Raw genomic sequence first — 141,822 nt, 5'->3', positions numbered from 1 at the left:
TCCGTATTGTGGGCATGGACAAAAGTGTTTTAAAATGTGTCAGCTGGTTAGGATTACTTTAGGTCTGAGGGCCACCAGCTAAACTGTTTGTAATCCCAACTCACCCTTCTCTACACTCAAACATCATGGCAGTTAGCTGTGGGCTGGGTCTTCCAGTGGGTCACAGATGATCTTTGTATCGTGTTTGGTTCTGGTTGGCAAATCCACCCAGGGCCCTTGACTAGCTGTCATATTCTGGACCTCAGCCCTCCAATCCAGCTGAAGACTCTTATTACTTCACCATCCTGCCCTGCTATGGATTACCAACCTACCTTAACACCATCCTGCTCTTTCAGTATTGGCACGAAGGGAGGGCTAGGGCTGCACTGCACAGTGTCATGAAAAGAAGCCCATGTTGTAAATGACATGAGCAAAGGGGAGGTCAAGATTCAGTGTGGGATGGCCGTGAAAGAAGAAGACGTACGGGGAGGTCTATAGGAGCGTGTTGAGGAAAATACTGAGATTCATAGACGTTAAGGCTGAAAGGGACCTCAGAAGATCATCGAGTCCAGCCCCCTGCCCCAGGGCAGGAAGTCAGCTGGGGTCATAGGATCCCAGCAAGATGAGCATCCAAATGTCTCTTGAAGGCGTTCAAAGTAGGTGCATGAACCACCTGGGTCGGCAGACTATTCCAGACCTTGGGGGCTCGGACAGTAAAGAAATTCTTCCTTATGTCCAGCCGGAAACAGTCATGGAGGAGTTTGTGACTGTTGAACCTTGTCATCCCTTCTGGGGACCATTTGCAGGGGGGTAAAGTGACAGAGTCTCTGACCTATATCAAGAGGCTTCCAAAATGAAAACTATGAGGTGGGGCAGAGATAAGCTGCATTTAAATGCTGGATGCTGCAAGTGAGAGAGGAACAGTGGAAAAACACCCTGGCCAGACCCAGTTCACTCTCCCTTTCAACGTCCACTTGGTGCCATGGTGTGATGCAGGGTACAGGCCAGGTGAGCCTGTGGTCTGACCCAGTGAATGGCAGTTCTCGTGTTCTTATGATTGTCATAAATAATTAGGGCCACTCAGAGAACAAGAGGGGGAAACAATGAACCGTGTTCATTTTTTAAAAATCCTGGAATGTTTTCCTTTTTGTTTGTTCTTTTTTTCCTTCAAAATACACATGTCAGAATTCATCAAATTTTCCCTGGTTCTGTAAATTGTTAAAAGGGAAATCACTGGTGAAAATGCCATTGACTTTTTTGCGCTCAGTCTTTTGGTCAAATTATGACATGTTCCACTGATCTTTCAAGGCTTGAAAATGTTGGACCTGCTGCAGTAACAATGATGGAAATGTGTGGGGACATCCTCAAGCTGGGCAGCTTCTGAATTCCCCCCTGCCTTTGGTTTGTGCTCTTGTTTGAAGCAATGTGACTGGAGATGGCCAGGCCGGGGGAGCAGTGTGATGAGCACCTTAGAGCTCAGAGGAGTCTGAATGCATCTCTAGCTACCTTCTGCTCTGGGCTGGTTTCTCTTTTTCCCTTCTTTCTCGGCAGAAGTTGGTGCCCGTGAGCTGGGCACTCCCAATGGAAGGCACTTGCATGTGGGCAGCCGGCTGCGGGAAGAAGGGCTTCATTCACGTGCCTCCTTATGTTGCTGGCTTGCTTTTTATCCCTATCCTCAGCGCTGTGCTCTCCTGATAGCCAATTCTCCAGTGAGAGGAGAGGGGGCAGCGGCAGCACTGAAAGAGGTCAACCTAGGATTAATTACCTTTTTGGCACTTTGCAGCAACACAGTGTTGACAGGAAAGCGGCAAAGTGGTTTCCCCTTAGCCTGGCACCTCAGAAAAGGCATTTGTGATGAGGTAACAGGAGGAATAGAAACACTGCATAGAGGAACCCAGGTTTCTGCAATGGTTGCTGTTACCTAGGCTAACCTAGTCTGGCTCAGTAGTAACAGGTGCTGTTTATCACTCCCGGCTTCGGTGTTCATCTGAGTAAAGAGGATGTGCCAGTCATTTTCTCATTCTCTCTGAGAGAGGCTGGCACATCATGAAAGACATCCTGGCTCCCTGATGAGCTGGCTGGCATGTCTGTGTGTCCTCTGCCCTTTGCTAGATGGACTCAGAGCTCTATGTTAGGTACCTGTACTGTTAGGAGCTAATGGAGAGCCTCACAGGAGGTCTGGGCTCAAGTGGCAGGGGACAGGTTGGATTCCTACAGGGCAGCTTTGTAGTCTCTAATCTGCACCAATTAGGGCAGGATGTGCTAATTAGCAAGGGGATAACAATAAGTAAGGCTTTGGGCTTCTAAAACATAGCTCCTTAAAGTAGAAGACCCCTTTGCAAGACCCCAGCTCTTCCTCCCAGCAAGACCTCGAAGACGTTGCTCCCACCTCTCACTGGATCCTTGAGATCCAAGGGGCTCCCTGGATGGGTGAGTGCAGCTTGGCTTTGCCTACCGACTCTGCGTTACACCGAGCACTGTCAGTGCATCCTGCTCACTCTCCTGGCCTTAGCTCAGCCCTGCTTGTCTCCTCCTTCCCACAGTCCCTCTGACTGCTGGTGGCTCCTGTTCTTTTAATATATGAGTCTCAGTGTTGCTAACTTCTGCGATGCTATTATGTATCTTGTGACACTGGGTGTTCATTTGAAAGCTGCAGCTCCTGGCATCACATTTTGGCAAAAGGATCTCTGCTTTTATTTTAATAAAAGACTTGAGCTCTGGGGGCTTTGAAGAAGAACTTAAAAATGTGACTTCCTAAGGCCCAGAAATGCCAGACTGAAAATAGAAAGGACCTGGCATTTATGACTTTTTAAACAAATGTCAAGATTTTGAAGCTAATCTCATGCTTTTTTTTTTTTTGAGGGTCCAACTTCGCATTTTTAGACGCTTGGCTTTGGCAATACTGAATTCTGCATTGTGTCGAGCTTCAATAGACACATGAGGGTGACAGTTGATACCAAGGGACAAATGCAGAAAGATTAAATAAAACCACAAGACAGCACGTCGGCAATGTGCACTGATCATACACAGAGGACAGTTACAGCAGGGCTTAGCAGTTGTAGGAGAGTGAAAAAGAGGGAATTAGAGGAGAATGATAATCAGAACAGAGCGTAATACATATTCATAAACCACAAATCTTTTCTGCTTTTAAAAGACACTGTTGAATCATAGGTACACTTACCATTTATTTTTTTGCAACCCCACAGTTGTGCATGGTGACAGACAAATCAAATGACAGATCAGTTCCTGCCTGGAGAGTTTTAGGTAAGGGTTGGAAGGATTATATTTGGATCAGTAGGTAGTGTGGTATCAGTAGCTATCAGATTATATTACCATATTTTTGCACATACAACACACTTCCCCCCCACAAAAAAATCAGCTGCTGGATGTCATAGTGTGCATTTTATGTGAAAAATACAGTAAGAACAATTTCTGCTAGTTACAGGCAAAAGTGGAAGTAAAATCTGCACCTGCCTCAAGGATCAGAACAACCAGCAGACCCTGCTCCCTAGCTGCTGTGACTCAGTTACTTACTGCAAGCAAACAGCTGTTTTTCTTCATTCTGCCTTTCAAAAACAAGGCATGTATTATATTCCAAGCAGCGTGGTATATGAGGGGATATGGTATTTATTTTCTGTGCCTTGCATCTTCCAGTATCTGAGAACCTCTAGTGACAGTAGGTATTTTGTTTTCAGATTTAGCACAACTTGTTGCAAAGGAGAAGTGCCCACTCTGCTCTGCCACTAGGACTGTACATTTTTTACTTCTTGTTTTGCTGTTTCCCTCTAACCTAAAATAAAATCTATTGACCTGGAAGTATTTAGCTGGTTTCTGTGTCTGAGTCAGTCTTTTCCTTTACTAAAAACAACAGCAAGAGAGAAAATATATATTCATTGACATTTACAAAGCAAGTAAATATTGCTTAAAAACAATAACTGTGTATACTCATAAAAACCTATACTATTCATTGTTTTAAAGTACATTAATTTTACAGAACATTTTCATTTTATTTTAGTGTCTGTTTTGAAGGCCATCTTAGAAGATAAAGACATTCATTTTTTGTATAAATGACAATTAGTGTCTGAGGGGTCTTTTATTTCCTGTCAAAGCAAGCAATTTAGGCAATCATTTAAAAAAACCACACACACACTAGAAATAAACATTGATATTTCTCATTAAAGTTTGTCAAAGATAAAATATAAAATCCTTCTCAGCTTCATCATATTTGTCATTTTTCATGTTGTTTTTCATAATGACAATTACAAAATGAAAACTAAGTGCAGTCTGGACTCATCAGTATCAAATTGACATAATTCAAATGAGGGGTAGGTCTATGATCCAATGTTTCACATGGATGTTACTGTGAATGGATTGCCCATATACAACCCTAGTCCTGATCCTGAAAACACTGGTGCTTGAGATTCACCTTTTGCATGTGCAAATAAGTAGGGGGATGAAGTTACCTTCATGTGTAAGTATGTGGAGCCCTGGACCCTTGCGCTCTGTGGGAGTGGAATATCTTGTTACAGGAAATCAGTGTTATTACTGGATTGCACCTTGCAGGACTAAGTAGAATTTAAATTCCCTGAAGCTATGACAAGTATCAGGAGCTCGGATGCTCTTGTTCCGTTTAATGCTCCTACCAGGAAATGAAACAGCCTGTTTGTCCCAGTCTCGGTGTAAGTGATTTGAAACTGAGTCTCTGCAGGCATGGGGAGGGGAGCTGGTGTACATGAGATCTCCTGTAAAGTTGTTAGTCTGGTTATAAGAATCCCCCAAGCCCTCCCAGCTTCTAATATGCATATACAGAATAATTCCTGGAAACAAGAGTGAAGCCATTTTCTTGGGTGCTGTTATGGTTCAATGCGCATTGCTCTTCGTTGGACGGCAGCGGGTCAAGTTGGCTGTAGAGGGTTCTGTCACTTTGCTGCTGCTGTCACTACTTTCACCAGGGGGCTCCTGAGAAAACAGAGGATGAGTCTGGCTAGTTTCTTTCTCCCTGAAAATTGTCCGTAACTCCCATCCCAACCAGGGAACGGTCCACCCATTAGTACATCTGTGTGGATTAGCAGATCAGCCTCGATCAACTCTGCTTCTCTTCTGCCTACAAGAGAGGACCTGCCACAAGAAGGAGCCCAAGAGCAGCACTACTCCAACATAAGGTCCATAGTTATCCCTAGTCTATGCTCAGGCCAAGCAAGACTTGCTTTGGAGTGATTTACCCTAGCTGTTGAATAGACGACGGGCATAGAGACACCTGAGCTTTATTGTTGTGGTTCATCAGAAGAGGTACAAAGCTGGGATCTGGTGCTGTCAGTCATAGGGGCTTGGAAAGCATCCTGCTAGAATATACCCAACATGATCCCCTGGGGCCAACCTCTGCTGAAGCCCAGTTTGGACCACTGCAGTCTGAAACACCCAAAATTAGTCCCTGCTTTGGAAAAATGTGGTTGCACGTGGCTTTCCCAAGGTCTCACTGCTGGTCAGTGGCAGAGTGAGGAATGGGGACCAGAAATCCACTGGACATTTTACTAAAAGCAAGTCAGTCATATCCGAGCTGCTAACATCTTCTCTGGGTTTCAAAAGCTGAGGGTTTTTTGCTGTGGATTTGCATTTGTGCCATCTGTGACACACATGAAGCCCCTGGTTGTCCATAAGCATGAAGGAATACTATGCTTGATCCTTCGCAGAGCAGGGGGATTCATGAGATGACCCCTTGGGGTCCCTTCCAACTCTACCGCTCCATGATCTGTGGATCGGAGGCTGAATTCTGCTCAGCGCTTTATCAGCATCCATCTGGAATAACTCTACCGACTTCAGCACAGGCACGCCAACTTCGCAGCCCTGCAAGTAGCATTCAGCATCCAGACTACACAAAGCATGATCTGTTCAAACTGACAGAGCTGCAAAAACCAGCCCATAGGATGGCCTGTTTGCTTCTTGGTACTTTAGTGAAGGCATGTGGGCCTGACGGATTTTGGATGAGCCTGACTGCACTCTTTGAATATGGCTTTAATGGGAGCAGGGATCACAGCTGATCAATAGAAGCTGCAGGCTGGGGATTATAGTATATTTAGAGCCTCCCTTGTGGGACCCCTGGCTGGATCGCTGCGCAGGGGAGGGGTAGATGTGGAATTTTCCACACTCTGGAAAGCAGCAGACGGACGCGGTGCTGGTTCCCTTCCCATGGTGAGAGGGAGCAAGGAGTCGCCCCCCAAAGAGCCTTCTCCCCTTCCTCTTCCCCTTCCCCATCTCACTGGGCTTGTCTCCCTTCTCCGCCATTATCTTTCGAAAGTGCTGGAAGAGGAGGGAAACCTGGCTGGGAATAAGCCCTGAAGCATTTTTCAATTTCAGATGTGTATTTTTCTCCCTATTATTTAATCTTGTGGCTGCCAAACTCCAGAGGATTAATGGCAGTCCGGGCTGACAGAGTTTACATTAAACACTGCTCAGATAAACCATATCTCCCAGTGCTGAGGAAGAAGAGACAGGGATTGGGAAAGGAAGGACTGGACTCCTGGTTAGTATCAGGCCCAGGAAGCGTGGGGTTTTTTTTTTCCTTCTTGTTTTTTTACTTTCCAGAATCTGTAATTTATAGCAAAGATCCACGAGGGGACTAAAGAAATAGGGCCAAATTCGCAGTTGCTGTAAGTAAGGCGATGCAGTTTCTTTGGAGTTTACCCCAGCAAGAAGAGTAGGAATTCACCAAAACATCGTAGAGATGTTCTGGCATGGGGCCTGTAAAAGTATGGGCCTAGAGAGTAGAAAGATAAGCTGTAGGAGAAAGAGCCCACTTTGTTCTGTGCATATACAGCACCCAGCACAGTGAGGTGGACTCCTTAACACTCCCACGGGGCCAATAAAGGAGAAGAAAAAGAGGGAAAAATCCTTTGAGGTTGCAAAAATCATTCAGGACTGATCTACCTACCTACTCTTCTACTTTTCCTCCCACACTTGCCCACCTCCCTGGCTTATGACCATAGGTAGGTTATGTGCACCTGCAGGGGTGGAGGGGGAGGACATTTACCCACTGACTCTGGGGTGTTGCTGTCAGGGACACCAATTGTGTAGCGTTGCAGAGGGGCCTGGACCTGTTTTGATTAGAAATGGAGGGCAAGGGTTGGGGGTGGAGGGGGAGGCGAAGGGCAGGAGCACATTGCCTTGGCAGTTGCCTGTGCGGGTCTTGCATTGGAACGGCCTGAGCGGGGGTGCGGGTCAGGTTGAGGGATGTGGGGGCTCAGAGCTTCGTTCTGTGTGTTGCTGAAACTGGACTTTTCCATTTGGTTTCTCCTTGAGGGCAGGGATGGGGGGTGGGAGGGATGGGATTCAGAAGTTCTCCTTGGAGTTTTGGAAGCAAAAGCTGCTCTCTGTGTGAGATGAATTATTGAGTGTTTGTGCACTTCATAATATATTTATATGTTCTCCAGAGCCTGTCTCAGCTTGCGCTATACTCTTGCTTCAGTGCCATTTGGGTGGGAGATTTGGGTGGCTGTGCTGGGAAGCCCAGTTCTTGCCTTAAAAGCGCAAAAGAAGAAGGTTACATTAATAATGAATAGGCTAAGATGTAATGCAAACCTGTTAGGGCAGATGGCTTGGACAGAAAACTGGACCTCATTTGCTGCCTAACTGTTCCTGACAGCGAGCTCGGGTTTGGGACATACAACACAACTCATGTTCACTTGGAAGCTGCCTGACAGCAAACCCATTGGAGCATCCTAAACTTAAGAGTTTAGCTCCAGCTTTAGTGTCCCACACACGAGGGAAGGGGGATGTGACAGGGGATGGAGCAGCACAGGGGGCACATCTACATGTGCAATGATGGTGCCTGAATAAACCGTGGAGTTTATTGCTTTGGCGCTAAAGCTCTCAGGTGCACCATTTGAACATGTGCCTGGGAGCAATTCACTCCAGAGCAATGAGCTCCACAATTTATTGAGGTGCAGCACGTGGAGCTGAGTCAGAGCAGCCCCAGCTGGCAGGGGGTCCCAGGCCCTGGGCTGCTCCCCCTGCTTCAGTGTGCTGAAGAGGGGCTGGCTGGGGTATGAAGGTGCTTCAGTGTGGGGCTACCCAGCAGGCAACCCCTACACTGAAGCACCCTCATGCCCCAACCAGCTGGGCAATGCCTTCATATGTGCTGCTGCACATTTTTTACTGTGTGGCAGGATAGTACTTTGGGCTGCAGGATGCCTAAATTAATCTACTCCAGCCTATAGGGATGCATGTGTAGACACAAGACGTTTGTTGTGCAGTTAGTTAGTCAACTGGGCAGGGCAGTAATCATCATGTTTCGACGTGCACAGGGAGAATGAAAGAGACTGGCAGAAAAGAAGAGAGATGGGGAAGTACGATAAGTACACACAACTTCAGCTTAGCAGTAAGCACCTACGCTATGCGGGCACCCGCTTACACCTGACTGAAAGGGAGGTTGGTATGTCCCTTCCTCCCTGTGATACAGCACAAAGTCTTGAGGAAAAAACCCAGGGGAGAAGCTAGTGTAAATTGTCACACCTCTATGGATGCAGCAGTCACAATCCCCATCCACTGAAGATCAGCCCCGTTGTGGCAATAGGTGCTTAGTGGCTAGTGAAACCACCCAGAAGGAAATGTGGGTTGAAACTGGAAGAGGAAAGGCAATGGCAAAGCCTGATCGGTTTGGTGAGCATTAGGAGACCTTCCCCCAAATTCCCCCCATAATGAGAAGCCCAAGTCCCCGAAAAAAGGATTCTTCCGTATGTTTGTCAGTCGACGGGACTTGTGCTCCCAAGTCACTCAGGTGCTTTTGAAAATCACCCCCTACCCATACGTGATGCAGTAGATGGGGTGGCAATCTGGGTGGGAGGAGACTAAGGAGAGTATTTGTAGCGGTGATTTCTGTTGGGACCTGCAGCTTGCACGAAGGACTGACTGGCAAAGCCTTGGACTCCATGGACATGGCCTCTTGCATGTAATTACTATAAAAATAGCCAGTGGATTGTGACTGCTGGTAGAGAAATACTGGGCAGCTGGGCCAGAGCATGCCTCAAGGTGAAAAGAAATGGTGTAAAGGTTAAGGAAAAATGCCCCCATAAGTGTCACTGTTGCATGGCACAGGAAGAAGGGAGGCAAAGCCCTGTGCTGACGGGACTGCACGAGGCAGAGAACCACCATCCCCAGTGCAAGGACTCAGCACTGCTTTCCTGGCATGCAACACCCATGCTTTATCAGGGACTTGCAAAAAAAGTCTGTTGCTTGCCAGTGCCTTTAATAAGAATGCATCTGATGTGTTTCCCACCCCAAGTGCTTTCCAAATGAGGGTCTGGTTCAGACTATAAGATCTCTAGGACCATTTCTTAATATTTATTTGCCTGCTACATAACAAAAAGGAACCCTGATCTCACTGGAAGCTTTTGGGTGCTATGTCACTAATAACAATACCAATAATAATAATTCTATCTTACATAGAGAAGAACTTTCTGATCCAAATCTCTCCTTTCTCCCTCTTTCTTACTGTCTTATTGCTTAGTCTCTTCTCTGTCTCATTTCCTTTCATGCAGAAAATGTTTCCCTCTGTGGTCTTCCTCCTCTGATCTGGAGCAATTCTTTCCACTCCTTTCTTATTTTTACTATTCTTTCTCTGATGGAAGAGTTTGGGGACACTAGGACCCAGGCAGTGTGCAGGGGCTCAGGGATGGAGGCCGACTACCTTTTGAGACTATTTCTGCACCAAACTCATAAGTATTCATAATTCATTGGAATTGAATTTTTTGGCTCACTGAGCTGTTTGCAGATATTAGGCATGGAACTTGGAAGTAACCCTGGCAGCTCCGATTTGAGCGGCTTGTGGCCTGCCTCTCAGTGCACCATACAGTTAGGAGGCTCTGTGGCTCTACTAGCCCCAAGAGAGGCAGGATGGAGGGTTCTGTGCCTTAAGCTGCAGAGCTAAATTCCCAGCTTTCTCTGTCTTTCCAGCCTGTAAAAGCCACTGAAGGAGTTTTACTGCTGGATCCCTTTCTGATTCCTCATGGGCAAGTTATGCCTCAGACCAAAACGCCCTATTTTATGATACTTTGGAAATAAAATATGTAATCCTTGATCCTATGAATTCTAGTGCAATGCACAGCCAGAAGCATAAAGGTGTTGCTTGCCAGTGGTAGCGGTGGGGTTCAAAGGAAACATGAGTCTGGAAGCTCCCACATGCCCTTTTTCATAGGGTTCACCCTATCACGGGGCTGCTGCTGCCATAGTTTGTACACTTAGTGAGGACAGGAGGGCCCCATACTGAAGACATGGGGTATGACTACAGCACCTCCCAAATGATGGACCCAAGCTGGTAGACCCTTCTCCTGTTGGCACCGCTGCATCCAGACTAGGGCTTTGGCTAGAATAGCTAAACTGTCAAGAGCGCGTGATCTTTTCATTCGAGCAGGGTACAGAGAGACGCACAGAGCCATGGGAGGAGTAGGTGGAGGGCTGGAAGTGTGACTTCTAGCTTCCAAAGGGGGCATTGACTTCACCTACAGGGCAGCAGTACCATGGCAGCCACATTCTCCTAAGCTGCCCCATGCTGCTCTCCACCCTTTGACTTTGAACTCAGACTCCAGCACTGCACCCTGGTAGAGTCAAGCTAAGAGGACAAATGGGACAAGGGTTGGACACTAGGCAGAGACCATTAAGCGGGGCTTAATGCATCACATAGCGAAGGGGAACCTGGTTAAAAGCGCCCTCAAGACGAGAAGGTCCAAGCCATAGGGCCCTTGCCTTGCTCAAGGAGCAAAGGAGTTTGGAGATGCAGTACTAGTTGGGAACAATCTTTCAAGGCAGCCTCTCTCTCCACCTCTAGCCCCTATGGGTTTAGCAGGATGGGACTTTACTGAAGGAGCGAACACTGGAGCATAACTAGTCAACCGCAGAGCAAGAGTAACGACCTATGGCAAAGCTCCTTCCTCCTCAGCAGCCCCATGTGCTATGTCACACTTCCCCCACCCCACTCTTCATCTGACCCCAGTTTTCAGGGCATCATAGGTTTGTGACTGGAAACCCTAATGGGGAGGCCTGACTCAACGCTGTTACCCCAGCTCACAGTGGCTGTATGGCCGCTGGGTGACACCACGTTATAGGGTTGGCTGATCCTTCCCATGACAGCGCAGAGCACTAACCTTGCCATGGCTTCCCATGCTCCTATTGACCTTTGCACCTTTTGCTTGGTTTCAGATTTTCCACCCATTTTGTTTCTAAGGGAATTTAACACTCCCTCAGATTCCTCACCCTGGAGATGCAATTCAGATACAGTCACAGCATTTGTTTCCTCTCCCACAAGCAGCCTCTAGTCCTTACACTGGTGGAAGCCCCTACACCCATGAGTGGGCTTGCCCACTAACATCTGAGGCCTTGTGGCTGGCCTCCCTTCTAGGACTATGGTTCTGGAGGGGGCTGATGTGCTTGGCTGACATTGGGCAGGCAGTGGGATCTGGCAGATGAAGTCAAAGGAATTTTGTGTACTATTGTTCCTTGATTTGCTGCGTGGCCCAGAGCTGGTCCTTTTGCCCCCGTGGGGATGGTGTGGCCTTTATTATCTCCTCACAGGAGCATCAAGGACTTGTTAATGCTGGCAAGACATGGAAGTCCATATCGATATTGTCCATGCATAGATAATAGACTAAGGGCAGCTGTGGAGAACCCTTGTCAGGGCAATGACCTTCACTCACTACTGATCCTGGCTAGATTCAAACTGGCAGCCAGGAAGACAGTGGCTTTATATCCCCAGCACCATCTCCCTCAAGCCTTCCAGGCATCTCACTCCCATTACAGAGGCCAATGTCACACATCTGGACCTTAGCATCCCCAGAGCTTTTGATGGTAATTAGCTTCCTCCGCTCGGCTAGAAGCATATACAGGATGTGGTGGAGACTCCAAGGGCTGTTTATTAATTATGTTAATGGCACTGAGAAAGAATCTCCTCCCAGCCTCCTTACGTTTTGGGTTACCTGGTCCCAGGCTCTTCCCTCACTCATGTGCCTATCAACCTGGTTGCTAGGCAACCATCTGGTTGCCTAGGGAATTCCAAAAGGAGGGGGAGCTCTCCCTTTCTTTGTTTAAGAGTTTCCCACCCTTGTAGGTCATGTGACTAGTTCTCTCTCCTGGTCAGTGGTGTGTCATTGGGAAGCACCGGTCAGCAGCCAATGGGACTGCTTCTGGTGGGAACTTAAGGTTGAGGTCAGAAGGGCTATTTAAGTGGTCCCCTCCAGGAAGGAGGTCGGACATTTTTAAAGACATTCACTGAGCAGCCTGGACTTGTGTAGCCCTCTCTCATACTCAGGATCCAGAAGTAAGTAACTCATCAGGAACTTAACTTGGAGCATAGATAATGTACTCTAGTTGCATATCCAAGGGCTACCAAGCCTCTCTGTTTGCTCATGGTTATTCTTTTGCTACTCTTCTGACTTGTACCCCTCCACATGCCTACCCTCTCTATCCAATAAAACTGTCTATTATATCCAGCCATGATGTACATGCTCAAGAGGGATCAGGCAGGCCTTCTTGCTCCCTTGGCTCGGCTGACCAAGGGAGGCTAATTTTTAGGCCTCAGGCTAACAGGAGCACTCCTGATTTCAAGGTCTACAGGGCCTGTATATCCTGGGTGGCATGGGGCCCAGACAGACCTGAGTCTGGGTGGTGGCAGCACTACCCCAGGTTTGCGGGTGTGCTCCAGGAAGGGGGTTAGTCAGAAGCTCGTGCTCCTGAGGAGGCATCCAAAGCCTGATCTTTGGTGAGGTGCAGTGAGGCGGGTGGCTCGATGTAGGAGCACCCCCTACTGGCCCACCACAGGCATCAAATGATTTTTTTCCAAAAAGGAGCAAGAGGAAGACAGATTTAACTGACTAGCTGACCGTGCTCCTCAAAGGCAGTCATGGTCAGTTCAGCCAGTGGCCTCTTTCCGTTGTTTTGCCTGAACAACCTCTTGTTGCATTTGCTTTCTGGCACCTCTGAAAATCAGCTGCCTCTGACGAGGACCTAGATAAAGTAAGCTAAACCACTGAGCACCTACAGCCTTCAGACTAAACCTTTCTCTGCATCACTGTCTGCAATACAAGATGAACAAAAGGACTTCCCTACCTAGGAGGAGGCATAAATGGTGCTCAGATGCTTCAGGGATGGGGTTCCTAGAGGACTTGAGGGATATCCCCAAAGGACTAAGCCCGTATTTTCCTGAAGGCCAGCTCCAAACCAGGCTGATTCACTTGTCTTTGTACTGGACCAGTAGAAAGAACGAGGGTAGAGTCAAGCTCTTTGAAGGGCAGAATTTCACAGCTCTCGAAGTGTGCCTGAGCTGTGAGTAATTAATGCCTCATCTTGCAGCTGGGTCTAGCATTTCATTTCCTAGCTTTGAAGCTGCCTAGAAGAGATCACCACATCCTTGCAAACAGGAGGTTTTGTTTCCATGGGTATGTCTGATTTGAGAGCCATCATTTCAAGGACTTGCACCTGGGATATGTATGTATTGACCCTTCTTTGCCTTCTGGCTTCAATTTTGGAATGTTTCCCACTTAGTCTTATTACATGAATTTTCCTTATTACGTGGTTTTTCATATATTCAGAGCCCTCTAAGCCCTGGGAGGCACCCGGGTGTGTGTTATGGTAAGAAACTCCCAGAGGGATTTTCTGAAAACAAAAATAGGGGCGCTTTTCCTCTTCCTGAAAAAGCACAGATTTTGTTTGGATCCTTTTACAACAGCTCTCATTCCAGCAGCCTAGTGAATCCCATCTCTGTTAATGACACAGCAGCACAACTCCATGGGACTGGACTGATAAAACCACATGGGAGTCACTGTAGGATTTCTGACTCTGTGGCAAGCTGCCATTGCTATGGTGGAGTCTCAAAACTGGATGCTGCAGTACTGCTGTGTAACAAGGACTGACACAATACCCAAGGAAGTGAACTCCCACTGACTTAAGAGGGAGTTGGATCTTGAGTGAGAGAAGGTCCCAGAGGGACTAGCAGCACTACGTGGTATAATTATGTTGGAAACAGAACTCGGGGATGCTGGAGGATGTGGTTGAACCCAGCTGGGTAACTAAGCAAGCTGAGTTGAAGCCAAGGCTTCTTAACTCTAACAACCATCTCATGTGGGTGACCAGTAGGAAAGAGACCAGGAAGAGACTGTTGAGAATAATGGGTTTGATTGGTTTATCAACTGAAAGTACAAGGTCAGTTTAATTACACAATTTTGTCCCGTTACAAACATACTAAAAACCTACAAAAAAGAAAAAGTACATCCATCATACACTTAAACGGCATGTAGAAAAAAAGCACATGATCGCCGATAACACGTACAGGAACAGTATCTGTAATACTATTGTTAACACTGACGACACAGAGTTACGGCTGACTGAGTTGGTTCACGTCTGTGGGTCACCATGGGACTGGAGAAGGACATACTAACAATTAGAGACAACCTTAGCTATGGAAAATAGTATTGTTGCAGTTTGTTAAATAGTTTGGACCCACCCTTGAGTTTATCCTTTCTTTTTATTAAAGTTGGTCCAAGCTTTGTTTCTTTATTTATTTAGTCTCTTTCATCCAAGCATCCAATGCTTTTTTTCCTGCCACAGCCTTCTGTTGGCCATGATGATCCTCACACTGACATAGACACAACAGTGTGACTTCACTACAGCAATGAGTAGGGAGAACGTGCTCTGGCTGGTAGACCAGAAAGCCAAATTCTGGTCCCGTTTATGCCAATGAGAAAAACCACAGCAGGATTCTCTGGTAACAGTCGGAGTGCTGCAGTATTGCTATTGGAAGCTGCAGGGCTTTGGACCTTTACTTGCAGAATATGGTTTGGGGGTCCAAATCTCTTAAGTGGTTTTGAGAATCTCAACCTATAAATATATGTTTTAAATCTTAGCCCTAATTCCTTTTCAGAAGCAAGTGTCACGGGGTGGGGAGACAGGGTGGATGGGACCTTTGGCACCATCCGTTTCCTGTCCTGCATTTCCTCCTGGCACCTAATGTCTATACCATCTTTCACCCTGGGGTTGGCAGTGGGCTACACTCCAGATCAGCAGTACAAGTCTAGCCAGTACAACCTGACAGTTACTTGACAGCAATATGAAAGGTATAGATGGGCTCCATTCAGAACAGACAAAGGTCCCTGTGAAAGACCCTTGCACATGGCCCTAATTGCTACCGCTACTGGCAATGTGAGCATAGAGGCCAAGGCCTCATTCAGTTGTGTAATTACACCCACGATGAATTTGACCCAATGAGCTGCTCTCACCACTGCTCCTCCCCCCAGTTCCCTAGACTGGCACTGAGATGCAGTGGCAGTGCAGGGTGGGGGAAGTTGACACTGCTGCTGCCTGTTCAGCCTGCCCTGGAGGTAAACAGAAGATCCCAGTCTCCAAGCATGCAGCCTCCACAAAATCACTGCAGTCGATTCAGGTCAAAATGCTCTGGCCTGAGGAGCTTGGTCCAGAAAAATAAGAGTCCCAGCGTAAAGTCGGCATGCTACAGAGACCATCCCAGCCCCAGGGAAGTCAATGGCAACTCTCCTATTGACTTCAGTGGAGGGAGGATTCCACCCAGCATAAGCAGGAAAGCAGCAGGAAAATCAATGATAAGAGTTCACGAGTCTGAAGAGATGGCTCTGGGGTGCAGCTTGGGAGAAGCCCAGGTGTAGCTGTAAGATTGTGGACAAGGTTTGCAAAGGGAGCTAGCTGTGCATTGGTCTTCTCCTCACAGTGTGCCCCAAGGCTTCTAGCATCTCCTGACTTTAAGGCCCCCTCCCAAAAAGCTTACAAATGGAAAGGGAATAGACACAGAAGCATGAATGAACTGGGCTTGGGACTGAGAGAGAGAGAGAGAAACAAAGGGAGAGTGAGTATGTGTTCATGGGGTATGTAGGATGAATATAACTATTCAGCTGTCTGGGCTATTTTCACAGTTATCAAAGGTCCATTGAGAATATAGCTCCAGTGGTAAAACCTGCCATACTGGAACAGCTAAGATTTCCATAGGTAGACGATGACCTATAGTAACGTTTTTCCACTTGAATTCCAAACAGACAGCACGAGAACTCATCCTATCTCCCTAATTCATGCATTAAGCCCTAGAGGGTCAGGCACAGTGTATGCAGCATGGTCATAAATGCAATTCATCACATAGGCTTAGGTTTAAGCACATGCAGAAACCACGCCTTAACTAAAATGGGAGCACCTTGGGGAGGGGACCAGCTCTTTCAGAATTGGGGTCTTAGCTCTGCAACTTTGCCGGGAGGAAGAGGGGAGCTGTGTGCATGCGCATGTCTTTGCCTGTGTCTGCGCACACAGGCTGCCTAGTAGATTTGAATACTCAGTCCACATCCAAATTAATAGTACCTGAATCTCCAAATCTTTTAGGCAGGTTTTAAAACTTCAACTATGCTGTTTTTCACTTCTACATTTCTACCATCCAGATATTACATGCCATATCTCTGTATATGTTTTTGCACAATCTTGTATGAATATATATTGTGTCTCAGTCAGATGACATTTATAATAATCTTAGAAATAAGCTACACAAATCCACATGCCCTCCCACCCCATCTGGCATGTTCACTTATTGTACTTATGCTGAGATAACCAAAGAAATGTTAGATGAATATAGTGAGCTAGGTGCTAGGACATACATGGGCCTCATAGCCCCTGCTACTACCCAACGCAGACTGTTTAGAAAGGGCTCTGTTTATTTTGTGACACCTTTGCATTGTACTGAGTTCTGGGTCACTGTTTCAAACTGCTTCACTGATGAATGAATCCGTCCACTCCAGAAGTGTCATGTTTAATATTCAGGATTGGCAGTTTTGACATTCGTTAGATGAAGTCAACTTTGCAAGCACAACAGTTAAGGGATACTTTATTCCAAAGCATCAAAGTAACTTAGGCTGCTAAATCTCATTTTCCAAAGTGACATCGGCAGTTAGGACCAAGTGTTTAAAGTTATTTTGGTGCCCAACTCTCTCTGAAATCAGCAGGGGTTAGGTGCCTAAATAGGTTTAAAAAGCTAGGGCCTAGGAGTCTAAGCACCGTTGACTTTCAGTAAGACTTAAACACCATGGGGCGTATCAATACCATGACTAAGGGACTGTGGAAAATGGCACTTCGGTTCTTATGTCACTGGAGTTCTTTTGAAAATGTTCCCCTGGGAGCTTTACAAAAATCACATCAGCTCCCCCAGGACAAAGGGACTGCCACAAAACCAGCTCCTTCAAGCAGCACTCAGGCCATAGCGAAATGCTGACATCCAAAGATCATGCAGAATTGACATTAGAGGTCTCAAGCTAGCCTAGGACACTCATAAGAAACCATGGGAGTGATCAGCAGCTGGCAGTTGCAGGGCTGCCATTAGGATAGTTGTCTAGGTAAAGTTTCTTACCTTTGCAAGAGACCCACCAAAAAGTAAGCCCCAGCCCTAGAAGCATGAACCTCATCCAAAACAGAGCAACAGCCAGGACTAGCTGAAAGCTTTTAACAACTCTACCGGGGTCTCTGGGGAAAATAAGTGAAACACAACCACCGCCTAGACCATTGCCATCCCTTGTTCAAAGCCTTCACGCCACCTGGCTACCCCAGGCAAAGGATATGGAGCTTCAAACCAAAGGCAGAAGCAGGGGCCAGGGTGTAGAGGTGGAAACCAGAGGCACAGGGCAGAGAGGGAAAATGGTACAACCCACATAGTAAAAAAGAGATTAGGCTGAGCGGGCCTTTTTTGTTCCCTTGTCCCATGTGTGAGAGGATCCTTGCCAAAGGACAAGGCTTTCCATTCAAGGATGGGGATGAGAAGCCAGGTCTAAGCTAAGGAGCAAGAGCAGCTGAGGGAAATGGATGCAAAGCAGGGGGAGGGATATAACCTGTTTGCTGGGCCTGTGCTTGATCTAAGTGCATCCTTCTCTGAAGCATCCTTTGGGGTTTCTCTTTGTCGTCATCTGGCAGTGATCAGCAGGTGAAGCTGCAAACTGGAAAGGGATAACAGATCCTTCCACCCATCAGCTGGAGGGAAAAAAACCCATTTGCCCACATCTCTCTTCCTTACATGCTTTGCCTAGCCAAGTGATAGGCGAGGATCTCTCTTCATCTTCCCCAAGCTGTTGCCTCACCTTGTTAGTGCCAGGCTTACAGCCTGTCACATCTGTTAAGTCTCTTTTAGCTAAGAGATTATATTGTACTGCTGCATTCATGAAGGAATGAGTGGTGAGGCCCTGATGAGGCCCACCAGAGAACGGGAAGATCAGAAGGACGTAGTAAGGACATAGTGCTGTGGAGCATGGCAAAGTCAGTGGGCTAGTGATCATGGTTTTGCTCTCGAGGGGCAGAAGAGCTCAGAGCCTGAAGACATCAGAGGCATGCAAAGCAACCTGGGTCCCCACTACAAAGGGAACCATCCTACTGACTTCAGTAGGGCTTGGATCAGGCCTCAGGAACCGTCTCCTGCTGCCCTTTCATCCTGTACTTACATGCAAGGAGCCCTGCTGATCTCAGTGGGAAGTTTCCCTGACACTAGGCATCAGAAAAGGGGCTTGCAGAATCCGGTCCTACGGGTGGGTTTTGGCGAGCATATTCTTTTGAGCCGAAGCACGTCGGATCCAGGCGTTTGCCTGGGAGCCGCAAGGTGCTACTGCTCTGACAGGTGGCTCGCCCACAAGCCAAGACATAATGCACTGCACGTCCAGAGGGCAGGAGCAAATGGAGGAGAGAGAGAAACGAAGTCCAGAGTCCAAGAATCATCATTTTGAAATGTTGTGATGGCTGCAGGGAAGAGCCCTGAGGACGCAAATACACAGGCCTGCCTGTAACATGGCACAGCTGTGAGCATGCATGTGTACAGGAGAAAACCGTGCTCGGAGCCAAGACCCGGCCTTCCCTTCTGCTCTTCCAGCCTGTATTTCATATTCCTCTCTTATTCTGGAATGATTTCCCTTTTAACTCGCTCTTCTCTCTGCTCTGCTGAGATTTTCCTGATATAAGCAAACCCTGATCTGTTCTGCAGGCGGGGAGGGGGTGTTCGCTTTATCTCTGCCTCTTCCCTGGCACAGCCCCATTTATGTTAATTCCTACAGGGCTGGTAAAAATAAACATGTTTTTGTTTGCATATATTCGAGTGGCCTGCAATTTCAGCTTATTGGATGGAGACCCAAGGGATGACAGCTGTGCACATCTGGATGCTGTTTAGAAAAAGAAACTCTTGAAAAAATACACTGAAGCAGGCAGTGTATTTACGGAGCTGTTGCCTGAAGTGCTGGAACTTCAATGCAACGATCTGCTCAGGGACAGCAACACAAGACTGTCTGAACGGCTGTTCATTCTAGGTGCCACTGTTTTCTGGGTACCTGGTCTGAAAGGCCTCAAGCATCATTTGACCTCAGCAGGCATTTGGGAGTTCAGGGAATACCTAGCAGGCACCAAAACCTTGCGGCATATTATGACCTTTGTGTTCTTGTCCTGAACCAGACCGTTGCAGTGAATCCTGACCCGCCACAATCCACAACCTCCCTGATTTTACATTGCCAAACTAACTTTAACCCATCAGTGGGAGCCTTTCTATTAACATCAGTGAGTGCTGTAACAGGACCAAAATCCACCCAGGCCCAGGTGTATGTAGCTCTAATCCCATCAAACCAATGGTGTTAGACCTGTTTACAGCAGGAATGAATTTGGCCTTTGATGCTTTAAAGGGGAAAAAGATCCAAAAATGAAAAATTAAATTCCCTCCTGGAGGAAATGACTTGGAACATGAGTAAAGGTTGTTCATCTTTTGTAGCACTTAATGGGCCAGAGACACAGCTAGAAAGTAGCATTGCTCCGCTGAAGTCTGCAGAGCTATGCTGATTTCCACCACCTAAGACTTTGGCCCAATGCTGGCCCAGCACTTTGATTATATACATCCATCAATAATCAGAGCCTCAAGGACGCCAAGACCTTTGCACCACTTACTGAACGAACCTCACAGTATCGCCTGGGTGCCCTGGATATTTTCCCTGTCAGATGACTTGTCCTTGTCCTTGTTCTTGCATGGGAATGAGCTCCCCAGATTAGCAGGTCCTTTGCAATTGTCATGACTCTGGTCCTAATAACATGAATGCACAGCTGCAAATGGAGCTGACATTTTGAATACGTCTTTGCAGAGGAGCGGGTAAATGATTAGCAGCTGAACAGACATTTGGATGCTATCTGAAGACATCAGCTGTTGGGCCACTTCTGCAAATAAACAAATAAGAATCCACGGCACCGAGTCTCTAAAAAATTCCCAGATTGTATCCCATGAAATGCCCCCCCAAATTGATATCCTGGTTCCCTGGGCTTCCTAACATGACCAAACCTTTTTGGCTTATAAGAACCTCAGCACTGGGCATGCAGAACTCTGGTGTTCAGACACCATATTGTTTCTGATATCGGTCCCCCTGTATAAGACACACACCTTGTTTTTGGAAAGCAGAATGAAGAAATAAAGACATTTCAGAGTCACAACTGAAAGCTGACTGCCTGGAGCAGAGGGGGAGCCTATTCTTCAGCTTGCTTTCCCTCCCTTTTCTTCTCAGGAAAAAGCTAATGTTTTAACCTTCTCCCAGGTGCTGCTGAATTGGCAGCAGGTTTTGGTTGCTTAGCCCAAAGCTACTCCCAATTTGACAGCGGCTAGGAGCGGGTTAACTCTAGCGCCAGCACTGGCACCCCTGCTATCTCCTGGCCAGGAGAGAAGGGAGAGAAGCACAGCCCCCAGCAGCCATTTCAACATCCCTTGCTTCCATTTGGGCACAGAAGTCAGCTTCTCTGCTTAAGATACACACCTGAATTTTGGAGGGCTAATTTTTTAGGGAAAGGTGTGTGTGCTATGTGAGTAAATATGGTATTTATTCTGCTAGAAACTGGAGAAATGCCAGGACAGGGAGGTAGACAATTGCAGCTTGGATGGCCATTTCTATGCAGTTGTGGTAATTTACCCCAAGACCGTCTTCTAGCAGGGTTATTGGTAGTAGGACCATGCTCCCTAGGAGGGTCATTCTCACTGTGATATGTCATCAGGGGAAACAGCAAGGCTGTAGCTCCTGTCCTGTCAATAAGAGAAGCACCGAGGTGTGTTCCCTATAGGCATGGGCTTAAGTTGCAATGTTCACGCACAGAATGGGATTCAAATCCTGAGCAGTCTAAAGCTGGGTCCATGGTAGACAAAGGCCTGCCCAAAGTTGTGGAAGGGTTTGGAGCTGGTGGCCCCATGGAGAACCACATTTAGCTATTAACCTAATACATTCATGGTGGTTGCAATGGCCAAAGCATTAGCAGTGCCTTTGTAGCCCCTGCCTCTTCCCGGTGCCATGATGTTGGCCACACGATGGCTGTGGTGGATGAGACGGTCAGAGTGGAACTCCAGCTGGGCTCAAGTAGACCAGAAGGCCACTCTCCTTCTCATTTGATTTTTAAAATATCCTCTCTTTCTTCCTGGAAGAGGCCAGATTCCCTGCATCTGAATGTTAACTCCCCATATTTTCATGAAAGGCCTGAAGACTCCCATGCTTGGCGTTCCTTATTAGGACACGGTCAGCAGCTACTACACAGCCCTGTCAGGGCCTATGGAGTGATCAACAGCTGGTAAAAACTAACGTCCTGAAAACATGATATTATCAGAAGAACAGGAGTGTGTGGGGGGGGGGGGGGGGTGGAAGGAATTTTTCCTGTTGATCTAACTTGCCCGCATGCTCTCCTACAGCCCAGAGGCTGCTTCCTAATCACTCAAAACCATCCACAGATGAGAAGTCTGCTGGGTTTGGATCATATGGGGAAATGCTGACCGTAGGCAAAATGGGTGAAATGGGAGGACTGCAGCGTCTGTTAACCAAAAAGGTGAATTCAGTAGGCACGTGGCACTAGCAGGAGTCATTTCTTAGTCACTAGGGTTTGGTGGGTCCTTTCTGCTCCCTACAACTAGGTAGTCAACAGCATAGAGATCCTACCCCACAGCTTCACCGCCGTTAGAGTCAAGAGAGGCAGGGGCACACATGAGTACTGAGTGAGTCTACTGAAACCCCCACTGAGAAGCTGGCTAGCAGCTCTTCCCAAGCAGCTTGTGCCAGGTGTGCCCAGGGGGTCCAGATGCTGCATTTGCTTGGGGAGGCTGTAATAATTTGCGTGCAGTACTTCTCATGATTGTAGCCAACCTGGCAATGGGGCAGCCGATAGAAAGAGGCCAGAGCATCTCAAACACTACAAAAAAGATCCTTTGAGAGGTTCAGTTTGGCTGCTGCTGAGTGAAGTTAGAAATTTCTGGCCATTTGCCTCAGAGGGCAAAGTTCTTTCCCAGGGAAAGTGAACGTATTTATCATGGCCTCGCCTGCTGTTCGGGGCTGGAACAAACTCCTGCAGTCTGCCTTGTTCCCTTCCACACACTGTAAGGAAAACTGGCCTCTCCCTGCCCTCAAACCACGTCAACGCTTGACGCCCTGAAGCTGTTCTGTCTCTCCGGTGCGCCATACGGAGAGCACTTCCTAGCCTGGCTCAGGCCTCCCATTCTGAGTTTACCTTCCCCTTCCTTCCTTCCTGCAGTGACATGAACGTGGGGTACTTCCTGGGGCCTGGACATTTGGCTGCTGGCTCTGGACAGACACCTCTACACAGTGCCACAGAGGCTGCAGTCTCACAGGGGAGCAACGTTGCAGCAAAGGGGTCACAAGAGAAGTGAGCTGCCCGAATCGCAGTGGCTCTCAAAGAGCCTGCTGCACTGCATGCCTGTGAAACACTGTCTCACCATCCCGACTGCAAAGGCGGGGATTGAACCGTTGATGAAAGCCAGGTCTATGCAGCATCTGGGGGCTGGGGGTGACTGTGGTAGAGGTAGGCAGTAGGTACCACCAGCTTTAAGCTAGGAACAGCAGCTAAGCAGACACGTGGGATACTTACTGAAGCAGCTGAAGTCCTTGCTGGTATTAGTACACCCAGGTCAAAACTACTTGGGTATGTCTATCTACCCATGCCACAGTCACCCCACCCCACTGCTCTATACACCTAGCCTAATAGTTGAGAGGCTTTATACACCATGACAGTATCTGAAACTGTTTTGGTGCCCTTGTTGACAGAAGGTACAACAGAGTGACTGAAGGTACATGGAGACTTACTTGCCCCCCCCAGGCCGAGATGGCCCCTTGAAGCCAAGGTCAAGGCACATGGCTAGGACAGTGAGGAGAAGTCTTCATGACCGCTGCTTGTGTTGTACTTTGACACTACAGAAATCTGGTCCCCTGGGTTTCCTCTCCAGCATCTTCTAGCCTGTCAGGCTCTTCTCACATGAGAAGTGAGAATGAAGGAGTCATCTCTGACTGACTGGAGAAAGGCTTTGCTAAGCTGTATTTGCAACTCTCATCAACCCCTTGGATGGATTTTTTCCTTTTTCAGGGTTAACATTTCCCTCGGGCACAAAAGACTCTGCCCCTTTCCTAGAAAAGGAAAGGAGATAAGCTTAGGTTATGGGGCAACTCAAAATCAGCCAAGCTTTTCCTGGCACTGACAGTTTTCACCCCAATTCTCTAGAAACAGAAGATAATGGAACTTGTTTAAATTTGAGGCCTTGAACGGTGGAGGGAAATCAAGAGTGGGATATAACAGTCCCAGGGGATCTAGCAGCTGCCACCAAAACTCAGCTCTCTCAGCCCGTCAGTAAACCTGGACCCTGATCTCCAGAATGAGATAGCAGGGAGGTCAAGAAGGTCCCACCTGAGATCCCCAAAGAAGTCTTGATCAACTTAGTTGAGGCTAGATTCAGAATCGGCCAAATGCTGCCATTTTGTAGCCACAAGATGCTGAGAAAGGTGCCAAGTACCCTGGCCCTGATCCCAGCTTGAATGGGCCATCTCACATGCATCAAGTTCATTAGGTGATGAGTGTTTTAATAAATCTGGGCTAGAGCTGAGAATTGTGTTGGATCATGGTCCACACTAGAGCAACAGAAAGACCTGTGTGTCTCAGGTAGATATGGCCATTTGCTTGTTATGCCTCCGTGTAACACGATTATCTTGCCCATGATCACCTGCTTCCTGAGGAACTCCAGACTGGCAGGGATAGTGATGAAGAAACATAATAGACAAAGCCACCCACACATGCTCCTTTCCACTGCAGCCCTCACCAGGAGGAAAAAAAAAAAGAGACCTCTGCTCTCCTTGTCACCCTTGCAGAAAGGGAGATGGTCACAGTTAGTGCATGGAGGGAAGGAATTAACTTCCATCAGAATTACTTTGGTCTTCATTGGTAGAAAGTGAAAGGGAAGATAGAAATGCCTGCGCAAGCTCAGTTAGCTCCATAGCAGTGCGTGGAGGAGATCATCACTGGTAGGAGGAGACGATGATGGAGGATTATGAACTTAGTGCTACCAGCGTGCGGTGCTGTACAAGACAGTGATGTAGAACTAGGCCCTATCCCATGGAGCATCCAGTCCAAATAAGACCCTTGTCATCTAGCTAGCTTTGTCTACTAGTAAGGAAGTATGGGGTAGGCAGAGGGTTGCTGAGTAGGTACCACGCAAGTGGCAAGGCTGATCATGTCGTAGCAGCTTATTTACAAGCTAAGTACAACACAATTGGCTAGAGCAGTGCTATATACTGCTAGGGCATTGACAAGGGGAGTCTTGCATGGTAGTTTAACATTCACATACCCTGCAAGGTGTCCAGGAAAAGCAGAGAGACAGACAGACAGGCAGGCAGAAGAGGAGGGCAGAGAAGAGAGGAGCAAACGTACCAGAATGGGAGGCAATAGTATACACAAATCATACACAGTTCTTGGGAAGAGACATCACCCTAATAATTACTACACCCAAGATTTCCCCACACAGCCCCTATGACTAGAGGCTGCTTTGGGCCCAAATCCATCCCTTAGTGGAATTTAGCTCAGGGATAACATGCTAGTAGAAGTTCCTAGGTTCGGATGGTGCCAACAGAGACCGGGTGACAGACATCAGCCACTTGCTTAAACCACAGCTGGAAGCTGAGAGCTTCTCAGAGAGGGATGAGAAGAGGCAATCATGGCATAGGATGCCTGGTGAGCTCGCCCCAAAGCTTTCAGCTTCCTTGGTGTCATGACACAGGGATAACTTGCCTCTGAATTATTTGACCAGCTTGGCCTCCATAGCACCTTACAGACATTTCCTGCTTAACCCCCACAACACCCCTATCAAATAAGGGGTTATGTGCTTCTTTCCCTTTGGACAGAGGTGGGAAATTGCAGCAGAGCAGATAAGTAAAGTGACCAAGGCTAAAAGAGAAGTCAGTATCAGGGTTAGGACTCCAAATCTGATGCTGCCTACTCCTAGGCTCATGTGGCTACACAGGGAGCAGGGAGAGAGCCAATGGGTAAACAGGCATGTGATGAATTAGTTGGTGCTCGTGATACCGATGGGGATGGAATCAGCGTTGTGTATGCGGTGATTTTTTACCAGGCACTTTATTTTGAGGAACCCAGTTTAATTTTGAGGATAAATATATACTCAGAGTCTCAAGGTACTTCTAAATGGAGCAGGGATATTTCACCGTACTCAGGAATCCATCCCTAGCATGTCCCCCCTTTCCTGATCACTGCATACTTCACTCTCCCAGTCAGGGTAAGTTAAAAGTATCCTGGGGCTGGAGGCATTAAACCTGCCCTTTCCCTTGCAGACACTCACTGCCCTTTTCCCAGGTGTCGGGTGGGGAGGGTGGACATTGCATGTAGCACATGTTGCCTGCGCCAGTTTGTGCCTGCTTCCTTCTTACCTTGTGATATATTGGGAAGGGGAAGAATTGAAGGGACCCAACTGGTTTTCAATGCACCTTCTTCTCCCTGGATCCATGTCTCTGCAACTGGCAGTGATCAGCCACCTGCTATGCATTGACTCATGGGTTACCTCTGACGGCAGGTCACAGATTCTGTGCTAGTCCTTCCCAGCCTCCCCCATAGTCTTGTGCGCCAAGCCACCAGGGTCCCCCAAATGAGGAGAATGCCACTGCCCTCCCTACCCCACCTGAGCTGCTTCCGGGGCGCCCACCCCCAGGACAACGTGCCACAGCCAGCCAAGGAGGGCCCTTGTGCCAGGGAAATACCAACTATTTCAGGATGCAGGTAGACAAGAGGGGACTGGTTGGGCTGCTCCTGAGCCAGCGATCTGCAGTTCAGGGGGATTTCTCTGCATCCCTCACAAATCTGGGGCCGGAGTCTTATCAGGTGGGTTTTACAAATGCAACCGAAACAACAGCTTTGGGTTGACTTTGCAAACCACACAGGAGACCAGAGCCTTAGCCTGATAAATCACAAGTCCCATGAGGCCAGGAGCAATTTTAACCCGGACGAGGGTGGAGCGGACTTCCCTTGGTGAGGAGGGACATGAAACTCTTCAATAAATTTGGGTTGCACATCGTTGCCTCACAGCAGAATTTGAGCCAGTGCATCTTGTGGCCATCGAATCAAGAGCTATGTTCTGGGTTTGGGGAGGTCAAGTAACTTCCTGGCCTGGGCAAGGAAATGGTGCCACCAAGCAAAATGGTTCCCCACCCCCTCCCACTGCAGAGCCCCACCCACTTTTTGCCATATAGAGATAAAATTTCGACTTGGCTGCAACAGAGCTAACCCTACCGGGCCACTCAGATCAGTGAGGATCTTGAGAGGAGACCATAGTGAAGTCCTGATGTGAGCCCCTCCTGGCCCTTCCCTGTCCCCTTGTCCGCTCACATGGTGGAGTTTGGATACTGCGCCCAGCCCACCTCCTTGTACGCGGCAGTCACGTTGGTGTAGATGAGGCTTCTCATCTTGGTCCAAGCTCTCTGCACCTCTGGGGTGAAATCATTGGCATATTCTTCAGCAATGACCTCCAGCATGACACCGGTTAGGATCTGAGGGAGGGGGGAGACAGAGGAGAGTTACCAGGTTCTCCAGGGCACAGGAGGAGCGGGTAGAAAGCAATGGGGTAGGAGCCCCTTCTTCAAAACAACCCTACTGCTGAGTTTTGGCCATTTGCCCTCTGACTGAGCTAGCTAGTAACCATTGAACCGCAGGGCTAGAAGAGACATCAACTGTCATGGCACCATAACCTGATATTGGTCCCCCCCATCTACAGCTTTCAAAGAGGCTCACAAATGTTTGTTCGCCTCACCTCAAGGCATAAATTGCATTGGGCAAAGGGGAAACCTGAGGCAACTACAAGCTCAACCATCCACTCATTTTCAGGTGTCTCAGATTTTGGGTTCCTAATTTGAGACGCATTCACCTGCTCCTGCTCCGCTTATGCCGAACGCAGAAACAAGGCAGCAGAGTCGTGTAGGTGCTCCCTGCCGTCACTCACCAGGTCTCTGTGCCCAGCGTGTTCAAAAGTGACCTCAGTGGGTCTCGCCAGCCCAGGCTTCACTGCCTCATTCCTTGGCCCAAGCTGAGCTACCCCAGGCCTGATGCACCTCAGTGCTGACAATTCACCGTTCTCACTGAAGGCAGTGGCAACTGTGGGTATATAACTCCCTTGAAATTCAGGCTCTAGGGGATGTGGCATCTATGTGAGCCATGGGCAAGTGGTTCAGACACATTTGTAAGTTCAGATTTACAGACGGTCTCAAGATGTTAAGTATGGGCAGAGCAGGCCATAAGCACTGCAGGGCAGCTGCAGAGTGTGAAGCTAGTTAGCCAACCCAAGCCCAGTGGTGTGTGCCAACCACTTGAGGACCCATCCTCCAGCACTTGGTTTTCAAAGGTGCCATGCACCCACATTTCCTTCAGCTCAACACCAATGTATATCAGACCCATGGTATTTTGTACTGGGCCAAATCAAAGTGCCCCAAAGCTTTTGCAAGCTTTGTCCTAAGAAACTACTTTCATGTCACCCAGAAAATCAGTGACAGTTCAAGGACGAGAACCCAGGAGCCCTGCCCCTGCAGCCTGCCTGCCCCCATTCCAACGGAGCAACAATGAAAAATTCCCCAGGAAGTGGGTTTCTGAAGATAAATTGATTTAGGCCATTTAGAAATGTTTTCTTTTGATGCCACAGAAATGGCTCACTCCTGTTCTGACTTTGCACGTTATTACCTCTCGTGTTGTGTGATGCAGAAAGTTAGGGAAAGTCATTTCAAAATGGAAAACTAAACCATTCTGCTCTTCTCTTCATGGAACCCACCATTTTGGGTCCTTCTTTCTTTTCCTTTCAGAACGGACGTGCGCGTGCAAAGCGCTTGGCTTTCAGCAAATTGGAATTTTCTGGTGGAAAAATGTTCCATTGGAAAACTTCCAATCAGATCTAGGAAAGGCCCATAAGACTGGACAGCGTCCTTGGGAGTAGGATGAACTTGTGCAGCCATCAGGGGACTTGGCAACACTGCGGTGTCAGTATGATCCTTCCCTCCTTCCCTTGCTTCCCCGTGAAGCGTCAGAGACCCTCACTCCAGCCCTTTACCTTGAAGTACACAGGCTCCACTTTGTGCTTGAGAGCATGGGCCTTGCCCACCAGGGCCAAGACAGAGGAGACCTTTTCAGAGTCGTTGAGGTTCTCTACCACAGTGTTGATGGCACCCATGACCCGCCGGGCATGCTTGCGCAGCTGCAGGCTCCTTTCCATCTCCAGCGGGTCTTCCATGTGCTTGAACTGGCTGAAGTACTGCTTGGCAGATGGGAAGTTGACAAAAAACCTGCGTTGTGCAGTTGAGAGAGAAGAAAAGTGGGGGGAAAAGAGAGAGAAGCCAAGTTAATTTCCCTGGGAGATGGATGTAGGTTGATGTAAAGCAGGGGAAGGGGCTGACGGAGAGCAGGGGGAGGCAGATGCGGGGTCTACACCCGGCTCTCTCAGGAACAGAGCGAGTGAGTCCATCTCTTTCAAGGATGCTGTGATTTTTGAGGCAAAGCATTGCATCTCCCACGGCATTCATGAGAAACTGTGAAGCGTGGCTCCCCTGAAAGTCAGCTCATTAACTCCTCTGCTCTGAGAGTTAAGTCATCTTCCCAGTCAATAAATATTCATCATCCTCATCATTAGCACTCTTGTATCGGCAGGCCCCAACCCAATTCAGGGCCTCCTCATGCTAGGCACCGTGCCCACACAGAGTGTACGATCCCTCCTGTCCCAAAGAGCTTGCAGTGCCTTTGCAAAGACATTTCTTCTCTCAGCAAACAGTCTCTGAAAAAGACACCCCTCTGAGGGCTCCCCTCAGCCCCACGGCAGCAGTTTTCCCAGGCTTTCCTGAGTAAATGAGCTGCACTTTGTCCCGGCATGTCCACATAAACTGAACAGTCCTCACCCAGTCACCCCTCTTACGAATCCCAGGAGTCTTCACAAGTGTAACTAAGAGTAAAATTGACCCAAAGGATCACTAAGGGCTTGCAGTGAGACCTGGGATCAGGGCTGAGGAGGCTCCCATGGAGCTGGTGCATCCAGGAGCTACTGCCTTGCCCACTGGGTGACCCTAGGATGGTGCCTCCTCCATGTCCTGAGAGAAAAGAGAGAGAAAGGAGCAGCCCGGAGGAGAAAGCAATGGTCCAGCCTCAGCCGTCCTTCCATGACACCCACAAAGGAGGTAAAACAGCTACAGGAGCCACTTAGGTCTAACAAGACAACTTAACCCAGGGGTGGGTAAAATGCAGCCTGAGGGCCAGATGCAGCCTACCAGCCCATTCTATCCAGCCCGCGGAGCCCCTAAAAAATTTAGAAAATGAATATTTATCTGCCCCTGGCTGCCTGTCATGCGGCCCTTGATGGCTTGCCAAAACTCAGTAAGCGGCCCTCCGCCCAAAATAATTGCCTGCCCCTGACTTAACTCCTGATGAAGTTCAGCGGACATGAAGGGAGTCAGGGATGCCTTAGCTGCACAACACCAACCCCTTGAGCCCATCTCTATTCCTCAGTGGTTCAGGTGTCCACACTTGGACTCAATGATCTAATAGGTCCCTTCTGACCCTAAAATCTATGAAAAAGCTATGAAATCTATGCCTTTGCTGCTGTTATTTCAGGCCCCTGTAATCTGCTTGGGAGAGAGAGAGCAGCAGCAAACAGGTTGTTTCAGTTGCTGCTTCCTTAGGAAGGCGGCGTATGGGCATGGAGCTGAAATGCTGGGGACAAAAGGGCCCTGGGACTTCTCCTCTGAGCTCGGAGTCCTTCTGCCCTGCGTGGAGTACCTGTCTCGGGGCAGAGACCCTATTCTGACACGCTAATGAATCGAGCCAGCTCCGTGTACCAGAAGGTAGGTGGCGAGGGTGCCTGGAAGGGCAGAAGACGCCCTCTCATAGACCTCTGCGCATCTTCCAGCACCATCGCTCGCAGCAGGTTGCCTCCAAAGTGCTGTAACTCCACCGATGTACCTGGCGTTACTCCAGATTTACACCGGGCTGAGCTAGAAGAGGATTTGGCTCATCCTCGCCACTCCAAACATCCGAAGGTTTGAGCAGCTGTGCACTCTCTCTGTCTCCTTATGTGTGTACATTAGACTGGACGGGAGCCAGCGTAGGCTGCTCAGGAGGTGGTAGACTCGGCTCCTGGGGCTGTCCCCTGATGTCTGCATTGTCCGCAGCTCCAGACAAACACCCCCCGCCAGCCAGCTGCCTCCTCCCTTGCACCAGGCTGGCACATACACGCGCCCCCCTGCACACAGCTTGTTGCACCCCCATCCAATGCATCTTCCCACCTCAGAGGCCAGGTGGGCTCATCGCCTCTGCTCACCAGCCCATGGGTAATTGCAATTTGAGGAGCAGATTCTCGTTTACCACTTCATTATCCTCTCCCCCTTCTGCTGGCTCACAGAGGATCCGGGGGTGGGGGGGTTGCCAGGAAAGCAGCGTGAGGCAGCGAATGGAAGATACGGCACTTCTGTTGCTTCCCCGAGGCATCTGGGATTCATCAGATGGCCCAAAATAGGTTTCAATGTGTGAAGAGTGTGCAGCGGGGTGGGGGGAGGTGGGGGATAAGGTGTCGGCTTTAAAAGCAGAGAGGGAGCTGCAAAAAATCTCCTCTTTATTATTTTGGAGCCTCCCCCAGTAAAGGCCTTGCGGCACATCTGTTCCCTGTCAGGGAAAATCATGTTCTGGGCCTGGATCCCTTCAGGTCCCACCGTCCTGGCTCTTTTAGCCCACCTCTTTCTATTCAGCGAGACAGAAATGGAGGGGGGCTTTTAAGAGAAACGCAGATGGTATCACAGCCCGGGGACAAGGCTTTGGGGACCCGTATCGCCTCCTGCCAGAGCGTTAGCAAGATGGATGAGCCTCATTAAAGCAGGACAGTTGTGGCTAGGGAGATATTATTGTTATGGATGTCCCCGGCCTTTCCGAGAGACCATCACTATGAATGCTCCCCCGATCCCTGTGCTTCAAGGTTTCTGTCTGCAGTGCTTCCCAGCAGAGGGACAGATGTTCCTCCTCCCTATGAACAGGATTTCTTCTGCTGTTCCTGCTTGGCTATGCGCCCCTGCCTCTGCACCCGGATCCTTGCTAACTCCATTCTGCTGAACTTCTTTCTCTGCCTCTTCTTCCTTCCTCCCCACCTTGCAAGCTGTCACACTAGATAAGAAAGGCAACAAACAGCCCTGAGCACACAGACTGGAAAAAAATCAATACCACTCTCAGTACCCAAATGCCCTTCACAATGTCAGATCTGATCATCTCAGTGCCCGGGGTCCCAAATCTCTCCTCCACAGTGACATTCCAGGCTGCTCTTTGCTGGCCTGTGTGGTAGCCGGACCATCCTCCCAAGGGTCTGCCCCCCATGTGCCAGGCTGCAGTATTGGAAGAGCCGCCTAGCAAACCCTGCTGTCACGCTGCAAAGGTGGCGAGGGGCGCTTGTCCCTCCTGCCCACCTGTGCAGTGCTGAACGAGGGGCATTCAGCCGTGGAGACAGGACACAGGGAAACAGCCACCAGAAGAAGAGCCACCCTGACTTGAAGGGTGGAAGATGTCTATCACGAAACCTGTGTCGGTGCCAAAGCATGGAGGTCCTGAGCCTCTTCCCAGGGCAGGAGCCAGAGATCAGGAAGAAACACTGTGGACATCAGCGCAGTGACACCAGGGAGCGAAACTCCTGAGATCTGGTGCAGGACCTGCACAGAGCTGGCAGTCAGATTCATGGCCAGTGCAACCCCGTGGCATCCAGAGATGGATTTCCCTAGTGGAGGTTTTCCCTGTCTGTGGTTCTTAAGGACCAGCTTTCATCTCCCAGCCCCTGAGGATACCATGTGTACCCGGATGGGCTGGGAAGAAGCCTGAGGTAAGCTGCTTGAGGTATTTACATTAGAGATGTGGCAAGCTGTTTCACTTGCAAGTACAGCCCAGGGCACACATGGCATGCTCCACTGTGCTTCACTTGAATTGTGAGCTACCAAGGTGGGCTCAGGTGCCCAGTGGGCCTGAAAGCCCAAGCGAGGCATTTAGACAGACCGAGAGAAGCAGTGTAGTATTCTGGGGGCACAGTTCTGCTTGCAATGGTTGTAAATGGGGATGTGCCAATGGAATCGCACTGATGTTAGTCTCGTGTGAAGTGGGGGAAGGACCTGTGTGTATCGCACTAGAGCTGGCTGAATATCTGGAAAAAAAAATGGTGAAAATGTGTTCAGGCAAAAGCTGAGAATTCCCTTTGCTATTCACTGCCCCTTTTATTTCTTCTGTGTTTGCAAGTTGCTCTGTGTTTGCAAGAAACAGAAGGTGTTGTGAGTACTTGTTTTCTCTTCTCTTGCTCTGCCTAATGTTTAAATGCATTGCAAAAAGACAAAGTTCACTAGCCTTTTATGATGAGCGATATGGCAATATTTCCTCTAACCAAGTTTTAGGTGATTAGTACCAGCAGTGGAAGGGTAATCCATAAAGCCGATGGCAACCCCCAGGTAGATATCTCTGTGGCCAGAGTGTCAGAGGATCATCCGGTCCTTTACATCAGGGCTGTCTGACAGCCTGCAGGCCACATCTGACCCAGGAGGGGCTAGCCTGGGGGCTCCTGCTCTCCCACCGCTCCCCCATTGTTCCTCAGAGAGAAGTTGGGCAGGAAGGGACCTCCACAGGCCATCTGGTTCAGCCCCCCGGCTGAGGAAGGATCATGCCTCTCCAAACCACCCTGTACAATCCATAATCTAAACTCTACATAAGACTACCATCAACCCTGACACAACACAGACCTAGCACCCTACCTGGCCACAGGTACAGCATGGTGGCCAACATCCTGCTTCTATAAACAGTTGTTAACATGCTCAAGAGATCCCTGGTAGAGGGTCATGCCCCCTGCTACAGAGGAAGGCAAAGTCCCCCCCAGCCCATACCAATCTGACCATGGGGTCAAATTCCTTCCTGACCCCAAATACGGTGATTGGTCTGACTGTGAGTGGAGAAGCAAGACCCTCCAACCAGGAGCCTCTGGCTTTGGTCCCAGCAGGAGCACTGGCACACCCCGGGGTCTCTGGGCCGTGGCAGCACAGCAGAAGGAGCCCAGGGAGCCCACTGCCCGTGTGGCAGAGGGGCAGCAGCATGCTCCGGAGTAGGGTCCTGAGGGGTGCATGTGGCATGCATCCCTTGTGGCATGCAGCCCCCAACCACTCCAAAGTCAGATAGCTCTGCTTTACTTAGTTATCTTCACACCAGTTTCCTTGCAAAAAAGGGATGGCCTATTACTATTCCCTCTTTAGAGATGAGACACTGAGGCACAGACAAGCTGAGGGACTTGGTCAAGGTCACAGCAGTTCTCTGTGGCAGGCTAGGAGACCATCCTTCCTCTGCATGAATAAACTTAGGCCCTTTGGAGTGAAACCTGTGGCCTGGATCAGGGGGAAAAAACACAAAACGTTTGATTCAGAAAAGAAGCGCCCAACGTACCTCACTTAAACGTGAATAAACCTTTGGAAAAAGCAGCTCCTAAGTAATTGCCAATAAATTCAGAAGATTAAATTATCTTAAAAGAGAGCCATAAGCAGAGAAAAAGAAGAAGAGGAGGGAAAGTAACTCTAATTATGTTTACTAGGAGGCTCTCCCCCGTCCCTCCCTCCTCTCCCGCCTTCAGTATCTATTTCTGTAATTCAAACATCTTCATATCTGGGAATCCCCTTCCTCCCCCTTCATCATGGTCATTACAAATATGATATTTACCACCACTGATCACGCAAAATGATTGATAAAAAACAGATGCCCAAATCCTGATGTCGTTCAGTTCCTTTTTAAGTGATTCCATTCTGCTCTCGCGTCCGCTTTCCGCGAACGGCAGCTGGACAAAACGGACAGGATGTTCTAAGAGCAATAGTTTTTTTCCTTCTCCCTTCGTCCCTGTTAACCATTTTAAGGAGAGGCTCTTTATCAGCAACAGAACCAAAGGAAATAATTAAGGTGCGAGATTACTGCAAATCCAGGGGTTTTGCTCAAGGGATCGAAGCTTATCACTGCCACAACACCCACGGCAGATAGCCCATCCAACAAATTAACTCATAAAGTAATTTCTGAGAGTGGACACATTTCCTTCCCCCCCATCTCCAGGGCAGAGCTGACTGGATACCCAGCCTGCCTAGACTGCAGTCGATTGCCACATGCTTACTTGGGGTGCCCAATAAGTCACTTAAATGCTCTATGCTTCAATCTTCCCAGCTATAAAGTGGGGAGAAGACCGATAGCCCCTTTATAAAATGCTTGGAAAACTACAGGTGAAAAGACCCATGCAAGCACTGACCATTGGCAGCTATTTGCTATGATTTCTTAAGATACCTTGGCTATTTCTGTCTTGCTGCTCACTGTGAATAGGAAAAAACCCCTGTTTAAACCCACAGAGCACCTATTCTTTTTTCAAATCCTTTCTTACAGCTCACCGCTGCACACTGCCTGCAACACACTTAAAAGGAGCAACGAGTAGGTGGGCCGTGACAGCTGTTTATTGCACTTACAACAGCCTCGCTCTTTGCCTTGTGCTCTCCCTGCGGTTGTCATGTACACCTGGTTGCTTGTCATCTTTTTTTTCAGGTCAGGGTCTCTTGTTTGGGTTGTATGTGTGGACTGCACCTTGCACAATGAAGACGGACCCTGGCCAGTATAACCACCACCAATAATTCATTCATAGCATTGGACAAGGTAGGCTGCTGCCCACAAAAGCTCATGCCTCTCTGAACCATTTGTTCCTAAGGTTGCCATCCTGCCCTAATTTCCATTAATAATAATGAAAACGTAAGGGCAAATAGAAATACCTTATATCACCGAGCTACCTCAGGCCAGACTACTTGCAAAGTTATACTCACACTCTCCTGTCTGGAGGCCTGAACATTTATGAACATGCTCTTCCTCAGACACCTCTGAGGGCTGGACCCTGGTAGAGGGAATAGCTGGGGCAGACTCATGGATCAAGGCAAAGCGGATGCAAAAGCCAAAGCTGACTGAATGTCACTAAACCCAGTTGACTGAACTGCGTTGAATAAACTCTACAGGTGGCTAAAATATACAACACATCTCCTTTTACTTTGCTTCAGGAGCAACATCTGATCCCACCAACAGACTTCAAACCCACACTCAGTCCATATTCAGGACTGGGGCAGGAAGATATGAAGATCTGCTCTGGGCCCTTGTCTATGCCCTGGTGTGAGAGCCCTCTAGTCCCATTACAAGCTATGTGAGTGGGGTTTCACGTCAGCAACCAGGACTGGGCTCAGAGAGACATCTTTACACCCTTCCCTGCTTCCCCTGGACAGTAGGTGAAGAAGAGGCTGCTATTAAACACTGGGAACAGCCATAAATACGGAGTCAGCTTTGAATGCCGGTGAAAATTTGTAGCTGTGTGAGTCACACCAGAAAGTTTGGTACAGACGATTGGAAAGCATTTTCTGCTCCTGGAGCTGCACAATGCCATGTAAGATAGGTGACAGGACATCTGCTGTTCCTGTTCAAAGCAGCCAGCTGGACAACCAGTTCACCAGCCTTTACTGAGGACAGCAAGAAAGCATGTTCTGGTCAAAAGCTGCTTCTGCCAGGAGTCCCGGAGTGAGAAGCTTGTTTGGATGTTGGCTGAACTAGACTTCACCCCAGTAAGCAAATACCCAGAGATAGTAGCAAAGGGGGCTCCTCCTGCCAGCAGGTCTCAGGGGCTGGGGTGCCCAGCCTGTCCGGTAGCTCTCAGAGTCATGTCAGGAGGAAGCCAAAACACCACACTGACCCCGAGGAAGGACACAAACCTTGCAGGTCTGCAGAGGAAAACCAAGTTGTGATTGAAACAGGGGCTGCCACTTATGCCGGCTTAATCTGCATAGCACGGGGAACAGCGGCAGTGCAGACAGCGTCACGGGCTGCAGCATGTGCTAGAAACCGCAGTGCAAACTCGCCAGGGACCTGGGTACCAAGTGGTTGGCAGTGTGGCCCTGAGACCGAAGCAAAGCAGGCCTTTGTCTTAATAGAAATGACCTGAAGTAACAACGCTCAAGCTTAGATTCATGCGATTGTCTCAGAGGCCAGAAGCTTTCCGGAGCACCCAGCCACATATTACAAAGCTGCTTTGCGAACAGTCTCTGAAGGGAAGAGGCTGAACGTTTAAAAATGGACTAGCAAAAACCTTATAAAATACCCTGTCTTGAGAGGAGTGGACAGCACGGGGTGGGAAGACAACTGTACGACTGAGGTCTCCGTTTCTGTCTCCAACTCCCCTGACGCTGAAAAACGCAGTCCCTTTTGGAGGATTGTTCCCGTTTCCCCTTTTTTTTGGTGTCGTTTCCCCACAAGACAGGAACATGGGCTACACCTAGCAATCGAAGAGTCCTCCCGTTCCTGCCCCAACGTTGCACAATACAGTCGACCTTCTGTCGACAGCTGCCTGTCCTCTGTAATGTCGTTATCTTGATTTGAGCAGCCCCAGCTTTGATTTATCAAAGGCTTTCCGAGATGCTCACCTCAAAGAGCTGAGGCCACCGCTGTGCTCTGAAGTAATTACACTTTCACAATGTGGAAGCTGGTCAGGTATAGTCATTTCGCCACCACAGGCAGCACATCTTGCTAGACTGTGTAATGGCCTCCAAATTCACTCTGTCTTCATTATACCTGTGGATATTGCTGGAGGCTCAAACATCTCCTGATTCATAAATCTAACTTTCCACTCAGTGCTCTGCGAGCCCTCAATCCTGACAGTATCTATTTTGGTTTTATGGGAGCCACGTGGTTTTTGCAGTGCTGTCTTGCAAGAGCCATTATAGAAATGACTTTAGTTCTGGGCATCAGGGATCTGGCCTCATGCTAGGAAACCCACGTTCCTGTCTCCAAATGCCTCGCTGGGGTTTTGGTTTCAGGTTACACAGGTTGGTTTTATCTTAAGTCTTTTTTTTTTAAATTTCCAGTTTAATTTCCACTTTCCTTAAGAAAGGGGCTTCTCAGTGCTGTTCGTAGCTAAGATTCAACACACGGTGTGTGCTCCTGGCGACGTGGCCCCCTGGCAGTGGATACAGCTCTGTGTGAGAATCCAGCCAAACAATGCCTCCAAAAAGTGGACAAATCAGCAAGGGATTGGGCAAACTTATGGAGGAAAGGTCCATCCCTGGGTACTGAACACAGAAGAGAGGGCTATAGCCGCTGACTCAAAACTTCCTATGCCTCTGACTGCTGGGCGGTGCAGTGGGAGAGGGGTGGGAGGCGGAAAATATTGAACATGCCCTGTTGAGCCTGCCCCCCAGCACCTACCCTCTGCCATTTTATTAGAGGAACCTGCTAGTTGTGAAGTGACAGTGGGCCTGAGCTCACCAGGAGCCTCAAGCCTCTCCCAATGGTTAGAGGGAGGCTGCTGGATGAACCCAGGAAATGGCAGTTCTTCTTTCATGGGTTGGTCTCCTTGGTAAGGTGACTCGAACATGGTTAAAGGGATGACCCAAAGTACCGTGGACGTGAGCCATGTTGGGCTGTTCCCTCACTTCCTTTTTCATTACTGGAGGTGCTCACCACTGCACCCCACTCTCCTTGCGATGCTGTTACTTGAAGTAGCCCATCCCCAGCCTTCCAGTCCTGTGAGCATGGTTTATTCTGGCTGAGATGAGGAGCCTCTCGACAAAAAGATAGTCCCCTCCCCAGCTCCGAGCCATTCAGCCAGCCCAGGGAGGTGGTCACTGCTCTGGGAAGGGAAGAAAGGGTTCTTTCACTCTGTACCCCACATCCAGGTATGGTAGGAAGCTGGTCAACCTGGAGGAGCAGGAGTTGCCCATGGATGACTTGATCCAAAACTCCAGTGATATCCATGGAAAGATGGCCATGGATGTCAACCAATTTTGGACCAGGCCCTGGGAAAGATGACCTCCTGAGGGCCCTTCCAACCCAAATCTTCTATGATACTATGAGCCTATGAAAGAGCAGGGGGTCCACCAAAGACCACAGGGGCCCTATTTAGTTTGCCTGGGAGCTAGGATCCAAAGGGATTAGGCAGCTTGCTGAGTTCTGTAGTAGTAGACTGAACCTAGACCGCTAAGGTCCTACTCTAGTACCTTATTCTCACAGCCCTCCTCTTTTCCCTAAATGAAATGCTGATTAAAGCAGAAGAGAAACCACCATGTAAACAAACATTAAAGAACTGGCTCAAATAAACAAAAAATTAAGTCAAGAGTTAAACATCAGGTACAATGATTAAGTAACTCAGGAGCGGGTAGGACACTGGGCAATGATATGATTGAGGATTATGATCCTAGCACTAGAGCCCACTAGGACTGAATACAGGGACAGGGATGAATGCAGGGCTAGACCCTGTCAACATACCTGGCATCAGGTATGAATTTCTCTGTTGTTCTTTGTCTGCCTCATCCATTCAGATGGTCAGGTTTTGTGGACAGGGACTATCTCTTATTCTGTGTGCGGATAGCACCTAGTGTGAGACAGTTTTGATCCTGACCACAGCTGGGGATTATAAGGACAATATAATATAGCACAGGGTGCTACAGGGGACACGGTGATCAAAAAAGAGTCCTGCATGGGATTATTACCTAAGCACACTGGGCATGAGAGCACAGCAATGGCCTTTCTTCAAAGTACTGCTGGAAAGCTGTTGAAAGCTCTGTGCAGCCCAGAGAGTTTGTAGCTGCAACCCCTTTCCAGGGCACCAAGCATTCATCATGCCTATCACTTGCTTTGCATATACACTGGGAGCTTACATACCAGGGCAGCTCATTGACTTGGGTAGGCACTTTTAAACCTGAGGCTACTGTTCATGATCTGACTCTTGCATCCTTCTGTCTCCTCTTAACAGTGCACATATGCAGTTGTCAGACGATCATAGTGTCTGTTGCCATCTATCATTGCTGAGGCTTGCACTTCTTGAGAGCATTGCTAATACCCGCCGGGGTACAGAGTTTTGCCACTGACTTGTGTGATTCTCTCAGTTCTTGTCATGAGCTCACGGTGAGTTCCCCAAGCCCCATCTGCTGCAAGCAGTGCCAAGCCAATCGCTCCAACTTGGCATCATCAGTGGGTCCTAGAACACCAGTGCCAGATACTAACCTCTGGGGGACCTTTCAGTCCCTGAAGGATGAGCAGCACCATACCAGAAACGACTTTATATCCATTGGCACCTCCACTAGCTTGGTGCCCAAGGACCCTGTACAATTACCCACTTTCTAAGACTGCATAGTGATCCTTAGAAATGAAGCTAACAGGGATGATTTGCCTTCAGCAGCGAGTCCTTGTCAGGCACACTGGTATTTCTAAGGTCGAGAAGCATATGATGTGTAAGCAGCACAGCTCACTGCTCCAGTGATAAATTAAATTCTTAACTTCTACCAGATAACACAAGGTCTGTCCTTTCAGTGATTTTAATGAGCGCTGTAGCTCGACAGACAGAAACACTCCGTAGCCCACAGCAAAGATGTTTTGTGCATTTATAGAATCAGATAATCATATAGAGCCATATTTGCCTCTTCTCACCTACACCACAGCCTTCTCATTAAATGGAGCAGTTTAACTGAGCAGAAAAGTTGGCCCACACACACCCTGTTCTGGCGCAGAGATCTTCATGGGTTAGCACACATCAATATTGCTAATCACTAGTTGCATTACAGACAATTCGATGGCTATCCGTAACAATTGGTTTTGCTCTTCTGCTATTGCTACTGCAGTACCTGCTATCCTGAGGGCAAAAGTGGGAGTCTTTTGAGATTGAGAAATGTTCCCTGAATCAAACTTGTTCCAGTTCACTAGAACTTTTTTAATGATCTTCAGGCTGGAGGAAGCATTCAGATACAGCAAATGAGATTTCAAAACAATTCGCTACAGCAAAACATTGAAAGAGGAAAAGGAAAGGAGAAGATATCATTCCAGCTTTACAATGTTCTCGCCTCCCCAGGGAAGGTTTTGAAATAAACCTGAGATAGGTGAAGAGTGAATTCTGTAGGACTCATACTGCAGGACAACGGCAACTCGGGACAAGAATATTACATGTGCTGAGAGTCAGGATAGATGTGGGGATTAGGGATTGAGCCAAGAGACCTGGGATCTATGCCCAGCTCTGTTCCTACTCTGCTCATATCAGATAAGTAATGTCACCTGTGCGTGTCTTTGCAGTAGAGACAAGACACAAGGGTGGGAGGGGAGACAAAGTCGCGGGACAGGAAATGCTGTGTGTACTCTACACAGACACAGTGCCTAGACTAGTGAGACCCTAGCCTCAACTGCAGCTTCTAGGTACTACTGCAATAGAGACTACAGAAATACACAGGAAGACTAACAAAAGTGCAGTGAAAATGTAAGAGAGATTCTCTCAGGAAGGCTTCTCCATCCATCCACCATCCTACAGACCACATCACTCCCCTGCTTCTCCACCGTGCCCCACTTTTCCTCCCAATCGCCAATACTCAAACTGACCCCAACACACTGCCACACACTCCTTCTCCTGTATGACAGCATCTAACATCCCTAAGCAATCACACAGAGCAGCGATACCAGAAAGTGTGTAGAACATGTCCGTCCTGCTAGCTAGGGTTGACCCTGTGCATGCCTTCAACCAGCCCCAGCCACCCCTCCTCACCTGCATCTTACCATATAGCCACAGCAAATTGGCTTTTTATCCCTCCAGCAGAGCCCTTTTAGGAATCAGTCTCCCCACTACTTGCCTCAGCTTCTCCTTCTGTGCTTGACTCTAGTTCCCAGCAGTAAAGAAAGGAGGGGGGTGCAGAAGGGCTAGACATCGAGGACAGGAGGTGGGAGGTTTGTGGTTGGAGGGCTCTGGGCTTGTAACCTGCAGCAGGTGGGTGAGTTTGGAATATGCTGGAGGCAGAAGCAGGTGAAGAGAAAAGTTCAGCCTCAGGACCTGAAGGCCAGCGGTGCTCCCAGGATGGGGCTGGACAGCCAGTGAGAGCTGAATTTGGGGGTGTAGTTGGTCGGGGAGTCCAGGTTTGGAGATGGCCTAAGTAGCATCCCTATGCGGCCAACAAGTGTTCCAGAAGCCAGGCTGTAGGACCAGTTAACCTAGATGGGATCCCTACCCATCCTGCATGACCTTCAGGCAACTCTGCTAGGTGAGTTGGGACTTTTGTAGCACTGGAATCCTTAATATTGTTGCCTACTGCAATTTTTCTTGCCTTTCCTGCTTCTAAAGTGCTTTTGCAAAGTTCACACAAAGTATCTGTTTATTAAGCCTGAGGGTTTCCATGAGTTTTCCAAAGTAGTCTTGCTGTGTTTGCTCATTAACTCAGCTGAGCCAAATTTTTCCAGGCAAAACATTCCCCCACTCCCTCCCCAAAAGGCATAGTCACTTCAACCAAGACACATGAGGAATTCATGACAAATTAGTCTCAGTGCTTTGGCCCCCCAAAGTTTAATAAATGGGGGGGGGAACAGGTTGCAACACTTTATTTTGATGTTTCAAATCATTGCAACATGTTGATCCCAACCTGACCTTTCATTTTTGTAATGTGTCTGAATTTAACAAGAGAGAAAGAGAAAGGAGGCAGGGGAAACACTTTGGAAACCAAATATTTTGTTTTACATGGAACAAAAAATGTTTTCCTGCACCTTGAAATTCGTTTGGTTTCGAGGTTTGGTTTGGGCTTGTGTTCCTTGTTGGTTTTCTCTTTCGTTTTTTGATTTGGCAAGAAAACCCCAGAATTTTTGTATTGAGTTGACCCGAATATTTTTAATGTTTTGCTTCAGTTAATGAACTCACTTGGCCCTGCTCTTTACTAAAGCTGTTTGCATTTAAACCTAATGGTGCCCATGGCTTTTGGAGTGCTTATGTTCAACACCCTTGACAAACACTGGCTGGCCCAAATCCTGCTGTTTCAGAGAGGAGAAAACTCCTCTCAGAAGCAATGGGGGCTGCTTCTCTATTTATAATGACTCCTCTTTAGATGACTCCGGTTGGTGTGTGAGAGAGTGTAGGAGAGAGAAGTGTAGAGCACCCGGCAAGGAAGATATTCTGAGGCTGAGAAGAAGCTGAAACTATAGCTGTGAAAATTAAGATGAAATCCATCTTAAAAGGACATAGGCTTGGTGTATTGATCTCTAGAAATTATAGTGGAGAAATGCCAGAGCTTTGTAGACCCACAAACGCTAGTTCAGAATGACTGCAGTGTGTTGCAGTGGCTTTGCTACTTCTGTTACTGTTGGTGCTTGATGCAGTTATACAATTTGGTATGCTCTGAAAAGAGCAAATTAAAGCGTCCAAGGTTTTCACCAAAGAGATCGAAGGCGCATCTATCATTCTTCAGTGCCTACATCTCACTCTGTGGGCAGGTTGCTCATATGTGTGCACTGCAAATCTGAACTGCATCGCCACAAAAGCTGTGGGATTTTGTTCATGCCGTGTGCATATGTGCTTGCAGTCGTTAGATGTGTCTCTTTGTCAGAAGTGTGTTTGTAAGATTTTCAAGGTCCTCCAGGGAATTAGATCCCCACTGGCTTTCAGCAGGAGCTTATTCTCAGGGGTATTGTTACATATCCCATCCTGTGTGCACAATGGTGTGTGCTTTCTGCATGCATGCAACGCCAGGATGTGTGCAGTGTATTTGCCTGTATAAGATTCAGCAAGCGTTCAGTGACTGTGTTGGGACTGATGCAGATCTGTACTGCTGTAAAGCAAGATAAATGGGCTTTCTCTCCCACGTATCATTTCTTATTAACAGAAATAACAAGGTGTTGGGATCTACAGCTAACTCTCGGCAATAAAAGTATCTTCTAGGTGGGGTACAACCTACAATGCGAGCTGCTGAAAGTGACTGCTACTCGTATTTGTGCACAGAGCTCAACTACAGAACAGCAGGAGCTCTTTATAAAGGAACAATTCTCATTCTCCCTAGGTTGCTTTTGGGGAGGCTGCAGCCCAGAGAAATGAAGTAGCTTGTGGGACACTGCAGAGGCAGTGCCAGGGACAGAGAGGAGGTCTCCTGGGGTACAGCAAGGTGCCTACTTCCCCCGGCTGGGCTGCGTCCCCTTCCTCGCCTGCATGCTCCCACTGAAATCTGGGTTCACTGGCATCAGCAAGATGTTGCTTAGGGGGACAAGGCAGCAAAGCTGGGCCCAAGTTCTGTTCAGCTCCTGTTTTCTGAAGGCTTAAGCACATAGTTGTGAAATCAGTAGTAATGTTGAATGCCTTGGCCTGTGGTTTCCTCAGGGAGGAAGACAACTGAGATGAGATTGTGTTTCCTCAGAAGGGCGGATCACCCACCACAGAGGGTCAATTAGTGCGATCCTTTTAACCACATAGCATTGATTCCCAGGGTCTGGCGGTAGCATAGTAAAATTTATTAGCATCATTTATGTCCCAGTAGCCCCTTGAGGCCCCCAGCAGCATCATGTTCTGGCTGCTAGAGAGGGAAAGAGGAAGGATTATCTAAGTATTAGGGCAGTCGCCTGGGAGCTGACTCCCTGCTCTGCTACAGACTTCCTGGGTGTCCTTGAGTAGCTCACTTGGCCTCTGCATGCTTCAGCGCCCACTCTGCCCAATCAGTAATAGCACTGCCTCATGGGGGCACTGAGAGGATGCACACGTTGTGATCGAAGGCATGGTGACAAGGACCGTGCAGATGCCAGCAGCAGAGGTCAGCTGTGCACATGCGCACAGTAAAAATGCCCGCTCAAAAGAGACCAGGCATGCCGCCCATGGGCAACTCACTTCACCTCAGCTTCCTGTCCCAAGTCCACAGCATATACATGTCTGAGTCACGTACGGGGCCAGTCAGCAGTGTGACAGTACGGCAGCCAGCTCCCAGCTACCCTGTCTCAAACAGGACCCCTGGTCTGTGCTATCTGCACTGAGAGCTGACCCCTCCATCAGGTGGGGATGGCCCAGGGAAAGCAGCCTTTGGTTGTGCCTGGAATCACGAGCTTTCTGTCTACCCAGAACAGGAGCCAGGAGGAGCAGCCCGCGCGTGCTAGGACCCAAGGGGCTTTGACCAAGGCAGAAGGAGAAGGAAGCTATTTCTTGCCGCAGGGCAGGACTCAGAGCTACTGAGTTATCGGCACCTCCCTTCCAGTCGAACAGCATTTTAGGGTAAATAATTGTCATGCACCAAAAAATACCAAGTCACCTCATCCTCTTTCAGCCCCACCTATGCCCTCTCATTGGGCTGCCAAAGGGCCGCGGCCTGCATGCCTCACTGTTTCCAGAAGAAGTGCCTGGACTCTGGCCTGGCGATTGTGTTTCCTACCTGGCTGAGCTGGTTTGCAAACACAGTGTGCTCTTTCAGGGCATAGGGCCACGGTGCCCAGGCCTGTCGCCATGCATTTGTATGACTCACCTCTGTGCGTCAGACATTCCCAGCCTTCCTCTGTGAATTTGCAGTTTCGGGCTCTGGGTCTGTCATAGAAAGCAGTGGCCACTGCCCCTTGGCTTTGCTACCTCCAGCCCTGGGCCTTGTATTCGTTAGCACAGTACAACTCTGTGGGTGTCTGTGAAGGACTAAGCCATTTCCAAATGGGAGAACCAGGCACAGAGTCTGCCCCTGCCCATTCCAGACAGACACAGATAATTGAATGGGAAAGGTGGGGCAGAGGCAGAAACAGGTCCCAGTTTTGCATAGGGCATGAAGACAAACCCTAAATTTGCTCCTTGACCCTGAGAACAATGAGCAACAAGCACAGCTGCTTATTTTTGGCCTGTCTGGCTTAGCGGATTCATCAGGTGGGTTGCTGTTAATAGGACCTGGAGCAATTTATTTGCCTGCCATCTGCTACCAAGTCACTGGGTGTCCTTATCCAAGTCACATTTTGCCTCTGGCAGAAGGCAGGACAGGGCAGCACCTTGGAGACTAAGGTATGAGCTTTTGTAGGCAACAGCCTGCTTGATCAGATGTGTGTGCCTCAGTTTCCATACACAGGGACTGATGCTCTGCCTGCTTTGTAACTCCCCCGGCAATTTGGAGAGAGTGGGCTGGGAAAGCTTGCTGCACCTGTATGGGTGGGCCACATGCTCTCTGATACAGATTGGCTGTCACTTTGCCCATGCACAGGAGTACAGCGGGGGATGCACGTGGTCTGAGCGTACCAACAAGCCAAAACACTGTGACCCTTGTAGTTGTCGAGCTGCTGAATCATTTATGAGAAAGTAAAAGCAAAGCATGACTCCATCTCCTTTCCCCCCTGGGCCTGCCAGCAGCCTCTACACATGACCTAGTTCTCCTGGAGGGAGCTATTGCTGATGCCAGCTGTGAAATGTGAAGGCGTGCCGGAGTCAGCCCGGGGAGAGCCGTTAACACAGGTACTGACAATTGAAGCCAGGGCTGTCCTGTTTTTATGATGCATGAATTTCCCCAGGGAGCTCTGGGGTGAAAACGGTATGAAAGCTCAGTTGAGAGCCAATTTCACCCCTGGAAAGGAGGCTTGGCTCTCAGTTTTGGAGCTTCTTAATCTGTCCTTAGAACTCAGCGCTACCCCTGTCCTCTGCTGTCCCTCTGGTTGCCCTCTTCTCCAGCATGGGGTGAAGGCTGTGCATTAACATCTATAGATGGCCTTTGTGAGGGAGCTGTGAGTCACCTGCAGTGTGTCATGTCACAGGGACAATTGAGATCTTTTGCTTTTGCACCAGGGAAAAAAGGATGGGTCACTTGCTATAACCTAGAACCCTTCCTGCTCTTTCCTGCACCCCCACCTCCTTCCCATTGCCATAGGCATCTTGGCAGAGCTCTGGCTGGCAAGAAAGGCAGCCATACAACCCCAAATCTACCTACGTAAATCCCAGGTGCTAAGTTTTAATTAACGCATTTTCCCACCCAGCTCCTGCCTCCCTGGGAATCCTTTTCTTTGCCAAGCCAGTTGCTCTGCTTTGTTAGCTGGCACTGCCTTGGGGACAATGACAAGGAAACCCCAGCCTGCACATTCTGGGACATTTAGAATTAAGCATCAAGCAATGCCCTGGGTCTCCAAACAGCCCTGGACATTGGGAAAGTTTGGATGCAGCTCAGGAGTTTACAGCGAGGGCCCCTCTGTGCCTGTCTCTCTTTCTCCTTTCCTGATTGCTTTTCAGGCTGTTGTGCAAACCCAAAGCTGAGGATGCTCTCTGACCCCTTGCTTCTCTCAGGAATCATTAGGATTACTTGGAACTTGATTTTTTTTACAGCACATTGACAGCCAAAGCAATGTGCTTGGCTCTCCAGGGCATCTGCCTGTTGTGATGACCACAGGCTTTGCTTTCTTCTCTTCTCCTGTGTTCCTTGTTAGCCTCTCCTCCTACCGCCACCTTCCTGCCCCCTTAGTGTGTCAGCTACACTTGCTGCACATGCGTGCAGCATCGCAGAGATGCTCGGGACTGTGTCACATATCCCATGCCTCGTACCCACCCTCCCTGAAACCACTGATGAACTGGAACTGTTCTGTCCACTTGCAGGTGCCAAGGTGAACTCTCCAGTGCAGCCTTTCAGCAGGAGATTGAGGGCAGGAGTCCAGGACATCTGCAACGCTGCGTGACTAATGACTACCCCATGTTCCATCAATCAGGTGTCCATAGCTGCTCCTCTCCCCTCAGCATCCTAAGAACAAGACTCCCCGCTTCAACACCACCCACCAGTTGCCCTGGAGGAGAAGGCAGGTGTCAAAAGAGTCCGCCCTGAATCAGGAGCAAAGGCTGCTTTGGACAGAGATGGGGCCAAATGATAGGGCTCAGATCCCCCTCCATGCTGGAGGTGTTCAGTCGCACTTCTACTGATGGGAAAAGCTGCAATAAATATCCAGTATGGGTTTCCCTAACTCTCATGGGTGGAAAATGCTGGGTACTTGTGAGCCTGCAGGTAGCAGCATGCAGCAAGGTCAGGCAAGCAGAAGGCAGTCATAGAAAAAACAGCCAGAGCCTTTGGAGCCAAGAGGACCATCAAGAAACCTCCAGCCAGAGCTCAGAGACCCCTCTTCACAGAACAGCCCCTCAGCACGTCCCACTCCCCTCCCGCCTCCTCATTGTGGCTCAGGTCAACCCCCAAATGCCTAGCTCTCGGGCCTTGTTTGAATGCAAGCCCAACTTGAATCTGTCCTTGCCCAGTGCTGTGGGGCCTTGGGGCTGGGGTTCAGCCCCTGCTGGAAGTGGGGCAGGAGAAGCAGGCATGCGATTCAAGTGCAGATCCTGGGGGGTGAAGAGGTTGGTGCTTTGAAATGATGTATGGAGGTGCTGGAGTAAAAGCCTTGCCTGAAGGCAGTGGCAAAGCTCCCACTGATTTCAGTGGAGCCAGGGCTTTGCCCGAATGGTATATTAACTAGGGCAGGAGATCCCCCAGGATGGGGCATCCCGGGCAGAGAATACGCCCGACTAGTTCAAGCTCCGACACAGAGAAGGCTGAGGGATGGCTGGTGGTCCTTCGCTGGAAGTAGCCCCCTCCAGGAGAGTCCCCCTGGGGGCGCGTGTTCAGATGCCTGCAGTCGGACGGACAGGGGCCGGCAGGCTTTGCCCACACATCTCATGGGATCTCTGCTGACCCGGTAGCTCCCGTAGGCTCAGGGTGGCCCCCCTCCCAGGAAACTTTCAGATTCGTACGAGTGAGAAATGCATCCGACCAAGTGTCTCTCGGAGCAGGGGTCAGTCCTGAGGCTGATCTCTCCAGAGCAAGGTTTGCACCTGCATTTTGAACACCCCAGTGTTAAAACAGTGGGGATTTCAGTTTGGGTTAAAGTGGCCAAAAAAGGGGCTCTGGGCAGCTTCCCCCCCAGCGCTTGCAGGGGTGTAGAGCAGGAGGTTTATGTTCAAGTCTATATAGCAGGCATCTTTGCTCAGCTCAAGGGGCAATTGGTCATTGTTTCTGTCTGTAGCTGTTCCTCTCCACCTGCCCACCCATCACTGGCTTCTCCTGCAGTTCCTCCTCTCCCCGGAAACCCAAGGCCTTGTCGCCCTCTCCCCTACACCAGGCTTCCTCCCCTGACTTCTCACTTGGGGAGCCAAAGGGCTTGAGACAAGACTGCCTGAGGCTGTGCTGTCCCCAGGGAATATCAAGAGGTTCAGGAGCACAAAAATACAGTCAAACATTCAATGAATAGTGAAGCACTTGCTGAAGGGGGAAACAACCCCTCCAGCCCAGTCCATCTGCTTGAAATGACACCCCCTCCCCCCAGCTCCCTCCTCTGACAAACACCTCTCCCTTTACCTGCAGGTCTCTGGTGGTCCCTAAGGTAGTCACCACATCCCGCTCCCAGTGCAAAAATGTTTTGTGCATCCAAAGCTCACAGACCTATTTTCACATCCCCCCGTCCCCCAGTCCTGCTAATGACCTTCCGCCCATCCTTAGCAGACAACTTCTGCATTGTTCTTTGTAACTGATGCTCTAGTTCGACAAGCAGATGGTGCCATCGCAGACACACCTGTTTTGGTTGCATCTTGGCTTGCGAGTTGCAGGATTTCACCCAAGACCCTGGTATATGCCATGCCATCAGCAAGGATCTAAGTAGAAACCACTGAGCAGAGCCCGGTACAGCTCTTCCCTCCTCCTACACTCCCCCCACCTCCAGCCACAGAGTATAAGGTGACCTTTCCAATTGAAATACTGCTTCCCACAAACTGTATTAAAAGGGTCCCCCCCATAGCATATTGAAATCAGGAGCGCTGTGAAATCATTCCTGATCAGAGCCAATAATTACTGAGAACAGTTCCTCTCTAGCCATCACTCACTTCATTTTGATTTTATTATTATTTTTGCTCGCTTTGTTTCTTTCTTTTCTTTTTTTTTTTAAATACCTGATTAGTATGGAGACCCCGACATCCTCGCAGTTGGCATATACTCTGCTCCAGGTCTCTTGAATCACCTTTTTCTCAGCGTCTGACATGTCTTCACTCCTTTCCCATCTCTCAATCTCCATTTCTCCCTGGACTTTCTCCATGAAAAACAGCCGGCACAATCCTCCAGGAAGCCAGGAGGAGATAAAGAGAGATGTGTGTGCGTGTGCGCTCGTGTGTGTGTATCCGTGAGGACAGAATAGGTGTTTGTTCTGTGGTAGTGTGGGTGATACCGTCTGCGTGTGTGTGTATGTGTGTGTGCTTGTGTTTGCGTGGGGGGGGTATGTAATTAAAAAAATATCCAGGAGATATAATGTATGAGATTAGATTTCAAATCTTCTAGTGCTGTCCATTGCCGTAGTTTGCTTCAGCTCGGCATAGATGTATGACTCTGACTCTGATGGGGAACTGACTAAAAGTAAAATATTCAAAGGCATTGCAAGACCAGCCTCTTTACCAATGTGTGAACGTGAGCTCACTTTCTCTCTCCTCCTCCTCCTCCTCTCTCTCTCTCTCACTCAATGTCTGTCTGTATTTCTCTCTCCCCCCCAAACAGGGCGAAATGAAAAAGTGGTTTTGTGGAACATCAGGATCGTCTGCCTTGGAGATTTTATGACTAAAAGTCTTTTTTTTTTCCAGCCCTTGTAAACAGCTCTGAGAAAATGCAGCATCCAAAGTGAACAGTTAAACTTATCTCAACAGCTGGCTTAGCTGCGCTGTGCCTTTTCTGCTTTCTCTTGCATTACCTAATTTTGCAGGAGATTGTGCGTGGAAGGCAAAATCCCTGCTTGGCTCTGATTTCTAGTCCGTGCCTGTGGGGATAAGGTTGGCTTGGAAGGCAAAGAAGTGGGAAACACCTCTGAAACAAACGGTTATATTGAGCAGGATCTCGGTGATCCCAAAATGTGCTTTCTCTCCCTGCTTCCAACTCAAACCTTAGAGGAATTTGGGTTGCGTGAACTGAACGCAGCGGCACAGTCCTAATGCTTGCTGTTGTTCTTTTGTCCGAGATTTTATTGTTAGGATGTTCCACATTTCAGGTAGTGTTTTTGGCAGGCAGGGAAGGAGACGGAGTTAAAGGAGAAGAGAAATTCCTGGGTACTTGTGCTGCGGATTATTCCCCCCCTGCCCCTCCCCCACCCCCAAATGACCTTTCAAACTCATTGAAAACCAGGAATTCTGGATCTGCAGCCCGATCTCTTTGCTCGCCAAGAAGGAAAATACTACAGGGGCTTATAACAACAGACAGTACCTGAAGGAAGATTGGAAGCAGAGAAATAGGCTGGAAAAGCCTGTGTGTGTAACCGTGTGTGTCTTTTCTTAATTGCTTGCCTAGGTGTACGCTCAGATTGAGAGAGAGCGGGATCAAGACAGACAGATCAGACAGACGGGCAAAGACTGCTGGGTCCATGTTAGAGATGGAGAAAGGGATGCAGCAAGAAGACAGCTTGACAGATGGAACGGGTGCAAAAGGCACAACTGATGCGTGCAGAAGAGATAGCGGGTGCCCCTGGAAGGGAGGGCAGCCGCACAGCCGGGCAGGATTGTTTTCCAGAGAAGGTCCCCTGCCGCGTACAGCAGAGCTGCAGTACCAAGCTAGCCCCCCACAGCAGAATAGGCATGCAGCCTGACAGGGCACGGCAGAAGCTGCTACGGCAGGCGGGTGCCTCGGGAGCGCACCCTGGGAGTTGCTACGGCAGACGCAGCCTATAGCCCAGGAGTGAGCAGCAGACCTGCCACAGCAGGTAGCCATGCATGTTCCCCTGGAGACACCGCAGGCTGGGTCCAGAATGAAGTCTGCGGTGCTGCCTCTTGAGGACTCGGGCGTTCCCCTTTACGGTGGGACCCGAGTACCAGTCTCTAGGGCACTCATCCGCCCGGCTCCCCTCTGGGAACGTCCTGACTCTGGACAACCAGAGAGGAGAGCTCCCCAAGCGTTTTTCCACAAAGATCTTACCCTTTTAAGCTGCTCCCTGACTTGGAGGTGGCCTGTCTCGTGATTTTTATGTGTTCTGGGAATACTACAATTCCCCCTTCCGTCTGAGCAAAACTTTCACACAGCAACGGGAGGGAAGGCACGTTTAGCGAACACGAGTGAAAAGCTCTGGTAGAGGTGGGCAGACAAGGGTCTTCGGGTGAATCTGATATCTTTTCCTAGACCAACTTAAATAGTTGGAGAACAATGGTAGAGATGGGGCGCACAGCAGAGGCGGGTAAGAGACTGAACTTTGGTACCTGCCATCTGGCATTGGGCAGGGGCATAAAATGTGGTAATTGTGCTAGTTTCCATGATTTTTAGTGGCTCCTGATAAGGAAATAGGCAGAGGGATTCAAGGCAGGGAAAGCCCATGAGATCAGTGTTAATGCAGTGTTTGTACAATCCTATCTGTTGATTATGCAACCAGCCAATGGCTTATGTTGCAATATTGATTTACAATTGGGGTAAAATTAGTTTCCAGCGTAGCACAGTCATTTCATGGCTGCTTTCTCCAATGCCTTACTCCTTATGGACCTGCCCCTGGCCCAGGCGATAAGAATCTGCCCACTGTTTTCATCAGGAGCTGAATCAAACGTGACAGCACGACAAATACATCTATGCGATGCAGCTGTAAAGTAGGGCTGGTCATCGGTTGTCGTGTTAAGTCAGGACCTGGGAGACACGGGTACTTTTCTTTGTTCTGCCACAAACTCTCCGGGTAACCTCTGGAGTATCGCTTAACCCAGTGAGTCTCAATCTTTTTAGACTCAACATACCCTCTGGTAGGCTCGTGACATCCCTTAGACAATGCCAGCTCCTAAATTTTCCCTTGTTTTTTGACCATGGCAAAATAAGAGAGTGATTCTCACATCTCAAACAACTCAGAAAGCCTACCGCAGGTTAGAGTGCTGACACTCTGGGGTCCTATCTTGTGACTCAAGTTTGCACAGCTAACGGTGCTGACATCATGCTGCAGCACCCAGACAGCACCCAGTGCCTTACTGCCTTAGCTTCTCCTTTTCCCCATTACCCCTACTACCTCTACATAACAGCACAGCAGATATCACAAGAGGTGCTGAGATGGTAACGCACATTAAAGACCATGGGTGCTCATACACCATATGGTTCTGAGGCCACATAGGTATCTTAGACAGTAGCAATGTTACTACGCAGGTGAGGCCCTGTCTATCTCAGGTGTGCATTCGCAAGAGATCTAACACATGGTAAGTCTACCTCCCATATCACTGCGCCTGTTTGCAGTAGGCTGACAGGACCCCGTCAGTATTAGACCCACTCGGTGCTAGGCGCTGTACAAACAGTGGGCAACGTGCCCCGGCCCAGTAGACAGGGTCCGCCGGGCAGCCCAGCAGAGGAAATGGCCAGTGATCTGTTGATGCCTTTCTTGTAGGCATTGCTGGAGAAGTGAGATGTTTGAAGGGGTCTGACAGCTGGAAGAGGGCTGAGGGGAGCAGAGTGGGTGCTGTCTGCCTGGCGGGTGAGGGAGCAACCTGGAAAAAAACCCGGAAAAAATCATGGATGTGGCTATGAGGAAAACAGAATGGAAGAGGGGACTTCCAGCCTGGCCCCTTGGCAGGGCTGAGGAGGTTGGGGGGTGGGTGCAGGGATGAGGTCAGGCCAGTAGGAAGAGAGAACTTGTCTGGCGGGTACACTTGGGTCTGGACACGCTTGCCTGAGTGTTTATGTGCTTGTGTGTGTGTGTGGGTAAATGCACTGAAATCCTTTCCAAGTCTCTCTCCCTTCATTCCTATCTCCTTGCCTTCCTGCTCTGCGCTTTTCACTTTCCCCTGGTCCATCTAAGAGCTGCCTTCCCTCCTGTATCACTCACCTGCCTTTTCTGTCTGCCTTACCCCCCCTCTTCTGTGCCTTTGGCACTAGGCCCCCTTCTCTCTCTGCCTCTTTTCCTTTCAGCCACCCCACCTTCCTCTCGTCTCCCTCCTTTCTTTCTCTCTGCCATGCCTCCCATCTTCGCAGCTCGCCTCCCCACCCCCCGTACCAGAGCTCAGGCCGCCAGGCTGCCTCCGTGCTGGCGTGGAGATGCCAGGAGGCCGACCTGCTGCTTGTCAGGGAGCGCGGAGATCAGCCACTTGTCAGCTCCAAGCTGCTCGGGAGACAGACGCTGCTGGCTCCTGTCTCCGCTTCAGCTCAGCGGGAAAAGACCAAGTGCATTGCTGGGCATCCTCCATTTTCACCCCTGCGGGAGGTGCCATATAATGCATCGCAGGCCCGTTGAACCACTGCTTTCCCCCAGGCTCCTCTTCTGCCTCTCTCCATCTACCCAGCTTTAATATTCTGCCCTGTCTCACTTCCCTGCCTGCCTGTGCCAGCTCTGTTCCCTCTCCCACTCCCCTTTGCTCTCCTACGTTGCCTCTTCTGTTCCATGAATCTGTCAGGAGCCAGGAGAAATGTACTTGGCTCCTGGTCCCCGAGTGGGAGGTAAGCTCCAACCCATACTCCTGCTCTGAACAGCTTTGAACTTGGGTGAAGTTCATCCTGTGCCCGGCTTCCATAACTAGACTATGTCTCTAAAGGGCAGGGCTGAAATCGGAGGTCTTGACACTCCTGACCTTTGAGGCAATTGAAATCTGGATCCAAATTCTGCCGTTTGGCTCTGTTTCTGCTCACAAGTGGTTGCTACCCTGTAAGTCTGTTGGATCTTCCCTGTGCCTTGCTTTGCAGTTTGATACGTGCCTTTAATTCTAGTTCTCAGAAGGCTGCAAGGCACTTGCTTCTCTTGGGGATATTATAGACTGGAACCAACTCTAGGTTTTCCCTTGTATTTCTTTCTCCTTATGCAGACACAGACCTGTTCTTCTGGTTCACCCTGACAGTCAGACCAGGAGAGTCTCATCAGCTCCATCAAAGCTGAGAGTTTTTTTGCATTTGCAGAAAATTCAAGGGAGGCTCAGTCCTCTCCAGAAGGAGCTTTTGGGGTTAATGCCCATGTTTATAAGTTAATTCCTGCTTTAGAATCTGTGTTACAGGAATTAAGAGCTGAGAAATTCCCCAGGAAAAGGCTGGGGATGTGCTGATGCAACCCCTTCTTCACTTCCATTTCTCAATCAACATGCCTGAAAGTTATTTTGTGAGGAGACAGCTGTCCTGCATGGACGGGGTAGATGCCTATTCCTAGGGCTGTCTCCTCCCTGCATCCTTGCCCCCCCACCATAAGGCATATCTTCTGGCCTCCTGAAGGGAAAACTGATGCTCTGTGTTGGTGCTTTTTTTTGGCTTGGAGATCATCACTGGTCTTTTTCTCAGGGCTGCTGAAACTAAGCCTTTTGGCCTCTGGAAGGGAGTGCATGGCATTAACCATGGTGACTTGCACTGCAATTTCTCTCTTTCTTTATTTTAATCTAACCCCATGCCTGACTAGGAAGTCCTGGGGTGTAAAAAGACTTTAGGAAGTGAAAGAGACTCAGAGAAGTTCCCGTCACAGCCAAGAGCCCCGGCAGGGCCAGGTTTTTGCCTAAAACCCATTTAAATGCTGTGTTTCCATTGCGGGCTTCCCTGACGGCTGATCACTGAGGGGCTTGTGTGCAAACAGCAGGCAGGTCGAGTTCTGCTTGCTGTCACTGAATTCAGCTGGGCTGCAAAGGTATCACCCCAGGCAGAGTGAATGTGTCCATGTGCTATATCTAATCCTGCTGCATAAGCTTGAGCTTCAGGGAAAACATGCAGAGGGTTAACGCATCCTCCAAAAGCAGATGCTGTGAGATTAGCTGTTTCCTCCCCCTTCTCTTTGCTGGGGGTAACCCTGCTGCAATAGCACCCCAGTGCCTTTCAGTTAGGGATCCTTGCTTTCCCCATTGTGCCCATCCTCTATACTCCTCATGGCTGGGCTGAGCAGGGAGCACAGCACTGATCGGAGGTTGTCCCAGAGGAGGCAGCCAGATGCTGTGGAGTGGGGGGGGGGGTGAACACACACAGGGTTGTGCCATGGCTCTTATGTGTGGTAAAGAAGCAGATATCAGGGGTATAAGTGTGGAAGGCAGGTCCCTTCAGGACACCCACGACTCTCTCCCAACCTCAGCCAGCGATGCACCCACTGTCCTCATGAGGTGCATCCAGAAGACTGGCTCCTTCTACAGTGCCCATGAGAAGGGATCCAATCCTCATTTTAGCTGGAAGCAAACATTTCACTCATTCCCTTGTGCTAGTTTCCCTGGTGCCTTCTGAGCTGGTCCTGGGTCGAATGGGAGGAAGCCGATGGGATTCAGAGCTGAGCACCTTGGCATCACTTAACAGGACACTGGTGTTGGTCAGATTGGTGGGGAGAGTGGGGCTATCTCGCCCCTGACATCTGAGAGACACTCAAAGCCATAAAGGATGTGAAGCTGAGCATCATATGTCTGTAGCAGGAGCCTTGGTGCTCTAGAAAGCCCTCTTGGGTGGGTTAGGGACTGCAAGGAGCATTCAGCTGTTACGGGGTATAACGGGACTCTCTGCAGGTCTGTGCAGCTAATGGTCCCAGCGACCAGCTGCATCACTGAAGAGCTACGTATACAATATGCTAGCACATGCCAGGTGCCAAGGGGGTTCTCCCTCCCATTCCTGGAGAGCCTCACACAACTATCTCCATAGGAGATGGCCTGGTGCAATAGATAAGCCACAAGGGCAACAACCATAGGGCTTTTTCCACATAAGCACTCAGCACTGGGGTAGCCAAAGGTGTGCATTTAAACCAATTCACTTAGGCTAACAAAAGTCCCTACGTGGGGCTTCTTATTTTGCCTGAAACCAAACTTTATTCAACTTCACTTAAGTGGACTAGGATCAGGCTTATAGATACACACATGGTCCATCTTGGGGACAGATTTGCTCCCAATGGCAGCAGCCTGGAGAGGGCTGCTCCCACCCTGCTCAGCTCCCCGGCAGGATAAGCCTTTCTTAAACTGAAATAAGCATGTTCTCGCAAGAGTCTGCACTGGTTTAACTAAACTGGTTTAAAACCCCATTTAACTGAAACCTGTTAAATGTAGACAAGGCCTGTGGCTTTGTTAGAGCAGCTGAAGAAGAGCATTCCTGAGCCAAGACCCCTGCACTGAGAGCACTCGGCCTCCCTCCCTCTTCCAAATAATTCATGAGAGGCTGTTAGTTAAGAGCATCCAGTGGTTCTCAACCTTTTTAGACTCAGCTCTTAGCAAATGTCAGCTCTTAGTTTTCACTTGATTTTTGATGGCAGAAAAATGAGAGCGCAATTCTTCAGTTGCAAAGAACTCAGAAAAACCACAAAGGTCAAAATGCTTTTGACACTATGGATTTCTGTTTGAAATCTCTGGATTTATCTAGCGAATAGTGTTTGCACACACCCGACAGTGCTAACATTACATAGCATCTCCTTTAAAGGATCTCACGACACCCCAAGATGGGTGAGAATCACTGTCCTAGCGGGTACACGGAGCATGCCAGTCTTATCGGTAGCTGGAACCTAACCCATGTTGGCCTCTACATATCCACGTGGCCTAGACACCGGACATATTGACACCAGTGTAACTTGCATTTGACACACCAATGTAAATTCACCAGTGTCCAGAGTGTACGGACAACCAGGTCTTCCAGGGGAGCTGCTGCAATAGGTGTAGTGCAGTCTCTTGCCATTAGGTGGCAGAGGAGCCAATAATAATAGTTTGTTTGCATTGAGCAAACTTTATCCCAGGATAGTAGCAAACACACCAGCCGTGTTGATCTGCCCCTGGTTTTCCCAGGTAACTTTTATCAGATTCTGATAAATCACCCTGGTGTACGCTGTGTGCCTGCTCCTTTCTCCCACTCTTGTAAAGTTACATGACACCAGCATAAATGGATCGTATGTCCAGGCTCCTTGGAAGCGTCTTGAACTGAATGCAAAGCTGAGCTGACAGGCACTGTAGCTGCAGAGAACGCCCCCAGGAGACAGCAGCCACATCTCGTGCTAGCGAACGCTTTAGCTCTTCGGGGGGGTGGTCCCTAAGAAGAACGCTGCAAGGATCCACACTTCGCTTGTGTGTCTTCATCGCAGAGATGGGGTTTAACCAGCCAACCATATGGCAAAGGGGAAGCCATGGTGGGAAGCTGGGAAGAGCAGCCCAGTGATCCCGAAGAGGATCAACCCCTCCTCAGAAGAGTCTGCCACCTGATATTTATGCAGACTAACACTTAGCCAGCTTTATGAAAACCAGAAGAGGATTAGGAACCTTCTGTGAAAACCGCAGAGGCCCTGGAGGCCTCCCAGACTGCGTGAACAGACAGCTATTGCGAGCTGGTTCCTGCAGGGTGCAGAGCCAAGGTAGGCAGTCCCAACCGACTGCTTGTATCCCTGCAGCAGGAAGCCCTGGGACGACTCTGGATTTGGCACAGGCTGGATTTGCAAAGGCAGGCCGGGAGCAGAGAGAAAGAGCAGCAAGTCAGGGCAGTGTTTGTGAGTGGTGACCATGTCAGTCCCACCCGGTCTTGGAAATGAAGTGAACGTGCCGGTTTTTCCCACAAAGTTCTGGAGAACTGAAACCTCGTGGTGAATCCTGGAGGGTCAGGCAGGGACACCTAAGTGGACAGGAGACACTCATCCAAAGGGAGTGATAGAAAAGGTGCTTTAATAACACCTGTGGACATGAACAAGCAAACAATTATATTGCCTTGAGGGGTAGGGGAAGGGAAACACCCTCTGGGACATGGTAGCTGATCTGTTGTAAAGGTTGTATCAGCCCACCCCATCCCACTGCAAGTGGAACTAAACCAGGATGACTGACCCCTAAATGAAACAGGAGGTAGTTTCATTACTGCAGCTTGGTCCCTCTTATCACAGGATAGAGCAGACAAACCAGTTCCAGTGGGCTGAAAAGCCCTGCACTACTCCCCTCTCCATTTTTAAAATTGTATAATTGCTTAGTCTGTTAATATTTTTAGATTGGATGGACGGATGGATGGGTGGATGGATGGACAGACTGATGGATGGATGGATCAGCAGTGGACTGATGGATGGAGGATGGGCTATAAGAGAGAGGACTGTGTCCGGCCCCTCCCTTGAGCATGCTCTGCCCCCTGTTCCAGCTGATTCTGCCAGCACCCCTCACCTCCGCCTCCAGACTCACATAAAGCACAGCAGAGAGACACCCTCAGCTTCTGCCCTCTCCCTCGCTGACTGCTCCCACCTTGGGCTGTGGTGTCCTTTGTTCAGTGTGTCCCGCTAACCTGCTCCGTCCTCATGCCCTAGATTAGAGGGACAACAGAAAGAAGGTCCTGAGCTTGTCCAATCCCCCATGCAGCTGGGGGCATCTGAAATCCAGATCCAGATGTTGCTGTGAGATCCCACCCTGACTCCATCAGAGTCATGAGCACAACCCCTGTCAGTCGGACACCTTTGCAGCGAGCAGAAGTGACAGGACTATTGGGAATCAAGCTGACACTTCCAACAGGATTCTCTTTGTTGAAACTTTACTCTCTGAAGCTGGTCTGATCATGCCACGGGGAGCGCTGGAAAGGCAGGCTGCTAAAGTATTCATGTCATCTTGCATTTGGTGCCAGAACATGAAGCAAACACTGTCAAGGAACCTAGCTCCAGTTCAAAGACAAGCTCCAATTCTTATTCAGCTCACAATGCCATGCTTCCCATAAAGATTCATTGATTCATATCTTAAAAAGAAAAGCCTTCAGAACCCATTAATTCTGCCTTTCCATTCCATCCCTGCACTCAAGGTCTAGGGCAGGAAGCATTAACCAGGCTGCTCACATTACCTTGTCTTTGAAATATGTATCTCTCTATGTCAATCAAGCTTGTTTGGAACTGATTTACCACATTACAGAACAACAAGTTTCTCCAAGTGAGTTTACTGAATGTCAACTAGGCAGAAGTACTGATGCACAGATTTCTCTGGGCTGCTTCCAGCTGGGGAAAAGTTTTGCTAGTATAGAGAACGCCCTGAGATCATTACATTAGGTGAACATAACAGGAACCATGGCTTATGGATCTCAGGCCACTCATCCTAGAAGGAAGTCCTTCCCCATTTCTGGTTACTGGATGCAGCACTGGAGTTATGTGTGGAGTCTACCCAGACAGCCTGCAGTTCTTGGACTACAATCTTGTACTGCTAGCAGTGACTTCTCTTGTACTTCTGATACCACCGAGGCACATTCTTCCTATGGTGGGGATGGCTTGCATGTGGAAGGGGAAATTGCATAGGTGGAAATGTACTGAGTTCCCTACTCCCAGCTCCAGTGGGAGGAGGTGATCTGACGATCTTTCCCCACAGAAGAATCAAGTGTTCTCCATCACAAAGGGCCATGCCATGCCATGCAGGTCTCGGGTGTGGGGGAAGGATATCAACAGGCATCTGTGAAGAGGATGTAGAGAAACTGTATGTTGAACAGTAAGCAGACTCTCTAGGGTCAGCACTAGGATTCGATCAAATGTCTCCCTATCCTTCTAATAAGGTTAGAAACCAATAGAAGCCACATCCTCTCATTCTCTCTTCCTTCTCGCTATCACTGCCCAACCAATACAATTAGGTAGCAGCCAACATCATAGTCCTGTGTTAAATTAGAGACTGTCCCACAATGATGGGCTTGCCCATAGATGATGGTATCTCTTTGGTTCTTCTAAATGTTGCCCCTTCTTGCTCTCATTCACCTGGGGCTCCAAAACAGAAATCAGGATGTCAGTGGGGAAAGCTGTGGTCACTAGCTCTTGTATGAGCTTCAGCAGCAGTAATTTTGGATTTTGTATTGGATTTTGACAACACTGGGGAAAAGGGAGCCTGGATAAGCACTGACATTTCTGAAAGTCATGAAAATTCAGTGCTTATGTCCCAACAATGAGCTGCCTATTACTAAAACAAAGAAGGTCAACTCTTGTGCAAGATAACAATAGGCTGGCACATATTCAGCCAGATACAGTGCCTTGGGCTCAAGTTTATATTTATATGGATTTAATAATGTCATACCATACCAAAAATGGTCCTAGGGCACAGTCTATGTGAAAAACATTCCTATATCACTATACACAGTGTGTTTCAGAAATTACTTAGAGTCAAGGAGTCTGATGGAGGTCTGAATCATTCAGCGTGTGTCTGATCAGCACTGTGTAATGTGAGCCTTAGCACCCACAAGGTATTTGATTCTGTGTTGTGATAAATTATTCACCAGCATTACAATCATCCTGGAAGGGAAGCTAAAGAGGTTACAGAAATGTTTCTTCTGATTTACATGTAAATCATCCCATCCTCCCAGCCTCAGAGATGAGTGAACCTTGAGCTCCAAGTTTGGATCAACTGTATAAAATCAGATCAGTGCATGAGTTTTAGACTCAGAGTTGTTTTTTAGACTTTATGCATTTTTACCTGATCTCACCATGGAATGATAATCAATTATAAGGATATCAGAGTCCTGTGGCATTGTAGAGTTAAAAGGAGAGAGGTTTTGATCTGTAGTCCTGACTTGACCAACTGTATAAATCAGACTATTGGCACTAATTGGATTTGGATTTGGATCTGGATTCAAGAACTCCTGCCAGGCTCATGGTGGTTGTATCTGGCTTTCTCTTGACTTAATTTTTTTTTAAGCTGTTTTAAAAAGCGGAAGCTATGTGATATTTTCAAATGGCCAGATATAAATAGATAGCTTTGGGCCACGCTCTCCAGTCCTACTGAGGAGAGGTCTGAGAATGCAGAATCATCTCATCTTTATGGTACCTTCATCCACACACACTTCAGAGGGCTAAGTCAGAAGAAAGCAGTGGGGGAAGAAAGCAGAAGAAAGCAGTGGGGTAATGGCAACGTTTGTGCAGTGCGTGGAGGGACGTACACAGGAGCGTTCTGGTTTGTGTGAGTTAGTCCTTTCAGTGTGGGGGAGTGTCCAGGTTGCCATTTATTCCTCAGCTCAAAGTGCAGAGCAGTGCACTTTGTCTGCCTAGGTCTATGCCCCTGCTAATGATATGGTGGCACTTTGTTTTACAAGGGCACTACTAATGCACTGTGGTTATCTTGCTGTAAAATGCTAGTGAATCAAGCACCTGCAACATTGACCCAGGTGAGGTTAGCACTGCACCCACTGCTGAGTTGGACTCTCCTGAACTGATCTCCCAGTAAGGAGATAGCTTCTTGTCTCCTCCCGGACTTTCCATCAGGTTTCCTAGCTTGTATGTCTGTCTGTTATCCCACAGTAAAGCAGCAGTGTTTGCGTTCCTGTGTCTGCCTGTCTTACAGCGGCTTCTTTCCTGCGTGCTCTCCTAAACCTGAAAATCAGCATTGCCTCTAGTCCTGTTTTGCACGGGAAAATGAACTGGCATGGTGCATGCTGTCATCAGACCAACAACAGAAGGAAAGAACTAAGAGGACTAGGGGGGGAAAAAAAAGGGTCCTATAAGCATTCAGCTGAGATTTAAGAGGGGACAAAGGTCTCATGAGAAGTCCAATACAGAGAGTGTAGCTGAAGAGAGAGAGGTGCTGGCACCACACTGGAGGGAAAGAGAGAAGAGGAGTTCACAGAGACAGCGGAGAAGGGAAAGGGGAAGAGAGCTCAGATGGACAATTCTAAAGGAGCAGCTGGCTAGAGCAAGCCCCTGGGGCATTACATTCAGTCTTCAGGCTGTCAGATTATTAAAGGATGATCAGGGAGGGGCAGGGAGAGGAAAAATGGAGCTCTTCATAGAGAGAGGGATGTGGCAAGCAGGGGACTGGAGGGAGGGAGAGAGCACAGGGGGCACCTCCCTACTGCAGTGGTGGGCAGGGCAGAGGAGGGTGTGCACTGGGGGTGCCCGCGTGCTGGACAGGCCACTACACAGCAGGGACCTCCAGCCTGTCACATCTCCAACTCGCCCACTGTTTGCAACTGCGGGGAAGCCCAAATCAATTAAGAGCTGAAGGTGTCATGGCCTCACAGCCCAGTCCCCTCCCCTCTGTGAAGGTCAGCGGAGGGTGTCCTCATTTGGTTGCCATTAATTACCTCTGATCCGGCAGTAATTCCTGCTAACACCACTCATGAGAGCCTTCAGGTGACCGATGGGAAAGCAGCCTGCCTGTTGTTGTATGCGTGGGAGCACCGGGGAGCAGACAGGACCAGGCAGAGGGCAGCTTTGCTGCCCTGGCCACAGCCTTCGGGGTAACAGCAGAGATGTCGCCGGCCTTCTGAAGTGCATGGTGATGGAGGAAGAGCCATGTGCACCACCATCCTGGTCATCAGCACCCTGGTCATCATGCTACGGCGCCACTTCTCAAACAGAGTCGAACCGTAGGTCCTTCCTTCTCTCCCAGACGCCGAGGCAGCCATCATGGGGTGGGGAAGCAGGTGGAGGGCAGCCTGGGGCATTAATTTGTTTTTTTATAGTCATCCTCGATGCACTGACACCGTCTAACGTCCTGGGAAAGGTTCTGTTCAACAGCTACAAGGGACAATGGCTGCTACGGATAGTTTCCAGTTAATGGCCTCTATACCCCGGTGAGAGGGGCACTCACGCATGGGGAACTGTCTGCCCATTTCACTTATGCTGATGATCTCCAGAGAAGTGTGTAGCAGGTATGAGATCAGAATCAGGCCCCATCTCTCAGCCTGAAGCTCGGAGTCGGGGCTCTAACAAACCTTTCGCTTCTCTGACTCATGCAACTCTGATCCGTGAATCCCCTTTGTGGGACTCATTAGGGGGTCTGCTGGTGTGGTGGAGCAGGGCTGCAGGGCTGCCTCCCCTTACACAGAGGGGAGGGAAGTGTACATAGAGCAGGAAGGTAAGTCTGCTTCAATGATGTGTGTGCGCAAAGCGCGGTGATTCAGTGGAGCTGTTAATGCGAATGGCGTGGCGAGCAGTGTTGTGCATGTAAATGCGTCTCGGCTTGGAGAAATTGGTGCAGTGAAACTAGGAACATACCCAGAGGATTGGTTTCATATTGTTTCTGAGGGACCTTCTACTGAGCTGGATTTTCAAAGGAGCCCTCATCTGTGCTGTGCACAGGTTTGATCCTGAAGGGCTGCATGCACACTGGTAGCTCCCCTTCTGCAGAGGAGAGCTGCAAGCTCTCAAACATCTCCAGGGATCAAGGCCTGTAAGAACGGGCTGAAAAAGCTGTGTTGCCCCTTTCAGTGGCCATTCTGTAATGTGTTCTGCCACCGGGTAAACTTCTCTTCTGTGCAGCATTTACTGAGTGTGGGCCCTGCGGGGCGGGGGGAGAGATTTGCAAAGAGCCTCCAATAGCTAACAGCAAGAGTCAGCCATGGTGGCTTTTATTCTTAGCCCCTGAGTGGTCCCTCTGAAGTAATTGTGAGCATTGGTCTATGGACACCCACCAGAGGGTTATGTTTTATATAGGGGACCCTGGAGCCAGTCTCTGCTGTAGAGAATAGGCAGGCAGCAGAGGGGAAAGGTGCCTAATGTCCCCCGGTAGGGTCAGTGACAGACCTGGTACTAGAACCCAGGTATTCCACCTACCAGGCCCCAGCTGTGTCTCGTGGAGGACCCTGCTCATGGCCTGGGTCCCTCTGGGAAGTACAGGTTTCCAGCTCTCGCTCACCACCTGTTCCATTTTGGCTCAGATGATGAAGACCGAGATAATGGGGCTGTGCTCACAGGAAAGCAGAATGAAAGCCCCAAATTATTGCAAGGGATGATAACATGCCGAGTGCAATCCTGGTTATAGGAGCAGAGAGTGCAGCTGTTCTCTTCAAAGATAGACTTGGCTTTAAGAGGTTTCCGTTGTAGACACACAAATCTATTTATCAGCAGAGACTGGAGACATCTGAAAGGGGGTAAGTCAAATTGACATTTAATGAGCCAGTTTACATCAGAGGCAAGATGATCATGACTCAAAGCAGGGTAGGCATCTTCCAGCCCGCCTGCCCTTTGAAACCTCCTGTGCTACCTAGAGCAGAGACAGACTTAAAGACTAATTAGTTGCCTGAGAAAATGTGTTATTGAAACAAGTCCTGAAGCTGGCTTTGTGCTATCCGGTCAGGAAGGGAACTACCAAAGCCAGGATGGAAGAGGAGGCAGCACTGACACTGCAGGCACTTCGCCTGCAGTATTGCAAAAGGAAGGACAGCTGCATGGTGTGGTTTTGTGTCGGGGGTACGTCTCACCCGGGTGGGGCCCAACAGGTAGCTTATGGTTTTGAGTATGAAACTCCTAGTCCAGCCCCCTCACTAGAGAAGTCCTGATTTGCTCTCCGCATATTCTTTGTCGGTGATCAGAACAGAGGCACAACGTTAATTTTGCAGCTCATTTGGCACCCACTAGGAAGAAAACAAAGCGAAAAAATGAGAGTGTCTGATCTGCAGCTATGATTTATTACTCGTGAAGTGGGTCCATTTTTCTGTGCGCATGCACATGGTGTTTTACAGAAAAATAAGGTCCCTGCTCAACCTAAATCAGTGTGCGAATGACAGCAGCAGGCATGGGGGAAGGACTAGGTAGCAATGAAGGCTGGGGCGTAGGTAGGAGGAGGAATGTCTGGTGACCTGTGTGTGAAATATGAACTTGCTGCGGTCAGAGCCAGAAAAATGGTGAAAGGAATAGGGGCATGAGAGGAAGACTAATAGATTTTTCAGTTTAAAAGGGCCTGTTGTGACCATATGATTTGTCCTCATGCCCATGACTTTGGGAACATGCCCATGGCTTCTGCCTCAGACATCCGGCATGCAATGGGGAATCCATGATGTTCTTCTGTACGCTGTTCCAGCGGCCAAGTACTCTTAGTGAGAATTACTATTATCTGTTGTAAACAAAGGAGTTACCAGCCTGGATCACATCTGAGCTCCATCTAGTCCAACATCTTGCCTTCGACAGTGGGCAGAACCCAGCGCTTCAGAGAAGGGTGCCAGATATCATAGCGACACCATGTTGGAACTCCATCTGTCCATTGGCCACAGTCTTATCTGGAGTATATTAGCACACCTCAACTGACTTCACCAAATGCACCAATTTATTCCAGCAGGGAATTTGCCTTTGGTCTTTTATATTTGCCTTTGGTCTTTATATATTTCAAAACAACTGTATGGCTGGACAAGCACCTTGTTGAGCTTGTCTGAGCCAAATAACTTCCTGCCCATTGCAGGGAACTGGACTTGATGATTTGACAGGTCCCTTCTGGTCCTTTGGCTCCATGATTCTATATTGTGCTGAATGTTGCAGCATCTGAAAAAAGAAGTGATACAAGCCAAGGATAGTGAAGAAGAGGTCAGAAACAGCCATGACGATCACAGTACTAATGAAGAGAAAAGTATTGTGTGTGCTACAGAGCCTGCATAACCTGGTCCCATCTACCCACCTTTTAATCACAGCGTTAAACAAGAATCAAAGAAATGGAAGTTATGCAACGATACACAGAAGGATCTGAAATACAGGCATTAAGTTCTTCTCATCAATTGTTCTCAAAGCACTTGGCCAAACAAGCATCCTTATCCCCATTTCACAAATTGGGAAAGTGAGATAAAGTGATGTAGCTGGATGGAGACCCCTGTTCCCCAAGCCCTAGGCCAGACGTTCCTGCCACTGGACCACGCTTGATTCCAGCAGCGGTAGAACCCAGGGCTTCTTATGCCAGATGGCAACGCCAGACAATGCTTTCCATCTGTAAGCCCCCCATGCCACATCCCCCCTGTGGGTGAATCATTCGATTAAGAGGTTCCCATTTGAAGACTGAGTCCACAGTCAAAAAACAGTTATCAAGCTATGAAAGAATGAGGGGGAAAACCCCTCCTCTACATCAGAGCCTACCTCTCCTCTCCCCAGCCACTGGGAAGCTGAGTGTGTGCCATAAGTGCAGGATGAGCGCAGACACAAAAAAGCAGCAGAGTGAAGATTAGATTATGTAAGATTCTTTATAATCCTGATCTCCTTCACATCTCATCTTCTATTTATACAAAATGATGGATGCCTGGCACAGTCCATTAGCTTTGGCGTCCTTGGCACACGGTCTCATGAGGAGGGGGCTTCACTTCAGACCTTCATGCGGTTGTGGCTCTACTCCTTCCACCAGTTCCCTACCAATCTTAACGAATGAGGTTAGGAATCCCCACGGTGCTTATAATGATGGGGCAGACATATGCATGAGATTTCTGTAAATGAAAAGCAAATTGAAACTGTAATCTGGACAAATCATTCCTTGAAAGGCAAGGGGGTTGGGTGTATGGTGTCCTGAACTTTACAGTTTCTTTTGTCCTTATAAACTATCATCTATTCTCAGTTTTAGCCAATATAGGATAGGAGGGACATGGGATTTACTGGCTTTATGCCAAAGGATAGTTTTGGATTACTGCTTTGTCTTTCTCACATCATCCCTCTGTAACCCATTGAATTGTGCTCTCTTTTCAACGACTCGTACATGTTCATTATAATACATTGTTTTATTTGGGTGAAGATGTTGCTGATGAAAAAGCTGAGAGTGGCAGGGTGATCATTTAAGGCTCACCTGCCCAGCATGGTCCTGGTTCCAGTTTAAAATAGAGAAATCCTGGGAACTCTCATTCCCAAAGTGTATGGGAATGGCAGGCCTGAGTGCAAAGCATGCTGAGAAGGCGTGCCAGGGGCATAAGACAATTCCATAGGAACAGGGACATAGCTTTGAGCCACTTGAGAAGAAACACGGGCTGCAGCAGAGCAAAGGAAAAAGGATCCTCAAGGGAAGTGGAGTGAGGTGTACAGGTTGTTGGCCTTGATGTTTTTATTATTTTGGGGCCAAACATCAGAACTTTCAGGAGAGGAAGAGCACGGAGCTCCCTTTTGACCATCAGGGGCCATCAGGTCAGTTTATGCCCTAACAAGGATGGTGGCTTCAGCCTGCCCTTGAGGTCTGTTACACCAGAGAGACTGACTATTTCTGCGTCTTGGTGGTGAGAAGGGAACAGGAAAGGCAGTGACATCTGCCCAGGTGAGATGTCAACATCTGCTCAGGAATGGATTGAGAACCCTGGGTCAGTGTGAACGGACCCAGACGCTTGGCATCTCCTGCATTCAAACCGTCAGCTCAGTCCCATATGGAAACCGGAACACGACTTCATAATTTCCATTCTTTAGAGTGCAACTGGCTGGATGTAAATAGAAAATAGGACCAGCAACTTCTTTCAACTTAGCCTTGTTTGCAATCGTACACTACAGCGATTGGTGCCAGGCAGGCGTGCGCAGACAGCTAGAACTCTATTTTTCTATACTTTAAATAAATTCAGAGATGCCAAAACACCACTACTCCAAGTGCCACGATTCCTTTTCAAAACAACCGTATGCGCCAGTGGCACAACGAAGGAAAAAAGGCCCCTTGTTTTTCCTCTCAAATGAATGTCAAGCAGCTATTCACTTTCTCTCTTGTATATCTAGCAACTGAATAGATGCACTTTCTGCTATTGCTACATTCTAGCAGGGTCAGTGATGTATCACTGCTAATTATAATACTTGTAGAAGTGTCTGGGAACAAACAAAAGGTGATGATGATACTTTGGCTGCAACTAAATCTCTATCGAGCACCTGCATTTCATTTAGTCTAGAGAAAAATTTGGGCAGATCATCTTGAAAGCTGCTAGTTAGAGGAGTGCTGTCTTTCAAATGGAATAGACATCTGCTTAGCTCCCACTTTTTTTTTTCTTTTTTGGAATCTTTTTTCTGTTTAATAGGCTTTCTAAATTATGCATTTTACAATTAATACCAGTACATGCATAATAAAAGACTGAGGAGTGAATACAGAATCTCTCAATACAGAAGTAAGCTCTAGTTTATATGTAAATATTGCAAATCCTCCCTCCATCCTGGCTTACAGAAGAAAGCTTTCTGATGATTAAACAAAGGTGACAATAATTCCTGCATCTGTCACAATATTACCTGCTGTTGTATAATGAGCTACAAGAATCAGCTCTCCCTGCTCTTCAGTGCAGACAAAACTGCTATTTGTAGAATGCAATTAATCCTATTCACAATCAGGAACCTCAGTGGGCCCATCTACACAAGACACTACAAGCACAGTGCACTACAAGCACACCACAAGCAGACTAATTCTACTGCGCATTAGTGCAGTGGGCAAAAACCATGCTAATGTGCAGTAGAGTCAGTCTACTGTGTATTAGCATCACCTAAAATGTGTGTGCCAGCGCTACTGTGCAGTAGTGCTGGTTACTGAGCAATGAGCATTAGTTAGTAACTAAATCCGCAGAAACCACAAGGTAAATAAACTGCTCTATTTTTTATTTGAGACTAGTTTGCACAACATGAACTTTTCCAACCAGGATATCTTACAGCACCTTCAACTCTCCTGTGAAATATGAATTTTCATTTCCACCTAAGAGAAATTTTATAGATTTTGCATTCTCCTATGCCTGAAGAACTGTGTATGAGCCCGAAAGCTTGCAAATAAAGACTTTTTTTTGCAAATATCTAGTTGGTCTAATAAAAGATATTGCCTCTACCATGAGTTCTGATTCCTTTTGCCTGTAGACCAATATGGCTACAGTCTGTATCCCAGTAACCACTGTGCATTAACGCACGTATAGATGTGCCCAGTGTTCCCTATTAAATAGACAGCTACTGCTTCATGGTTTGCCCAATATTTTTTCTTTTGATTTTGACTGAGTTATTAAAAGTGACCTAGCTTTTAAAAGAGTCCTAACTTTAACAAGACAAAATCTCGGGTATTCCCTACCCTGGGTTGCCCAATGCTTCATGTTTCCTGTGTCTGTTTGGCGTAGGCAGTAATCTCACTAAGGATCTGAAGGGGGCCTTTCCACTGTCATTAAGGACTGGGTTTCAGTAGTACTAGAGTTATGTGCACACTGCCACCACTGAATTCAGGACCATCCAACTTCCCTTCAAACTAGCCAGGTAGGGTATCAGTAACAGCCTACCCAGGTCATTTAATTGCTTAGAATAGACTTCAGTATTTGCCCTGTTTCTCAGGCCGGTTGTGCAACCTGCATAAAGCTCCCTATTGCTGTGACTACACTAAAGGCTGCTCAAAAGCAAGTTAAAGTTGGCTCAGGTATAGTGACTGCAGTGTAGCCACACCCTTAGTCTCCCATTTCATTACCAAAACAGGTAACCAGATCTTTCTGTAGAGCACTCAGTGTGTGGGACTCTTATTGAAAATCCTTCTTTTAATCCCGAAATGGAAGCCAGTCCCTTTCTAAAACTTACAGATGTTCAGCAACTGAAAATCTGTCCCATAAGAGTTTAGTATTTCTTCCTTTCCAAATGCAACTTAGCAGGGAATGATACTGAAACCATTCAACCTAAAGAGCCTCCCCTTTCAACGTCGTGCTTAGGTCAATTCCAGTAATTCAGAAAGGCCCCAATTGTGGTCAGAATCCCATCCAGTCACATGAGAGATGGTCCAAAAGAGCATCCAGTCTAAACATGCAAGCAGCTAAAGCAATGTCTGGATAATAACAACCTTTGTCAGACAGGTTCAAGGCTAGGGTTGGCACCCAGAATGACCCTTATCTGATTTTTTAAAAAAATTGATAACACTTCTCTCAAATGGTACCTCTGTGAAAAATATTTGGCATGCTGCAAAAATAAAAAGAAAATCATTAGTCTTGGAGTGGGTTTGGTTTCTGCACAATATTGATTTCCAGTTGTGCCTTCATCTAAAAGTGCAAGGCAGAACAGAAAAACAAGTTGGGGAAGAGATGAAGGTTATTTGAAGAGCTTGAAATGTTAAAAGGCTCGCAGCTGAGGTTGAAGCAAAGGTCAGGGTGAGGCTGCATTTATGAAGACCAGTTCATTCCCGCACAAAGCTGAGCTCTGGATTGTAACAGAGATGCGTGAATCTAGAGGGGAAAAAAGGGGGGAGGGCACCTATGCCCTTATTTTCAAGTGACCACTGATTTTATAGGCCTCTGCTCTTGAGAGCCCAATTTTAGCCTCTCTCTACACCAGCTTGCCTGGCAGCATAATGCTGATTATGCTGACTTGCCTCTCCAGGGTGGCCTGGAGATTAGCTACTGCTTGTCAAGTGCTTTGAAGAAAGCAAGTGCAAGTCTTTTTGCTTGCCTGTGCAATCAATACAACAGGATATAAGATGATGTCTTCTTTCCCCCTTTGGTTTTGCAAGGTCTTGTATAGCTAAAACCTGTTTGAGCACTGTCTCCTCTCCTGCTCCAAGAAGCATTTCAGTCATTAGTTTGTGTGCATGGTAAAGGCAGGAAGACTAGGTGTATTCAATGGGGAAACCCATGCCCTGTAATGCTACAGTAGGGTTAAACCTCCAGGCTGGGAGCTTCAAATGCACCTAAAGGATTTAGGTGCCCAGACCTCACTGCATTTTAATGGGAGCCCAATTCCTTGAGCTTTCTTTAGCATTCCACCCCAAAACTCAAGTATAGCTTTGGGTATGATAAGGGTCAGAAATGGAGCTGATTTGAAAGCAAGGATGGCGAAAGGGGGTGAGACAGGGGAAACATCAATTTTTTGACTGATAAAATGAAATTTTGGCTGAAAAATGCATATTTCAATTTAAAAAATGTCACAGATGTACCTTTTGGAATATATAGTTCAGGTGTTTTACGTTCCCGTTCTGCATGAGCTATCCGTCTGGACTCCTGACTGCACCTCTGCCATCCATCTTGCTAAACCAATGCAGTGAACTGTGGTTGTCTCCAGGCCCTCTCAGAGGTCGAGAGAGGCCCAGGCCACTTCCATTTTTTGAGGCTCCCAGTATATTAAAAAAATATTAATTCATAGTGGACTACAGGCGGTGTGGCCCGGTAATGGGACACAAGTTTAAAGTTGTATGATGACCGTCTTCTTCTTTCAATCCTGTCCGCGTATCTCTGTGTCTGTATGTATAACCTCATTTGGAGATAACGTTAAAAGTCTAAATTTGAGGCCCTCCGTGAATGAGAGGCCCAGGCCAAATGGCCCCCGTGGCCCCCCTGTGATAGATCCTGGTTGTCTCCGCCTGCAATGAATCATGGTACATACTGTCCAGCTAGAGAGCTTGGCCGAAAGAGAAGCACACGCCTATGAGGCATTCAGACCACAGGTCCCAGTAGGCACCAGAGGAGAATTTCCAAGCTGAAAACCTTTGAGTTTTGAGTGTAACAAAAAGTTGAACTTTACCGTGGGAAACAAGCACTTTCCAAAAGAAAAGCAGAACAGTTTAGTCAGACCCGCAATATTTGGTCATACAGAAGTGTCAATGGGAAGCGCTCAGCCAGCCCCAGCTCTTGTCAGGGAGTCAGGCTGGCAGAGAGCTGCAGTGCCCTGTTGCTTCGTGGTTTGGCCCACGGAGGTGTGTATATGTGGGTTCACCCTCTTCTTTTCCCTCTTTCAGACACCCTGGGGGAGTTGAGGAGACCAGGCAAGAGGTTGGCCCTGGCACTTCTACAAGGTAATGTTGCTTCATGATCAAAGCAAGACATGGAAGTGCGTGTGGAGGTTGTCAGTGAGAGACTGCAGAACATGGGACCTGGGAATCTCGGAAGCAAAGCATAGCCTGGCACAGAGCTCAGTCATTGCCTTTCTGTTCCTCACTGTCTCTTCATAGCATGTCCTACGGCACATATCAGGGCCACACAAAATAGTGGCAGGTTTTATTCCTCTCATGTACATTTTCATGACCATATCTTTTGCTTTGGAGCCATGAAATGTAGCTTTTTAATGGTCTTTCATAGGGCGGGGGTTTCATGAGTGGAGAAGACATAATCAAGATCACCCCATCCCGAGTCTGGGACCAGCAGATCAGAAAGGAAGAGAAATAAGTCCCTTTCAGTTCCCAGACAAATGCAGGTGAAGCCCATCTTCTGTGGACTCTTCCTCCTAATCCAGATGTTTCAGGAGCTCTGTGTGCTGCTGTCATTTGACTGTAGGAGTGACTGGGCTTTGGAGGTGCCATGGGGAGTAAAGTAGGGCAGATCTGGTATCACCTTGGCTGTAGGATACTTGCCTACCCAGCCAAGAAAGCAGGCCATAGCCTAGGATGCATACTAGGAAGGAAGGTGTATACCAGTGATCAGAAACTACAGGGTGCTGTACTTTGTGCAGGGATACCAGCAAGTAAGCTCCAGGTCCTGCAGGAGACTGCACCACCACAGCTCTGATCAAAGAGGACCAGGAGAGGTACAGGTAAGTCTTGCTTCATCCTTTCGTATTGGGGGTGAGTGGATGATGACTCCAGTCAGGTGCATGTGCTGGGTGGGGAGAGGCTGATGATCACAGTCAGGGCCCACAGTTTCTGAGCCCAGATATGGAGCTAATTTTCACAGCTAGCTTTCTGACTAGACTTGCAATGCCGATCCCTGGCTGTGTGGTGCCAAGGAGACTGTGCCCACCTGGTCTGCGGATACAGGGAGAATGTCAGTCCACAAGTCCTCTGTGCTCTTGGCTACCTCAAGACTTGAGTGCTGCTTAACCAGTGAAGCTCTTCTGTTGTGTTTTGTTTCCCAGTATCGTTGGATCATCCTCAAGCCCAGACTCCAGGTGCTGGCCATGTCACAGCCCCAGCTTGTTTGGAAGCAGCTCTCTACTTCACACCAGCTGTGGTAACAAGTGGCAGTGGTTAGGAAGGATTAGTCAAGACACCTAGTTGTGCACCTGATGAACCCCATAAAACCAAGGGCTCCTCTTCAGAGTTACTATGCCTTGAACACACTACAGTTAAGACGAGCAGCCCCGTGTAGATCACCTCAGTGATGCCATCCAGAAACCATGATGCAACCTCTGGCTCTGTGATAATCAGGAAGTGATGACAGTCACCTGGGGTGATGTCTTGCTCCCAGTGACTGGGGATTCTTACCCTAGGAAGGGTTTCCTTTATATAAACACATTAATACAAGATCAGGTTGTAGAGAGAGCTTGCTACATATGACAGCATTAAACGTATATTCACTTCCTAACCCTGTTGTTGTCTTACTTTCTGTCAGCAGTGATAGCCACCTTCAACAGTCAAGACACCCCATTTTTGCAAGGGTGGGAAGAATATTTTTAATCTGGAAAAGTTTGGGGTGTCACAAGGCCCAAACTGAAATGTTTGAGCTTTGGATGGAAAAACGTTTGGGATTACTGATTTTCCAATAACAATACAAAAATTTTAAGGAATGCTACACTCCATGAAAACTTGCATTTCAGTGAATTTCCAGGTTTCTGCTAAAGAAAAAATTCAGATGGAAAATGTTTGACCAGACCTGGTATAGAACATCCACACACTTACAGTGGTTCAACTGTCAGTGCAGGCAGTTAATGCCAGAACAAAGGTGTCTTATACTAACTTAGCTTGTTCCCTTTCCTATGCAGAATAGCTAAAAACTATTGTACTGATATCATCTTATTCATCCTATGGTGGCTTGTACTCATTTACTTCTGCTGGCATAGTTTGGATGATATAATTTCCTTGTGTACATGAGTCCTTTGAAGTGCTTAGCTTAGATTTTTGTTAATGCCTACAAAGTTTTTCTAATAGATGTTTTCTTTCTGAAGCATTTAATTAAGTCTTTGCAACTGCAGCTTGCTCTTAATGAAGGTTTTTGGTACAGAAACAATAGTGGCATTGGGGTAAAGAAAGTTGTTGCTGAGCCAGAGCTGTTTTCATTTTAGAGCTGATTAGCGGTGGAAAAGAGGACACAGAAGGTGCAGATAATTAGTTATAAGCAGGATCAGGTGAGCTAAAAGGCAGTCACATGCATCTAGGGAGGGCAAACCAGGTGAAGTAGAAGGCTGTACTGATGAAGACTGCAGTGTATCACAGCTCCTTCAGAAGGACCTGGTCTCTTTGGTGGCCTAACTCCATTGTTTTCAGTGGTGCTAGGCTTATTTTATCCTAGCTGATGACCTGGACCTCTGATGCCTTAGCCTTTGTCTGTGTATTGCCTTTTTTTCTGAGTACTAACTCACAGCTTGAGTGCATAGCCCATATCAGACTTGCCTGATCAATCCAATTTAGTTCCAGTGCAATAAAAGCATCATTCATCTCAACTGTGCCCCCAGGGACTTCAGAGGATAAACAACACAGCATGTTTCAGCCAAGAACCTCAACACACATTAGAAACGGGCTGGACTCGATGATCTCCTGAGGTCCCTTCCAGCCCTAATGTCTATGAAATCTATGAGTGTTATTAGGATCTTACAAATGGGGAGCCTGGGCCCCAGAGAAGTGAAGTGACCTGCCCAAGGTCACTGTTCAGACCATGGCAACTCTCACGAGCCATGCCTGAATTCACAACCTCCTGCTCCAAGCAGGTGGTCCTCTTTCCTGTACACACAGGAATTGGGAAGCTAGGACCAAGGGAGATGAACGTGTTTTCCAGTCAAGGTCTGAAATTAAAAAGGTGGTGAGTGCAATTCAGGGAGGCTGTCCCACAAGCTGCAAAGCAGCACACTCCCCACCAGCACTATTATAATGCTAAAGATTAGCAATCGGGACCAGAAACACATACTGCAGCCATGCACATACACAGCCATTGTGAGGAAGAAACATATGTAGCCATAGCGAGGGGTCCCCACAAGGACTGTCCAACCTTTATTACAGTCCCTTGTACAGCCTGGCTACTGGATGTGGAGGACCAGGACTCTGCTATCACTCCACATCTCCCATTCTTTACAAAGAATAAGATTAGATTACAACACATTATAAATGATAAGGAATACACTATAACCCTTAAAACTATTTACATAGGGGAGGGTTAGGGTCTCCTAAGTCTGGAACCCCAGATCCCACTTTGTGACCCTGGGGAAGGCTGGGAATCAGATCCACATCTGAATAATGCGGTTCAAGCCCTTCTCTATCTACAGCCTTCAGGCTGTGATGAAAAACTCTGTGTGAGGAGCAATGACAGTGGGGGTTAAAGAGAGCAGCCGGCGCTGAGAAGGGAGGCTATGACAGCTGGAATGTGATGGAACGGGGTCTCTGAGTGAGGACACAGGTTTGTGAGCAATGCTATGTTGGCTGCATGGGAGAGTAGTGGATTTTGGAGCTAAAGATTTCCCAAGCCGGGGAGAAGGCTGTTCTGTGCCTGGGGACCTCCAAGGAGGTGGATCTCGTGAGAAGCTCTGTATTTACGGGATCAGTTGCAGCCAGAAGCTGAGCTAATTGGGGGTGAGTCTGCCATGAGTGTGTGGCTGACAAAGGATTTCTGGCCCACGCTGTAGTGTTTGCTGTCTGCACTTAGATTTGAGATGGTCCCTGAAGGCTTCTGGTGGGTGGGAGTGGGAGTTCACTTCACTTCATGATCTTGTTCCCCACCACCAGCCAAAACCGCAGCCAGTTCTACGAGGGAAACAAAATTGGTACTGACAACCCTCTCGGTGCCTCACATGCTGACAGCGTGTCACTGGCATTTCTCCAGGTCTTCGTCTTCCATGCAGTCGGGCCCTCTGTGGATGCTGCTTGGCAGTGGTGAGGCCGTCGCTGCGATACGTTCCTCTCAGCATCTCAGAGGTGGCCTGTGAACAGTGGTTCAGATCTGCTCCATGACATAGCCATTGCATCGGTGTTTCATAGCCATCACTGTTAGACAGGAGGTTAGGATATCGCTGGAGGGATGCAATGTGGTTTAACTGCTGGAGCCCGGCGCTCCAGTCACTGGCCTGACCCTGCCTGACCCCTCCAAGAGACAGCTGGAAGAAGGTAGGATTGTAATACGTTTTCTTTTCTCTTCTTTTTTCCTCCCCCTGCCTCTCTAACAGAGACAAGCATGGGGAGAAGCAAAGGGAAATGAAATAGGTACACAGAAGAAATGACTCCCAGTACAGACAGACTGGGGATTAGTCGAGGCAGCAGGACAGTACAGACCTGTGTGGGCAGCTTAGGATCTGCCTTCCTCCTCATCACAAAATCTGCAAGCAAGGTGTCCTTGGCTTAAATTCTTTATCAGATCCGCCTCAGACTGTTTTCTCTGACATGCCTCTGCTTTATCATATCTTCCTCTGTGTCTGTGAAGAGATAAAGGGATCACGCTGTAGCATAAAGCCCTAGGGAACTGCAGCACAGGCTTTCATCCTGTGCCCTTCCTTGCTTGTCTCCCCACCGTCCACCTGGCCAGACAGGCCTCGTGCAACTTTCTCTGCACACCTTCAACTTACTTCCATCTTGTGGCCCTCTGGTTTCTTCCCTGGGCCCAATCTCAGACCGTGCACTGAACCTAAGGGCCCTGTTAGGCAGCAGAGACCAAGCATGCTATTACCCCTGAAACTCCTTCCCCTTCAGCTCCATTCCCTAGAGGCTGCTAATGTGCTGGTCTTTTTGGAAGCATCTAGGCTGCTTCCCTCCTTCCTTCCCCTTCACCAGGATGGGAGAAAATGACAGACTAACCTCTAATATAAAACGAACCAAGTGAAATCATTAAGAACTGCAGCAGTGTGTGCTTTTTTGAGGTGTCTTCAAGGGGAATGACAGTAAAATCAAAGCAGAGTTCAGAGACTCTAGAAGCAGATGTAGCAACTAAGAACGTAAGCTCCAAAATCTGACCTCCATTAACACCACAATTACATAGGAAAGGGATGTGGGGGGAAACTTTCCAGGCTTTATTCCCGCCCTCCCCCCAAGTAAATAGACCTGAATCTAGGATAGGACCTACACAAGAAAGGCCATCTTCTGTCCTACTTGCACCTGTAAGTCAGGATTTGGCTCCAAGTGCCTTGTGCTGTCTTATTTCCTGTGTTGGGTCACAGCAGCAATTATTTAAAAACCTTTGGGGCCCAACTCTGAGTTCTGCTAAGGTCTGCGGTTGCTTCTCTTGTAGGATAAATTGGCTCTTAAGAGAGTTTAAGCAGCCATCTGAGAACAGTCCCTGCAGAGGTGATGGCCATCCCTGCTCCCTGCCCCTGGTCTGTCTGAGTTGTGTCAGGAGTGTAGTGGCAATGCCCTGCACTGCACCTTCCCCCTGCTTCCTATGGGCCCTGGGGCTGTGAGAAAGTTAGAGCAGCCTCAAGGCTCTTCCAACGCACACTGGCAGCCAGGAAAGCCCTGGTATGACCCAGAATATGCAGTGTTGTCCCAAAGAGTTACAGATATATCAGCAAGGCCCCAACCTCAAGAGGTTCAAAATCATGATTTAAAAATACACAATAGATTTGGCCTCATTTGGCTTGTTCTCTGGTTTCTGAACCTCTAGGGTACATGCAAGAAAACTCTATAACCGCAAGGGCTACAAACCAGACGTAAAAGCTGAGATTTTCACCCAGTCACCTGCCTCCAATGACCAGGGCTTTCATAAACGTACATTTTCACAAGACTACTAATTCAATCACAGCAGTCAGCATTGCTGAATACAAGGAGGGCAAAGATGCCATCTATGCCCCTCTCAGCACTATCCCCTCCCCACTGAGAATCAGGCTCTTTGGATGGAGTCACCCAGTGCAGTTGCAACCTCGTTTACACTTGGGCAAGACTGGAGCAAAATGCTTCTGTAGCATGTTGTATTGCCTGGTATAAAGGACAACAGAAGATGCCTGACAGCAGTGTGTCAGAGCTGTGCTCGCATCAGCAACGATGGTGGTCTGCAGGCACGGATGTTTACAAAATGAGGCTGCATTTCGTTTAAGCCCATTTACAAACAAATCACCAGGGTCAAATTCTGCTCCTGCTTACAGCCCTACAGACAGCCCTGCTTACATGCGTTTGAAACCAGAACTCAACGGACGTGAGCAGCATGGCCTCACCCCCTGCTCCATCTTGAATCGGACACGCTCTCATCTTCACCTTCTGCTCTGAGGTTGACTATCACATTGTGTGTCCGCTTCACTTCTGTACCTCCCCAGGTCACCAGGTTTTGCTGATAAAGGGGCAGATGGAGGGCACCTGGAGCCAAATCCTGGTGCCATGTAGACATCCCCTTGGAGTGTGACATTGTCTTCTAGGTGCCTTGTGCTCTTATTTCCTGTGTTGGGTCACAGCAGCAGTTATTTAAAAACCTTTGGGGCCCAACTCTCAGTTCTGCTAAGGTCTGCGGATACTTCTCTTGTAGGATAAATTGGCTCTTAAGAGAGTTTAAGCAGCCATCTGAGAACAGTCCCTGCAGAGGTGGTGGCCATCCCTGCTCCCTGCCCCTGGTCTGTCTGAGTTGTGTCAGGAGTGTAGTGGCTTTTTCTGTTGGAAGACAATGTCACACTCCAAGGGGACGTCTACATGGCCGCTGCTGCCGTGACTTCAGCATAGTCTAGGCGTAAGTGAGCCAGCACGGGTACCACCAGCAGCATGATCCAGCTACACAGGACACTGCGTGGACAGCAAAATCCTCCTGAGAAGCTGGGTAAATAAATACACTGGCAGCATGCCCCAAAGGCCCCAAAATGATTAGGGGCCGGGAAAAATGTAATTTATGAGGAAAGACTGAAAGACCTAAGATTATTTAATCTGGAGAAGAGCAGACTGGAGGGGAAGTTGATAACAGTAGGGAGCTTATAGAGAGGATGGAGCTAGAAACCATTCTTGGCAGCTGCAGAGGACAGGGCGAGGCCTCAAACTGCAGCAGAGGAAAATTAGGTTTGAGATTAGGAGGCACTTTCTGACTCTGAGGGGGGTCAAGTGCTGGATCAGGCCGCCTAGAGAAACGGTGGAGTCTCCACCCCTGGAATTTCCAAGCCCAAGCTAGACAGACACTTGGCTGGGATGGCTTTGGGTCGACCCTGCCTCGAGGAGGGGGCAGGACTACATGACCTCAAGAGGTCCCTTCCAGCCCTGCGTCCTATGATCCTGTAAAGCAAGCTCCGTGCTGCTGGGGCTACACTGCCACCCACACCTGAGGTACAGAGTTTAAAGCAACCTCAAGTGTGTCTACTGAACTACCCTCACAGCAACAACTGCCATGTAGACATATAACCTTAAGACTTATATTAAGGAAAGCAAAGGAAAAACTCAGCACAGGGAGTTACAAATCAGTGGTGTCCAAATGCTCTACTCTGCTTTTCATCCCAAAGCGTATTCCAGAGGGCACAATATACAGGATCAGGACAGCCACTTCAAGGGTGGAAGGGAGACGGAGCCTCACGGTACGCAAGAACCCTAAGAAGTGGGGGGAGACCCTGGCCCAGTCACTCCTGGAAATGAGGGTAGTCCATATCAGCCAAGGATCAGACCCATTGTATCCAATTAAAACTTCAAGAGAAATTTAGAGACAAATGTAATTACCCACCCTGGAAACCCTCTTCAGAAAGGCAGCTCAGGCTCTATGGGTCAAATTCATGCCTGGTGTAACTGTAACACATTTACACCAGGGCTATATTGGGCCCCAAACATTTTAACTATCTCATTTAATGTTATTCATGCTCTGCTGGAGACGAAAATGTTTATACTAAATGAGAGACTCTAATGCTCTGTGGCAATAATGGAGTGTGAGGTTTATACGGTTTCTCATTTATGAGGATGCCAGGGAGGCCAGCCTGTCAGGGAAGATGGGACAGGCATGGATGCCCCGATTCTTTAACTGTTTGGATGACTCCTATGACATCTATGGGGGGAGTCAGCTGCATTTTCCTCTTTCCTCTCCTTCCTCTTTCAGCTTCCAGTAAGTGGCCCCTGCCCCAGCTGCACTTTCTGCTACGGCATGGAGGGAAAACCTAAACAGACCTAGCTGGGGGAGACAGGGGAAGAGGAATGGAAACTGCTGAGAGGGGTCATTGGTTACGTGTCTTTAAACCTCCATAAATCCCCAGCTGAAAGGTTCCTGAAACAAACTTGCCTTCCACATTGCAACAAAAGAAAAAGAGGGGATCTACACTCAGGCTCACACCTACCTGAGGAGTTGTCTAATTTGCCTCCATGCATAGACACTGAGTACATGGGGGCCCAATGGGGGGGCAGCCCCGAAATGGGAACATTAAGTCCTGGTCCCAGATTCCTAGTATATCGCGGGGATCTGAGGTTTCCATTCATCACAGAAAAACATGGGACATAGTGGGGTTTCTTTGCAGGCTGGCACAGTTCCAGCCTGCAAGGGGCTGCGGGGAGTGGGACATGGGGCACCATGTGCAAGTGTGCGTACGCACACGCACATGGCCACAAATATAGCCGCAGGCAGTGGAGAGCAGCTCCCCACATTGTAAGTCTATGGGGGCAGGGGCAGATTGAGGCCCCCATGGTGAGGGAGGGAGTGGGGCAGGAGCTGAGCCTAGGGGTGCTGCCCAGCCAAGGTGATGCATGGGAGCCAGGTCAGGGTGGGGAACAGGACAGAGCCACAGGTGGCTCGTCTAGGGGGTTGGGGTGGGGGGGAAGCCAGTTTCCTGCCACTGTGTAAATTCCCGAGGAGGGGAGTATGGAGGGTGCATCCCCCCCAAATTTGTGTGCAGGGTGGGGGCAGATGCAGGCTTGGGGCTTCCCATCTTGCTACCCTCCCCCTAGGGCCTCCATGGCACAGGAGGGTGGGGAGGCTCAATGCCACTGCTGAGAGCCTGGTGCCAGCCACACCACAATGGTGAGGTGCCTCCTGTCCACCTGGCAGCAGCAGAGGGCACAACGCTACACTGCCACTGCCTCTGCCTCTGCTGCCAGGGGGGCAGGGGACACCTTGCCATGGTGGCATGACCAGTGTGGGACTCCCTGGGGGAGGGAGCCCTGAGCCATGCAGCTGCCCAGGGCTCCACTCAGCTCTGCTCCAGGCATGCCAGGGGGGCATCATATTAGGCACCCCCCCAACAAAAATAAAAGTCAGCACCTATGCCTCCATGTGAGTCATTAGCAGGAATTGTTTCTAAGAGGCCCACGGAGTGTTGTGGGATCCGCCCCCGAAGGATTACGTGCAGGATGTAACTTGGCATAGGCATGTGCTCCAGACAAAGCCAGGCTACATCCTGGGTGTCCTCTGTTCTCAGTATTCCCAGCTGTCATCCAGAGGCTGCTTCATTCACTTAAAGAATCTGCCTCCCAGTCGTTTTAGCTCACCGCCCCTATGAGTATCTGAGAATGTCCTGGGACTGACTGTAGGCAAAGAATGCTCTTCACCCTCTGTGCAGAGCCAGCCCAGGGCAGGTTTACACCACGGCAGCAGACAGGTCATTGGTACCACTGCAGGAATGAGCCCTCACACCCAGTCCAGGAACAAATGGTGAGTCCCTCTACCCCCAAGCTCAGGAGTTGGGGTTCCCATGTAGTCAAGAATGAGATATACCTAGGTTATTGTCACAGGCTCATTTCTGGGGTTGAGGGGCAGAGCAGAAGCAGGCATGTGGGGCTTCCCCTGGGGTGTCTCAGCTGTAGACCCCTCCTTCCTTGCCCACACACTTGAGATCACTTGCACCATCTTAGCCTAGTGAGGGTCCTCATGGCTTGGAGCCCTGGGCAGTTGTCATGGGTGCTTCTCCCTAGCACCAGCTCTACCTCCCCAAAGAACAATGCAGAGTTTGTGTGGCTGGATTTCAGGGGACCTAACCTACCTTCTCCTCTCCTGGTTTACTTGTTTCACCTCTGCCAGGTCTATAAAAATGTGTGCTCTGCAGAACTGAAAACTAGAATCAATAGGCTAAATTCTTTCCTGACAGCTCTGCTGAAGACAGTGGCATTATGCCAACAGTGGATTTAGCCTTGTATTATCTTTGCATGTCTGACAGCCTCCAAAATCCAGCCCTTATGGAATTAGCAGGTCCTAATTCTCAGTACAGTCCTGTGTCTGCATCATTGGATTCTTGGTGGTCTGATGTTCCAATGCCGGAAACGTTGTCTGTGTCTCCATCCCAAGAGTGTTATCAAAGTGGATTTATGGCCTTTCCCGTAGCAGCCCTCCTACTGGAAGCCACAGCATAGGCCGCCTTATTCATTTCAATGCAATTTTTAATGCCCCATTATTTAACGTGGAGTGAGACATTATGATTAATTCTGGCTGCTATGCGTTCCTCAGAGGATCTCAGATTCTCCTGAATTTCACATGATATTTCACCACTCGAGTAGCAGTTTCCCTAATTCCAAACCATTCAAAGAACTTCATAATGAAATCCACCTTTTAATTTAGTTCCTGCATATGTGTGCCAAGCAGTGTCCCCCCAGAGCCTGAATCTCTGGTGATTGCCCTTGCTAATCCTGGGGACAGAGGGTCATCTGCTGGGTGGAACTAGGGACTGAAATCAGGATTCTGTTTTGTTTTTTTGGCTTCAACAGATCGGTCCCTGAATAAAATTGGCAAGGTTCCTATCTCCAGCAGGGGCGATGGCACCCTGTTAAGGTGCTGCCCAGTCCCAAATCAGCAGTCCCAGCAGTCCTGCTCCAGAAATCCCATCCTTTGTCCAAGTGTGTCCTTGGCGTTCAGGCATGTGTGTAACAGGACACACAAGGAGGAGGCAGTGTGGGGAGCAAGCATGTTTTGTGTCATTTGCGGAGTTCCCAATAAACTTTGGCTGCCTCTCCTGACTCCAGCAACTCTGCCACTCCCATACTTAAGCCATAGCATTGATATCACTACTGATAAAAACATCTCCCCATTTCTGTGAGCAGAGAGTCAGGGTGTAGCTGAGTTGGAAGAAGCCGCTGTTCTTCTGTCAGCCATCCGTCTTCCCAAGAACACCCCAAATCCACCATCCTTCTCCTCCCTGGTTCTCTATGCCTCTCCCTGAACCTCCCACGCCTGGGATCCTTTCGCTTCCACTTCACATTCCAGCTTGTCAAAGAGTCGAGGATTGAGGAGTGTCTCCAGGCAGCAGCATATACTTCCAACAGCTGCCAGTTCTGATCTGGAGGGGAAGGGGCAGGGCGGGAGGGAGAGGAACAAGGAGCATGAGAAAAAAGAAAGGTTACTGGGAAGAGAGAGCAAAGAAAAAGGGCAAGGGACAGAGTGAAGTTCAGGCCCTGATTTGCTTCTGCAGTTGTATTAAATTAGGAGAGAAGTATATGGTGGGACACTGGCCTATGTGAGGGATAAGCCAGGCCCTCATTCTGGGGTTCACACTGCCCACGTGACTCTGGTGGACCTGCCAGAGACAAAGCACAGTAGGACAGAGGGAAAGCTTTGGTTGGGCTCTCTCTGGCACATTCCTAGGGCTGGTTTCTGCACTTTGTCTCATGCTGACTAGTCAGCTTGGGTCTCACATGCCAAAGGCCACCAGCTGCCTTGCCCTTTGCACTGCTCCCACCAGTGATCTTGCATGTGGCATGTTCCCTTAAGGTTCCCCATGACCGACGATGCTGAAGAAAGTCATCTTGGTAATTTTGCATGTGCCAGGACACTCTTCTGAAACCTGCCCTTTGCAGACTCCTGGAACCAATCCTACTCTCATTGTCCCCAAGTAAGCTGAGGCCAGTCCATGTCAACCCCATCTGGATATGGCTCGGGGGAAGGCATGCAATGGTCCCTGTCAGCAGGACAGGACAAGAAAGAGAGCAGAGAGCTAACTGGTAGCAAGGCAACATTCAACCTCTCCCCTTTGTAGAAGACCCCATCATGACATACAAAGCTCTAGCCCTTCAGGTGGGACATTCAGTGACCCTGACACCCAGCACCAGAACTGCCTATTTGCAACCCAGCACTGATTAAATGTTTCAAGAAGCCTCCCCTGTTAAATAGGAATATGATGGGGGTGGAGGGCTGGACCTCCAGGTGACTGGGGGAGTCCAAAGGAGATGAAGAGGGAAACCAGGTAGCTAAGCTGGTAAGAGAAATATCAGTGCTTGAAAAGAGCGACCAATTTTCCTTCAGCACAGTTCATGCTTTCCCAGCAGTGCCTAGAATAACAAATTCTTTCCACACCTAAGCCTGAATGCTGGAGGAAGCTGCTGAGAAACTTAATTGATTACCCTAATGCGTGCGTGGAAAAAATTGCCCAGCATCAACGAGCTTACTATCCTGCCAGCTAATGCAAAAGATGATGTGATGCTGGAGGGACCAGCTGCAGCCTTGTGTCACTCAGCTCGTTCTTTCAGGGCAGGAACAATGCAAGGTTTGTTTTATTGGGTATGCATTTCACTACTGTATTTAATGTAAGCAGTGTTAAAAATAATGCCTGAGCCTTGGCTACACTACAACCTGCCACCATTGCAGCCACTGGCAGAACTGCAACCTTGGTGAGCTACATTTCCCATTGGGGTTAAGGCTTGTATCCTTGCCCTGGGACATAGACTGGATTCCTTTGCAGCCCAAACACCCGTCAAAGCCAGCAGACATTTTACATCCACCAGGAATGTAGGATTTGGGCCCCCCCATTAATTTCCCTCATTTGGACCCTGCCTTTGGACCTCACTGATGCACCCTCCTGTTCCAGTGGAGAAAAAGAAACCCATGTACTGAGCACCTGGGCAAGACTGTTCATTCCTCTGCTGTGCTGGCCAGGAGCTGGGCGCTCAGCACATCCCAGCTCATAAATGATGCCCTCGTGAACTGGTTGTCACCATAAAGAGGGGAGTGGGGTGTTTGAAACAGCAGGTGTGGGTATGCTGCCTTCTGCCCCCAGCACTGTAGTAACCTGAGAGGCAGAGCGTGATGCTGTCCTCTGCAACTATCTCCTGAGATGCAGGACCAGGTGGTGCTCGTTTCAGTGAGTATGGGCTGCAAAGGAGCACAGCCTCAAGAAATGCTGATCATGAGGCCAAAGAATACAGCAGCCCTGATGCCCCAAGCCCAGTCACCCCACAAGTCAGCATGGCAACAGGAGCAAAAGGGGCCCAATGAACTGATGAGATCTTATGGGTTTAAACTGCAGTAGATTCAGATGACATCTTAGAAAGAAACTTCCCATCAGAACAGTAAGACAATGGAACAGGTTGCCCAGTGAAACCTTCACTGGCTGTCTCCAAGAGGCTGGACAGATATTTGTGCAGGCTGCTGGACTAGATCAGTGGGAGCCAGCTTTTTTGACAGGTATACCATGAATTAGTCCTATAGTCTCCCTGCGTGCCACACCAAACCCCTTCCCCGATCAACCTGTTGTTCTGCTTTCTGCTCCCTGCCCTGCACTCCTTGTGCAATCTGCTGCTCTGCTTCCTGCTTTCTACCCTATCTGCTGCTGTGCTGCCTGTTCTCTCCCTGGTCTGCCATGTGGCATGCCCAGAGTCTGCCTGTGCCACTTGCGACATGCATGCTGCAAGTTGGCCACCCCAGTCTAAGTGATGCTCCTTGAGGTCTCTTCCAACTCTATGATACTGAGGCAGGGAAGCCTGAAGCAGAGTTGTGATGATGCTGGAGGCAAGGCAGTAGACGAGTGAGCAGGGTGCAATACAGACAGGAGTCACGGATAACCAACTTACAGCCTCTCTATACAGGCCCAGCCTTTGTATGGCCACGAACACCTGGGTGAGTGATGGTGAGTGAATGGGTGAGCATTGTCTGCATCCAGTTCTGAGCTGCAAGGAAATGCTGAGCTGTCTTGAGCAGGTCAGCCAGAGGATGGGTGAGGGGCCTGGCCAGGCACTGGAACGACGCACTTGCACAGACATCACCACACAGCCTGTGTCCCCAGATGCTTCTAGTTGGGTTCCCATCCCTGTCTCTCCATCTGTTACAGACACCTGTCTCTCATCTAAGCTGTTCTGTGAGTTGATCACCTCTTCCCAGTAAGACCATCAGGGTATGGCTGCATGGGTAATCAGACAGACCCCCTTACTGGATTGGCCTCAGCTGTCAGTCAGTGGCCAGCCCAGCATCTCTTCACTGGCACCTGCTACTGACTGGACTGGTGGCTCTTTCTGCTGCTAGGGATGCTGTGGTGAAGCCCAGCTCATGTGCTCTGTTTGTGTGCTGCCTAAGTTTGCAGAAGAAATTAGTGATGGTGGGTGTCTGACGTGAGACACCTGAAGGGCTTGGTTTTGAAGAGCACAGATGCTTGACATGTTCATAACACCAGGGCTCTTGGAGGGAGCTCAAACACAATGCCCCAGAACTGAAGCTCCCCAAATCCCAAGTCACTTGAAATAAATATTAGGTCCTCACCTCTATTCATGTTTTCCTTCCTATGGAGGGTCTGAACATAACCTCTCTATAATGCACCCAGTGTCTCTAGCTCTGTCAGCAGAGACGGTTTCTTTCCTGGATCAGCACAAGAAAACATGAAGCCAAAGGTCTGGGAGGTCTGTGAATGCACCAGTCATGTTTCTTGACAGGATCAAAATGTTCCTTCGGTTTTGTTTTTCCCAAACTGTCACTGCTTGCTGCCTCCCTTGCTCAGACCTTTGACCTAAAAGCCTTCTCGAACCAAGTGTTTTTCTTCCTTCTTTAAAGTGAAGGTAGCACCAGCAAAAGAAGCCAAGTGGACAATCCCAGGGAACGGAGCCCTCTGAGGGCAGGCAGAGCAACTCTCCCCCACTGGCCAGTATGTGTTACCTGGCACCCCGGGGCCACGTCTGCAAAGGTCACAAGCCTGGTATCCGTCGAAGCTGCATGGCACTTTCACTCAAACAATAGCCGCTTAGGCATTTCTGGCACTGGAGGACTCCAGCCCAATCTGTGGTGTCAGCCATGATGGTGACCACCCTACGAGCTTGTCAAATGTTTCTCTGTCTTGATTTAACCTGGAAATGAGGGAGTTGTCACAGCATCTTCCTGGAAGTGTGTTTGTTTTCTGGAGAATATGGGAATGGGGCCTCAACAGGTTGGCTGCCAAAATATAAATCTTCTCTTGATGCCTGGCACTTCCTGAAGTCCTCAGGGGTGTAACTAGACTTCTCGAAAGTCACTTGAGGGCTCAGGGCCAATGTTTGGAGCCCAGCCTAGGCAAGCCCTTCCTCCTCCATGGGCCCTGCCTGCAGCGGTTCATCGGGAATGCTAAGACCTCTGGAGAGCAAGGGGACATGGAGGTGACTGATGAATGCGGGGAGAGTGTCCAGGCAGTGCAGTGAAGAAACTAGAAAAGAGGCAAGTACAGAAAGCCTCCAGCTCCACTGTAAGAAGATGCAAAGCTTTGAGACACAATCCACTTTGGCTGGGGTCTCAGTCAGTACAGTCCAAAGGCCTGTTTTGTTTATTGTGCTAAACCGACTGAACATTAGATTATGGTGCGTATGCCCCGCAGGCCAAATGCTGCCTGCTGCCAGTGCCTACTGTGTAATGGGACTGGGTCTAGCCAAGAGGTTCACTGCCATCTGTCGTCCTGTGCTATGGGAACATCAGACTCCATGGACTCCTGAGGCCGTAACCTCTTGCCTTTTCTTGCACTCTTGATCCCACTGAGACCAGCTGGAGTGGGGTGTGCAGCAGTGATTGCTTGTGTTTCAAAGTTGCAGAGGAAAACACCAGGCTGTGGTTTGGTACTGGCAACTGGAATTGTCTGCGTGTTGAACTGGGTTTGCTCTGCCAGTCCAGTACACAAATCCCCTCCCTCCTCCTCATCCTGGGATTAGCTAGCATCTCAGGAGATTATCAAAGAGCAGGACAGAACTTGCACTGAGTTGGAACAGGCCTCTGTACCATTTCTGTCCTTAAGGCAATGTGTATCTTGTAACTCCTTGGGGCTGACAGAGAGGCTTTGAAGGTATGGGGTGGGTCACTGTCAGGGATCCAGCTTGGGAGTTGGAGAGAAGTGGCTAAAAGACAAAATTTGTTTTTGCAAAAATAAAAGAGCAACACTCTTTTGCAGTGTTTGAAAAGGACTCTTTTTCTTCCAGGATTTTTTCCTATATACTTTTTGAACAGTTTATAGGAAACCTGACTGCAATTCCTAAAACTTTTTAACTTTTTTATAACCAGTTTGAAAAAATAGTAACATTTTGTAATGGGCTCAGCTACTCCTGTGATGATCATGGTATAGACATCCAGATGGATAGATGGAGAGTTGTCACTACAGGGAATATGACACATGGCAGGTATATTTCCATACAGTCCTCTTTACAGATCCAGCTGAGCCCGAGCTCAGCCTCGTATCCTGAAGTCAGTCCCGTGGGTAGATTCTCTACATGCAGTCAATACATTTATCATCTTCCAGTCCCTCTTTTAGGTTACCATGGGGCACTCAAACACTAACAGCTCTATAGCTTCCCAATGCTTTATTCTCATTTTATAGGGTCACCTTTACTCGGCAGCACTTGCATCCTTGGGTGATTCTCAGGCAGCCAATGGAGCAGAGAGTTGTGGGTCATGCTCTTATTTCTGCTACTGATCCACTGTAAGACCTTAAGTGAGTCCCCTCATTTTCCTCTGCTTCCTTTCCCTGTTTGAAACAGTAGCAGTAATTCTAATTTACCTCAACATGGTGCTTTGAGATTACAGATGAAGAGTACTGACATACTACTAATAGACTCTTTACACCCCCTCACCCATAGCTCCTTTCATCTGCAGACCTCAACACATTTTACCTGATGGCTCACAGCTCCTCACCCCGTATCATGGGTATGACAGAGGCAATGGGTGATTGCCAAACTAAAGCCACAAGCCAGTTGTCAGAAGACAGGGGCCTGGGGTGGATCCAGAAGCACAGGGGTGAGAGGGTCAAGAGCCAGTAAGTCAGAGGTCAGGGGGGGCAGGACCCAGGACCAAAGGTGAAGTCAGGAAGTTAACAAGCAGGAGCCAGAAGCCCAGGGTGAGATAGAGGTGTGTATTCTACAAAGTAATCTAATGGATCTTGAAAGAGCTGCTGCTTGTCCCATGCAAGCAACTGGGGCCAGCTGGGGGTTGTTAGGCAATTGGCAGTAGGACCATGCAGGTAACCAGGGGCAGCTGGGGACTAATTAGTTTACTGGGTGCCCTGACACCTGACACTGCACAAGATAGGTAACTAAACACAGCATAATCCTCTTCTCACTACTGCAGAAGCATGAGATTAAGGGAATTTCTCACAGCTATGCAGCAGGTTCAAGGCATAGTCTGGAACAGAGCCCTCCTGCTCTAACCACTAGACTTGACTTCCTGTGGCATAATAAGCTGCAGGGACACGCACCAAATGATGGTGCAGGCATTGTCTCCCTGAGCCAGGGGAGTGGGCTACCACCACTGAGTTCTTCCATATCCCATGGCAAGTAAACACAAATGCCATAAGGGAGCAGCCATTTTCTATTACTGTATGTATTTTCCCCCTCCCACTCTCCTTCAGCAGCAAGACTGTTTTAGATGACAGCTGTGGGGGAAAATGAGAGTGCTTGAAATGTGCAAATATAGAGACATTTGAAGGCAGAATAACCTCTAGAAATACTAGATTTGTTAGGTCAACAGGAAAACAAGTACGGTAGATTAGGAAGAAATGCACAGGAATCTCTGCCTCTCTCGTGAGGAAATCTCCAAGGATTCAGGTCTGGTTCATAGGTCTTCATCTGAAATCTAAGGAGAGATGGTGAGCTGTGGAGGAGGAAGGGTGGGGGAGGCTGTTTCAGACTGCACAAGCAGCCAAGGTCACACTAGGAAGGGATGAGTGAAACTTTGCAAGACATGGCGGTGGAGGGAAGCAGGGAACAGGACTAGGCAGACTGAAATTAGCTATAGGCAAATCTGTGAAAGGCTTTATAGAGAAGAGGAGCAATGTGGAAGTGGTCCCTTCATAATGAACAGGGAGAATGATGGCTGTGCTGTCCTGCTCCTTTGACCTGCTCGCAGATGAATGCTAGGCCTTGGGAAAGGCGAAGACAAGAGAAGGTTAAATAATAAGCATGTATCTCCGCACCACATTTGGGGCAGTAAGACTAGACTCTACTAGGGATAAATTGTAGCGCTCCCTACCCAGACAGTAGGGAGATCATCCCTGCAGGCACCATGGCAGGGTTTGCTCAGGCCTGAGGGAGACTGGGAAGAGACTGCAGGAGCTGGAGGACTGTGGAAACATCCAGCTCAAACAGATGCTTTCACTGAATCTGCCAACTCTTTACATTAGCACTGAGCTTTAGCCTATCAATTCCAGGCCTCAGCTGGGACCTGGGACAAAAACCTACCACAGACTCATTCCTACAGTCATTCTCAGAACAAACAGGACGAGTTTACAACCCAACGTATCACTGGCTCATTGGGCAAATCCCTTCCCACCCACAGCAAATGGAAGAGCAGAGACAAGCATTTCTAAAATGTCTCAGCTGACTGATTAGGCACTGTTATGGTTGGAGAGCTTTCTTCCTGCCTCCCTAGGTCTCTACTAAATTTGATTTCTTGTGGAGGGGGGTGAGCAAAAATGGGTCACCGTCACATCTGGTATAATCAAGTGCAACTTCAATGGTGTTTTACATCTAGCTGATTTGGATTCAGTGTGCCCAGAGTATTCAGACCATACCTAAGAAGTGGTAATAACCTCCCATCCTTTGTCTCTCAGAGATTAATCTGGACATGCTGTAACTACTGATGATTTATACAGGAGTAGATTATGTTTCTAGGCTCATGCCTGGAGAAGGGGTAATGCAGAACTTCTTCTCAATATAATTCCTCCCCTTTGCTGTGAGTTGTAGTGTGGGGAAAGGTTACAATTTGCTTTTGCCCTGTACCAGTCATAAAAAAAAATCTCCTTTTTAGCTCAGATGGACTGACTAGACTTGGCGCAAGGGAGTGGAGCCATGGTTCCTACCACTGCACACCCACTGACAGGAATGTAGCTTCGTTATCTCCCATGTGTCCAAAATCCATTTAAGAATGTAAAACCTACAATCCCAGGCCCAGTCTAGCCCAGAATATGGGAAGTTCAGTTGCATTCTTGTTGATGAGTGCACATACCTGACCACCCAGCTTTCCCCTTGGAGAACTATTTTTGCAGGAAAAGAGACAGAATTCAGGCAGTGTCCACAGCCCAGTCTCCCCCACAGCCGTCCTCCTTTCTTGTTTTCCTTCTCTTAAATTTTTGCCCAGAGTACAGAGAGAATCAGAACTTGGCCGATCCACTTTAATTATCCAACTGGCTGCAAATCTATTTGTTTGGTTGTTTGAAATCCCTTCCAGGCCTAGACATGAAAGAATTCCTGCACATTCGAGATAAAGGATGCTGAGTTGCAGAGGCGGTGTTTCAGGGTCAAAAGAGGAAAATCCTGCCAGCAAACTGAAACGGTGCTGCTTTTCTTGGTTATTATCACTGCTATTCCCCAGTGCAATTTACATTGCTGTGGCCTGGCCTGAAACATGATGTGGGAGCTAATGATGAGCAGGATGAAAGGGACAGTAGTCTGCCTGGGTTTCAAGAGCCAAGCCAGCTCCTTGGATAGGAGGCTATAGCAGCTTCCTACATTTTGGTGACAAGGCTAGACATATTAATTTATTAAACTCCCTACATTCATTCCCTTGTGGTTGAATAAGACACCAGGGTTCCAGGGAACAGACCCTGAATGACTTTGCTGGTTTAACAGACCATGTGGGCCACTACTGGCACTGCAAAATAATAATCATGCTAATAATTATTATGGCTTAGGCCCATATACCCAAAGATCGTACTTGCCATTGAAATCAAGTGGGAGTTCAGTATGTAAATATACTTTCCATCTGTACGTCTAAAAGGTATTTACAAACAAAAGAGACAGTCCATCATCCCTGTTTTAAAGACTGGGAAACTGAGGCAAAGTGAGGTTCAAAGACTTGCCTGAGGATACTCAGGGAATCAGTAGAAGAGATGCAAACAGCTTGTGGGTCTATTGACTCTTTCAGGCCATCCTTGGACAATACCCAAGAACACTGAGGGTTTTAAAGATAGCCACATAATAGCCTAGGGAAACAAAGAAAAGGGATAACTTGGTGGGCTGAGGCTTCCCTTTAGATTCCTTAAATTAGGGAGGTTCAAACTTTTTGGCAGGTGTGCTACAAGTTAGCCCCACCTCCTGCCCAAGTACCACTCTGATCCCCTTCTTGTGCCCCATCTACTGCTCTGTTTCCAACCCTGTGCTCCCTGCCTGATCTGCTGCTCCACTTTCTGCTTCCTGCCCTATCTACCACTGTGCTGCCTGCTCCTTCCCCAGTCTGTCATGTACCACACACAGAGGCTGCCTGTGCTACTTGTAGCACCCATACCGCAGACTGGCCACCCCCAGGTGCAGGTCTGGGGTGTGAACTGATGCACTCACACCCTCCTCTGATTCCTGGTGCGGCCAAAGTTTAAAAGCAACGGCCAGGCCATGCTGAGGGAGTCAACTGACTTCATGGCTCACTGTTATCCACCTAATCCCTTCTAAACTCTTCATTCCACAGGTGGTAACGACCCTCTCTTCTTTTTAATGGTCTTGATGTTCCACCAGTCAAGCCAGGCTTTGTTCTGCAAGTCTTCTGTCTGTTTCATATGTGATGATTCACCTCACCATCTGCACCCCGCTTTTCCAAATTCTAAATCCGCCCATGGGCACTCCTGCCTTATATCATTTGCCACTCTTCCAGTGGAGAACCCATTAGGAGAGAATCTAATCTGGTCACATGTTGGGGGCTTGGGATGCTTAGGTGGTGAAGATGCTCCATGCATGAGCTGGGTGGGAGGAGATGAATGGGACACAGGGACTGGTTCAGTGGCCAGGGAGGGATGGTAGAAGGTCTGAAATGTCATCTGGAGAGGAGTTGTATGGGAGATCAAAGGCAAGAAACTTTACCCCCTGTACTGGTCACACTCATGTGTGTGTTTGGATAATATGTGACCATTGTTCTCCATAGCCAAAACCTGTATGTCAGCGTATGCCCTGGATACATGACATCTGCGGTGTCAGAGGTGGGCCTCATCAAACTCCTGACCTGTTCACTCCCAACCTTGCGGGGGAGTTCAGACCTGATCCTGACTTCCTGACCTGGGCCCCATCTTCATTATGCTTACTGAGAGAGTTGCAGAGGGCCCTCAAAAATCAGGAAAGCTGTCCACCTTGGTGTACCCCCAAACAGTCTGTACCTGGTCTGAACTCCACCTAAAAGCCATAAAAACAGTAAGACCAATCCACAGGGCACCATCCAGTTTGGGTAAAGGATCATAGATAAGCCAAGTCAAAGATGATGAAGTACTAATAATATAAATTAAGGGCACCTCTACACGTGCCAAACTCTTGCTGTGCAAATTAACTGAGCCTGCTGGAGTGTGCTAATTAGCATGCTCCAGCAGCCTCCACTTCACATGTATTCAGCATCTCCATACTTCAAAATGGCAGTGGGGGCACTTTAATGAAAGCTTGTTGAATGAGCTTTAGCTAAAGTGACCCAGCTGCTATTCTGCACTGCAGGATGCTGAATACAAGTGACACAGAGGGTGCTTTCACAGTGGCTCTTGAAGCCGCTTTAATTAAAGCACCCCCCACCCCCGAACATGTGTGAAGATGCCCTGAGATGACTAAACAAGATTAGCGTTGAGTACTTAGGCAAGAATCTGCCACACTTATGACCTGGGTAAAACTTCTCTCTTCTGGCCTAGATAAGAAAAGAAGTCTGAACTGCTGCTGTGCAAAGTAATAGCCTACTTCCCTCTGCAAAGTGGTCATTATATACTGTGAATCTCTGGTAGGAGTTGATGAGAAGCTGTGAGATGAAGCTAGCTGGGAACAGCTTGCTGTGTTAGGGGATCTCCTAGATGCCACAAAGGCCAATTCATGTGTTTTCATCCGAAATTACAAACTGTCCATTTGACTGCCTCCTGAATCAAATGTACCACAGATAATGTCTCTTGTTCCTTCAGATGCCTGTCATCTCAAATTAGAAGCAGTCCATCCATATGTCTGCCTTAGGAATCAGATATCCCCCTTGCTATATAGAAGTAACCTGTCTTGTTCCTTCATTATAATGTCTCATATTTGATTATAAACCCTGGCAGATGTGAAACACGAGATATTAGCTATAGCCAAGAATGTACAGACTAGTCCTACTAAACTTAGAAGAAGGATAAGTTATTTTGTTGTTTCTTTTCTATAATGATTCTTTTTTTCCAGAAGTGATAAGAGTTTTCAGGCACAAGAAGGAATGAGAATACTAAAAGATACAGTTTCCTTGCAAGAGTCTAACTTAGAAACAGTAAAAGAAATTGGATAACAGGGGATCAATTCTATTGATAGTCTTGGCCACTACAGAAAGGCCATCTTTTAAATAATGGGAAGAGTAAACATGATCTTAACTGCTTCACAGCTGTTCCTGCTTCATTCAGTCATTTTGCACACTGTACATCTATAGTGTTATAGCACCAGGCATCATCTCTCCCGTCATGTTTTATAGCAGGTTTAAAGCACCAAAGCATTGCAAATGTTAAATCTGCCCATACCCTGAATGAAACATAAACCCTCTCCAACTGAGAAAAGGGTTGGACATATTGGTTGTTCCTGTTGGATATCTTTGGAAGCCACAGAAAAATCGAGGGCTGGAAACTAGGTATTCAAGTAGAAAATAAAAGGCTAATAAAAGGTCATTCGAGCATCCAGTAGAAAAGAAAAGGTTATAGGGGCCTGAGGCATCCTGACACCAGATAAATAAATCAGAGGCTACTGTGTGCATCTCAGGGTTGTTGAACCCACCGAGGATGTTGCAAAGCTGAGAAGTACCACCAGCCCCATAGACAAACTCTCCTTCCTTTGATGTTATCAGGGCTGACCAAAAGCAGTACAGGAGTATAATTTCAGGGACCGCATTTCTTCTTCTGTTCATATATATATTAAAAAAAATCTTTTGCTGAGTCTCCACTTCTCAATGAGACCTCAAGCTCCCATTTTTGGGTTTTTAGTAAATATTGCCATCTACACGTTATTGCTTTGTAAGAGCAAGTAAATTCGCTGCAGCGACCTGCAATTGCTCTTGATATCTTCATATCCCTTTCACATCAAACAATTCAAATGCCAAAGACCCTTTTCCTAAAAGTGTCTTAAGACAATTACATTCTTATTCCTCAAGGAGCTTTTGGAGGTGAGATAAATGTGTTAGCAGCACTGAAGAATTTTAAGTAAATGCGATAAGAAATCTTGGCAATTTGTATACCTACTTGACCTCAATCCTGTTTATGACAATTGTTATGAGAATGCATTTGTATGCTCAGTACATGCCTAAAATATTGCATCTAAACTTGATGGATGAACAGTTGTGATTATACTCTACTGTGATCCTTGGTGAAATAATAAACTGTTGATGGGTAAGAATATAAAATATGCTGTTATGAAAAATACTAAGATAAAAGCTGGCGCATACTCTATGCGCACATGTATCTATCTGTGAAGGAATTTTTTCATCTACAAGGAAGGAGTTTTTAAGTCATTTGCTTATTGATCACTTGAATCCCTATTGTCCAATAAGTGTATCTGACTGTTCCCAGCATTTATGTACCTATGTATAATAACAGGAATGATGTATCTGATGGACCTATGTTGTAATTTACCCCTTCAAAGGACTAATACAGCCTATTCACTATATAAAATGCTGGAGTGGTTGACCAGAACCTTGCACCTGAGGCTGAAGACAAGTGCCTCATTTTTTCTTTCAGTGCCTCTATGGCCTTGATACACCCTAAAATATACACCCAGAAGACTCCATTCAGTGTCAGTCATGGGCAGTCCCCCCCGAAGCTTAGCTGGGGGGAAGAGGTGAAAACTCCTGGGTAGAGACAAAGTTGGGAGGAAGTTGGCAAAATAACAGCGTGGGAGGATGATTCATTTGTTTCTTCTGCCATTTGACATGAAATGAAGCAAGAGATCAGTTTCTGTTCCCTTAAGTAGAGGATCCACACTCAGGCTCTGAACTCAGGCACCTCAACACACTCAGGAAGAATCAATGTGTATCTGGAAGCTCTAGCATAGGCACTTTCAAATAGTATGCCCATCAGTCAAGGCACCCAGTTTTTAGTTTGGCCCTTGCTTAGGCCTCAATCCAGCAATGAGTTTGTTTGTGTCTAAAGTGTAACCTGGGCTTAAAGGACCTGGAGAGGAGGGGTGGATCTAAGGATGTATGTAGCAGGAGTCTTACTTTCAGAGTCTCTCTGGGCATGGGGCTCCGCCCTCCTGTAATGGGCCAACCGCCTGCTTACTCTCGCCTGCCATGCCTTGATCTTTCTTGTGATTGATAGATGATCTGAATCAGCAGGAGGCTGCCCGTTTATATATGCCCCGATGACAGGGGGCGCCGTCTGCGGCTCCTTTTCCTCCCCTACACCACAGCCCACACCTCACGGATGTTGTTGGCATGACCTAACCTGGGCCATGTTCCTAAGTCTCGGCCCTTCTTTCATTCTCGGGGCTCCTTGCTGCCGCTCCTCACTCTCGGGCTCCTTGCCGCCCCCTACCTTGGGGCTTCTTGCTGCCCCCTGGCTCTGAGGCTCCTCACTGTCCCCTTCAGCTACAGGGCCTCTCGTCCTCCTGACTCCAGGCTCCTTGCTGCCCCCTTTTTACTCCGCGGCAGCCTAACTGGGCCAATGTGCCCCTACACAAAGCTGCGCCCCCTTCAGACCAGGAGACCCCTGCTATCATGGGGCTCCCCTGAGGCCTCCTCCAACCCCTTGTAGCCTCACCCGGTCCTCCGGTTAACCATAACTAAACAGAACCATAAGCCAATCGGCTCTAACACAACAACAAGCCCGCTGGCTATAACATACAATCCAGTCCCACCTGTCTCTCCTGCCAAGCCTCCCAGCCAGGGTTCTTTCTACCCTGCAACATGATGCAGCTACTCGATCGGTCGGTCTGCTCAACTCAGCTACTGCAGAGCTCCTGCTTCTCTGGCTGCCAGAAGGGAACTGCCCTCCTGGCCTTCTGCCTGGGCTTAAGAAGGGCTAAGCTCCGCCCCTTCATGGCTCTAGGTTTTCCCCGGTTGCTAGGGCAACCAGCACCTGCACAGTCCTGGTGACTAGCAGTTGCGCTTCTCCCTTCCCCCCACTAGGGGTCTCTCCCGAGCCCTTTCTGCTCTCAGTTGCGGGGCACCTGAGAGCTCTGCAACAATGTACCTGAAGCTTGTCCAGGTAGAAATAAATTCTGTCCACTGTTCTCTACTTTAGGGGGCCTTAGTTCTCTGTACCACCTGGTTTGGTTTTGAATCACTGGAAACACCACAATTTTGGCTGAAGTACCCCAGGTTGTGCTTTTGCTTTCCACAGTATGACTAGATAACATAAAGGTCTCTTCTCCTTGAACTATTAGTTCTCAATCAGTTGGCATCCATCTGGTTTTCACCTGGACAGTCTCAGAACCAGGGGTGTTTGTCCAGAGTCCAGCTGGATACCAGTGTCTGGAAACTGGATTTTGGCAACCGCAGGGGTGCACTAAACCACCACAGCTTCAGCAGTAGCAGAAGGACACTGGGTTGGGCATGGATTCAGAGAGCAGATCTGGCTCATGGCAAGAGCTAGGTGGGGAATGATGGGGTGCAAGCAGGTTTCTAAACAGCAACCCCACGCTGTGTCCCACCCTCCCCCCATAAGTAGTAGTGCGTACAGAATAAAACCATTTGTGGTTATAATAATACCAGTGGCCCAGACCATCCCTCGCAGCTCTCTGTCCTGTGTGCAGTGCAGTGGCAGCTGAAATAGAAGAACACAAAGAACAGATGTAACAAACTAAACCTGCCGTCTCTTCAGCAACTCTGCAAATGTTGCTCCCCCCCTGTGCTTTACAGACCTAGGCTGTGTGGTAGATTGCTGCCCGCAGGGAACATCTAGCAATGGGGGACTTCTCTTCTGAATAAGTTCAAATACTCTTTTCTTTCCCGGCCATATGTTTAAGCTGATAACCACAGTGGGAGGTCTCAAATCCAAAACATGCTCTGCTTCTCTGAGTCTTCCTTCACGCTGGCGTTTGCTGCTGGATGAGACTGTAGCAGGCAGGGCACTGAGAAGAAAAGAAATTCAATTGCTAGCATTTAGTTAAGCATGCAGAGCTCCCCATGTGGAAAGGCTTGTAATGCATAAGAACAGGCAAAAGCAGAATCCAGTGGGAGTACTGGAAAGGTGACCTTGCTCTCCAGTTCTCCCTTCTGGGATGGAATCGGACCCCTACTGTAGTCTGTGGAAGTGTTGCCACCTTCCTTCCTTCCCTTTGCCCACCACCATGATTTGGAGATAATCAGTACCACAAAAATATTGCACTTCCCTGGTGAAGCTCAGACAGCTCAGTAAACAGTAATGACTGCTGTTTATTTGTCTGACTGATCTAGGAAGACCCAGGGCTTATTATGTGAAATGGTGTCATTCTCATTTTTACACAGCATGCACTTAACCTGAAGGACTCATTTGCACAAGACCTTACAAAGATTGAGAGCTTATTAGCATTCAAAAAAGGATTAAACATTTACATGGAAGATAACAGCTTTTACTGTTGAAGGAGGCAGGACAGAAATGTAAAAGGGATATAAATTCTCATGTGCAAGGACATAAGCCACCATTAACTGATGAAGACTGCAGGGGAATCCATAATTATTTAATCCATGACTGTCCTTTGTGCGGGAGAAGGTCTTTTACCTTCCCGTGAAACATGGCATTTTTAAAGAGATATCAGTCACCATTCAGCTCTGCAGGATGGGTTTTACTGCCAATATAAAGGTTATAATTTTTTATTCAATTTTATGAGACTTTTACATACCTTGTAATTCTAAAGCAAAGTTTTCCCCTAAAGATTTGTTTAACGTGCTCGCCCCCTACAGGTGAACTAAGTTTCAGAAGTAAAACCCTGAATATAAGAAAACCAAGATTCCCATAGACACGACACTTTGTAGAGAAGCAATATATATATATATTATGTATGTGTGATGTGCCCAGGGGAACCTTGTTCATTTTCCTTTGGCTCATCTACACAGTCCCTTGCTCACCAAAAAAATAATTCTCTCTGCTGGCCAACACAGATTTAAAAGCTGAGAGAGGTGGGAGTCAGCTCTTATGCTGCAGAGACTTTGTTATTCTTATAAAATAAACCCTGGAACATTTTCTGATTCACTGTGATTGTGTGACCTTAAATAACCATAGCTGTGCTATGTTTATCACAGACTGTTCTGGGATTTGTATTTACTGTGTTGGCTTGCTTACTTGCTAGTTAGCTAAATACTGTACATATATTCCTTTGCAAGGTCGGCCTGTCTATCCTTTTCTGTGGCTGTCCACCATAGTAATAGCTGAGCTTCTTCCACGCACAATCAATGCTCGTAGCAAAGTCTTAAATGAATTTTGTGGAGACTCTGGCTCCGCTGCATGGAGTAGAGTTTTAATGGGTCTTTTTTTCAACCTATTTGGTTTATTTTTAACCTATTTTCAAACCTATTATTTTATTGGGGCTTATAAAAGTTGCTTTTCTAAGGGTTTTTGTTTAGATGGTTGGGTTGGTGGCAGTTTGAGGGGTTGCCATTGTTGCCCATAGTAGAAAAAGGCCTTTTCACAGAGGCTTGTTCATGGTAATTAGCTTGGTTCTGCCAATAAATATTATATATACCTCTACTATAGACAATGTACCATAGGTCTGAGAAGAACATCTGACCTGCCCACTGTTATGATTAGGCTTACTGATAGGTTTTCAGCCCCTCAGGACAGCATTTTAAGAACTATGCCCTTGGGTCACAATCATCCCTAGATGGCTGCAAGGTCTGGTCAGGAACAGATGGGTATCGGTTTACGCTCCAGGGACCCAGGACTATTAACAGTGTGACAGACTCGCCAGGGCTTAGGCTCAACTTGCCTGACCCTACAGTGCCTCCTGCACCAGGGACTTCTGCATGTGATAAGGTGGACACCAGTTATTGTCTCTGTTGCTCTTCCAAGCGGTCAGTAGCAGTTGGTCTATTCCAGTATAGTCACTGCAAAAGAGCCCCAGCAGATTCCTTGATTCCTCACCCACACCCACTCTCTTGACTGGGAGCAGAAAATGAAGCGGCTAATTGGTTTCTGTTTGCTTTGTTTGAGGCTTTTAAAAGATTAAGCTTGGCCTTGTTGGAGAGCAGAGAGTCCTAGGCTCAGGTTAGTTACATGCTTTGGAAAGTTAGATTCTAAAATAGAGCAAGGGCAGAGAGACCCAGGGCTAAACAAACAAACAAGCCATCCTGCCTCCTCCTGGGAACCCAGACAGCACTTGGGTAAGCTGGCTGAAGACTATCCCTACTCGCATTGTACTCAAGAACATGGGAACATCAGCTCCCCCATGGTGAGTGCATCCAGAGTCAGAGGTGTCTTTGCAGCACTGTTGCCATCACCATAATGAATATGAAAGTACAGCGTTACCGAGCATCACTACCAGTTTACACCAGCCAATACATACAAGCTTCCTAGCCACTTCTGAGAAAACACATGGTAACTGTAGGAGCCATATTCATTATTTTCAGAGAAAATATGACAAGAAAGGATTTTCAGATCATCAAGTTTGGCCTTCTGTGTAATGCCGGCCATAGAATGTCACCTACATACTCCCATCCAGGAAGAGAACACAGCCCAACTGCAGAGACCTCCTCAGCCTGACGAAGAGTTTTTAAATCTGAAAGCTTGCCAAAAAATTTTTTTTCCAACTATTTAAGTTGGTCTAATAAAAGATATCAGATTCACCCGAAGAACCTTGTCTACCCACATACTTCTGTATTGATCCCGAAAACTTGTGAATAATACATAACTTAAAGATCTCCCTCCTTGGTTTGAAGGCATCAAAAGATGGAGAATTCACAGTATCTAGTTCTCTTGTTAATCACTTTCACTATCTCATTTCTAACCTGTGGGTGTCTCATTTTTAACTTTCGGCCATTAGGGTTTTGTATTGCCTGTTTCTCATTAGAAGCAAATGAGCAGATCAAATCCAGCAGGGGAGGGGCAGGAGGTCTTTATGCTTGTTGAGTCCATCTGTTTCATTTGGAGATGTGCACTTTTGGGGTCTTTGAAGTCTGTTACAGTTCAGGGGTTGGGTAATGCTCCATGGCTCCTGCAGCATCTTCTAATAACAAATGATAATCAGAACACTTGCAGAATTCATTATATACTCAAAGCACTGTACACACATTTACTAACTAATCTCCCATTAATCCCCAATCCCCTGCTAATTACTTACTTAATACATAGCCATAATTTATTAACTCATGCTTAGACTGCCTTTTGAAGATACAGAACTCTGTGGAAATGACAAATACCATCTATTTTGTTTATTACCAGTACACCATGTATGTAAAGAATGACTAAACACCATTACTAAACAGCATGATAATGGTGTAGTTGATTGCCTTGGGCTCTAGTGTCCCGCTCTGATTTCAACTGGGTGCAGTTGAGCAGGGACTTACTGAAATCAAACCTATCCTGGGCTCACAGCTATAGTTTGTGAACGCTCCCCCCCTCAAAAATCCTAAACACTTATAAAGTCTTTAAGCTGTGATTTTTAGATCCCAGCTGTACAATGCTAGCTGCAAACCACCGGACCTGAACAACGGGTGTCACATCATTAGTAATGACAATTATTTCCCTGATGAGGGAACAAACGATGTGAATGCTGTGATCAGAACCAGTGTTCGACATGAAGTGGTCTCTCCCTCTTTCCACATGCACAGTGGATGATGTCTCTTCATAGCATCCAATGACAGAAGAGCTGCTTTTAAGGAAAGCTTATGAATCTTCCATTGAGTCTATAAAGCACAACTCTACCCTGTCTTCTGTTATCAGCCTACTGCCCAGTTCACGCCCCTCCATGGTTTTGGGCACTACGTTGGTGACCCCTCACATCAGCTCTACAGCATAAGCACTGAATAAGCACCTGTATCAAACCAAACAGGGACTTTCTTTCCCCCTGTGACGTGTGCCTCTTACCTCTCGTCATAACCTGCACAGCTACAGGTCTCAACCTTGTTAGACTCAAGACACCCCTTGGCATCACAAGTTGGAAGGACTCCAATGGTGCCACCTCATCCATCTCGGGGTAAAGCTCCTGGCCCTCGAAGCAGAGAAGAGAGAGCGGAAGGAGGAAAAGACCGGCGGCTCCGTCCTGGGGGCTGGTCTGTTGGCTCTTAGGTCACCTCAAGCCCTATTGAGCAGCCGCGGCACAGACCGCCCGCGAACGGAAGGATTCTCTCCGAAAATGCTGCCTCTTAAGCTCTCCCTCATTTTTTTTGACTATGGAGAGAAAAAAATACAGCCATCTTTCTGGCGAAAAGGCCACCCAGGCCAGGCTGTGGGTTCTATGTGAAATCTCTGGGCCAGTGAATCATGAAGCCTGGGTGCCATGAAGGGACTGCAACCATCCGGGGGGCTTGCAACCCCCTGTTGAGGATCACTGATACCAAGCAGGAGCTCATGGGCCGCGAGGACCCTGAGGCACCTGGCTGAGGCCCTCAGTCAGCCCGCACCGCCCTTCCCCCTCCAGCCCAGCCCACGCGGCAAGAACTCGCTTTCCCAGAACCCCCGCAAACCTCGCGAGAGCTGGAGCGAGACGTGCGCGGGATAGGCCTGGGTTCCCCGCAGACCCCACCTCCTCTGCGCTCGGGGCCGGCGGTGGCGGCGGCGCTGGCGGTGAGCGCTCGGGCCGGGCGGGATCCGGCGCCATCCTCGGGGCCGGCGCGTGCTAGGAGGGCGCGGCTCGCGGCGGGGCGCCCGGCCGGCGGGGGCGGGTGGCTCTGGTGGGGTATGGCGGCCGCCCAGTCCTTTCTGCGGGGTAAGGTGCCCCTCACCCCGCTTAGCTGACCCGTGCGTGACCCCGGTGCACGTCCCAGGCGGGGCTGGGCCTAGGCCTAGGGGGTCCCCTGAAGGCTGCTGGGCGGCCTCGCTGGGCATCGGAAGTGGCTCTGGTCGGGCGGTCCTTATAACAGCGCCTGCCAAGGAGAGGGCTGTACCCACGTGGGAGTCCCGGGTGGGCACTGGCATAGGGCGAGCGCCCTGGGATGCTGTGAGGGGACGACGCAAAGCCCGGCTGTCCGTAGGGTCCCTGAGTTGTCCGCATTTGCCCCGTGGGGTGCGTCTCTCCCGTGGCTGCCCAGAGATTGGCACTCTCTCCCCGTCTCGCCGTGGGCCCAGCGATAACTGACTGTAAAGTACGCTGTGGTGCCACGTGCTGCGCGGCTAGACGACGGGCGAGGACAAGAAGGAAAAGGGATTTTTCTGCCGTCATGTTGAGCGTTGTAATGAGTGGCGATGCTGACTGAAGATCCGGGTGGCAAAAACTGTCTGCTAGTGGCATGGCTTGGCTTGACGTGGTTCGTTGGTATCCCTTTGCACAATCTGACCTCTCACTGAAATGGCCAACCTGAAAATGGGCACTTGTCTCCACCAGATGTCGTTGTCACCCAGGGCAGAGCACGCAGTGAACCCCCGTGAGGGGTCTTGGGCTGTGAAAGCTGAGCTGGTGATGATATGAAGTTATCCCTGTCTGAAAAAAGTATTTTCATTTTGTGGAGTTGTAACTCTGAGGCTCAGCACTACCAGTTTTTAAATGATTTTAAATAACCACCTGATTTTTAAATGACTAACCCTCTGGCCTCTTCACAGATTCCCAGAGCGCAGCACATCTTCACAAAGAAGAATGGGGGACTTGGAGCCAAGGATGCTGTCATCCAGTTTCCCGAGGGTCTGGATCTGAGGAGATCTGTGATGAGCCACTGTTGCTCTGCATCCGCTGTGCAGTGGTGAGGCATTGTAGCATCTGCCTTGTACAGTCACACGACTGGCTGGTTCCCTTTCATTGTCCCTGAGATAAGGAAGCAAGGCTGTTTCATTGTACAGTGGTGTTGGGTGACACTGCCATGATCTCTGGAGGCTGATAGGAGCAGGGAGAAAAGCCCAATCATTTGATTAATGGAATTAATTGGTTTTTCCACTGGGTACCAGTCACGTGCTGCTGTATTGTTGCAGCAGACACCTGAGTGCAGAACCCTTTGCTTTCGAGGGCCAAAGGTTGAATGGGAATCTAAATCTGTCTCTGCTGGGCAGGGCGTTTGGTTGTTGACACGGTCAAAGGTGAGTGGGGGAGAATGGAGCAAGGAGGGATTAGATAACACTCCATAATGGAGACATTTGATGCAGCTTAAGGGCCCGGAAGCGCCCTTGCCACAGAAATAGGCCTATTGAAAGAATAATTGGTCTGTTTACTCACCCAGAGATGCTCAGAAACATGCCTTTGGCTGGTGGGGAGCAGGGAAGTGTCACTCACAGATGCCAGGTGGTGACTCAAAAGGGAATAGAGAAGCTAAATAATAGCTGCTTTTGGAGGTGCAGTGATTATATTTTCCACGTGCCCAAATGCAGTTGATAAAAAGATCCTCAGCGGTATTACAGAAAGCAGTGTCGGATTCTTCCTAGGTGTGGGGAGGGAGCTGATGGAGGAAAAGGCTCTATATAACACTGAAGAGTGGTATCTGCTTAAAATGAGTTGAAGTGAGATTCTAAGTTGCTTCAAGTAATATGCCTACTCCCTCCCTGTAGCTGCCAAAAGACAGGGAGGGCACACTTTTTAATAACAGTGGGTAACAAACTGTCATCTACATTGGTGCCTTTAAGCAAGGATTTATCAGGAAATCTTGACTATAGATTGAAAAGTGAGTGCTGATAAGAAGGTGCCTTTTGGCTTTGTGCCATCCTAAGGTCTGAGTTGTAATCCAAAATTGGCCATCTGAAACCTTCCTTTCTGGGTTTCTAATACTGGGGCTCTGCATTTCATGCTTTACTCTATCTGAACTGGGTTTGCAGAGTGGGAATTTTTTTCTCTTAAAAGAACTTGTGTGATGACTGTCTAATACATGGCTTCTGCTTGGTGTTCACAGGGTGCAGCTCTTCCTTCTAAGACATTTATCTTGAACTATAGAAGCTACCTCTTGCAAGCCCATGGTGATTGCTTTGATTGCAAGCAGATAGCAAATTGCTAGAGTAATGCGTGGCTTGTGGAAAACCTAAGTAGAAATGTAACCTGCTCTTGCTGCCCAGAGTGCATAGACGCTGAACACGTTCGTCAGGAAGATAGTGATCAATGCTGGCTTCCTGGGCAGGTTTAATCCTGCTTCTCAGCAGGCTGTGATCTGGTGTGTTTTTAAAGGTTTCCGAACTCTACATTTTCCAGTCTGCTTTTTGTCCCTGCAAGTCTGAGCCAATGATGTGCTGTTATCCCTGTCTGAAAACTCAGCTGTGAGGGAGAAATGAATATCTCTGAGGCTCATAAATCAGGGACAAAATTTTTCCACATCAGTCATAGTGGTAAACAAAGCCATTATTCTGTGTGCTCTACTGCTGTCCCACTGGAGTAAAAACAGTGCCCTGCCTTTTCATCCATACTCCTCATGAGGGATTGCTTTGCTTCCCATCCAGGAGCATTAGTGACTGACAGAAAGAGACTGGGCCTTAGAGATTTAAGTTCTGTTTTGGACTCTGACACCAGTTGCTGCTCAATTTTGGGCAAGTCAGTTGTGCTCAACACCCTTTATGAATTTTCCTCTCCTCATTCTTACAGCTTTAAACACTTTTGAGATGGCTGCCTGAAATGTTAACTGCAAAGTATTTCCAAATGACTAATAATGATCTGCATTCCTCTAGCAACTCGCATTCAGTGTTCAAATTTTCTGACAGGGTTTGGAAGGCATGTGGTGTGTTTGCTGATGGCCTGTGGAATAGCTGCATGATGCCCTGAGCTGCCATGCATTGAACAGTGGATTTGAAAGTAATGGAACTGGAACTCATGTGGGCTTGGAAGCAGGTATGTTGGGTAGGGAGAAACATTTGGTTCTAAGGGATGCTGAATAATTCACACTGAATGTGTAGGAACTGGACAGGATCTTCCTGTACAAAGTTTTCTGCACTTGCTGTATTATATGGATTCTAATGTCCCACTTTGGACACAACATCAGGGCTTATTCAGTTGAGGGGGCATAGCTTACTAGGAAATAGCTGCAGCTGCCAGGCTTCAGGAAAATGAAATGAAGAGCCAGACTAGAAATAGAAAGTAGAAATAAGCATTTAGTACTCTGGAGAATGGCCGGATCCAGGAGTTATCAATGTAAGCCTTACTTGCTGTATCTAGATCATATCTATTAGCACTTGGGCACATAAGATGTTTGTGTGGTGTGATTTTCCTAGTGACTTTTGTGCAAGCATAAGTTATTCAAGGATCTGGAGTAGACAAGTAATTTGGGCTGCCTGCTTGCAGGTAGTGCCTTGCCACTAGGTGGTAGAAGAGCAGGTAATACTTGCTTGCTAGTAGGTGCACAGGGCTTACACTGGGATGAGTCTGTCCTGGTTTTCCCTGGAGTAATTCTGCACCAAATTCAAGTAAAATTACACTGGCATAGGGCTGTATGTTGTGTGTCCAGGCAGTAGCTTTCACATTAGTCACCAAAGTCTCCATTAACTTGAGGATGTTGCAAGCTGCAGGCACTGACCTGGAGTTGCATGTCTGTTTCTAATATGCTCCTGGTTGATCAGTAGATACTAGGTAGCTCAAGCATTAGTGAAATGGTTGCTTCCAGGTAACTGGGGATTTGCTTGTGCTCCTGAGCTCTCTCACAAACTCCTTGTCTCACTGGCAAATGGACACTTATACCATGCATATGGAAAGGATGAGTTCTTGGAGTGGCAGGAACATGGCTCTAGTGCAGCTAGCTGTGACATGGACAAGGCCAGACTCGCATCTCAGGAAGTAAAGGTTCCGATTGCTATGCCAGTCAGTAATAGAGCAAGAACTGACCTGTCATCCATCCTGAAGTCTTAAAACGTCCCAGCCTCCTCAGACAATGTTTTTTTAGTAAAATACAGATGAAAAGTTTCTGTGTCTGGCCACAATCTCTGCTTTAGGTTGACACTAACTAGCTCCTTTCTCTTGTCAAATATAATGACCTTGTTCCCTTTACCCAAATAGGTCCTGTTTCAGCAGAACTGGCTGGAGAGAAGTGCTGTCCATCAGTGAGATTTATCTTCAGGCAAAAAAATAAATACATTGCTGACAATTTTGGATGCCTGCGGTTGTTCTTTTGGTGATGAGCTAAAACCAATGTTGGCACTAACTTTTCAGCATCTGTCATTTGATTCTCTTGTACAGCAGAGGTTTAAAAGAAACTACCAGAAGTAGCGGGGTGTATTTTAATTGAGAAAAGAGTGTCTGAAAGTCAGCAATATCCTCTTCAGAGCCCTGCCTGGCTCTTGGTAGTAACTTTAAGCTCCTATACATGTGTAGGGAGGCTTCTCCAATGCGCTTTAATTACAGCATGTTGGAGCAGGCTCAATTAATTGAGTCTGCTTGAGTGTGGTAATTACTGTGCTCCGGCAGACTCCAGTGTCAGATGTATTGGCACCTCCATGCTGAAAAATGGCAGTAGGGGTGCTTTAAAGGTTGTTCGATGAGCTTTGGTTAAAAGCACACCTGCTGCCATTTTTCAGCACGGGGACATTGATGTGTGTGATGCCCTGGGTACTTTAATAAGCACGGCTCTTGGGAGCCTTGCTAATTAAAGCATACCCCCCACCACTTCCAGAGCATGTCTATAAACGCTTTTTCATTTGAATTGATGTCCAGTGGTTATAGAAGGAAGCGACCTCTGCATAAGCCTAGACTGTCTTTAGTAGCTGGAGCTGGCAGAAATATAGTGTGCAACTTCATTGCTTTTTCCAGTCCTGGTGTTGGATTTTGAGAGCTTTAAGATTTAAGCCTTTTTTCCTGCCAGATGATGCTCATGCTGGCAGCAACCCAAGCGGAGGCAGTTAAGTGAGAGAAGAGAATGAAAGTTTAGGATGCAGTTTTTGAACCAGCAAAAGTGTCTGGCCTGAGATAACCTGGTTGCCTAGAGCACTTCCAGTCTGACAATGGCAGTCACTTTCTCATTACCAGTGGGTAGCTTGTGTTAACCTACCTCCTCTTCCCCTGCTGTATACTTGCATAAAGCTACCTTGAGTGTCCTGTGAAGGACTCTGGATCTGTAATCCAAGGATGACCCACTTGCTGTTACATTTTGAAGACTACGATAAGCCTGTTTCCCTCTTAATGATGCTTCAGGCTGGCTAACAATACCTCTTCCTGCTAATTAAATGGCCAGCCTTTACAGAAAGGTTCACCGCATGCCCCATTTCACCTTGCTAACTGCACTTGAGTACCCACAAGGCATGTAAGACCCTTTTCTACTGTGCAGCTGTCTGTAGAATATGTTTGAGACATTGCCACTATGCCTATGAAAGGCGAGAGGCCCCATAATGCCAGTTTTATATTGGAGATCATTGAGCTAATGTTCCAGGCAGGTTGTGTGGTTATAACGTGGTCTTGGACAATTAACTCCTTATTTTTCTGTCTGCCAAGTGAGGCTAATGCATAAGGGAACGAGTCTAAATTGGCTGATGTACAAAAATGCTCTTAATGTGTATGTTGCCAACAGGCAGAGGGCAAAACTAGTCTGTAACACAATTGGGTTGAGTTTCTAGGTATTTTGTACCCCAGTCCTGTGCTTATCCACTATGCTATGTCTCCCAACCGTAACTGGAGAGCTGAGTGCTATTCTACCATAGTGACTTACAGCAAACAATGACTAAACTATAAAAAAAAATAATAATAAAAAAAAAAATCCTAAATTCTAGTTGCTGGGTCGAAACAATCTGGCACTGAACCACTTGGCTCTGAATTAGCATTGGTTGCATCAGCTTTCACAGGTTTCACAGTCTTTCATCCTTTCTACTTTGGTAGTCACTGCAAGACAACCCCCTCCTGCCAACCTGCCCTCTAATAACACCAGTCACACACTGCATTGTTGCTTTGCTTTCCATAGCAGCCTCTCTACCTGTCATGTTTTGCCCCAACCCCTTGGCTAAAACAACAAAAGAGAACATAAAAGGAAAAAGATCATTCAACATTTATGCAATTATACAAAGTGGGAAAATGTTTCAAATTACACTTCATCTCTCCCCATTGTCCTTTCGCACCCATCCATCTATCCCTAGCCCTTGCAGCATTCCTGTAGCACATAACTTACCTGTAGCAGATCTGATGTGTCCTATTTACACTTAATTATCTGACAACTTGGCTTTAAGGGTTAAAGATCCCACCCCCTCCCACTATCCTTCTGTGGCCTAATTGTTTTCAAATGAAATGTGATGGTGGTTTAGTCTTACACAATGGAGTGGCAGGTCCCCTCCTATCTCTAAAAGAAGTAGGTTCTTCCTTACTCTACCCAGAGGCACCATTGATTTGAAATGCAAATAAGGCACTTGCTGCCTTGTGATTCTCTCACCCACCTTACACAAGTCCACCCACCCCAATCTGCCTCTGAGGTTCCAGCTAGCGGAGGGCAGGGTTGCTGCAATTTACCTGTAAAAACTCCATCACCTTTGACTACAACATGGAGTGACAAGCTAAACAAGGGCTGAAGCGGTCAGACCTTGTGCTGTGCTGGTGAGTGAGGTGGAAGAATGGAGTTCCACTGAGGAAGTGGAGCATGAGTGTGTGATGAGGGGTTATAGATGACTGTAGTCCCCGTGCCCAGCAGTAATGCTCTTTGGCTGTCTACCTTGATGTCCACAAGTTCCACCTGGCTCTCTTCAGCTGTGCAGAGTGTTGTCGTGATGCATTACACTAAGGGTGGAGGGAAGAGTTTAAAAGCAGAAGGAAGTAGAGCTCTTGAGTCCTGAAGGAAGCTGGTGTTCATGGGCAGGAGGCAATGGTGGGCAGCACATCTTCCAGCTGGAAGCTGTGTGCTGAGGGAAGACAGTGTATAACGGGAAGGGGAGTAATGGGACCCTCCAGCATCCCCCCTTGGTGCCATCACAGTCATTTGGGAGTTGAGTAGAAGATGCACACTGACAGCTGTTGGCAGCTCTTGCCCACTTCATCCTGGGTGCGTTGGGAGAAATGGCATAGCTTTCCACTGTGACAAAGGCAGCTCCAGGTTCTGCTGTCTCCAGCCAAATGCCAAAAAGGCCTAAGCAGAGTCGGCCACAGTTGCTTTGCTACTTCGGAAGCCTCCAAGTAAAGCCCTCCAGCCCAGACCCTGGACCTGAAGAATGAGTCGAGGCAATTCGTCTACTTCAGTTTGTAGGGTTGGCGATGAGTGAGTAGGCCCCATTTCCCTGTAAGTTCTTGACAGCCTCAGAAGGGGAGAAGGGACCCCATGGGAAAGAGGAGAAGGATGCTTTCTTTCCATCCAGAGAATGCAGGGAAGTTGTCCCTATAAGCTACCAGCCTGCCTCATCGCTGGTACAGCTTCATGATGCCCACCCGATGCAGGCTCTTCCAGAGCTCGGCCTCCAGCAGCATGTCGTGGTTGGCATAAAACACCAGAGGCTTCTTCTCCAGCTCGTAGTAGTGGTCTGAAAAATTCTCATAATTGTCGGTGATAAATCCATAGGCACTGACCTGGAGGAAGCGTGAAAGGTGGTGCAAATGAGATGGGAAAGGAAGAGGGGTCCAACCTGTGGCAGTCTCTACTCCAGTGTTTGGAATAAGGGGCTACCCATTCCAGCAATGCCAAGTGGACCAGGAACATGGGGCATAATGCATTGCCAGGCCTACCCCACCCCTCTTGGTTAGTGTGACACAGCAGCCCATTGGAGCTACAGCCAAATGCCAGCAGTGAGGATGGAACATCAGGGCTGGGATCACCTGAGCCTTCTCCAAAACAAGTTAGGACGTAGCAGAGATGTGCAAAGAGCCAAGCCACAGTGTGGCTGTAACTCCACTCTCCACTGCCAGGATCATGCCTTCAGCTTAAATTTATGCTAATGGTATTAATCTGTGCTGCAGCCAAGATGCGACTTGTATAGATCCACCTACCCAAGCCAGCTGGGACAGCTCAGTGCTGACTGCCACCCCCCCTGCAGAAGTAAATACTGGGGCGGGTAAATCCATGCCTGATCCACACAAACTTAACCACACTGGTACTGGTACCCAAGCTAGGTGGTATAAAGTCAACCTGTATATGGCTACATGATCTGTAATCACAACACTGTAGATGTGCACACAGAGTATGGAGCACTGAAGAAAGGTCCTCCCCCCCCGCCCCAGCCTCTTACCTGGTCACAGGTATGAAGGGCTGTCAGCAACATGAGGGCACCAGTACTGGGCATGTAGAGGTAACCGTATTGTGTATTGATTATATCCGACCTCAAAAACCTGTGAGCAAAGAGACAGGATTATAGCAAACGAGCTCAGGAGGAACGGAGGCTTCAACCACAGCAAACATAATGAAGGAAATGCTGAAGGAAGACACATCAGACTGCAAGGAACCAAACTGGGTTGAACTGCAATGGACAGAAACAGTTTGGGGTAATTCCCAAAGGGATCACAGTGAGCTGCACAGCTATGAATGGGACAGAACTGACTCCTGTGTGTGAGCAGAAGCACATTCAGTGTCACTGGAGTGGGTTGCAGCAATGGAGGAAGACTGCAGGGTGAGGAAGAGACTGCAGGCCAAGAGCAGAAAGACTGACTGAGTCTGACGGTGCTTAATAATTCAGGGGCAGGCTGCTGGGAATAGACCTGGGGGAGCTCGGCACTGAACAGGAGCTGTGGTATTGCGGGAGTGTTTTGCCCAAAGACACCTTGTTTTCCTTACCTTGCTGTTAGATAATGCATGAAATCTGGGTGCAGCAGCTTGAACTTCTTTGCAGATGCTTCTGGTCCAAAATATTTTGATGGTCTGAGGCAGGGAGATCAAAAAATATCATTTCACATCATGCTGCTATTTGGACAACTTGGTATTTATGCTATAACCTAAAAAAGAGGCTAGTTGTTTAGACAGCTAGTTGTTTAAACAGCAGTGCCATTTGTCAAGGGCAGAGAGGTCAGGCCATGAGAAAATATCAAATGCTGAAGGAAAATACACTGATCCCTGGGTGCTGGGGTTTAACATATGGCCTCTCGGGCAGCAACTCAGCCAGGCATTAACAGGCTTTTAAAACAGGCTGTTAAAGTTGGGCCCTGCTGTCCAGTTCCTGCCTCACTTTGATCCTTCCCTTGTATTAGCAAAGGAACAAGGGTTGCCAGTGAAAGTGGGCCACCAAAGCAAAGAGATTAATTTCCATGTGTGGAGACTTTAAGTACTGCAGTGCTGTAGAGTGGGTTATTACAGAGTTTCCAAGGCTGCTTACTGAGTCGGTCCCACTGGGGGCTGGAAGCACCATGAAAAATCAGGCTGCTGAAGCTCAGAGAAAGGAAGGTTGATTTAGAGGAGAAGGCACCAGCCGGGGATGTGAGAGACCCATGTCCTTCCTCTGCCCCAGGCTTCTTGTGCAGCCTCAGGCAAGTCACTTAGCTTCACGATACCCCAGTCTGTAAGGACAATAGCATTCCCCTACCCCCCAGGGCCTGTAAGGAGGAATATCTTAAGGGCTGAGGCAGGCTGATACCACAGCAACAAGGCCCATGTAAGCACCAAGGACCTTTGCAGAAATACCCACCCTGGGCAGAGAGGGTGTAAGTTGCCAAGAGAGCTCTATGCCTGGTTGGGCTAGGGTGGGTCTGGGACAGACTGGTAGGGTTACTTACTCATCACCCTTGTCTGAACCGTCTTGGACCGGGCTGCCTAGGATGGCCGCCCTCAGCATGGTGTAATCGCGCATGTCCGAGGGGATGAAAATGTAACGTAGTTCCTGCAGTGGAGAGGGGACAGGACACGTGATGCTTTAGAAGCTGAAGAGCCCGGCCCCGTCACACCCTCAACCCTGCCTAGAAGAAGGAACCTCGTTCATCCACCCGCACATGTAGGGTGAGTAGATAAACGCATGTGCTTTGGCAGGAAGAGCGGGAGATGTAGACACTGAGCAACAAACAGTGATTTCCAAATAGAGGGAAAGTTTCTGGTGATCCAGAAAGGAGCCAGGGCCTCTTCCCAGGCAGAGGTAGGTGGCTGTTGTCAAAGCACTGGTTCCCAGGCTGCACGCATTGACAGCCAGCCAGCCCAGAGAGGTAACGCTCCATCCCTCAACCCAGATGAGTCTCCAGATCCAACCCAAGGTTTTCAGAGCAAGCCCCAGCCGGGATGTCTCACCTTGGACTGGGGTACCTGGGTGAAGCCGTACTCTCTGTAAGCAATGAGAGAGTTCTTCATGGTGTTCACTGTGAAGCCATAGAAGGAGGTCTTGGTCCCAACATCTTCCTCAAAGCCTTTGGTCACAGCTCCATTGAGCCTGTGGAAGGACCAGGGCAAAGATGAGGGGTCTGATAAAGGGCTGCCCTCTCACCACAGGGCACTCAACACATTGCCTCTGCCACCAATGCTGCTTCCCTCTGGGGTCGTGTGTGTGTGTCAGTTGTGTGGTTGTAAAGGTGTAACTTTTTGCCTCTCCACCTACCTCCAACAAGCCACCTCGCTTCACGACTGTGGGCCCACAGAGGACCGATACCTCCATTACCCCTATCATGTCTCTGCAATGCTCCTGAGAGTACCGCGGAGAAGCAGGCCCCATATTCCCTCTCCCACTAGATACACACAAAACCCAGAACGGGGCGGAAAGGAGCAGGAGTGGGTGCTCAGGGGCAGGCACCTGGGCAGTGCCTTCAGGAACACTATGAAAGCAGTCCAGATATAACCTCAGAGGCCCAGCTCAAGTCCCAGCCGTGGACTGCGTGAGAGGAGAAAGGTGTTGCTCGGCAAAACTTCACCATGGAGGTCTCACCGGCTCTACCCGAGCAACAGAAACCCTGTAGCTACTTCTACGGCAGTAGGGATTTGCTTTAGCATCTTTGGCTTTCATTTCCCCATCCCTCGCTGTTATACAGGGCACTGCACAGGCACCTTCACCTCGGCCAAGGTGCAAACCTGATATTACAACATGAACAACAGGTCCTTGTTTCTCCACATTGCACCTAACGGCGCTCCTCTCAGCAAAGAGCCCTTGTGGCAGACGACTCCATGCAGGATGAAGCTGTGTTGATTTAAAGGGCCTAGAATATCTCCTGCCAGGGAATAATCTGTGATAGGCCAAGATCACCTGAAAAGGGGACTGTGCAATGAAGGGCAAGGAGGATATTGCCTCAGATTTGCAGGGAAGTGTCACTGTTAATGTTTAATGATCTCACCCCCACTGCTGGAGCACAGAGGGAAACGATGCGCATTAAGCAGAATACCCACTGCTCTGCTGGGGCAGCAAGAATGCAAGTTATGTGAACCTGGAACTCCCCTAACTGAGAACAGCTTTAACCCACCAGATCTTTCGGTGGCTTCCCTTCATCGGTAAAGCTGAACAAACAGACCTGTGCCAAAGGTGAACATCCCTCCAGCTGGTGGCTTCTCCCAGGCTACAGCTCCCAGGAGCCCCAGCGACACGGAGCTGCTCATACCTAAAGACGAAGTCATGTGCGTCGATCTCCTTGCCTTGCCGGGATCCATTGAGAATCCCTCCATTCCCAACCACAGCGCAGCGGATGCAGTCTCCAGGGAAGCTGGCTCTGTCAGTCAGCCATCTGTTGGCAGAGTCATTGAGGAGACGGAGGGTGGAGGCAATAGCTGGGGATCAAAGCAAGAAGGGGCAGGTGTTGAATAGGCAGCTGTATACGGCCTGTAACGGACTCCTGCACCAGCTCAGTACGTGGGCAGCATTTTCCTGCCCATGCTGAGCAACCCTTGCCTCTAAAATCTTCCAAAAAAAGAAATTCGCCCCATATTTAAGTGATCCAGGACAGAAGCCTCTTCCCCGACCCCAGCCCTGCTGGAGCCCATGTGGCTGGTTCTGGAGAGGTGGCAGGGCGGTGGTGGGAGTCCCAGCGGGAGGCATCCATGGGGTGGGGGCCTATGGCACTTGCTAGCCCTGCTCTGAGGCAATGCCTGCCCTCTCCCTCCCAACCATGGCTCCTTGCAGCTTGCTCTGCCCACACTGTTTTGTTTCTTCCTCTGCCCCCGGCCGCTTCCATCGTCACCTCACAATTGAGAGATTCAAGCTGCTGGCCGCGGCTGGAGAGGCGTGGGGAGTGGGCACAGGGTGGGAAGGGAAACAATCCCCTGCCGCCAATGGCCTGCAACAATGGAGCGGGTTGTCTGAGATCCTTTCACTCCAAGTTAATAATCACACGGACACTAGGAGCTTTTATTCAGGAAAATGTCACAAGACACTGATAGCAGCGTTTCCCAGCCCCGCCACTCCCACCCGGCTCTCCCTCCTGTCTCCCCCGGGAGGAAGGCTTTTATCAACCAGATAGTGACCCTTCTGTTTACATGGTAGGGACTCGGAGCCCAGTCAGGTCTGCCATATCCTCTGTCTCTCTGTTCTCTCAACACCCCCGCAAGCCTTTCCAAACAGAGACCCGGCCCTAGCTGTAAATCAGGTTTAGGCCTCGGCTGCGGTTTGCCCAGCCCTGTCCAGCGAGGAAATGAGATCGCTAGGAAATATCAGTGTGACTATGGTGTTTGCAGCCCCTGCCTCCCCAACCCGCTCACCTCCCCAGCTGCTTCTGCCCCCACCTCCCACCCTTCACAACCATGCAGCTCAGAACATGAGTACTGGAAAGTGCCAGGCAGCGGCTCTGGAGGGTGAAGTCCTCCCAAGGCTGCAGCCTGGGCAAGCATCTCCCCCACCATGCTCTCCTGCTAAGGTCTCTAAGCAAGTACGGGATCCACAGCCCGTTTCATCCACAGCCAACCAGGCTGCCATTGGGTGGTGGCAGGAATTAGGGATAGGATGTGGAGTCAGGTTACATAAAGCAATGCAGTTGAACCTATTTCCTCCATTCAGGCACAGGCAGTGAAGCTTGTAGGGGCATACTTTGGGATGGGATTGGGGAAAGCTGGGTGTTAGCCTTAGCTCTCCTGACCCATGGGACTGTCGGGGGCAAAACTGGGCCTCACTCTGCTTATGCATAATAGGTGATGATGATACCAAGCTGTTCTGAGGTTTGTCAACCACAAGAGCTGGGGATTGTCTTTATAAACAGGAAATGGGGATTTATAAACAGGCCCAGAGAACTGGCAACGGGCCTCACAATCTTTCTCCAGGTCACCTTTCATAGTTTCATAGATGTTAGGGGCTGGAAGGGACCTTGCAGATCATCGGGTCCAGCCCCCCTGCACTTTGGCAGGAAAGACAGCTGGCATCAGATGACCCCAGTAAGATGGGCATCGAGACGCTGTTTGAAGATCGCCAGGGTGGGTGGCTGAACCACCTCTGGGGGATCCTGTTCCAAACCCTTGGCACTCGGCTTGCAAAGAAGATTTTCTTATATCCAGTCTGAAGCAATCTTCAATCAGCTTGTGCCCATTATTTCTTGTCCTCCCTCGAGGGGCCTTGGTGAATAGATGCTCCCTAGGCCCTGATGAATACCTCTGATATACTTACAGGCTGCCACCCCTCCTTTCTTCCTTTCCATCCACTGCACTTACAATACTCACATCCCAGTGGTGTTTAGGGACCAGGCCCGCCTAGCAAGGTAACAAGGGTATGTCATCCCCATGCAACAGGTAAGGGGCTGGGACATCTGGCGTATGACAAAGGGGATTGTGCCATCTGCTCCATTACCTGTGTAGGACAAGCCCTGCCAGCCATAAGGGACACCACGCCCCTTCAGCTTGTTCCATGTCTCTGAGGTTAGGTGACGGTCCCACATCAGCACTGGGATACGGAAGTCAAAGAGCTTCCCAAACTTGGAGTCTGCCTTCACTTTTGATGTTAGTGACTGCAGGCAGGAGCTGGGCTGAAAGAAAAGGAACCATGGTTCAGACTCAAATTGATCTGTGTTTCTCTTGAATGACTCCGAACAGAGTCAGAGGAATGCACCACAGAGATATATATTCTAGCCACACAAAGAAGCCTCCATCTCTCTCTTCAGCAACTGCAACTACTTAAATAACTTGTTAGCAATGTTCACTGCTACTAAAAACGTAGTACTCTAGGAAGACTTGTCACAGTCTAAGACTCCACTGGGCTATATGCTAAAGAAATCAAATGGCCTATTCCCCAAAGAGACTGCATACAACCTAGTTTGAGCACCAGATTCCCACGGTCCATTGCTGGCTCTGCCACTGACCTACTGTGTGACCTCAGTCATGTCACTTCCTCCCTCTGCCTATAAATTCAAGGATGATCCCTAGCTCACAAGTGCTTTTTGGAGAATCAGTTAATCAATGCTCATAAGTTGCTCAAAGGGTGAAAAACACTCTGTAAAAAGGAGCAGTATTGTTTCCTCCATAAGTTTAATTCTCTGCTAAGGGTGTCCAAAATGTTATTAATGACTCAGGAATTCCCACAGCATCCTATAGTTTTTCACTGGCCCATTTGTATTTTCCTTGGATGGGTTTAAGGCTTGATGTTTCAGCCAGAGCTATTAATACATTGAGAATGTCTGAGGAAAGCAGGAATGCAGAGTCGGGGAAGGGAGCTCTTGGGAGACCCCATCTCCACACAGGCGAGACAACTGGAAAGCGATGCAAACACACAGCTTACATTGCCTGGTGACCAAGCAAGGTTCAACATGGCGCAGCAAACCAGTGTAAATGGGTGCAAACTGGGAACCTGATGCTAAGCAAGGATTGCATGACTAGGCACCCTAGCCCATATCCTCAAAAGGTACTGAGCTCAATGGGTGTCAGGCATGTAAATACATTTAAAGGACCTGAGCTTATCCATTTCTCCCTGTAATCAGACTCCACTTGCCTTCACCAGGCACCAAATCAAGCTCTGGTAGGACACCAGTGTCTAGCTTCATTACAGCAGTGGGCTTCTACCATTGCTTAGCTTCTGTCCACACCAGCCAACCTCAGCTAGACAGAACAGCTTAAGGCCAAAGGGCCCAAGAGATCATCTAGCCTGGCACCAGCACTAGCCATTAACCTTCACCTTGTGTTCCTCAACACCTCCTCCCATGCATCTTCAGGCTCAGTTTGGCAGGCTCAAGAGGTCTGGGAAGTAGACCTGTTAATAAGTGGCTAAAATCTTGTTGATAAGTGGCTGAAATCTTGGGTGTTCCTTTCAGACTTGCCCGTCCTTCCTGCAAACATAGGCTTGCACAGAAGAAATGTCACGTGTGTATGTGAGCTCGTGCACATATGTGCATGTGTGTACAGATGTCCAAATACCTTTCAAACAGCAGACATTGTTTTTAGAGAAAATTTCAGCTCTCCTTTTCACTGCAGCCTGAACTAATGAAAAACTTCAGAAAGACAATGAAAAAGCAGTTTGAATGTGCTTATTACCTGTTCCCAGGTAGGTTTGGGTTTTTCCAGCTCAGGAGAATATTTAGACTGCTGCCCTCTGGGGAAAAGAACAAAAGGAATAAATATCCTTCTTGGGTGGGACACTGCCTATGTGGATTTCTCTGGCATGCACTGAGAAATCTGCCAGCCTCTACTGTAGTTTTTAGATACAGCTTCTATTAGTTAGCTTTACACATTCCTACCCACATTTAGTTACCTCCATTGTGGGGATAGGGAGGGCACTGACTTGAGGTCAAGAGGGACAATTTTCACTCCCAACATCCAGCAGTGGGAAGGAAGGAAGGCAGGTCCTGGGACACACCTAGGAGTTAGGAATTCTGAGTCTGGTTCCTATCCCTGCCACTGATTTCTTGTGTTACCACGTTCAAGTCCCTTAACTGCCATATGCCCCAGTTCCTCTTGTCTAAATGGGGACTATAGCACATTCTTGGTCTTGTCTATTTATGCTGGAAGTTGAGGTGTGACTGCAGCTTGTTTAGGCAAACCCAATCTAGCTAACTAAGGTACCGGCAATGGTGAAGCCACAGTGATAACTGTAGGAGCAGGCTGCACAACCCAGTCTAGGTCCTTGGTGACTTGGCCGTTTTGCACATATTGAGGTCTGGGCTTCTGTGTTGTCACTGCTATTGGTATCTGAGATAACTAGATGTACAGCTAGCTTGCAAATGTGTATCTGAGCTATATTCACACCTCCCCTTGCTGAGTAGAAATACCTCAGAGATACACCCACAACCTAGATTTCCCTGACACTGTAAGCTGTGGGAGTTAAGTGATGCTCAGGTCTTGTGTGGGCTCTGTTCAAAGATTGTCACCCTAAGGAAATGCAGTCTTGGCAGTGCTAAGCCTGGGAGACACTGGGCCCCTATAGGGTGCTGATGTCTAAGTCACTGGGAACGTAAAAAGCCAAGACAATAAGTTAAAGGAAATGCATCAATCACTAAACAGCCAGTTTAGATCCAGACTGAGATGGCGGTAACTGAAAGTTTTCACCATCTGACCCTTGCCTGGTGTCCCTCATGAACTGAGATGCTGTTGTCATTTTAGTACCACCAGAAATGAATTGTTTGAAGGGACTGAACTTTCCTCTTGATCTATAGATGGCCGTTACAGAGCTGGTGTGAGGTCCATGGACAAGACAATGTAGGAGACACTTGTGCCATGATCTCCTGAGATGTATCTGGTCTGAGGATTGCTAGTGGGTTTTCATGTGCTCAGTTGCCAGCCCATCACTTCCCACCAGTTCTCAGCTCACAGTAGAAGACAATAAAACCCAGAGGGTTATGATGCTGTAAGAATCAGGTCCTATTTAAAACCCTGGAGACAGAAGTCCATGATACTCCCCTCTCCCACCCACCTGGAATAATCAGCAGGGGAAAAAAAACAAGACATTTTAACTAAATTCCTCCTCCCGTCCTGCACCTCTTACCTCTTTATGATGCTTTCTCGAGTCAGGTCATGGCTCCCAGCTTCTCGAGACAGCTCCGGGGGTACCAGGAGAAGGGGCTCCTGCTGCAGCAGGCTAGAACAGAGACCAAGCGGAGAGCACCTCAATGGGCAAGGTCCCACAAATCCATCACGCCCCCCGTCAGCTGAGCGTCCTGCCCACCTCAAAGGGGAACGTACCAGTCTAGAGGTACCCCCAGCAGCACAGACAAGAAATGTGTCAAGTGGATCCATGGAACCCAATAAAATGAAAAACTCATTAAGCCAAAGAGGAGCTTGATTACATCCAACTGGTGCCTGGATTGGGCAGGGTGTATGTCCCTCAACCCAGCAGGAGGAACAACAGACTTGCAAAATATGAGATGCCATGTAGAAAGCTTAAGAGAAAAGAGTTTGCATCAGCTCCCTGTGGCTTTGGTGAGTATCAAACCAGGTTTCCTTCTTCAGTACCATGTTGCTAGGACCTCCGTTTTACCCACAGTGATCTTCCAACATTACACAAGTGGAATCAGTCTGTCCTGCTATTTCTCAGAAGTTCTTCACTTTGCCACCAGGAGTTCCCAAAGGCATTTACTATTTTATACTGTTTAGCACTTAGCACCTTTCCAGCCTTTGTACCAGGCTAGGAGACCCCAGTGGAATGTGGGGCAATCCAGGCCAGGTTTGATTGGGTTTTTTTTTCAGAAAAGGTGGGAAGACTGATTATTCTGCAGATTCCTAATGACAAAATTGTCTCTGAATCCAGCATAGGTTGGTAATGTCATTAGTTAAGTTGGTCAGCACCTGGTATTTCCATCTCCCAGGAAGTTCTGAGGTGTCAAAACCCGGCTTTCTTCTGAATTTGGCCCAAACAGTCCGACTATCAGAATGTTTGGTATAAATATTTCCAAAATATTTTTTTTCTGAACTCATCAACACATTCCACTGAATAAAATGAGACAAAATTAAGTCACTATAAAACATTGTAATAATTTCCTACAAAAGCTTGGATGAAATCAGTGAATCCCCATTGTGGAATCACTATTCTCTGACAGAACACTGTTCCATATGAATGCTTTAGCCAATACTTATCTCTTGCCTCTGGGGACTATATTAGAGGAAGTGAGTCTGTGTCCTCGTTGCAGAAACTTTCCACAGGGTGCACAGATGCCCTTGGCAGAGAAGCCAAGGACTGAATCAACCATAGAGGCCGTACATCCGTCTCTAGGGTCCCCACATCTGGCATGCATGTGTTGGGCGGCACCCAGGAAGCCAACGGGTACAACAGAGACCTCAGCTGGCAGGGCTGCCACGTGCCCTGGCTACCAGTCATGCAAACAAAAGCAACGGTCATGTTATGACCAGGTCCGCTAACGTAACTATTGGAAGCATACAAGATATGGACATACGGGCAGGGCTACCAGGTGCCCTTTGTAAGCACAAAAGCCGTATTAAAGAGAAAAGCCACAGGTGCAGACAGCACATCAAGGTGCCTCTGTCTTTATGGGCAGCGGCAAACTAGGCAGACTGGTGCTGTGCCTTCACCCATGCTATGTCTGACATGGGGAGTCTGGCACCCTTTGCCAGTACTACATTCTGAAAGTAGGATGAGGAAAAGGCAGGAAGAAGAAGGCACAATCAACTTCCAGGGGTGTGAGAAGAGTCTGGGGTCTGGATCTGGACAGCCGTATTTGTGGCTGGTTTATCATTCAGCCGAAGAACGTTCCTGCTTAAACATTAACTCTGACGCGGCCGGGCAGCCTTGCGGGGACTGAGAAACAGCCCAGCCCCCTCTTTGCTTGTGCTGACTCTGGCCTGTTATTTAGGGTGGGCAGAAGCGCTTTTAGCTTCCTTCCCCCATACACTATAACTTCCTACGGCAGCGGTTCTCAAAAACCCTGGTCCCACCATGATAAAAACAAAACCCCACAAAACTACACTGTTTGAGATATCTGTTGATTCATCTATTTGAAGTGCAAACAACTGATTTTTTCAATTGGGCAAGGAGCCAAAGTCCCACCTACATGACCTTTGCGTCCCACCAGTGGGACGCGTCCAACTGGTTGAGAAACACTGTCCTAAGGGATACTGAAAGAATGGGAGTCATCACGCTCCTTTCCTTCTTAAAGTGCACTATTTCTCAACCCTTTTAGACTCCAGGCACCTTTTGGAAAATCCCAGCTCCTAGCTTTCACACATTTTTTGACCACAGAAAAAAAATACTGCAATTCCTCTGTTGCAAAGAACTCAGAAAGACCACAGCAGGGCTCAGCGTTTTTAGCACTCTGGATTCCTATTTAAAATATCTAGGTTTACCTTGTGGATCATGTGTAGGTGTTTGCACACCTACCAGTGCTAATACTGTGCAACACCTTTAAAAGAATCTCATGGCACCTGAGGGTATTGCAACACCTTGGCTGAGTATCACTGCTATAGTGAATGGATGAAACTAAGAAGAATCCGCTGCACAGCCAGCCTCTTTTCAGTTCCTCTCCACAAAGATTTGGAACAAGCAGCACAAAGAGGCACAAACGGCACCTGCATCACTGCTGCATGGGTAAAAATACCATCACCCTGGACACGCAGCAGGACTGCATCCATGTCCACAGTCAACAACGAGCACAGATCCCAGTCTCCCCACGTGGCCTGTGCTCCAGAGAGAGGAGCACTGCAATGAAGCAGAGTCTGCCTGCCCAAGCCAGCTCCCTCATGCCTCGAGCAGAGGCCAAACACTCCTGCATCCCTTCTAGCTCACCAAGATGAGAGGGTAGCTTTAGTGTTTCATTGCTTCACTTCCTTCTATTCCCCCCAGTATAAGGAGTTACCCCATCGGTTGACCACACGGCAGCAGGCTGCCATGTCCCAGCAAGGAAAATCCCAAAGGCAAACTGTGACTCCATCCTTTTGTCCCCCCAGCTCCTGAGCAACAGGGTCATTTTGTTTGCTCCACTGTCAATGTGCAAAATGAGTCACACGCCTATGGAGAAAGGCCTTGAAGCCTATTAGTTAACTGCCCGTGTCAAAGGCTCAGCTTGCTTACCTACAAACGCTAGTGCTGGTCATAAAACCTTGCAGGCTCATTTTAAATGTAGCTGAAATCTGCGCCTCAGTGGCCCTCCTGTGAGCCTGAATTCCCCCGGCTGAACACAGGTTGCTGCTCCGCAGTCTCCAGAGATTCATTGCATGCATCCTGCGCTGTCTTCATGTTCAGCAGCCCCCCAGGAGTGAAACGCAGACCTTCGATGTGGGGCGCAAAGGGGGACATGACTTTCCTAGAGACTCTGCTTCCACCTTTCTGTGGGTGCTGAGACGCTGGTGGATCAGGGTTACCCTCCACCCGAGAGTGTATTGGTGTCAAACACAGGCAAGGCTCAGACTACTCTAAGCAACTGCTTTGATTAAAAAAGACCCTGAAAGGAGAAACAGGCCCAATCCTGAAAGCCTTCCATGCAGTCAGGGAGACCTGGCAGTATTGGGCTCTCTGCTCCTTTGTGTTATGGAGGAAGGGGAAGCAGGAGAGAGCCCAGCCTGGCAGATGAGAAGGAGCCTTCCTGAGGCCACCTGGATGCTTGCACTTTCGGGGCCAGGAGAGATACGTTTACAGAGGCTCTGCCTCCAACATGCTCCGTGAGCCCCCTGGGAAGAGGAAAAAGGCTTCCATTCATCAGCAAACAGAGGGTTCGCTTCACGGCAGCTCCCAGGGCAGACTCTGCTCGAGATGCGGGTGGCCTGGGGGAGGGGGAGGTGTACCATCAGGTGCCCGTATTAAAATACTTGCTTGTAGCCGAGACAAGGAGCACGCTGTTTACGAGACACTCGCAGAGGAGCTCGGGGACAGGTGGAGAACGGAGCTCACCGCCTGACCCCTGCCCTCGGCTTTCTGGAAGAGAGAAGATGGTGCTGCTTTGGGGCTGGGTTTCCATGTAGCTGCCCCAGGATACGCTCCATTCACCAGATGTATTTCATAGCCGTGTTGGTCCAAGACAAAAAGAAATGCAAAACTCCAGAAGTCTTGGTTCAGAGATGATACTTTGCAGAGAAAAGATTTTTTTTTTTGGTGATTTCTTAGTTGGTGTAATAAAAGGTATCATCTCTGAACCAAGACTTCTAGAGTTTTGTGTCTCCCTTCACCAGCGCACTACGCCTGCCTCAGGAAAGGCCTGGGAGGGACGCTCCCCAGGTAGTGCAGACCTGCATCTGCCAGCAGCAAAGGGACATACCTCCTACCCACCCGCCACCCCTCCCCAATGCCCTGCTGATGTGGCCCTCTCAAGCTGTAGTGTTCAGGCTGCTACGTGTCACAAAGGATGCCACTGTCCCAATGGCCTCTACCAGGAAGGAAACCCTGCTTGCTTTCCTAATGTATCCAGCACACACTAAGCTCCCTTTCTCCTCTGCTATCTGAGTTCTAGCTCATCCTGGGAGAAGGTCTCACAGATCAAAGTAGGTACAAAGACTCGTTTCAGCCCAAACCCTAGCAGGGGAGGAGGTGAGGGCAGGTTACTCAGCAGCAGTCCCGGGTCTCACCAGCATTGCCAGTAGACTCCTAGGCAGATCAGCATCCCCTGTACCTCCACTTCCACCTCCACCCCCACCACATCAACTGAAGAGTACATGGGTTTGCATCTCTCTCTCTGCCACTCCCTCCCTCCAGGCTGAATCTGGGTGCTCCTTGTTTCACTTGGCAGTGCAGCTTATTCTCTTCTCCTTCCTCTCAATCAGCTGCTCCCTCACCCCTCTGCTCCGCAGCCTCATGTTCTGACAGGCCGCTGGAAGATTTTTGCCACTAGTTGGGTGCAGCCAGCCCGGAAGTGAAGAAAGGTAGGCTATAATCCCAACCTGCTGTGTGACCTTGGACAAGTCTCTTTCTGGGCTTGTGCCTACACAATTCAAGAGATCTGAGTGCAGTATGTGACTTTAATGTAGCTCACTCGTGTACCAATGGCAGCAAAGCCACAACGACATGGGTTTTATTTGAGCTGCCCAAGTTTGCCTGGCACCATGGGTTTTACTGGGATGGCTACATGGGGGTCTGTGCTGCCGCACCCTTGTGGCTATTGTACCACGTTAGTAGTATCCTGATTGCACCTACATATTATGCTGACACCTGTGACTGCCGTGTAGACATACCCCGATCCGCTCCCCCCTTGTCTAAATCTTCATGGCAGCGATGGCCTCTAATCATGATCTGAACAACACCCACCCCAGTGCGTCCCTGCTTCGCGCTGGTGCCTCCAGCAGCAGCGGAGAACGGTTGGCCGCTTTGGGTGGGCAGAGAACAGAGAAATCCAAGCAGGGTGGAAGTCTGGGTTTGAAAGGTAGCCCTTGTACGTGCACAGTAGCCACTTGTCATCGAGATTTCTTTCCCCGGCATACTTGATACGTTTTATAACACCCTAAATGCATATTTACACATGCCGTAGGATTCTGGTATGTCGCTGGATTGCTGAGTGGAGAATGTAAGAGGCTGTGCAAATAGCCTGGGTAAACTATGCAGAGAAGGCAAAAACAAAGTCATTGATAAACTACAGGTGGGCCTCAAATGGTGGGAAGATTAAGAGGAGGCCCCACAGAGGGGAGCTCTGGCAGGGGTCTCCGTAAGCTCTGGGTCTCTCATTGCCCAGGGGTTGGAGTGTTATTACTCATAACATCATGGGGCTTTAGTCTGCCTGCACTAGACCTCACCAAGAGCTCTGTTTGCTGCTGGCCAAGCTGTCGGTGTGGTACGGAAGAAGGTTCCCCATAGGGAGTTTTCCTCTTTCAGGCAAAAGAGGGAAGTAAAACCATCCCGGGCCCTGCCATTAAGTTGCACCTCTTTCCCCAAGCCACACCTTTTCTGGAGGCTCATGTCCCCTCGGCTCTTCTACTTAGCCTTTTCCGATGCCCCAACGTCAGGTCAGAGGCAGGCTCTGAAAGCCTGACATCCAGATTTATGCCACTGCTGTCTTGACTAGCTAGGGATACCGGGTGTCCAGGAGGTGACCTGCCAACCACACAAGTGTGAGGGATTTCATCGGCTTCAAGACATCACCCCTGGACAGGGGTGTCAAAATGACACCTGTTGCTGGCAAGACAGGGGCCCAAAAACCCCTCCGGACACCTGTTGGAAACTGGCCTAAACATTCAACAATGAGGAATCCTGGATAAAGGCTGTGTTGTGACACTTGGCCCATGCGGAACGGCTTTAACTGCTTAAGACCATGCTAGAAGCCAATCGGACCTGGAGTTAATCTCCAACTGAAATGCCTCGCTGAACCAGAGTCCATGGTGCAAGGGGAGGACACTGCCCTGCTAACAGCTGGTGTACAGAGGGGATAAGCATTTCACTGCTTGAGACTATCTAGAGAAATTCACTGTGAGAAGGCAGACAGGTGATTTGGGAGCTCAAGGACAGCTTCAGGCCTTAACTCCCCTTGTGATTTATATAGGTAACAGCATGAGGCTTTATTATATAATCCCCTGGCACGATCAATAATACCCGGGTCTGTCATGCAACCAAAAGCAACGGTCATGTTGTGACCAGGTCCACTAACATAACTATTGGAAGCATGTAAGATACGGACATTTCTCAGGCTTGTAAAACACTCAGAAGCTCCTGGACTGAAACCTTTGCAAGGTGCCTCAAGCTTTATCATGAGGATCTAAATAAATCTGACCTGAGAATGCCCACCCCTCGTTCTTGGTAAATTGTAGCAGAAGCCAAATCATGCTCTTGTAATCTGTTCCCAACAGCATATCTATTGCAAAGTGAACCCAGGCTGAAGTCCAAGTCAAGAGGTCAGGGTCTATGGAAGCAGCACAGCTACCGTATTTTCTCATGTTACGAGCCAGTCAAATCACCGGTCAACAGTCGAATGAGTTTAAAAGTTTCAGGGCAGCAGCAATAAATACCATGTGTGCTGAATCAGATCATGGGAGGCAGGGAAGGGGTGTCTCAGTTGTATTTTAATTAAACACATTGCCAAAGGCTGGTTTGGTTGCAGGATCTTATGATGCCTGATATCCTGATCCCCAGGGAGGACACAACACATTATTGGACACCAAGCTTTCTGCAGCTTAGCAGCGTCCAAACAGCACACGAGCAAGGGCTCAGCAGCTGAAGCCTCCACGTTTCTCTATAAAACCAACATTGAGGGAAGACTCCAGCTAAGGAGCGGTTCTGAAGTCCAGACAACACAAGGGCACTGGCCCCAGTGACAGAAACCTGCGAGGCACTCATGTGGCCTCCATCACAGCAGGCCTGAACACCTCGGTCTCCACCTCACCTTGTGATGGAGGGCAGGGCTATCACATCCACTTTACAGACAGCAGAGGCATAACCAGAGAGGCGTGAACCAGGGGGCAGCGGTTCTACCCAGTCAGCAGCACAGCTGCTATTTTTGTGCCCCCCACCCAAGTTGGCATCTGGGGTTTGTGCCCAAGGTGCTCCCCTTAGTCTCCCTACTGCGAGGCAGGCTCGCTTCACCTCAGTTCCCCATGGACTAGCCCACAAGAGGGCTCGAGCACCTGCCACTCTAGCAGGGACCACAGCTTTCAGCAACACCACTCAGTGCATGGGGAGGGCTAGACACCTAAGGGAGGAAACCAGAATAGTCAGGAGCCACCTGTGCCACACAAGAAGAAATACCGAGGCCAGGAGTATGTCCCAAAAGCCACGCTTCTGCGGGACCACAGCCGTGCCTGAGTTGCAAAGCCCTGCCAGTGCCAGCCAGCAGAGCTATGTCAGGCAGGGATGTGGAAATATTAAGGTACAAGGTGCGGGCATTACTCTGTCAGCACCTCCACTCTTTAGGGGAACAGGCACAGTTATGGTGGCAGAAAAAACTTCTGCAGCAGAGGAGCCTCTTCACCAGGGGCCATGGCCACCTCAGCACCCAGTTGTCACTGGAACCGCAGCAGCCGCTGAGTGCAGCCAGGGCCAGGAGGTGCCTTGCTCTAGGCAGCAGGACGGAGCCTAAAGCCCTGCACTCCTTTCTGAAAGCAGGTGCCTAAACCCTTCCTTTCAAAACCTGAGCAGACCTCAGTCCTTCGATTCAAAAAGTGGCCAGAGGAGGTGGAGCAGCACCCACCATTTTATCCAGTGCCCAGAGCCTTCACCCGGGCACAGAACTGAAACGATTCAAGCCCCTCAGAGCCATGGGAGAGCCCGAGCCACCAAGCTATTAGCTCTCCGTACCCCGAGGGGCTCACTCCTCTCCTGCAGCAGCTCTGCTTCACGTGGCAGGACTCAAAATTCACTGGGGGAGAGAAAGCACTCACCAGAGCAAGCCTGACTTTCTAGCTAGCAGTGAGACCTCTCCCGGAGAGAGGGGAGGCCTCAGGCCTCCGTGTATTTTACAGTAAAAATTACTGGATAAAATACTTGCTTACTGGGGCAGGGACTGAAACTCAGGTCTCCGCTCCCTACCCCTTTTCCAAGGGAAAATGAATTACCAAGGCACAGCCTTGGGCTTTCTCAGGCTTCACCTCTTCTAGCCTGGCTGGACAGGCATGGTCCTGGGAGGTGAGAGATGGGGGGTGACTCCTCTTGACAAAAGGCAAGACTTGAGCCCAGTCTCTTGAGGCCTAACTCAGAAACTTGTCACAAACCCTCTTTTCCTCCCGGTGGCTTAGTTCGCTAGATACTAAAAACAGCTGGTGTGAATTTGAACCATTAGAAAATGGTGGGGAAAAAATGAATTGGGATAGCTACTTATAGGGCTGAAGTTGAGCTTTCCAACTGCCACCACACCCCCATCTCTTTGCAGCTACTGGCTGCATTGGCTAAGAAAAGGCGTTTCTCCCCAGCGCTTTGGGTACAAAAAATCATGCCCAGACTATTACCCTTTGTGGTGCTCACAGAAATAAATGTGATTTATGCAATAACTATGCTTTTATGCTTAGGCCACATGTCAATTATGCCTTCAGTGAATCAGCCCAGATCCTTATTGGGACTCGGACACCTAAATACTACACCTGTGCAAAGCGGCTAGTATTCACTTCGGATTTGGCCGATTTGGGGGACAACAATTTGATTTTGTGATTCGAATCGCTGTCCCGAATCAATTTGGTCAGATCTGATTTGGAGATTTGGCTGCTGCTGAATCTCCGAAACAGCCAGGCCCATCCCCCCCAGCCTGGAAACGGCTGCTCTGGCTGCCCCAGCTCCTGGCACTTGTTTAAAAAAAAAAGCCCCGACTCAGCGGTGCTACTGGGCAGGGGGGCCATCCCCACTGTCCCATGCTGCATGGGGGGCTCTGCATGGTCCTTTTAAATCATCAATTCTGGCCGTGGCCAACTGTTGTAACCACTCCATGCCTCAGTTTCCCCCGTCAATACAATGGGGATGATCACACTAGTCAGGTTTCTTGCACAGAACCACTGCCTGTGTACTATGGGCCAGAATTGTCTCGGAAGCCGCTCTATATTTCAGTGAGAGCCAGACAGGTCCCTGCATGGTCCTATTAACGTAGGAGGTGCAATTTATTTCTAATCCCTGCAATTGAGCAAATACCAAGAACTGAGTTATTTTGAGTCTGAGAGTCTAACCTTGGCTTCAGCTGTCCTCACCAACACAATCCCTTGCCTCCCTCACTAAGGTGGGATGCATCCGTTCAGGGTCATAAGATGCTCTGAAAATGAAAATGGGCTCTCTGAACCTATGTGCCATTAAGCAGTCAACAGGCTAACAACACAGGAGCTGAGTTAAATGATGCCGCTCAGTTAATAAACATCCTTGGGTCTGACCTCTGTAGTTTCAAAATATTGCCTCAGATATGGCTCAGGCATGATAATGTCAAACACAACACTGGGGGTAGGTCTGGCTCCATTCCCTGGGCTCCTACAATGCAATCTGTGGTACCTGCAAAGGTTTGTTAGTCATCTATTAAGCAGAACAAGGCATTTTTGTTTCACAAAGTAAAGTATTAAGTGAAGCTGGGGGAGCTGGCCCCACACCAGTCACAGAAGCCTCTCACCCACATGCACAGCTGGGCTCCCACTGAGGCCATTTCTCCGGCTGCCTAGGGAGGGTGCTTTGGAGAGGACAAGATCTCCTGCCTACAACCCCAATTCCCTCACTGGAGGTGCCTATTTTTGCTGCACAACAGCCAGCCTGGCCCAAGAAAGATGGAGAATAAAGAAAACTATTGGGGCAGAAGTGGGCCAAAGACATGATGCTCAGATCCCAATGCCCCTGAATGGTGCCTAGCTCAGACTAAACAGAGATAGGCACCAACTGTGATGCCTGGAGCCTAATTTCCACCTCAGACTTCATGGAGGCTGGGGTTCCTGCCCATGGGTGACAACTCCCGGTGGAAGAATCCTCTTCCAGCTTTCAGGGGGGTTTGTTTCCCTTTTGTCTCTCACGTGTCTGTCAACTTGGTGGCCCCGGGTTAGTGACTGACTGCAGGTACCAGGGAGGGAGCTTGACCTCCCTATGGTTTGAGCTCTGACCTCAGGACCTGGGGACTGGGCCTTGAGTCTAGGTCAAGGTGTGACGCTTTTCAAATTGGTTGGTCGCCATAAAACCAAAACCTGGCTGGGACTGGAGCTAGCAGGTGAAGTCAGAGGTGGCTATTTAGGAGTGAGGCTCTCCAGGGAGAAGGGGAGAGCCCTTGGGACTTTTACACAGAAGACTGAACCTCTGCCATCCTCACCCACTTCCAGGATGCTGAAGTGAGTAAATTACCAGAAACTGAACTAGAAAGGTATCTTATAGTAATTTAGAAGTATTTCAAATGGATATCAGGCCAGTTCTGTTTGCTCTGGGTATTCTTTTGCTACTTCTCTGACTCGTACCCCTCCCCAAGCCTATGCTCTTTACCCAGTAAAGCTATCCACTATAACAAGCTTTGTGGTACACGTGTGAGAGGGAATGGGCACGCCTTTGCATTCCCTTGGTTCAGCTAACGGAGGCTACTTTCTGTGCTTCAAGATCTTGCAGGGGGTCAAGGACCTTAAAGGTCTACAAGGCCTGTGTACCCCCGGGGGCATAGGGCCGGGGCAATGACCAGACCCCGGGTGGTGGCAGTGGTTACCCCAGGCTTGTGGGTGTGCTCCAGGAAAGGGGTCGGCCAGTCGTAGGTGCCCCAGGGGAGACACCTGGAGCTTGGTAGGTGGTCGGTCACAGTAAGGTGGGTGGCTCAGCACAAAAGTACCCCCCGGACTAGATGATTTCTCTAGGTCCCTTCCGACTCATTGATTTTATGATTCTATGATGCTGGCCTGCCGTGCTCCCCATCCTTGAAGAGAGCTTTGCCCCCCTACTCCAGCTCACAGTTTCAGAGAGCAACCTTCACCTGGCACCCCAGAGCTGACCCTTGGGATACCACAGCTAAGCATGAGGCACCCCCACTGACAAAGCTGGAGCAATGGGCACAAGATCAAGGAGAGCATATCCTGCAAAGGCCCCTTTTTAAAATGACAGCACAGTTTTGATCTACAGGCATTCATGTCTGCAGGAGAAGCATTTGTTACCAGTTTGTTTGTTACCTAGGAAGTCTATTCTACCACAGGTGCAAAGCATGAGCTCCCGTGCATACTTCTCAATCCTTCTCCCAAGATGTTGTATTCTTTGGAAGAGAGTTATAACACACATGCTATGAATCACTGTGATTTTGACCTAACAAAGTTGCTGTGCTGTGCCCAGCTGGGTCCCTTGCATAAGGAAGCTGAGGACGTTATACCAGTAGCCAAGTTTCCAAAAGATCTTTGCTTCCAATTCAGGCTCCTAATTAAGTAACAGATTTCAGTATAACTCAGCACTTCCCATTGAGTACAACATGACCTGCTGGAACTGAATGAATTGCCTGAGCGACATGCAATGTTTTATGCTCCAGCTTCCTTGGAGCAGTTGAAAGCTAAGCAGTGTTTAGGGAGCAGAGCGTTCTTCGGAGAGGGCACTCTGGAGCAGCGGATTGGGACAGAGGTCCCAGTCCTACACCCCCGCTCAGCACAGCACACCTATCTTCATTTCTCCCACACAGTCTTCAGCCTACTTCCATTACAGTAGCAGCCAATTCTTCCTGCCAAGTCACCGAGAGGGATCAATGCCTTCCAGAGTCCATCACCACCACAAGCCAAAAGACCCATTAATGCCAGTGAATTCAGCCCACTTCCCTGGAACCAGCTGCCTTCTACTCCCCAACAGGCTCCTGGTATCAAGACTCCTCAGCAAAGAGCCTTGTCTGCCTACGTCCTTAGATCAACACAGCTACAGCCTATACCCCTGTACTACATCCAGCAGCTCAGAGGCATCTGTTTTCTCCCAACTCCAACCAGGCACCTCAGGCCAGCCTGCTTTGCTTCCTCCCTTCTTTTTAGCACCTCCTTTCAGGCCTGACACCAAGAAGAGATATAGCAGGGCTGACTGGGATCATGGCAGCTCATTAATCCCTTCCAGACTGGTGTGGGATAACTCACCTCACAGGAATTATCAAGTAGTTTTCAATCTGTTCGAACCTTTCTTGCTAAAATAATCTCAGGCAGATCCCAGATCTGCTGGACACTCCACTGCAAAAACCCAGGTCTGTGAAGGACAACTGCCATGCCGTGAGTGAAGATCCCCAAGCATGCTGCTTTCCCTGAACCTTTCATAGATTCATAGATGTTTGGGTTGGAAGGGACCTTAGCAGATCACCGAGTCTGACCCCCTGCCCTGGGCAGAAAAGAGCGCTGGGGTCAGATGACCCCAACCAAGTGCATGTCTAGCCTCCTCTTAAAGACCCCCAAGGTAGCAGGGAGCACCACCACCCTTGGAAACCCATTCCAGATTCTGGCAACCCTTACTGTAAATAAATTCTTCCTGATCTCTAACCTAAATCTGCTTTCTGTCACTTTGTGGCTATTGTTCCTAGTTACTCCAAGGAGTGCCCTGGTAAACAGAGCAACTCCTATTCCTTGTTGCCCGTCGCTTGATGAATTTATAGGCGCCCACAAGATCACCTCTCAGCCTTCTCTTGCGGCGGCTGAAGAAATCCAGGGCCCTCAATCTCTCCTCATAGGGCGTTGCCTGTCCACATCCCCCTCGAAGTGTGGCAACCTACTAATTACCAGAATCCCATCAGCAGTAAGAGACTTCCCCCATGGAAGATGGACTAGTCAGAGGCATGGGTTGCAGTGTACAAAGCCAAAACTGAGCTATGACACTTTGGTGGCATCTGAGAAAGGAAACCTCCTGTCCTCTCTGCCACTACCCCAGAACGTGAGGGCTGTTCCCAAATCCTGAACCTTAGTCCCTTAACTCTTGCTGGAGCAGAACAGCTCCCTCAGCATGCCCACAGTCCAGCCAGTTCCTGATGCCACCCATTCCTCTCATGAAAAGCACCAATGTCTTCACAGGACTGTGGGCTACTCCCAGAGAATGTGAGCCAAGAGCAGCTGAAATTAATGGGATCTTTCCCACTGACTTCCCTGGGCTTTCAATCAGGCACACATTGCTCAACTCAGTGTTACTTCTTGCCTGCCAGATCTATCATAGGGGTACCTGCTGCCGGCGTGGGTGGCTTCTCTTCTTAAAATGATGCCTCCAGTAAGAAGATCTAGTCAGAGTTGGGATTTGCAAAGCCACTTAAAGGTGTCTGCTGCCCATTTCTCATAGGATTTGGGCACTTTAGACTGTTGAGAATGCCAGCCTAAAGCATCAGAGTCTGTTCAAAGCCTGTCCGGCCGCTGAAGTCCTCCAAGATCTCTCCAGGTCAGTGGTCTTGCTAATATGCCACAGGCAGGTGCCTGCTGCAAGCCCTTCGTTTCCCACCTACTGCTGCTGGACTGAATGATCACAGAGTGGTACCATGGGGGTAAGATGCAAATCAGCATTGCAAAGCTTGCCAGGTATTGCAACCAGCCTCCTGGATTTCCCGTACAACCCTTCTCTTATCAGGTGCAGAGCCCCATTGCATGTCACCATCAAGCTCCAAAGCTGCATCACAAGATGCCAACAGCATGTTGAAAGCATGTTGACATCACCAGCCATGATGTGCCAAAGCAGCAGCACGCACAACCTTGGACTGGTGGCTCACTCAGAAGATGATGAACCCATATCAATGCAACCCTTCGCTCAAAAAGAGGTGTGGCACCCTGGACAGTAGGCAGTTAATTTATAGGAGCAGGTGAGTGTGGGCAGGGCTATTATAAGAGCTGCTGAATTTACAAATCTAATGGGAAAGTGTTGTCCTCACCACACTTCCTGTAGATAAAGGAGAGTACACAGTAGAACAACTCCCATCAAAAGCAAACAAGGAGCCAAGGAAACCCACTGAAGAGAGCCCAAGCGAGATGAATACCAAGGAGGGGCTCCATGCCACCAAGGGCTTAGCATCCAAAGCAAGGCTCTGAGCTGTGCAGCAGAAGGAGCTATGATGACAGGAGGGATCTTTTGCCAAGTGCTAATAATATTTGCATTAATAACCAGCCATTCCTCCCAGTGAGGGATGTTTCTAAGCATGGCTTTTGGCAAGGAGAATAGGGGTGGGACCTTTGACTTTCATGAAAGGCTTTGGACTGAGTTTACCTAGTTCTGCATTGCTTGGCACTTGCTGCAAGTGTAACCCACTGGCGAGTGCAAGGCCGGACTGTGCCAAACCACAGAGGACAGAAGCTGGTACCACCAGCAGCCGCAGAACAGCGGCTCTTTAGCAGGGGTAGTAGCAACTCTGGCATCTTTAGCTCTGACGGTCTCTGGTTCAGTGCCCCTCTCCAGCGATGGCAGCAGCTGCCACATTCGTGTATCCGCACAAGTTATGCTTCCTGTGGCAGTGGGGAGACACTTCGCCAGCTATAAAATGCCAAGCACCAGAGAGTCGCCCCAGCACACAGAAGTTGGCATGCACGCAGGAACAGCCTACATTTATACAGTCCCTTTCCTCAGACGGCCCCTCACAAGGTACAAGCTAGATATACAGAAACCCCCGTTGTATTTCAGCCACCTATAAGGTGAATCATGGCAGCTGCTAATCTCCCAACGTTGCGTGCATTGTAGTAGCAGCAGACTGAGCTCGAGCTCTCTATGTGGGGCTTTGTTCCACGCACCAAGCATGCCCATCACAGCCTTCCAGATCTCCATGTGGCTTCAAGGTCACCAGATCAGATATAGGGTTTATAAATTAGGGCTGAGACTTTTAGAGATAACAGCTTAAGTAGAGGATTTCAGGGTTGAGGGTCTCTAGCAAGCACTGGGCTGGGCATCAGGAGACGTGATTTCTATTCCCAGCTCTGACACTGGACCTGCAGCATGATCTTAGGCAAATTCTTCCACCTCTTTGTGCCTTGGCTTCTCCACCTGTAAAAGGGTCCCAAGCATCTGCTGGCTGAGAAGCTCTGTGTGGGAGTCAGGCATTACAATCCTTCTTCCCTGTTTACTAAACATTGCGGCTGAGGTCGGGGACATGGTGCAGGAGCTGTCTGCGCCCCTGCTCTGTGGTAGGAACTTGACCTTTAAGCAGGGCCACAGGGAGGGGAAGAGGCTGCCATTCAGTGCCACTTTGAAAAGGAGAAAGGAATCAAAGGACTAAAGATGCCTATTAAGCCAGGGAGAAGTCAGCTTCTCTAGACCACTGGTTCACCACCGTGTGAGACTCAGGCACCTCCTGTTAGACTCAAGGCATTCCTGTGAAAATGCCTTAGCTTCCACTCATTTTTTAACTATAGGAAAGTAACAGAGCAATTCTTCTGTGAGACACAACTCAGACAGACCTCACCAGGTCAGGATGTTTTCTACACTCCGGGTTCGTATTTGAAATCTCTGGGTTGATCTCGTGAATTGGAAGTAGGGGTTTGCACGCCTAACAGTTGTAAACCGGCACAGCGCCCCACGGCACCCTTACCAGGATCTCGCAGCAGCCTGGTTGAGAGCCACTGCTCTAGAGCGGGGCTGGCCGACCTGCGGCACGCGTGCCACCAGTGGCACGGGCAGCCTCCGAGCGTGGCAGGCAACAGGTGGGAGGAAGACCAGGCAACACAGCGGCAGAGGGAGCACAAAGAGGAGCAGCAGATGGGTTGGAGAGCACAGAGCAAAGCAGCAGATCAGGCAGGAGAAGGGGATCAGCGTGGCACTTGAAGAGGGCACGGGCTTACCCCGCGGGCTGGCCCCACCGCTCTGGCATGGATCTGGTGTAGGTCTCTAGCGACTTCCCAGCAGGTCCCCGACTGATTCCCAGGGCTGCACTCGCACGTAGCACAAGATGCCAGCGCCGGCGCCAGTCGCCGACTCCCTGCCAAGTGGCACGGGGGGAGCGGTCGCCTGCACCTGAGGCTGCAGCGGGCAGAGGGACGGCAGGCGCTGCGCCCCAGCCCAGGGCCACGGCCCTCCCTGGCGACCACCGCGCCGGCACCGGGACCCCCGGCCCTTACCTGCCCCCGCCGGCGGGGCGGCAGCGCCCGTAGAGGACGGCGGAGAAGGCGAGCGCCGGCAGCAGCAGGAGGCAGCGGCGCCTCCAGCGCGGGGCCCCCATCGGGCGAGCGCGGGGCGCGGACACACGGCTCCGGCTCCCGCTCCCGCTCCGGCTCCCGCTCCGCCGGGGCCCCCCTCCCCCGCCCGCCACGTGCGGCGCGGAGCCCCGGCGGGGCGCGGCCGAGGAGGAGCCTGGCGCCGCCCCCCCGCCCCTGCCCCTGCCCCTGCCCCTGCCCGAGCCCGGCCGGCGGGGCGGCCCCGCACCGGCTTCGTGCTGCGCCCGAGATCCGGCCCTGGCCGAGTCTGACCCCTGGGGAGACCCCAGGCACCTTGGAAAGGCTTGCGCCACCCCTGGGAAAACTCCAGGCACCCCTGGAAAGACTTGAGGCACCCCTAGGGAGATGCCAGGCACCCCCGAAAAGACTTGGGACAGCCCTGGAAAGACCTGAGGCACTTCTGGGTAGATTCCAGCACCCCTGGAAAGACTTGAAGCACCTTGGAAAGACTTGAGGCACCCCTAGGGAGATGCCAGGCACCCCCGAAAAGACTTGGGACAGCCCTGGAAAGACCTGAGGCACTTCTGGGTAGATTCCAGCACCCCTGGAAAGACTTGAAGCACCTTGGAAAGACTTGAGGCACCCCTAGGGAGATGCCAGGCACCCCCGAAAAGACTTGGGACAGCCCTGGAAAGACCTGAGGCACTGCTGGAAAGACTTGAGGCACCTTGGAAAGACTTGAGGCACCCCTAGGGAGATGCCAGGGACCCCCGAAAAGACTTGGGACAGCCCTGGAAAGACCTGAGGCACTGCTGGAAAGACTTGAGGCACCTTGGAAAGACTTGAGGCACCCCTAGGGAGATGCCAGGCACCCCCGAAAAGACTTGGGACAGCCCTGGAAAGACCTGAGGCACTTCTGGGTAGACTCCGGCACCCCTGGAAAGACTTGAGCCACCCCAGCATAGACTCCGGCACCCCTGGAAAGACTCAAGGTACCCATCAGAAAATGCCAGCTCTTGGTTTCCACTCTTTTCTTGCCCCCAGGAAAGTAAGAAGGGACAGTCCTTTCCTGTTGCCAAGAACTGAGAATGACCATCCCAAAAGGTTCCTGTTTGAAATCTTTGGGGTTTACTTTGGGAATCATGCTTGCAAAGCTAGCAGTGCTGACATAGAAAGGATCCCCTTGAAAGGATCTCAAGGCACCACAGGGTCCTGTGGGACCTCGGCTGAGAGTCGCTGTTCTACGTACAACAAGGCCCCCGCAACGTTTAAACCAAAAAGACCCCACGCAGGCACTGCCGCTCCTGGCATCACCACCACTGCAAAACCAGATGCCTCTGGAGAGATACAATAGCCAATAACCTCATGAGCTTTTACCCACTGCCTCATAAAGAAGGCTGGAGAGTTTATTCACTTAAAAGGCAGGTGCAATTTAGATTTGTGGATCTGAGCTGGGGGGAAAACAAACACAGATACATTGAAAAATAACCCCAAAATATTCCATTTGGCTATTTGAAAAGGAGCTGTTTTGACTCTTAACATCAAAACAGTGGTTAAAGACAATACTTAATTTGATTTGATTTTAAAAAAAAAAGTTACCCTCCCTTCCACCAAAAAATAACTGAAATTTTAAGGGTTTTGTTTCACCAAGGAAAATAAAAATGGAAATCATTTTAGATTAAGCTAACCTGAAACACTTTTGTGGGTTTTTTTAAATTATTCAGCCACCAAATTAAAATTCAATTATGCTCTTAGATCCTTATATAAATGCACCCGATGACACAGAGTCATCCTTCTTCACACACACTCTGATACAGTCACTTTGATTTTTGTCTCTCACACACCTTTCCCTGTAAATAACTAAAATCTTTGCTGTTTAGCTCTGTTCTTACATAAAACTAGAAGCACTCTCAAACACCCATGAGGACTTGCTCCAAAACAAAACCTTCAGTCTTGTTCAGACATGTGTGTGCTCCAAGCACACACCAAATCATACTCGTTCATCTTTCTAATGAGACACACAAATGCATACAAGTTCACACAAGCCATTTCCATATCCATGCATGTGTGAACAGTTACTGTGGTGTATGCTCACAGATGCACTCTTTCTCACACTTGCTCACACACCTACACAACCACACACATTTTTGAGCATCCCCCTACGCACACACTTTCTCACCATCTCTGATGATTAGAGCTGGCTGCAAAATGAAAACTAAATTCAGGGAAAATATTAGGATAATTTTCATTTTTCAAACTTTCTGGGAATTTTTTTTTTCCCAAAATCATATCACAAGGTTTAGATCATAACTTCTGTCCAATCAAATGGCTTCAACTGCTGCTTATTCTTGACTATTTTCAGAATAAGAAATATTTGAAAATATTTTGGCCCCCTTGAAACATTTTCCAGGCCTATGGCCAGCTTAGTCACATGGTGGAATTAATTGTCTTAATGATAACCATCCTTTAATGATAACAGTCCATGTTTGGAAATATCTTATTTAAAAAACAAACAGGGAACGGTAATCAATGGGAAAATATCAAAAAGCTTCTTTAAAAAAACAAACAACTTTAAAAAAATAATAATTGCACTATGTCATTCTCCAGGATTTTCCAGTAGACGGTGATACTGATTCATGTGTAGCTACAGCATACAAGCAGATGCCTTACAAACTCATTACAAATGTATAGTAAAAGCTCTACTGTCCACAAAACACGCAACCACATTGACCCTGCAGTCAACATGTTCCTGCACACACACACACACACACGCACATGCACACACACACACGCACGCACCCCTCCATTATGCAAACTCTCGTTGACACGCAGTAATACAATTACACTTGCATGAATATTCATCCTCTTGGTTCACTTGGTGAAACAGTAGCTGCATCAGGATGCTGAAGTTGCAGTCAGAGGTGGAATGCTGCTTTGTTGACTGAGAGAGCTGTGATGAGATAACTTTGTAGACTGGCTTAAAAGACTAAGCAGAAGCATGCCTTGCATTCAAAACTTGACTAAAATGATCCAAACAATGCAGCGGGTCCAATAAAAGATATCACCCACAAAAATCCTTGCCTCTCATGATTCCCTGACCATTGCGACTACCCCAACACTACACACGGCTAATGCATTCATGGAAAACCCTGGGTTGAGTGAGTTGTGAAGCTTTGGAAAAGGGGGCCAGGTAGCGTATGAGACTTTCCTAGCTGAGAAATTATCTCGGCATTTGCATACAAGCTGGGTTGATGGCAAAGACAGATTTAAGCACTGTCTTTAGAATGGTATCTCAGCATCTGATGGAACATGCGGAAAACGCATGTAGAGCTTGATTTTGCTGATGCTATTTATTATACTTGTAAGTGAGAGTTCATTTGCAGTGACAAGAAAGCAGCAATAAACTGAAGGCAGAATGCACAGGTCTGAAAATTGAGGTAAATTCTATGTAGTAATCTAAGTCTTGAAGTTATAAATTATATATTTTCTAGATAGGAATAGGGTCCTGACCTTCTTCCAGTTATGCATGCAGAAATCAGGAGCAGCACTACTGAAGCCACAGAGTTACTATCATGGATTGGCCGGGGCATGCTCAGAATCCCCGTTTTCATGCCATTTCTCTAAATACTCCTTAAGGATAAACCCCACAGGTCCTTCAACTCCAAGATGGGACCTTTGGGTTACAGCACCCCATTTGTCTCTACAACCCCAGCATCAAGCCCAAACTAGCTCAGTGCCTGATGGAGACTTTACTCCTTGAAATGAATGCAACCGGAAGCGATTGTATGAGGCTGGCAAGCTTTCTAAACAAGTCAGCATTTGCTGGTAGACTGGAATCCAGCAGGGAAAGCTCTGAAGTAAGAATCGCCACCATACATCTATCTCGGAGTCCATTTCAGCACGAGTAATGGGTCTAATCAGTTTGGTTCCTCTGGCATCTCTGTTGCCTCTCGGTCCTTCAGTGTATCTGTTTGTCTTCCTGTTACGGCTGCACAGTGCTTAAAAACCTAGTCTCTGAATATCCAGTCTCTTTCTCCCCCCTACTTGGGTCCCAGGTATTAAAAGTCAATGTCCAGTTGGCAAAATTTCCACTGATTTTGCTGAGTTGTTCCTTCCTCAAGCGCATAGCCCCATCAAATTATCAATGGGCTGTTTCATGTGAGGCCCAACACTTTTCTTTCTCACTCTTCTCTAGCCCTTGGTGGAAATTAATCCCCTCAACTCCAGCGTATAACAGTAGCCAAGACAGAGGGATGCACAATGGTCACAAAATATTACAGTTAAACCTGCATAAAGCAGGTGTCAGAGGAAGAATTGTGTCCACAGTTTATGGAGAATCAATGGCAAAGAGGCAGATTTAAGGTCTATCTTTACTATGGTATGCCAGCATCTAGAGCAGTGGTTCTCAGCCTTCTTGGTTTTAAGGCATCCTTCATCAGACTCAAGGCATCCTTTGAAAATGCCAGCTCTTCACTTCCATTCATTTTTATTTACTAGAAAAATAATAGAGCAATTTTTCTCTTACAAAGAGCTCAAAGATCACACTAGGTCAGGATGTTTTTGGCACTCTGGATTCCTATTTGAAATCTCAGGGTTATCTTCTGAATCATGCATAGGTCTTTCATAGTTTCATAGTTTCATAGTAGCTAGAGTCGGAAGGGACCTAGGTAGATCATCTAGTCCGACCCCCTGCCTTGGCAGGAAAGAGCACCGGGGTCAGATGACCCCGGCAAGGTGCTCATCTAACTTCCTTTTAAAAATCCCCAGGCTAGGAGCCTGCACCACTTCCCCTGGAAGCTGGTTCCAGGCCCTAGCCGCCCTGACTGTGAAGTAGCACCTCCTAATATCTAATCTAAACCTATCCTCCGCCAGCTTGTGACCATTATTCCTGGTCACTCCTGGCAGCACAGGGGGGAACAGGGACTCCCCCAATACCTGCTGATCCCCCCTGACCAGTTTGTAGCAGGCCACAAGGTCCCCCCTTAACCTTCTCTTGTGGAGGCTAAACAGGTTCAGGTCCCGTAGCCTCTCCTCATAAGGCCTGCCCTGCTGACCCCTGATCATACGAGTGGCCCTCCTCTGGACTCTTTCCATATCGTCCACGTCCCTCCTTGAAGTGTGGCGCCCAGAACTGGACGCAGTACTCCAGCTGCGGCCTGACCAGTGCCGCATAGAGGAGGGAGGATCACCTCCCTGGACCTGCTCGAGATGCATCTGTGGATGCATGACAGGGTACGGTTGGCCTTCTTGACTGCCTCCCCACACTGCCGGCCCATGTTCATCGTGGAGTCAATGACGACTCCAAGATCCTTTTCCGTCTCCGTGCTGGCAAGAGGGGAGTTCCCCAACCTGTAAGTGCACACCTTACAGTGCTACTAGGGCCGTGCAAAACTTCAGATGGTGAGTCGATTCGGAGGAGATTCGGCCCGATTCGGTAGCCAAATCTCTGAATCCAAATCAAAGCAGGGGACCAATTAAAAGGTCCAAATCGATTCAAAGCCCTCTGAATCTGCAGGGAGCTGCAGCCAACTCCGAGCTGGTAAGTACTAGGGGCGGGTGAGGTGGGGCTGGGGGAGGGGACCATGGGAGGGACCCTGCCAGCACCTCCCCCACCCCTCGCCCCAGCTCCGTGCTTTAAAAAAAAGCCCCAGTGCTCACCATGTGCTGCCAGGTGGGGGGCCATCCCTGCTGCCCCCCACTGCCCCACACTGCCTGGGGGGTGCTGCACAAGTCCCCCAACCTCCCCTGTTCCCCCAGCCCCCCCATGGGTGCCCTGTCCGGGCGAGCTCCAGCCCTTTAAGGAAAAAAAAACAAGAAAAGCCCTGGGACTCACTTGCTGAGCTGGGGCTTTTTTCCCCCAAGGCCGGAAGCTGGGGCAGGCGGGCAGGGTGGCCATTGCCAGGCTGGGAGAGGGGCCGGGAATGGGTCTGGCCTGGCTGATTCGGAGATTCAGCAGTAGCTGAATCTCTGAATCAGATTCGGCCAAATCAAATTGGGACAGTGATTCTAATCACCAAATCGAATCACTGTCCCCCAAATCAGCCAAATCCAAATCCGAAGCGAATACTAGCCACTTTGCACAGGCCTAAGTGCTGCTATTGCATGGCAACCCACAACACCCTGAAAAAGATCTTGCAACTTCCTGGGGTGCAGCAGCATTCTGGCTGAAAATCATTGATCTACATAGACATTTGAAAATGCGCTTGTGGTCTTAAAAATATAATTGTATTTATTATACTTGTAAACAAATGTTCACACGAACTGACAAAATTCTGTTTAGTAACTACAAAATCTCTGTTTTAGTGTTTTAGAGATTTAGTGATACCTGACTCTCTTTGGAAAACCCCATAACTGT

General features: G+C 48.7%; 3 protein-coding genes, 3 long non-coding RNA genes and 1 other non-coding gene across 12 annotated transcripts; 4 read left to right on the top strand and 3 right to left on the bottom strand.

Moving 5' to 3' along the window:
* Positions 1 to 3,141: 3,141 nt before the first annotated feature.
* Positions 3,142 to 49,538, bottom strand: CYGB (cytoglobin). Of its 3 annotated transcripts, none has more exons than XM_090060011.1 (4): positions 49,010 to 49,538; positions 28,376 to 28,607; positions 26,671 to 26,831; positions 3,142 to 4,938 (listed from the first exon to the last, which is right to left on the bottom strand). In XM_090060011.1, exons 1-4 carry the CDS (start codon positions 49,150 to 49,152, stop codon positions 4,899 to 4,901), a joined length of 576 nt encoding a protein of 191 aa, XP_089916137.1. In that variant the 5' UTR covers positions 49,153 to 49,538; the 3' UTR covers positions 3,142 to 4,898. The 3 variants fall into 3 exon arrangements, with proteins under 3 accessions (XP_089916137.1, XP_089916136.1, XP_089916138.1); XM_090060010.1 differs by having other exon boundaries at positions 3,144 to 4,938; positions 26,703 to 26,831; positions 49,010 to 49,537; XM_090060012.1 differs by lacking the exon at positions 3,142 to 4,938 and having other exon boundaries at positions 22,138 to 26,831; positions 49,010 to 49,537.
* Positions 49,539 to 58,282: 8,744 nt separating this feature from the next.
* PRCD (photoreceptor disc component) lies at positions 58,283 to 63,802 on the top strand. The gene is given in 5 exon segments (XM_090061589.1): positions 58,283 to 58,323; positions 61,923 to 62,042; positions 62,083 to 62,117; positions 62,150 to 62,250; positions 63,644 to 63,802. Coding segments are annotated over 5 exon segments (456 nt in total).
* Positions 63,803 to 71,257: 7,455 nt separating this feature from the next.
* LOC149858892 (uncharacterized) lies at positions 71,258 to 72,785 on the top strand. The gene is made up of 3 exons (XR_016444003.1): positions 71,258 to 71,314; positions 71,968 to 72,048; positions 72,370 to 72,785. It is a non-coding gene; the product is annotated as an uncharacterized LOC149858892 (long non-coding RNA).
* Positions 72,786 to 74,605: 1,820 nt separating this feature from the next.
* LOC149858891 (uncharacterized) lies at positions 74,606 to 102,094 on the bottom strand. Of its 4 annotated transcripts, none has more exons than XR_016443808.1 (6): positions 101,398 to 102,004; positions 100,320 to 100,537; positions 97,259 to 97,468; positions 97,076 to 97,161; positions 75,710 to 75,849; positions 74,606 to 75,360 (listed from the first exon to the last, which is right to left on the bottom strand). It is a non-coding gene; the product is annotated as an uncharacterized LOC149858891 (long non-coding RNA). The 4 variants fall into 4 exon arrangements; XR_016443806.1 differs by lacking the exons at positions 74,606 to 75,360; positions 75,710 to 75,849 and adding an exon at positions 81,300 to 82,572 and having other exon boundaries at positions 97,107 to 97,161; positions 101,398 to 101,700; positions 101,997 to 102,094; XR_016443807.1 differs by lacking the exons at positions 74,606 to 75,360; positions 75,710 to 75,849 and adding an exon at positions 81,300 to 82,572 and having other exon boundaries at positions 97,107 to 97,161; positions 100,224 to 100,537; positions 101,398 to 102,005.
* On the top strand, positions 102,003 to 106,508 carry LOC149858889 (uncharacterized). Its single transcript, XR_016443804.1, has 4 exons — positions 102,003 to 102,096; positions 103,069 to 103,205; positions 105,136 to 105,262; positions 106,421 to 106,508. It is a non-coding gene; the product is annotated as an uncharacterized LOC149858889 (long non-coding RNA).
* On the top strand, positions 102,918 to 102,996 carry LOC149858890 (small nucleolar RNA R38). Its single transcript, XR_016444050.1, has one exon. It is a non-coding gene; the product is annotated as a small nucleolar RNA R38 (small nucleolar RNA).
* Positions 106,509 to 108,379: 1,871 nt separating the features above from the next.
* On the bottom strand, positions 108,380 to 135,678 carry ST6GALNAC2 (ST6 N-acetylgalactosaminide alpha-2,6-sialyltransferase 2). Its single transcript, XM_090059968.1, has 10 exons — positions 135,432 to 135,678; positions 119,107 to 119,199; positions 117,660 to 117,717; positions 115,987 to 116,161; positions 113,819 to 113,984; positions 112,527 to 112,665; positions 112,025 to 112,128; positions 111,093 to 111,176; positions 110,551 to 110,650; positions 108,380 to 109,894 (listed from the first exon to the last, which is right to left on the bottom strand). Exons 1-10 carry the CDS (start codon positions 135,530 to 135,532, stop codon positions 109,727 to 109,729), a joined length of 1,188 nt encoding a protein of 395 aa, XP_089916094.1. The 5' UTR covers positions 135,533 to 135,678; the 3' UTR covers positions 108,380 to 109,726.
* Between the last annotated feature and the right edge of the window lie 6,144 nt (positions 135,679 to 141,822).

This window comes from Crocodylus siamensis, chromosome 8, assembly GCF_052110815.1.
Source record: "Crocodylus siamensis isolate JL-2025a chromosome 8, ASM5211081v1, whole genome shotgun sequence".
Classification (NCBI taxonomy): Eukaryota; Metazoa; Chordata; order Crocodylia; family Crocodylidae; genus Crocodylus; species Crocodylus siamensis.
This window is presented reverse-complemented; position numbering and strand designations above follow the sequence as displayed.

Excerpts from the sequence above, each read along its gene's own strand:
- CYGB (XM_090060010.1), bottom strand. The coding sequence starts at position 49,152 with ATGGAGAAAGTCCAGGGAGAAATGGAGATTGAGAGATGGGAAAGGAGT. Across the intron at positions 28,608-49,009 it reads GGGGTCTCCATACTAATCAG|GTTTTTTGTCAACTTCCCAT; the intron begins GTATTTAAAAAA and ends TGCACAACGCAG. Across the intron at positions 26,832-28,375 it reads TGGAGCCTGTGTACTTCAAG|ATCCTAACCGGTGTCATGCT; the intron begins GTAAAGGGCTGG and ends CCCCTCCCTCAG.
- ST6GALNAC2 (XM_090059968.1), bottom strand. The coding sequence starts at position 135,532 with ATGGGGGCCCCGCGCTGGAGGCGCCGCTGCCTCCTGCTGCTGCCGGCG. Across the intron at positions 116,162-117,659 it reads CCAAACCTACCTGGGAACAG|CCCAGCTCCTGCCTGCAGTC; the intron begins GTAATAAGCACA and ends CTTTTCTTTCAG. Across the intron at positions 113,985-115,986 it reads GCAGGGCTTGTCCTACACAG|CTATTGCCTCCACCCTCCGT; the intron begins GTAATGGAGCAG and ends TTTGATCCCCAG.